The sequence below is a fragment of the Aquarana catesbeiana genome, linkage group LG04, assembly GCF_042186555.1.
Source record: "Aquarana catesbeiana isolate 2022-GZ linkage group LG04, ASM4218655v1, whole genome shotgun sequence".
Lineage (NCBI taxonomy): Eukaryota > Metazoa > Chordata > Amphibia > Anura > Ranidae > Aquarana > Aquarana catesbeiana.
In genome coordinates this window covers 203,323,889-203,468,067 of record NC_133327.1, presented here as the reverse complement: position 1 = coordinate 203,468,067, position 144,179 = coordinate 203,323,889, and the positions used below count along the sequence as shown (strand labels likewise).

At 42.3% G+C, this 144,179-nt stretch overlaps 1 protein-coding gene across 2 annotated transcripts; it reads right to left on the bottom strand.

Annotated features, from left to right (window-relative positions):
* Window positions 1-57,377: 57,377 nt before the first annotated feature.
* Window positions 57,378-141,516, bottom strand: LOC141139730 (uncharacterized). Of its 2 annotated transcripts, none has more exons than XM_073626132.1 (5): window positions 141,351-141,516; window positions 96,154-96,518; window positions 77,656-77,745; window positions 62,280-62,351; window positions 57,378-59,603 (listed from the first exon to the last, which is right to left on the bottom strand). In XM_073626132.1, the coding sequence occupies exons 2-5, from the start codon at window positions 96,509-96,511 to the stop codon at window positions 58,696-58,698; spliced, it is 1,428 nt and encodes a 475-aa protein (XP_073482233.1). In that variant the 5' UTR covers window positions 96,512-96,518; window positions 141,351-141,516; the 3' UTR covers window positions 57,378-58,695. The 2 variants fall into 2 exon arrangements, with proteins under 2 accessions (XP_073482233.1, XP_073482232.1); XM_073626131.1 differs by lacking the exon at window positions 141,351-141,516 and adding an exon at window positions 141,026-141,135.
* Window positions 141,517-144,179: the final 2,663 nt, after the last annotated feature.

Genomic DNA, 144,179 nt, shown 5'->3' with positions numbered 1-144,179 from the left:
ATTCACAGCAGAAATGCGGGTGTCTATCAAAGTGAAAGAACTTCTGGGTATTGTTTGACTTCAAATTCCGCAAGCTGCTCAGAAAGAAGATAAATTACAGGTAATCTCTACCCTAGATACAAGTGAAGGAATATTTCATTTCAAAAGCAAATAAACGACAGTTACAAAACTCTGTGTTTTCAGAGACTTTTGCTGTTTTTTTAGGCACGTTTCATAGCATGGAATGAACATGAACTACTGCAGTCAAGCTACAGTTCCCTGATATTGCTCCATCCTTATCAATGACTGCTAGGGTGAACCATTACAGTCAAGCTGCGATCCTCTGATATTGGTCTATCCCCAGCACTGACTACCAACAAGAACTTCTACAATCAAGCTACAGCTCTCTGATGTTGCTCCATCCTTAGCAATAACTGCCAACATGAGATATTATAGTCAGGCTGCAGTCCTCTGATGTTAGTCTATACCCAGCATTAACTGCCAACATGAACTATTACAGTCAAACTATAGGGATGAGCGAATCTGTTCAAAGCTTGCAAGCTTTGCAGCAAATTACATTGAAGTCTTGTGGGGAGTATCTTGTAATTTATTTCAGGAAATTTGTAAGGCTAATAAGAAAACTGTTGTCAAACAAAAGGCATAGAAAGTTGGGCACTGTCATGTGGTAAGTGTACCAGCACCAGTATAAAAAAATAAAACAGTATTTTTCCCTATACAGAATTGTCAGCTCACTCTAAGGATCCGTTCACACTAGTGCAATTTCAGATGCGACTTGAGTTACACAGAATCACATGATAATCGAAATTACATTGTGTTCAATGATGCCCATTCACATCAATGTGACTCTGCACATTGCGATTTTGGAAAAGGTTCCTGTATTAATTTGGTGCAATTCCAGCGTAATTTTGGCCCCATAGAATATGAAGACTTTATTAACGTTGCATCCAAGTTGCACTACATAATCGCATTGAAAATCTGATCAAAGTCGGATCGCAGCAGTGTGAACCTAGCCCAACAGCTAAAACACATGCGGATAATGAGAATGCTATGATGAGCCCATTTTTTTTTTTCATAGAAAGGGGACTGGTTTATTCTTTTACCTAGACCCCTTTCACACAGGGGCGGTGCGGTCGCTATCGCTAAAGCGGCGCTAGTTTTAGGGAGCTTTTCGGCCGCTAGCGGGGCGCTTTTATCCCCGCTAGTGGCCAAACAGAGGGTTAATAGCACCCGTTCATTTCAATGGACAGGGGCGGTGGAGGAGCGGTGAATACACTGCTCCTCCACCGCCCCAAGGATGCTGCTTGCAGGACTTTTTTCCTGTCCTGCAAGCAGCACTCGGGCTTTCACACTGGGGTGGCTTGAGAGGCGCTTTTCAGGCGCTTTACAGCCGTTATTTTTAGCGCTGAAATTCCTGAAAAGTGCCCCAGTGTGAAAGGGGTCTAAGACTATTGACTCTTGTGAGCAGGGAATTGGCTGTGCACTGTATCATAGATACCTGTAGTTACTTATTTCTGGTAATGGACCTGCAATATATTTTGGCCAATTTCAAGCATTAAGAGCCCTTTCACACTCAGGCTACGTTAGCAGTAGCTCATTTTAGCAGCGCTTTACCGGCACTGTGTGGACGGGAGCGGGGCGCTGTTAACCCCAAAGAAGGGGTTAGCAAGGGGTTACAAGTGCTGGAAAAGCGCCACTGCCGAAGCACTTTGCAGGCGCTTCGGCAGCGCTGCCCACTGATTTCAATGGCAGGGGCAGTTTAGTAGCGGTGTTTACACCGCTCCCACACCACCCCAATGATGCTGCTTGCAAGACTTTTCCATCCTGTAAGCGCACCGCCCCAGCACTCGGGCTTTCACACTGGGAAGACAGGGGAGGCAGTTTACAGGCGCATTACAGGTGCCTGTAAAGCACCTTCAGTGTGAAAGGGATCTTAATGAATCCTGGTGGTTTTGCCTGCTAACCCATGGTAACAGCAAGTCCAAACATCACCCTTATCAAGCCGCAGTCTTCTGATGTTGGTATGTCTCCAGCATGGTCAAGCGTGGTTAAGCTTCATACAGTGAACTTTCAGTTGTCCAAGGTTGGTCTATATCCACCATTAACTATCAGCATAAACTATTGCAATAAAGCTTCAGTCCTCTAATTTTGGTGCAAGTATATGTCTGGATAAACTATTAAACACATATTGAGTATATTTCAGCAATACATGGATATTTCTCCATGTTTTGACTTTTTGAAATATTAAAGAATTATTCTTGTTAATCCTGATAGAAATACAGTCAGCTCCCCTTGTCCTCTTTTGCATAGCATAGGGATGAAGTGTCCTGTATCTCACAGAGCAGGGCTGAAAAAACTCCTTGGCATTTCAGTGCAGCATATGAAGGATTGTTATCCCACTAAAGGAAGTTAGGAGTCAACTTAAAGTGATTGTAAGGGTTTTTTTTTTTTTTAAATAACAAACATATCATACCTCCACTGTGAAGCTCGTTTTGCACAGAGTGGCCCTGAACCTCGTCTTCTGGGGTCCCCTGGCGGCTCTCTCATTCCCACATCAGATAACCCCCTAGGAGAAGCGTTCTCCCGGGGGGGTTACCTTGCGGGCGCTCTCCTGAGTCCAGCATTCGGTATCCATAGAGGCTGAATGCAGCACTCGTCCCTGCCCCCTGGCGCCCGCATCACTGGATTTGATTGACAGCAGCGGGTGTCAATGGCTGTGCTGCTATCAATCTATCCAATCAAGAGCCGAGAACCCAGGCAGAGAGACAGCGCATCCTCGTGGTTCAAGTTTTAGGGCTCAGGTAAGTAAAACGGGGGGCTGGGGGGCCGGTCACTGCCAGATGTTTTTTCACCTTAATGCATAGGATGCATTAAGGTGAAAAAACACGTAGATTTATAACCCCTTTAAATTCTGGGTGGATCAATAGGTATTTTTTTGTATTTACAGCATTTTAAGACACAAAACATGGATAAATGTGCATGTACTGTATTTCAGCCATGTACTTTTTCGTTTCCCAGACATATACTTTAACTGCTAATATCAATTATTACAGCCAAGCTGCAGGCACTTGAGGTTACTGGGGCCTAGGAGGAGAGACTGAGGAGTGAATGTAGAAGCCAGGCAGACAATCCACAGAATTGGTGTAGGGAACTGAGAGCTGAAGGGGCTGTGCAAGAGATGCCAAAAAGACTGGAGTGGGATGTTTGAAGAAGTAAACAGTGCTGGTGTTGGGTATATGAGGAGCCTATAGAGATGGAGAATGGTGGCCAGGAGAGGTATATACAGCTGCTGTAAGGAAGTAAGAAGTGTAGGTAGGGCATGTGCAGACATAGAGTGGGGTGCAAGAGAGGGCAAGCATGTGTAGAAAAGTCATTCAGAGAAGAGGCATTGGGTCAGCCAGGACCAAGCAGTCCTAAGGTAGGATACCTTTTGGATGATAATTGCATGAAAATGCACAGTCACACCAATCAATAATGTACGTTTGTGAATTCTACAGACACCCCAGATGCCAACCTTATCTCTAAGGAATAATAGCTACAATCAAGGAAAAAACATCCCAGAGGATCTAACCTTCCTCTGAAGTCTATAGCCCTAGGGAAGCCTACAGTGATCAAGAGGTGCTCACAGATGAGGTATAAACTGTCAAGGAGATAAGTGAAGAAAGCAATTTAGAATTGCAGGTGTTCAAAGCCAGTACTATCTTTCTAGATATGAGTATTAAAAACTGTTGAAAGGATAACCTAGTTATACTGTACAGTATATGACAATAGAGAAGTCTAGAATGCAACTGTCTAAATATTGTAATGACTGTGCTACATAAAAATGAAATACTATATAGTGCAGTGAATAGCTCACCATGGCATTGACTGCCTCTGATTATCTCACATATCCTACAATAAAATACCTGTCACAATTTAGAGAAATTCTCCATTAAATCAGTGTACTTCTCTTTACAACCTTCTCTGTCTCTTATATGAGATTACTGATAGTTATATGTCATGCAGCAATTGCTTTAAATATAAATACATCACCTACACTCATTGCTTCATCATTCTTATTATTGTTAAAACCTGATTTCTTATTATTAACTTGGTGGTGATTATGATAATAATTATTGAGTGTATGTGTGTATATCTAGGATTGGCACTATTTCTTCTCCTCTACTTGGTGTACTTTTTGCGCTCCTGAAGCAATTTCTTATTTTCCAGTAAAACTCAACAAAAATAACAGCCCTGGGCAACCAACATGATATCAGTGTCTGTGCGGAAATACTAAATGGCCATTGTTTTCCATCAAAATTGCAGTGATCGGAACATCACATTTTACACAAACTGTAATAGTCTATTCTCTAATTTAAACAGTTTAGTGTATTTCACAACATACAAACGGGACACAAATGAATCAGTTGTATTGTGAAGCTCCAACGAAGGCAGCTATGCATTGCTGATTGTCTTGCTGTCCTTTCTACAGCATTATACTGCCACCTTCAGTATGGTTATCTACATGCTATAAAAAGCTCCTAGTTCTAATTTAGAAACACAGCTTTGAAATTCCATGATAGTAACTGGCATATGTTTAAAATATTCCTACAGTTGAGATTTGTGCCTGCTGTCTGTTATAAATAACGCAGACATTTGCTATGTAGTCTTGTCTGTAATTATGATTAGTGACCCTTTAGCTGGTGGAATCTATAATATCTACTTTCTTTGAAAAATATGTCACTAGACTGATAAATAAATATCAACATTTAATTAGGAATGTGAAATTGGCAGATGTGCAGAGAGTGTAAAATTTATCACGAGAAGAGCGTGCACGATACCCAAAATTATGCACAGGATAATTGAGTAGAATTAGAAGACTTGCATAGTGCCAGCGAATTGTAGAAATAGGTTAGTTATCCTCAGGGATTCTCTCTGAAGAATTCGAGCCTTGAAAGGCTTAGTAACATTCCATTGTTTTGTTCCCATAGGAACAATGAGATGCCTACAGAGATTATACACACTGTCCTTGCTTTTAGAGTGCAGATTACATATGAAGGGTAATTGTTGGAAGGTGAACTTCTTGGCAGTTTTTTTTATATTGAAATTAATCAACACATAATTCAAACAAATAGAATAAGCAATTATTATTATGTTTGAGTTTAATACTGAGAAGATCTTGAAAACGAAACTAGGCCATCCTTTAACTGACACAAAGACCTATTTAATAAGGCAACAGAAAGAGCAGTGTTGAAAATTGATAACAATTTAAAGAGAAATGTTAAAAATGTCAGATAATGCCTTTTGGCAGGTTAGAACAACCTGAACAATCAAAGTTGATTGCTGATTGGTTGCTATGGTTTACTTGAACCTTACCTAACTTATTGCATATACCTAAAGTGTATAAATTCTAGTTGGAAAGTTTTTTCTTGTACAGAAAAAAAAATTGTTATGCCCATTTTTGTTATCTGTCAAGCTTTCTGGTGCATAACTACAGTATGTATGACATGGCAAAATCATTGTCATCTCTGGTTAATATCACTATCACTGGCAGTGATATGAAATAATTAGAATCCCTTTAATATGATTGTAATCTTGGAGAGAGACTAAAAATAGACATCCAGTAAAAGAACATTTAGTTAATAGAGGTCTACCATAAGCATCATTAAGGTAAACATGTCACAAGAAAAACATAAGGGCAGCAGTTGCTTGCCTCCACCGGAAATGCAAGCTGTTTGGCTGTTATGCTAACTGTCAGGCTTCAAAGATTTCTAAACCAGTGGCCAGGAACAATTATGCAAAATAGGAAAAACAAAGTAAAATTTTTATCTACATACATCGTGTTTTGGTCAAGGGTTAGGCTCAGAGACCAGTAGCTATAGCAGTAGAGAGGTTCCCACAGACCAGAAGAATAAGTATGTTGTACATGAGCAGGTCACCTTGGCGGATGACGCAGGCTCACCTGAGGCTTGAGTTCTAAGCACTAACTGGTCCTTTCTAGAGCTCCTGATGTTGGAGATGGATTTCGCTTCATGCTAGTGGCAGGATTGGGCCACCAGAAGGTGAACAAGCTGGGGTCCTGTGGTAGATGGAGCAGGTAGGGATCAAAACATAGTCAAAAAACAAGTCAAAGGTTGGTAACAAATGGTTGCAGGTTGGGGTCAAATAGAAACTTAGTCAAGGAGCACACCAAATGTACATAACAAATGGTTGTGAAGATACGGACAGCAGCAAGAGCAAAGGGAAAAGATATTAGATGGAGGAGCACAATCATTTTGCAAACAGGAAGTGCAGAGCCATGGCTTAAATCAGGAAGTTCATGGAAGGAGCAAAGGGTTAAATGTTCACCAGAAACAAGACACAAAGCAATGTTTTCAAGGAATCTGGCAGGGAGCTGTTCAGTATTTATAGTGGCACAGTGAGAGAAATCTCATCCAGACACCATGGAGGTTCCAGGTTTAGATCCAAATCCTGACAATCCAGTTAATGGCTGACGGTGTTATGCCGCGTAAACATGATCATAATTCTTGTTGGAAAAAGCTATGATGGTTTTTCCGCCGGAATTACGCTCAAGCTTGTCTTGCCTACACACGGTCACACCAAAGTCCAACCGTCCAGAACGCGGTGACGTACAACACTACGACGGCACTAGAAAAGGGAAGTTCAATAGCCAGCGCGCCACCCTTTGGGCTCCTTCTACTAATCTCGTGTTTATCTCGTGTTAGTAGAAGTTTGGTGAGAGACAATTTGCGCTTTTCAGACTCCTGCTTTTTCAGATCGTTTTACTGCTGTTCAGTTTGTGCTTGTGGTTTTGTATCTGGTTTTCAGTGCGTGAAGTCAGTTCATATCTGTTTTTCAGTGCGTTCTTGTCCGCTCGTTACTGATTCTCAGCTCGCTCTTCACAGGCCTTGCTGTTCTTCAGTGCGTTCTGTTTAGTTCGTTCTGACCAGCCGACCGTTTTGAAGCCATGTTGCGGGTACGTGCTCATCGTAGAGTTCGTGCTGTGCGGGAGCTTGGTGTAATAATCCTAATTATGTTGCCTCAGTTGGGCCTGAGGCCGGACTTTCAGAAACTCCAATGACGGCCCAGGAAGCTGGCCATCCTGGCTTGCCCCCCAAAGCGCCCCTGAAGTGTGAGAAAAATATGTAGAATATTTTACGGGTAGGGGGCGATTGCTATGCCAGCACATTTTGAATACATTTTCTCTTTTATCAGATCAAATCTTGATTTTCATTTACTGGGTTTATTTTTGCTGTCTCCTAGGTTCTCCTAGTGCACTTGTAGTGCCAAGTGGTTTTTCCATTATTAAATAACACCCATTGTCACTGTAAACACCAACTTAATGCAAAAAATGGTATTGATCATTGAAAGAAGAAGCCACACATTGTTGAGTATAAAACCTTTTACTCCGTGCACATGTGCATTTTTATAAAACATTTGGCGGTAAAAAAAACACTTTTATTTTTTTCAAAGTTTTACCTTGAAATTTCTGAAAAAATACAGAAACAGGCATGTTTACAAACATAACATACACAACTCTGGAACTTACAAAGTTCAACATTGCAAAAAAAAGGCAATATCAGACATTTTTATAGTGTGAAAAAGGTCTTGATCTTGCCTTCATCAGATGGGGTGAAGTCACCCCTGTAAAAGCCAAATTTAGAAGATGCACACAAATTGTGAGTCAAAATGGGGATTTCTTTTCTGATCCCATACCTAATGTCAACATGTGCTATCTCCTATCATGGGGGATCAATGGACGTGTTTTGGGGGTGCAACCACTTCCTCTCACCTACTAGAGTTGGGAGGAAGGGATTGTACCCACAAAACGCTTACATTGAAATCCCCTGATGCCGGATAGCACATATTGACACACTGTGTGCATCTTCCAAATGTCGTCGTACGTACGATCTGTGAGCGGAGGAAGGTGTAGCAGAAGCGCCAATCGTTATAACGAAGGTACAATTTTAAGTTGGTGCATCAGTGGCCTATACTGCTTATAGATTGAGGCCTATATTGGGTCAAGATTAGGAGAGTTTAGCCTGACATTAGGGTTTTTCTTGTGTTGTGTCTTGCAGAGAAAATGGATCTATTCAATGACGAGGACTTATTGCCCATATTCATTGATATGTACAGGGAGCTGCCCTGTCTGTGGCAGGTAAACCACCCCTATTATAACAATCAAACAAAGAGGAAGGCAGCGCTGGATCAGTTGGTGGAATTTGTGAAGCTGGTGATCCCCACGGCAGACATCCCCTATTTGAAGGCCCTAATTGGTGGCATGAGGAGCACTTATAATAGGGAGCTCAAGAAGGTCCAGGATTCCCTGAGATCAGGTGCTGCAGCAGATGACATTTATGTACCCAGTCTGTGGTACTATGACAGACTGCATTTTCTGGCAGACCAGAATGAACCTAGGCCAGCACTCTCCAGTCTTCCTTCCACACTTCCTCCCCCCCCAGCTGAGGCTTCTGACATCCAACCTGGGCCTTCCAGGCAGCAACATGTGGAGGAGCCCAGCTTGAGCCAGGTATAGCATTCTTCAAAATATTTCTGGTTGTCAAATTAATGATGTTAAATATATGCTAATTTTGATCACTAATTTCTGATTTCACAAAGTGGTTTACATATCAATAGACAGTAGTGGCCACAAATGATTGGGACAAGAATGAAAAATGCTGGGGTCAGAATGATAGTCTTTTCTATTTATTAACATTACATTTGCAACAGTCATGAGTTGAAAATTGTGTGTGATTGATGAACCAAAAACTAAAACGATGTCCCTTTTTAATATACAGGAAAGCCTCAGCCAGGCCATGGAAAGTGGCAGCCAGGAGGTGGCCGGGCCCAGTAGCCTGCCAGAATCACAGGTACCTCCCCTCCACCTTCCACCAAAAAGTGGCAGGAAGAGGAGTAACGTGAAGGAGGCAGCAACTGGCCTATTTCTGAAGGCTACTGCGGCCCTCAGAACCCCCCACAGTGTTCAAGAGGACTTTGCGTACTTTACAGCCTGCAAAATGCTGGAAATGGAGGAGGGTCAACGCCTCTTATGTGAGGAAGTGATGTTACAAGCGCTAAATAAGGGTTTGAGAGGCCAACTCAAAAGTCAAAGCCACATTTTTGAGTTGAACCATGGTCCTCCTCCTCCTCCTCCAGGTCCTCCTCCTGCTCCTCCACCTCCTGCCACACCTCCAACACCACAGCCACAGCCAGGAAGGAAACGTCTAAAGAAGACCAGAGAGTGATGGCCTAGGTTCAGCCTGGTCTGGCAAAAGATGCAGGCTGACCACAGCCTGGGGCCAGATATGTCATCTGCTGCTGTTCCTGATCTCTTGTAGTCCTGGACCGGATTGTGCTCACTATTATAAGGACTTCTCAGGCCACCAATTTTGACTGTAAAATTATTGATGTTTGCCCTGGGGTACAAAGGCTTTGCAAATCTCACCAGTTTCTCCAGCGTTGCCTTCCTCTTTATTTTGTTATGACCCAGAATAAATGGATATTTTGTTTTCAGAAATACTTGCCTATGTGTTTTACTTCAAAAAGGACAGTTTTTTTTGAGTAGGCAGGTACATTTAAAAAATACAATGTCAAATTAACAAGGGACACCAACCAACCTCATTGAGATTTACAAGATAATAATGGTGTTGTGGAAACCTAACATACCAAAAAAAAAATGGAGATCACTATAAAATAATTAAAAAAAAACAACAGGAGATCTTGATTCCAAAAAAAATAAAAAATGACTATAAAAATTAATTATAAACATTATTAGGGAGATAAAAACCAAAAAGATTATTCAGGAGATCACGAGAAATAATAAAGAAATAAGTTTGTGAGAATTCTGTGTGAATATGAGCAGCAAAACAACTTCATTCTTCTAGAATTATAAAGAAAGAGAAAATGCGCTGCATTGAAAGATTTAAAAATTTGCAGTGTGACGAATGTGCCACCTCCATTATGAACAGTCGTTTTACCAGACTGAGCGGCTCCATCTTGTACTTGATTCTGAGCATGCGTGTTTTTTTGCGCGTTGGAATTGCATACACACGAACGGAATTTCCATCGAGAAAATTGAGAACATGTTCTCAATCTTTTGCTGGCGGAAATTCGGCCAGCAAAAGTCCGATGGAGCATACACACGGTCGCATTTTCCAACCAAAAGCTCTCATCGGTCTTTTGCTGGCCGAATTTTAGATCATGTGTATGCGGCATTAGAGATAGTCAGCTAGACTGCAGAAAAGGAAACGATAACCTGTGCGTATCAAGGAACTGTTAAGTTAAAGGAGTTGTAAAACCCCTTTTTTGTTTTTTTTTTAAATAACAAACACGTCATACTTACCTCCACAGTGCAGTTCGTTTTGCACAGAGTGGCCCTGATCTGCCTCTTCTGGGGTCCCCTGGCGGCACTGGTAACTCCTCCGCGCATCGAGTGCCCACGTTGGAGAAGTCTCTCCTAGGGTGGAAACCCATGCGGGCATGCTCCCGAGTCCTGCTTCTCTGTCCATTCACACAGAATGCAGGACTCGGCCCCGCCCCCCAGCGCCCCTGTCATTGGATTTGATTGACAGCAGCGGGACCCAATGGCTGCACTGCTATCAATCTATCCAATCAGGACACAAAACACCAGCTAGAGCTGGTGTGCTCGTTCCTGGCCGGAGAAAGATCTGTGTCAGGTAAGTAAAATGGGGGCTCGGGGGGGGGGCTGCAGCACCACAGAAGGTTTTTCACCATTTTCACCTGAAAAATTTAGGTCAGCCTGTGCTTTGCCCACACAGTTTCACCATAAAGTTGAACTCTGATTGTTGAAAAAAAATATCTTTTAGTGCTGTCCCACTGCACTGCATGATACTTATTATTCCTAGAGAGAAAGAGACTGTATTACTTCAACCAGGGGCGTTGCTAGGGGGTGGCTATTGGGGCTATAGCCCCCAATCTGGGGCCCATAGCCCCGAGTCTCTTGCCGCAAGGTCCCTGCCTAACTAGCAGGTTGCAGCTGCTGCGGCAGGCAGGCTGGCTGCATGAGAGAGGCGGAGGAGAGAAGAGAAGCGAGCGGGTGGATGAGCAGAGATGGCATCTCTCTCCGCCCGCTCCACATCAGTGCTCTTCACAGCCAGGCCTCTTCAATTTGGGAGCGAGGTGTGGTGAGCAGCAGAGAGATGACATCATCTTTCACTGCCCGCCACATTTGGTGGCACTGGCTGGCATGGCAAGTGACAATCCACATCAGTTGGCAAGTGACAACCCACATCTGGTGGTCGGTGACGTGGCAAGTGACAATCTGCAAATGTTGCCAGGAGATGTGGAAATCTGCAAATGTTGCCAGGAGACATGGCAAGTGACAATCTGCAAAAGGGTGGCAAGTGACAATCTGCAAATGGTGGCAGCAGACGTGGCAAGTGACAATCTGCAAATGGTGGCAGGTGACATGGCAAGTGACAATCTGCAAATTGTGGCAGGTGACGTGGCAAGTGACAATCCACATCTGCTGCCAGGTGAAAGTGGCAAGTGACAATTCACATCTGGTGGCAGGCGACATGGCAAGTGACAATCCACATCTAGTGGCAGGTGATTGTGACAAGTAACACGCTGCATCTGGTGACAGGCGACGGTGGCAAGTGACACGCTGCATCTGGTGGCAGGAGATGTGGCAAGAGACACGCCCAGGGCTCCCACTGATTCTGCAGTATGGTGAGTTGAACCACTTGACACCATATCAAATATTATGCCATGATGATTGAAGCGCCAACACCAGCCATCGCCCGTAACAAATTGCTTACCACTGGTATCCCCCCGCGGGCATGCAAAAAGGTTGGTGACCGCTGCTATGGGCTCCAGCCCCAGATCTTTTGCAGGCCTAGCAACGCCCCTGACTTCAACTGGGTTCAGTGCTGACGTCTTCTCCTTGGCACTTAGGGCTGTGGATGGCCCCTTGGCATACCATACCATGCAATGTGGTGCTATTTACTCTGCATTATACATGGAGGAGGCAAGCATGCAACTGTGGCTGAGAGCATCTTAGAGAAGTGGCAGCGCTGGGCCAGACACATGCAAGCAGGAAGCCTGCTGTAGCCAGAAAGTATTACTCCTTATTCCTGTACCCCTAGATTTAGCAAGCAACGAACCCTGTTGTGTTATCAAAAGAAGCCCTGTGTAAGTTCCAAAGTAAATTCAAATAGTTGGTGTTTACACAGGGCTTAAGACTCCCTCCTTGTCTCCATGTGACAGAGCTGGTGCCTGGGGACTTATTACCCAACCCTTCACCATGCAAGGAATGGAAGTGATTCACATTCTCCTTTACATGTATTTATCTCCTTTCCCAGAAGCCAAACACAGGGATGGGTAGCAAAGAGAAGGTGGTTAAAGTGATATTAAAGGCTTGCCTTTTTTTTTTAAATAGCAATCATGTCATACTTACCTGTGCAGTGGTTTTGTCTTCTTAGGTCCCCTGCCGGTGCTCCTGGCTCCTCTCTAATGCCAAGTGCCCCCAGAGAAAGCAGCTTGCTCTAGGGGCACCGGAGCAGGCTCACTCTGGAGCCACTGCTCTCTGTGTCCATTCACACACAGAGAGCCGCAGCTCGGCCCCGCCCCCTCTCTCTACTCATTAGATCACTGTGATTGACAGCCAATGAGGAGGGAGAGTCCCCAGAGAGCCAAGGTTCTTGTGCACATCGCTGGATCGAGATGGGACTCAGGTAAGTATGGGGGGGGGGGGGGGCTGGGGGAGCTGCTGCACATGGAAGGTTTGTTATCTTAATGCATAGAATGCATTAAGGTAAAAAATATCTTCTGCCTTTAGAATCACTTTAAATGTGAAGGCACATACACATGACACATAGTTGAACCCTGTAACTACTTCCTTTTAGTCAGTGACACACCAGTATAAATATCTATCACACTCAAAAAGCTTGGTCCCCCTGCTGCCTCTCACTCTCTAAGATGCCATTGTTAAAATATATTTTACCGTGGGAGGGGAGACTGATAAAATACGTCTACAAACCTGCAGCAGACCTATGAGATCATGCGCCCAATATCCTTTTATCAACTACACCTTAAGAGACTGTGCCTAGGCACAGACAAGAAACTGGAGATGAAAGATTTTTTAATGTACAGTAAATTCTGACATTCGTGCAGACTGGTAAGATACTGAAAGTCCAGCTTTAACCAATTCAAAGACAAATGTCCTTTGGCATTCTTAATAAACAATAGAAAATGTCTGATGGATATATACAAATAAACATCTGCTACCACTGGGAAAATCTGATCATCGGCCCCACTGTACATACACTTGATTCCACTCGTACCTCAGCCTTACCAGGTCCCATCATTTTAAAACAGCACAAACAAGAGGCATCCTTGGCAGTGTCTTACAAATTGGTGGGTGTTTTTTTCAATCAAATAAGCATGCATCACAATACATTGACATACTTCAAGGTCTTATACGTAAGCACTTACACATGAAGTAATGCATGTTAATGCTTTTTGTATTAACATACCACAAAGGTGTGAACATAAGGGTGCAAAAGGGTCAAGGTTTGCATGTGAGGCTGTCTGTATAACACGCTCCTTTAATTGGACAAATCATGTACTGATTTGCAAGACACTGCTGAGGACTCCTCGTGTCAATGTGCATTTATAAAATGCCTATTTATATGTAGAAAAATCCAGTATTTATTATGATGCATTTAGCTATCAATATATGTAAATAAGGAAAGCATTTTAGAGGTAACATTACCCCAATATATTTAACTGAATGCATATACTGAAGTGATGCAGTTTTTGCTTTAGTTACTGGTATTGCAAAGGAATGGGTTAAATCCACATGATATAATGTTACGCTATATCACTTAGAAATTCAAGGGAAACCCTGGTAAAAAGGGAATGCACAATAGCCGTTGCCATGGCAACATGCTCGCTAGGCCAAGATTCTCTAAAAGTCATTAAATAAGCAGTACTATTTAGTGCTGGAAAGAAAGTGCAACTGCACAAAAATATACCATAATTATATGGGAACTTGAAAAAATATAACATAGTTGGGTGGCCGAGTCAAAGGGCATGTGGGTGTCAGCGATTAAAAATATATCTGAAAATCACTGATTCTTGTAAAACGAGAAACATTTTAAAGATATTTCCCACACAAAGATGCATGTTTAGTACCATCCAAAGCATAATAATATATATGAATATAATAAATTAGATGGGAGACGCTAGTTGGGCTGCTTTTAGAGATATGTGCAATAAACATTATTGCTGCTAAACGTGCAATAGCTAGGGCCTGGAAAAAGCTGGCTGTTTCGTCTGCAGAGATACAAGGCATCATAACGACTTTCATGATTAATGAGAAAATGACTAGTATCCTCAACTACTCCCATGCTAAATGTTTTAAGGTGCGGGCCCTGTGGTGGTCTTACACTCTTCCAACTTTGCACCCGACCAGCCTGGAGCTCTCTAGTAGACCTTTTCCACCTCCTGGCCCGGGGGAACCTCCCCCCACCTATTCTTCCCTTCTCTTCCTCCTTCTTCTTCTGTGACTCCTCTCACTTCCTCCCTCTTTATCTGACCCCCCCCCCCATTTTTCCCCCTCTTTTGTTGTTATTGTATGTATGGTTTTTGTTTTATTTATCCTAATTTTTGTGGATTGCTCCACACCCCAGCCCCTGAGCCCTATGGCTCAGGCATCCTGTGTTGACCCCCGGCTCTGGTCGGAGGGTTACTGTTATTAAACAGTTTACGCCAGGGGTCTCAAACTGGCGGCCCTCCACCTGTTGCGAAACTACAAGTCCCATCATGCCTCTGCCTGTGGGAGTCATGCTTGTAACTCTCAGCCTTGCAATGCCTCATGGGACTTGTAGTGTCACAACAGCTGGAGGGTCACCAGTTTGAAACCCCTGGTTTACACCTTAAAGCGCATTTAATATGTGTATTTATATGTTGTATTATGTTATGCCTACTGTTCATATCCCCTGCACGGGATTATTACAGCTGTACTCTTTCTTATACCCCAATAAAAAAAATATAGTACCAGAAAAGAGCAACTGACCTGCAGTATTTATACCTCTAACAGGAGGAGACATGATCATGTCTTTCTATTTTAGAAAGGATTTAAAGTGGATTTAATTTGCTTTTGTTTTTTTTTCATGACCAAACGTATTTTTCTCTCGTTATCAAACATTTAGCAGGCACTGTCTACAACACCACCTCTTTTTTTTAGATAATTAAGTTGCAGTCTATGAAAATGGGCGGTTTCACATTGGGGCGGTGAGTGTGTTGGCGGTAAAACGCCGCTTTACCATCGTTTTAGCGGTGCTATTCGGCCGCTAGTGGGGCGGGTTTACCCCCCGCTAGCGGCCGAAAAAGGGTTAAAACCGCCCGCAAAGCACCGCTGCAGCAGGCGCAATGCTGGCGGTAAAGCTGCGCTTGCCCCATTGATTTCAATGGGCAGGAGCGGTGTAGGAGCGGTGTATACACCACTCCTTCACCGCTCCAAAGATGCTGCTAGCAGGACTTTTTTCAGCATCCTGCTAGCGCACCGCTCCATTGTGAAAGCCCTTGGGCCTTCACATTGGAGAGACAGCAGCAGCTGTTTCAGGTTGGTTTGCAGGCACTATTTTTAGCGCAATAGCGCCTGCAAAATGACCCAGTGTGAAAGGGGTCTAAGTGGAGAGGGCCATGTAGCACTTTGTAAACCGCTTCCCACCCGACTCCTGTAGATATACGTCGGCAGAATGGCACGGCTGCGCAAAGTAACGTACCCGTACATTACTTTGAATTTGCCGCCGTGTGCGTGCGCACCTGCCGCGAGCTCCGTGAGTCGGGTCTCGGGTCCCGCGGACTCGATCGCCGCGGGGATACCCGCGATCACCTCACGGAGAGGACTAACGGAGAGATGCTGATGTAAACAAGCATCTCCCGTTCTGCCTAGTGACAGTGTCAATGATCTCTGCTCCCTTTCGTCGGGAGCAGAGATCAGTGACGTGTCACACACAGCCCATCCCCCCTACAGTTAGAAAACACTCCCTAGTACTGACTTAACCCCTCCCCGCCCCCTAGTGGTTAACCCCTTCACTGCCAGTGTCATTTACACAGGAATCAGTGCATTTTTATAGCACTGATTGCTGTATAAATGACAATGGTCCCAAAAATGTGTCAAAAATGTCCGACATATCTGCCATAATGTCGCAGTCACAAAAAAAATCGCTGATCACCGCCATTACTAGCAAAAAAAAAATTATTAATAAAAATGCCATAAAACTATCCCCTATTTTGTAAACGCTATAACTTTTCCGCAAACCAATCAATAAACGTTCATTGCGATTTTTTTTACCAAAAATATGTAGAAGAATACGTATCGGCCTAAACTGAGGAAAAAAAATGTTTTTTTAAATATTTTTTGGGGGTATTTATTATAGCAAAAAGTAAAAAATAATGCGTTTTTTTTTCAAAATTGTCTCTATTTTTTTGTTTATAGCACAAAAAATAAAAACCACAGAGGGGATCAAATACCACCAGAAGAAAGCTCTATTTGTGTGAAAAAAAGGACGTCAATTTTGTTTGGGAGCCACGTCGCACGACCGCGCAATTGTCAGTTAAAGCGACGCAGTGCCAAATCTCAAAAAACGCACTGGTCAGGAAGGAGGTAAATTCTTCCGGGGCTGAAGTGGTTAAAGTGTATCTCAAGCCAAAACTTTTTTTTTCAGTGTTCAGTAAAGTGATGATTAGGACCCCTAACAAGTTTTTATGGTTGCCTGCGTCCCTGCCATGGAGATTTTCTCTTTTAATGGTCCTGATGACCATTGTCACAAGGACTGAAAGGGACAGGGACATCATCTCATTAATCATGAAAGTCGTTATGATGCCTTGTATCTCTGCAGACGAAACAGCCCGCTTTTTCCAGGCCCTAGCTATTGCACCTTTAGCAGCAATAATGTTTATTGCACATATCTCTAAAAGCAGCCTGAATAGCGTCTCCCATCTAATTTATTATATTCATATATATTACTATGCTTTGGATGGAACTAAATATGCATCTTTGTGTGGGAAATATTTTTAAAATGTTTCTCGTATTACAAGAATTGGAACCAGAAAAGCAATAGAGAGAAAATCTTTCAATGGGAATACCAAAAAACTGACAGGTGTTTTAACTGTCCTCTACTCTCCAAGACTAAGCAAAAAAGTTTTAGCTTTATTAGCAGGGGCTACTAGTCTTCCATATGACAAATATACTACTTATACATAGTGCAGTGAAAAAGAGATATGTTAGCCCTCTGATATACAGCAGCAACATTAACTACTTCTGGACCACCCACTGCACATTTACTGTGGGAGGGCAGCCTGTACATTGTCTCTTCTTCCGGGTCTGGGGCGCGTGCGTGCTGCCGGCGACTTGCTCCCGCTGTGATTGGACACAGCGGGAGCCAATCAGCGTTTATAGTGGACACTGGGTCCACTGGGACCACTGGGACCCGCCGATCGTTGACAGGAGAGGCAGAACGGCTGTCTGCCTATGTAAACAAGTCAGACTGCCGTTCTGTCAGAGAAAAAGATGGAGATCTTGTGTTTCTGCTAAGCAGAAAAACGAATCTCTGTGTTCCTCCAGTTAAGCCATCCCCCACACAGTAATCACTTGCTAGGAGCACAATTAACCCTTTGATCGCCCCTGATGTTAACCCTTCCCCTGCCAGTGTCTTTAGTACAGTGAGAGTGCATTTTGTTAGCACTGATCACTGTATTAGTGTCACTGGTCCCCAAAAAGTGTCACTTATGGGGCGTACACATGGTCGGACTTTTCGTCTACAAAAGTCCAACGGACGCCGACGGACTAAAGCTGGCTGGTAATCCGATCGTGTGTGGGCTTCTCCGGACTTTCAGCGGACTTTTTCAGCCTCAAATCCGACGGACTTTAGATTTGAAACATGCTTCAAATCTTTACGTCGTAACTACGACGGACCCCGAAATCCGCTCGTCTGTGTGCTAGTCCGACGGACAAAAACCCACGCTAGGGCAGCTATTGGCTACTGGCTATGAACTTCCTTATTTTAGTCCGGTGTACGTCATCACGTACGAATCCGTCGGACTTTTGTGTGGTCGTGTGTAGGCAAGTCCGTTCGTTAGAAAGTCTGCGCAAGTCCGCCGAAAGTCCGCCGGAAGTCTGTCGGACAGGCTGTCGGACTTTTGTAGACGAAAAGTCCGACCGTGTGTACGCCCCATTAGTGTCTGATTTGTTCACTGCAATGTCGCAGTTCCGCTAAAAATCAATAATCGCCACCATTACTAGTAAAGATAAAAATAAAAATGCCATAAAAATATCTATCCCATTGTTTGTAGAAGTAATATGTATGCAAGACAAGTTTGAGCCAACATCCTTCGGGAAAAAAATCCACGGTTTTGTTGTCAGAATGTCCGATCGTCTGTACGCGGCATAAAAGCAACGCAGTGCCATACCGCAAAAAATGGCCTGGTCATGAAGGGGGTGAAATCTTCTGGGACTAAGGTGGTTAAAATACAATAAAAACATACAAAAGAAAAAAAAATCTAATGAGAATGGCCAGTAACTCTTCTGGAAAATGTTAGCAATTCTCTGAAAAAATAACAATTTAGCTAACAGTATCTGCAAGTTACCTCAGATACTGGATTTTGGGTCAGGCTACTTTCATCTCACATTTATGAGATCCCTAATTCCTATTTTCTAATTGTATAATTAGTATTGCAGAAGTATGTGCTCCACCTCTTCACACATGCCTGAATTTTAACCTTACCTTTTTTTCTGTATAAACATATCAATGTCAGTGCTGGTAATATAACACTATTATAAGAGTATAGAGGCACTATGCTCAGCCCAAGTTCACTGATTTCTGCAGACATTGCAGGCACAGTGCCAGCCATTTGGGTAGGAAATAATAGGATCTTAGTACAAAGAAGGATTACAGGTACAGTGCAACGTTGCACAAAAAAATAAATCTGAGTCGTGTGGACTAAGTATTCTTACATTACTTGCACGTTGTAGTTCTTCAATTGACTGTATAAAGTGAAGGAATATCACATTTTTCTGAGCATTAGAATTTGGTAAAGAGAAAGAGTTTAAACGGAAAGTGTATGACAGGAATGATGAATTAGGACAAGCATATTGATAATAATTCCACGTGGAATTCGAAACTATTTCTAGTAATTCAGACACGCTTCCCATGTAAGTATTACTACTCAACATGTCAGCATTAAAGCAAAATCAATCATGATACATATCTCCCAGAAACAATCATTCTGAAGTAACAATTATGCTGACACTTGTAGCAGATGGTGCACTATTTGTATCATACATCATTCTCATAAGAAAACAAACAGCATGAATGCAAGATAAGGTTGGGGAGAAAGTAAAACAACTTAGAAAAAAATCACTGTTTGATGTCGTAAATATTGTTAGGTTTTCAGGGCCAGGACATGGGGTGGGCAGGAGGGACGGCTGCCCTGGGCACTGTGGTATCATGTGAGGTAGGGGGCGCCACAAGGAGATTGGAGGGGAGGGGATTTGTGTTGGAAGCATGAATTTGGGGGGCTGCAGGGGTTAAATATTGTTCTAAGAGGGGAAATTTGAAAGGGAGTGCTTTAGGGGGGATTGGTGTTGGGAGGGGGATTGCTAGAAGATTTGTGCTAGGTGGGGGGATTTGGTGGGAATTTGTGCTGAAAGGGGGGGATTTGAAGTGAGGGGAAGAAGAGGTGTACTAGGAGGGGAAATTTTAGGGGTAGAGAATTTGTGTTAGGAGAGGTGAATTTTTTTCTGTGAGGGTTTGGGGGATGGGGGGGCAAAGATTTGTGCTGAGATGGGGGATTTCAGCAGGGGGGGTGTATTTGTACTGGGAGGAGGGGGGATTGTATTCTTAAGGGTAAGCATGCAGATTAGTGCTCAGTGTTTTTGTGGGGAGATTTTTACTGACACATATAGCTCATACATTTGGGGGGGGGGGGGGGCGCGTCAGTAGGTTAGGATGAGGATCCGACTTTGATCTGACTTCAATAAAATTGAATAAAAATGGACCAAAGTCAGACTAAAGTAGTGCAGGAACCTTTTTCAAAGTCGGACAGACTTGTGTCTGATCAGTTAAGAAGGCTCTCATAGGGAATCATTGTTTTATACACCTCATGCGACATGTGCACCCAAAGTCGAACCGTATGTCGCACCAGTGTGAACCGGGCCTTACTGGCAAGATCACCAGGTGAAAAATAAAGAAAAAAAGCTGCAAAAAGTAAACTAATGCAGCCACCATATCTAAGAACTGATATGCTGTAATTTAATACATTTTTGTATATGGGTTTAATACTGCTTTAAAAATCCAAAATGCTTCATGCCACAGTAAAAAAATTGTGTAAAATTGTGTAAATGGCAAGGTTAGATAGTATTAACTAGAGACAAATAGCACAGAGTGGGGCTTTACTACAATATTAAAGATACCAAGGAGAGCTAGGGGTGAGTGGGGAGTGGCAGTGAGAATGCCAGAACATGCCATTTCTTTTCTTTATTGGGTGCCATGAATCCTTTCAACATGGATATGGGAAACTTGTGGTAAAAATTGGTGGGTGTAACCTTGTGAGCTGCCAAACTCCTAACCTGAAACTAAAAATAAAAATAAATTAATAAAAAATAAAAATAATAAAAATATACAGCTACCAACACTGCCCACACTTCTCAAATGTGACAATACAAACTGATATACCAAATGTGTGGCGTTAAAGTAAATAAAATTAAAAAGATTAATATTGACCTAATAACTTATGCATATATCCTAAAATGGAGGCAATACGGACTTTCATGGTACCACCATAGACATTAGAACAATTTAAAAATAATGTTTTATTACAAAAAATATATAAAAACATATACAATATTTATGTCTCAAAAAAGGGACACACTGCTAGCTATCTCAAAAAACTGGACTAATGCTATCGGTATAACAATGTTATCAGATACCACCATGCAAATGGTGCAATCTTAAGCATATACATATAGTTCTTATCAACAAGTTTCGTGGATCAACCACTACTTCAGGAGTATTTTGAAGAATAGCTTACCTGCAAGAATAGTAAACATGATATAATGCAAAACAAAAAACATAACATTAGAAAAAACTTAGAGTCAATAGAGCAAATTGGCCTGCCTAATGAGTCCAATCTCAACAGCATACAAAAGGGCACCAAAGGTTAGATCCCCCCGGTGGGTGTGGGAACAGCACACAAGGGGATAAAAGGTACCTGTCTGCATAATAAAATAGATTCAAATAGTTATCAAATACTAAAAGGCGGACACATCAAAAAATGAGCGTCAAGCCCATGATACATACCACCATGTCAAAACGGTTCGCAAATATATCAAAATGGGCGGTGGGCATGATTATTTGGAGAAGCAAAGTATGTTCAGCATCTTCAAGGGTATCTAACCACCATGATGCGTGGGTCTACAGGGATGAAAACACAAAGGGATGTATCACATAAATCAATACATTTCCCAGTCATTTACAAACAAACTCACAGGGGCTCATAGAGATAATAAAAACATTATTTTTTAATTGTGCAATGTCTATAGTGGTATCATGAAAGTCCATATTGTCTCCAATTTTTTTCATTACATACTTTCAACATGGATGGCGGTTCTTCAGTCAACAAAACAAAGGATGTGTATGTGTCTCACCTGGAATATGCTGATGCAGTGGGAAGAAGATTAAATGTTTAACAATGGGATGTGAAGGCTATTGCAAAATCTGTCACTCTGTTAATTGCTAGGGTTGTATTAGGCTGATCTGACTGGCGAGGCAAGTTTCTCCTTCTTCCCTGAAAGCTCCATGTGCATCCCTCCCAAAAATCCAAACTTAGTTGAAAAAGATGGTCATCCCCACTAGAAAAGCACTGATCTTCAGTTGAGGGTATAATAGTAGCTGTGTTTGCCTGTCAGAACCTCCTAAAAAAATGTAAGGTCCAATCATAGGATTTTGAGGTGGTCAAGCTCCAAGTCTTAAGTCTCATCTAAACACAATGCTGCATGGGGCAGTAGGTCTCTACTTTATTTTCTTAAAAAAAAAATAGCAATGAGAATTGACATATTGAAAACTCTTAGATGTGGTAATGTATACATGAGTGTGGCTAATGATTTTCTGAATGTAGGGAAGTTTGTCATTGAGGAACACCTTTACTCAATCAATGTTGGATAGTGTAAAGGATAACCGGAGAGAGCAGTATATAGCACAGGAAATCATCCAGGCTTGCATGGATGTGGTAGACTTAGACCGGGTCGGCAACTCTTTGATCATGATCTACCTGTCCATCGCAAGTGTTTAATGGGTAGATCCCTTGTGACTAAAATGTAAGTGTAGGATAGTTTTGCCTTAACAAGATGTGGTGTGATCTGTAGAAGTAGTGTAATTGTAGATGTAGTTTAATTCTGGGTTATTAAAAATATAGTATTCAGTGTCAGTCATGCACATATGTTCTTTCATTAGCATTTGAAAAGGACAGAGATAGTTTTTTCTAGGATCGAAGTGACACCTAGATGCCAATAAAAGTTCCCATTAGAGTAAACATAGATTGCCTTCCTGAGGCTCAAAGAAAACTGCTAGTCATCTTGGCCACACGGATCTGCAGGGGGCATTCCCAAGGCTCCGGACAGTCTGTAAACTTTGATTAATACCAACAGATCTAAGCTAAAATATTAGCATCAGAGAGATGAAAATAATTCCTTTTGATCGTACGCCTGATGGGTTACGTGTACATGTAACTCTATATGTTTAGTAGGTGTGGAATCCTAGAGAACCACACAAAACTGTTATATGGCGCCTGATTGCAGCAGGCAGGCAGTGATTGGTACTGTTGCGATCGGACTAATGCGCTGGTATCGGAAATCCTATCCATGACCCAGCAATCAGCGCCGTTCTGGGCCAATTTGACTCTGGTCATTTCAGAACACAAAACATTTGTGGGCTGAGACAGGAACACCCCCCAGGGTTGATTGGCCAAGGGCTAAAGTCCAGCCCACATCCATATTTCAATAAATTGAGATATGGACATTGTTCTTCCACGAAGCCAGTTTGAAACTGGGGAGTTCCCACATGTTCCAGTATGCTTCTACTAACGGATAGACTTGGGTAAAGTTTATTTCTGTTTTCATCCCTTTTTATTTTCATAGCAAATTGCCAATTGTGTGTCTTTCTGCATTTTTTGTATCTTTTTTGGTAAATCCTTTTTCTTTGCATATCTTATGTGCACTGCCCACTTTCGGGATATTAAATGATAAAATTAATACGTGACTTCTGTGTACTAAGCTAGGACTCTCTGGAGAGGTTGTTGCATTTTAGTGCCTAAGTACTCGGTCTAAGATATGCACCAATCGGTATGCAATTGCACTGCGTGTTGGCAGATTGCATGCAGATTGTGAGCTAAAAGATCTTCCAGACAGAGATCTGTGTGTGTGTGGTGGCTCAGCAGACCAGTCTGTGGACAAACTGTTGGGTGGTGGCAGGCTATCGTTTATTGTGTGTCTGGTGTGTGGGTGTGTGGACAGTGGGAAGAGTGATTAACACCGGGGTTCAAGCTTGCAGGATAGCTGGAGGAACCCTAGAAGTGTATAGTAATTGCTAGACTGCTCCCCAACCCTTATGCCCCGTACACACGATCGGATTTTCAGATGGAAAATGTCCGATCGGAGCGTGTTGTCGGAAATTCCGACCGTGTGTGGGCGCCATCGGACATTTTCCATCGGATTTTCCGACACACAAAGTTGGAGAGCAGGAGATAAAATTTTCCGACAACAAAATCCGATCGCGTCAATTCCGACCGTGTGTGGCCTGTTCCGACGCACAAAGTGCCACGCATGCTCAGAAGAAATTCCGAGACGGGACAGCTCGTTCTGGTAAACTTAGCGTTCAGAATGGATACAGCACTTTCGTCACGCTGCAATGTTCAAAATGGTTTAATACAGCGCACTCTCTTCTTCTTTATAATGTGACAAGAATTAAGTAGTTTTGATGCTCATATTCACACACACTTCTCACAAACTTCTTTCGTTACTATTTATCGGGATTCCCTCAATATATTTTGATTTCTCACATCTGACAACATATTTTTGTATATTTTTTTTTTTTTTTTTTGCCTTTAATGTAGAATCTTTTTTTGTGTTTCTCTTTTTTTTTTTTTTTTGGTGATTTTGATTTGTACTCCCGAAAATGTTTGTGTGTTTTTTGTGACAAGTTCCCTCAACACCATTGATATGTTGTTCTATTTAATCTGTAGGAGATTGTTTGGTGTTGTTGTCCCTTGTTAATTTCACATTTTATGTTAGAAATGTACCTGAATCGTCACCAACAAACTGTCCTTTTTGGATGAAAACACACACAGGAGAGTAGAATTTACCTAAAAAAATGTTATTAAGGGGTCACAACTATAAAAAAACAGAGGGAGGCAACGCTGGAGAAACTGCAGAAGTGGGCGAAGCCTTGGACCCCCAGGGCAGAGATCAATTATTTAAAAGCAAAATTGGTGGCCTGAGGAGTCCTTATCTAAGGGAAGGCAGTCTGGTCCAGAAGTCCCAGAGATCCGGAAAGCAGCAAATGACATCTGTGTCCCCAGGCTGTGGTCATACGAGAGACTGCATCTTCTGTCAGATCAGACTGAACCCAGGGTCATCACTCTCTGGTCTTCTTTCCACGCCTCCTTCCACGTGGTGGCTCTGGTGGTGGAGTTGTGGCAGCAGGAGGAGGAGGAGGATCGTCAATCTCAATGACATCCGTCTTGGGTGTCAGTTCCCCACTCTCCCCTTTACGTAGGACTTTATAAATCAGGTCCTCAGAGAGCTTGCGTTGGCCCTCCTGCATGCCCTGCAATTTGGTGGCAGCCATGCAGGCAAAGGCCTCTTCAGGACTGGGGAAGGCTCTGAGGGACGCAGAAGCCTCCTGGATCAGCCTGCATGCTGAATCCTGCACAGGACTGGGAGTGGCCTTCCTGGCCCTTTTGTATGGCAGGTGGAGGGGAGGAACCTGAGACTCAGTCAGGCTGCGACTTGTCCCAGGCTTCTCTTAGCTGACACTTAGCCCCGCCTCCTCCTGGCTGACACAAATCCCCGCCTCCTCCTGGCTGACACTAATCCCCGCCTCCTCCTGGCTGCCACATTCCACAACCTCCTCCTGGCTGAGGTCTTCCTGTGTATGAAAAAGGGACATAGTTTTAGTATTTTTTCCATCAATCACACACAATTTTCACCTCCTGACTGCTGCAAATTGAATGTTAACAAATATAACAGACTATCCTTCTGAGCCCAGCAGTTTTCATTCTTGTCCCAATTTTGGGTGCCCACTACTGTCTATTGATATGTAAAACACTTTCAATTAATGATCAATAATAACATCTAGTAAACATCATTTATTTATTGCCCAGAAATCTGTAGAAGAATGCTATACCTGGCTCCAGCTGGGCTCCTCCACTTCTTCCTGGCTGGAAGGCCCAGGTTGGACATCAGAAGCCTCAGCTGGGGTGGAAGGAAGCGTGGAAGGAAGAGTAGAGAGGAATTCCCTGACTTCAGTGTGGTCTGACAGAAATCGCAGTCTCTCATAGTACCACAGCCTGGGGACATAAATGTCATCTGCTGCAGCTCCGGACCTCTGGGAATCTGTGACCTTCTTGCGCTCCCTAAGATAAGTGCTCCTCAGGCCACCAATTTTAGCTTTTAAATAAGGGATGGTTGCTGTGGGGACCACCGGCTTCACCAACTCCAGCAGTTTCTCCAGCGCTGCCTGCCTCTTTTGTTTATGGTTATAGTGGGGGTGTCTCACTTGCAACACACACAGGGCAGCTCCCTGTACTTGTCAATAAACAGGGGCAGGAAATTGTGGTCGTTGAACCCATCCATTTTCTCTGCAAGACACAACACAAGACAAACCCTAATGTCAGGCCAAACTCCCCTAATCTTGTTACAATATAGGCTTCCATTTCGAAGCAGTATAGGCCCAAGTTTAGATCCTACCTTCGTTAGCACGATCGGCGTCTCCGATGCTCCTTCCTCCGCTCACAGATCGTACGTAAGACGCGCGCGTTACGATTTATACACACTGCGCATGCGTATAACTCCGCCCGCCCCTGACGTTGTTTCTAGTCTATTCCCCGCCCCTTTTTGTTCAGCGCAGTGGGGGAAGAGCACATGGTGGATAGACAGCAGGATCGTGCTAATTGTAGCAACGAGGAGGAGGAGGAGGAGGAAAGGCCGGAGCCTGAAACGTCCCGATCCAGAAGGAGATTGAAGGACTCAAATATGTCCTTTGGGGAGATGTTGGAGATGGTGGACATCCTGAAGAAGGCCGACTGTGATGGAAAGTATGGGCCTTACCCTAACCCCAATGTCCGAAAGGCCAAGATCATGGCGAAAGTGGTCAGGAGTCTGCACCGGAAATTCGGGGTACAACGATCGAAAGATCAGCTCAGGAAGCGGTGGTCGGACCTGAAATTACGAGAACATGAGCAGTACAGAAAGATCTGGAGAGTGCTGCAAAAAAGTAAGTAGTTGTGCTGTGTTCCTATTCTTTTTGTGTTTATTACGTTCGTGCTGCTCCATGTGCTTTTAGGAACTGTTGTACAGTTTAAAATGTCAACTTTCATGTTCATGGGCACATTATTCGTTCGGATCACACATATTTATTTCGGACTATAAAATACCATTGTTTAGGCCATATGCATTTGGCCACCATTTTGACGCCCTATACTTGGCTTCAAAGAATTGGGTTGTGTAGATGGCTTTGTTACTAGAATGAAATGCAAACTAGATTGTGTGTAAGGAGAGGACACTCAGCAGCTGTTTTCACATCTGGACACTGGAGCACTAGTGTGGGACACAAGAACACCATTTTTATTAGGGGGGGGCACACAGGTGCTCCAGTGTATACTATAGGGGGGTTCTCCATCTGTGAAGCTTGTACTAAACATGTAAAGTATTGCAGCTTGACAAAGGACACTAAAAAAGCTACATCTTGGAACTCGGCTAAAATAGATAATTGTACCCCACTTCCAAGCAATGTGTCATCTTTATAGTTCTGACATTAAATATCTGTGTGCTAAGTATACCATTTTTGTTTTACATAGGGGAGAAAAGACTCGGAGGACACCCCTCATCCGAGGAGACCAGAGCCCCCCCCCCTCTGGAAGAAAGGGAAATCCCCCCAACACAAGATGAGCAGGAGGATTAAGACGTGGTGGAACTAGTCACCACAACAGGTGAGTGTCTGCGACCACAGGCTCCGATAAGAGATGGATGGCGGCATTTTTTTGGAAACCTAATTTATTTTGGGTTCCTCTCTTTTTAGGTGATTGTGAGGTTGTGGATGAAGATCCTTTCACATCCGAAAGTGCCCAGATCCTGATCGGGGAGATCATGGGGTGTAATTTACAATTGGAAAACATCAAGCAAAACATCAATGATGTTATTCCAAAATATAAAAACATCATTGATGTTTTGGGGCGAGTTTAAAACCCCTCCAAATCAATTTCTTCTTTTGTCTGCTACGATGTGCGAAATGTTTTTGTGATTTTTCCCAAAGCCAAGTTTGGAGGATGCACACAGTGTGTCAACATGTGCTATCTGCCATCACGGGAGATCAATGGACGCGTTTTGGGGATGCGACCCCTTCCTCAATAATAAAGTAGCGGTGAGGAAGGGCTTTCTCCCCCAAAACACATCCCTTGATCCCCCGTGATGGCAGCTAGCACATGTTGACATTGGGAAATTTGTGTGCATCTTCCAAATTTGGCTTTTCCAGGGGTGATTTTCCCCCATCTGAACGCAATATCAAACACAGTTCCTAAATACTGATGTCTGATATTGCCTTCAAGTTCTACCTAATGTGAACTTTGTAAGTTCAAGATTTGTGTCTTTCTTGTTGGTTTTACACAGGCCTGTTTTCTATAAAATGCACATTTTGATTTTGGATAATGACACCACAAAAATTGTTATACAACAAACATGTTGGTTTGTCAAAAAAACCTTTGGTAAATGCACATGTGATTGTGCAGGTATTAAAAAGATTGTTCATCAAGAATGTGTGGATTATTGTCTCAACGCTACAACACTTTTGGGGTGATGTAATTGTTGTTTTATGAGAAAATGGGGGTAATTTCCTAAGGGCAAATCCACTTTGCACTACAAGTGCTGTTTCAGTGCAGTTGCAAGTGCACTTGTAGTGAAAAGTGTCTTTGCATTTAGTAAATAACAGCCAACAGTGCTTTGTATAAGGTTACACAATCACGACATTTTCTGGACTCCACACATTTCTGTCAGGGTCAGCTACAACAAACACAAGCAGTAAATGTCCACAAAGAAGAGCCTGGGGGGAGATGCCTGTCGAGAACTTGAGGTCCTGCAGGCTTCTCCCTGTGGCCAAATACCACAGGGTAGCGACGAGCCTCTGCTCCGGAGTGATGGCTTGCCTCATGCAGGTATCCTGCCTGCTAATATAAGGGGTCAGCGAAGCCAACAAACGGTGAAATACGGGGTCCGTCATCCTGAGAAAGTTCCTGAAATCGTCAGGATTATTCTCACGGATCTCACAGAGCAAAGGCATATGACAGAACTGGTCACGCTGAAGCAACCAATTCTTGGTCCATGAACTCCTCCCCACCCTGTTCATGGACTGGACTTGTGTTAAGGTCAGGACCCCAACACCAAGCCCCCGCACAGCACGAACTGTACGAGGAGTACGCATACGAAACATGGCTAGAAAACGGTCGGCTGCTCAGAACAAAGTAACAGAACGCACTGAAGAACAGCAAGGCCTGTGAAGAGCGACCTGAAAACCAGTAACGAACGAACAAGAACACAATGACTACCTAAAGTCACGCGGAACTTGCTGCACGCACTGAAGAGCAGATACAAACCCACAAGCACAAACTGAACGGCAGAAAACGATCTGAAAGCCACGAGTCTGAAAAAGCGCGAATCGTCTCTCACCAAACTTTTACTAACACGAGATTAGCAAAAGGAGCCCAAAGGGTGCCGCGCTTGGTTCTGAACTGGCCTTTTCTAGTCTCGTCGTACGTGGTGTACGTGACCGCGTGGTTGTCGATCGGAAATTCCAACAACTTTGTGCGACCGTGTGTAGGCAAAACAAGTTTGAGCCAACATCCGCCGGAAAAAATCCTAGGATTTTATTGTCGGAATGTCCGAACAAAGTCTGACCGTGTGTACGGGGCATAAGAGTGCACCAGATTGTATGTAAGATTTGTATCTGCCTGTGCGTGGTCAGCTAGCTGGATTGGAGTGGAGTCTCCCTCTATTGGTGGCCAAAGGTAGTGCAGGCTGTGAAAGTACCACAGCCAGTCTTACATGCGCAGTATAAGTTCCCCCTTATTACCTTAGTTCCTCATATACCCCGGTCACGGAATGCACGTCGCGGTTAGTTAGTCGCCGTGGGCGTGTGAATCCGTGACACCCCTCAGTGCCGACCCCCTCATCAGAACTTCTCCCCACAGCAGTGCTGCAAACAGAAGCAGCCAGCTGAGCTGTATGGCTACATTTTCTACATCGTCTCCTGCTGTCTTCCCCTCACATCCATCCTGTTCATTTTCTTCACATATAGGTGCTCAGGGTAGATGTGAGGTGGAGATTTGAGGGAAAGCAGAGCTTTAGAACAGGCAGGTGAGCTACTACAAGGGCCACTTGTTAGGGAAGGATGAAACAGTAATTCTTATACTGCAGGAGCAGATGAAAGGGGGGCACCACAGCTGGGCACAGGAAGCGTGTCAGAATCTATACTGGGTTAGAGTGCCTTGAAAAAGTATTCATACCCCTTGACATTTTCCACATTTTGCCATGTTATAACCAAAAATGTAAATGTATCTTATTGGGAGTTTATCTGATAGACCAACACAAAGTTGCACATAATTGTAAAGTGTAAGGAAAAGGAAAATGATAAATGGTTTTTCAAAACTTTTTAGAAATAAATATGTGAAAAGTGTGACATGCATTTGTATTCAGCCCCCCTAAGTCAATACTTTGTATAACACCTTTCGCTGCAATTACAGCTGCAAATCTTTTTGGGTATGTCTCTACTAGCTTTACACATTTGGAGAATGAAATTATTGCCCATTCTTCTTTGCAAAATAACTCAAGCTGTGTCAGATTGGACGGAGAGCATCTGTGAACAGCAATGTTCGTCTTGCCACAGATTCTTAATTGGATTTAGGTCTGGACTTTGACTGGGCCATTCTAACACGTGCATATGCTTTGATCTAAACCATTCCATTGTAGTTCTGGCTGTATGTTTAGGGTTGTTGTCCTGCTGAAAGGTAAACTTCCACCCAAGACTTTTGCAGACTCTAACAGGTTTTCTTCTAAGATTTCCCTGTATTTTGCTCCTTCCATCTTCCCATCAATTCTGACCAGCTTTCCTGTCCCTGATGAATAAAAGCATCCCCACAACACAATGCTCCCACCACCATGTTTCACGATAGGGATAGTGTGTTCAGTGTGATGTGCATTGTTAGTTTTCTGCCACACATAGCCTTTTGCTTTTAGGCCAAAAAGTTAAATTTTGGTGTCATCTGACCAGAGCACCTTCTTCCACATTTACTATTTCCCCCACATGGCTTCTCACAATCTGCAAAGGGGACTTCTTATGGCTTTCTTTCAACAATGGCTTTCTTCTTGCCACGCTTCCATAAAGGCAAGATTTGTGGAGTGCTCGACTAATAGTTGTCCTGTGGACAGATTCTCCCACCTGAGCTGTGGATCTCTGCAGCTCCTCCAGAGTTACCATGGGCCTTGTGGCTGCTTCTCTGATTAATACTCTCCTTGCCCGGCCTTTCAGTTTAGCTGGACAGCCATGTCTTGGTAGGTTTGCAGCTGTGCAATAATCTTTACGTTTTCAGATGATGGATTGAACAGTGCTCCGTGAGATGTTCAAAGCTTGGGATATTTTTTTTTTATAACCTAACCCTTCTTTAAACTTTTCCACAACTTTATCTCTAACCTGTCTGGTGTATTCCTTGGCCTCCATGATGCTGTTTGTTCACTAAGGTTCTCTAACAAACCACTGAGGGCTTCACAGAACAGCTGTATTTATACTGAGATTAAATTACACACAGGTGGACTCCATTTACTAATTAGGTGATTTCTGAAGGCAATTAATTCCACTAGATTTTAGTTAGGAGTATCAGAGTAAAGGGGGCTGAATACAAATGCATGCCACACTTTTCAGATATTTATTTGTAAAAGCATTGGAAAACTATTTATCATTTTCCTTCCACTTCACAATTATGTGCTACTTTGTGTTGGTCTATCACATAAAATCCCAATAAAATACATTTACATTTTTAGTTGTAACATGACTAAATGTGGAAAATTTCAAGGGGTATGAATACTTTTTCAAGGCACTGTATATCCTGTATATTAGCTGCCACTGTATGAACTCTGTGCTATGTACTCCTGGCCTGTGAACTTTGCACTATGCACTCCTGACCAGTGAACTCTGCACTATGTACTCCTGATCTGTGAAATATGTGCTACAGTATGTATGGCTTTGCTAGGTTAGCTCCTTAAAAAAAAAGGCACTGTGCCCCGTGAGCTTTGATTTCTCCCATGTTGTTCATGTACATCCCCACATCACTCTTGCCTGCGCCTGACTCAGACCTACTTATAGACAAACAGAACAAAGAAAGTAAGTGGAAATGTTGTACAGTCGATGCGCAGTATATATTGTAAAAGATTAAGAGGGAGAGAAGAGGCAGGTTTTATTTTTAAAAAAATGACTATATTATTTCACAAACAATAACCTGGAAATTTGTGCAGTCGATTCACAGTATGTAAGCAATTTTTTAAGGCTGAAATCTAAGAGGGAGAGATAAGACAAATTTTAATCAAGAAATAAAAAAATATAGCGTATTATTTCCAATAAATAACCACCAATATTGTACAGCAAATGTACATTAGGTAAGCAGATTTATTAGGCCACAAATTAAGAGGGAGATATATAAAGTAAGTATTTAATCAAGAAATACAAAGTAGAGTCTATTATTTTATTAAAGCATCCATAAGTATTGTACAGCCTCTGCATATTACGTAAGTAGCTTTAATAGGCTGAAACTTTAGAGGGAAATACCAATCAGATTTTAAACTGAAATAATATTCAGACAACAGCTAGAAATATTGTACAGACTTGTTGCTCACCATATAAGCATTTCATGGACTGTGGACTGCAAAATTAGGAGGGAGAGACCAGTAGACTTTATCATGAAATTAAAGAGTATGTTACTTCAGAAACATGTGTGTACAGACATGCTGCACAGTATTTAGGCAGCTTTATTAGGCCACGGTTTTCGAGGGAGAGACCAGGCAGGTTTTTTTTTTTTCAAATAAAAGTTAGAGTGTATTATTTCAGAAAAAAGCTAGGAATCTTGAACAGACTGGTTTTAAAGTATGTAGGTAGCTTTAGAAATCCAAAACTTGAGACAGAGAAAGCAGGCTGTTTTATTATAAAATAAAAACTAGAGTGTGTTATTAATATATATTCCTTTAGCTCGTTATAACTTGGGGACACTTCATTTGCTGTGATGTGGTGGTCAGGCAACTATCTTAGGAGAGCTCAGAATATCATACTAGGGCAAGTTTTAGACAGGAGCCATTTGCCCTACCAGCACGTCTTTGGAGTGTGGGAGGAAACCAGAGGAAAACCACACAAGCACACAGAGAACCCGCAAAACCAATGCAGATGGTGTCCTGACTGCAAGTCAAACCAAAAACCCAAATGTTGCAAAGCAGAAGGGCTTGTCCTTAAAACGCTAAGTAACCATGAAATATTAGAGTGTATTATTTCAGGGGTGATTGTGAGAAGAACTGAAGAGACTCACAGACTCACACAATGTAAATAGATTTTTTGGGCTGCAATTAAAAAGGGAGAGACCAGGCAGGTTTTAGCACAATATAAAATTTAGAGTGTATTATATCAGAGAAAGCAGATTGAAATGTTTCACAGATTTAATCTACACCATGTATACAGCTTTAGTAGACTGCATTTTTAGAGGAGCTGTTAAGAAGGTTTTATAATTAAATAAAAATCATGGTGTATTATTTCAGAGACAAAGGCCAGAAATATTATATAGACTCTATACAAACTATGGAAGCAGCTTTAATAGGCTGTAATTTAAGGGTAAAAGGTAGGTTTTATTGTGTTATTGCAGTGGGTTATAGATGTGCCACTTCACAGGCAGGTTCAGGGCATCCCTCAGGCATGTGATTTTAATAAGTGTTACATTTATAATATTTCACTCTAAGGATTAATAAAATTGCTGTTTCTCACAAAACACAATTTTTATATTTTTCTTTGGTACATGTCCCATAGGGCAGTGCTGAGCTCCTGAACACATTTTTGACAATTCCTTGCCTATTGGCTTAGAAAAGGGACATTACCATTTTTTTAGTATTTGACTCCCACTGACTTTATTAGGGTTCAGACTCAACACCTGAACTTTACTCAAACCCTGATTATAATGAACCCTACTCATACCAAACCTAAGTGTGTTTGGCTCGTCATTAGAGACAAGAGCCAGAAATATTGTAAAGACTTAATGCACACTATGTAAGCAGCTTTCGTAGGCAACAACGGTGTATTATTTCAGAGACAACAGTCACATTGTACGTTGTGGAAGAGTATGTAACCAGCATCAGATGACCACAATGCAAAAGGAAGAGACAAGACAGTTTTTAACTTGAAATAAACACCTAAAGTGGATATAAACCCTCTCCTATACCCAGTGAACAGCCTCAGATGATACACAGGGATGAAACAAATCTACCTGCACAAGTTTTACATGTACATCTGCTGTCTTCAGCTTTCTATATTCTTTAGAAAGGGAATATTGTGTTAGAATTTTTACTTCCTGGGAGCACTGGGAGTGGAGTCTTGGCATACACTGTGTGACAGCTGATTGGAGGAAAGGCACCCCCCCCCCGCCCCGCTCTACATAGGCAGAGGAACGAAGATACTTGCAGAGCTATGCTGTGAATAGATATGCTCTCTCCTAATGTATTTATAGCACCCACCCGACACAAATTTTCAGCTGCTTTTATCTCCCGTGTTGGAGAACTTGTCAGAAGTTATCATGATGATAACAGAGGAATGAAGCAGCAGAAAGACACAGGACTTTGGGCTTTGGAGAGAGCTTAGAAAACACTACAGATATACGGTTAAGTCCATATATATTTGGACACAGGCAGAATTTTCATACTTTTGGCTCTGTATGCCACCAGAATAAAATTAAAAAGAAACAATCCAAATTAATTTGAAGTGCAGACTTTCAGATTTAATTCAAGGGGTTGAACATAATTATCAAGTACAAATTTTAGGAACTGCAACCATTTTTATTCACATTCCCGCCCTTTTTCAGGGGCTTACATGTAATTGGACAAATGAATATAATCATTAATAAAATGTTAATTTTTAATATTTTTTTGAGAATCCTTTACTGGCAATGACTGCCTGAAGTGTGGAACCCATGGACATTACCAAAGACTGGGTTTCCTCCTTCCTGATGCTTTGCCGGGACAACTGCAGCTGTCTTCAATTGTTCTTTGTTTGTGGGTCTTTCTGCCTTTAGTTATGCCTTCAGCAGGTGAAATGCATGCTCAATTGGGTTAAGATCAGGTGATTGACTCAGCCATTTCAGAATAGTCCACTTCTTTTCCTTCAAAAGCTCCTGGGTTGTTTTTACGGTGTGTTTTGGATCATTGTCCATCTGTACTGTGAATAGCTATCCAATCAACTTTGCTGCATTTGGCTGAATCTGGGCTGACAGTATATCTCTAAACACTGCAGAATTCATCTGGCTGCTTCTGTCTTTTGTCATATCATCAATAAACACCAATGATCCAGTGCCACTGGAAGCCATGCATGACCATGTCATCACATTGCCTCCACCATGTTTTACAGATGACGTTGTGTGCTTTGGATCATGAGCTGTTCCAAGCCTTCTCCACTCTTTTTTCTTGCCGTCATTCTGGTACAGATTAATTTTAGTTTCATCCTTGCAAAGACTGCTTTTCCAGAACTGGTCTGTGTTTTTTAGATGTTTTTTGACAAAGTTTAATCTGCCTTTTCTATTATTCAGGCTTATGAATGGTTTGCACCTTGTGGTGAACCCTCTGTATTTGCTCTCGTGAAGTCTTCTCTTGTCCTTCACTTGTCTGATGTTGTGAATGGGTTTTTCTTTACCATATAGAGAATCCCACGATCATCCACCACAGTTGTCTTCCGTGGACGTCCAGGCCTTTTTATGTTGCTGTGCTCACCGGTGCGTTCTTCTTTCCTCACAATGTACCAGAATGTTGATTTGGCCACTCCTAATGTTGCTGCTATCTCTCTGATGGGTTTATTTAGTTTGTGAAGCCTTACAATGGCCTGTTTCACTTGCATGACAGATCCTTTGAAGGCATGATGTAGGTTCACAGCAATAGATTTCAAATGCAAATATTACACTTAGAATCAACTCCAGACCTTTTGCCTGCTTAATTGATGAAGAAATACCGAAGGAGTAGCCCACACCTGGCCATGAAAAAGGTTTTTATTCAATTGTTCAATTACTTTTGGTCCCTTGAAAAAGAGGTGATGGCTATTCTTAAGAGCTGTAATTTCTAAACCCTTTCTTAGATTTGGATGTACATACCCTCAAATTAAACCTGAGAGTATGCACTTTCAACCCATATCCATTATATAACTATAGCTTGAATATGTTTTGGTAAATACCTGTAAAAACTAAAATTGTGCCTGTGTCCAAATTTATACCGTATGGACCTAACTGTATGTGCCCAGTTCAAATATCATGAATCGGGTTTACATCCACTTTAAGTGTATTATATTATTATCAAAGAGACAATAGCCACCACTTTTTTGGAATGTTGGAGCACTAGAACAGGACACACAGTGGATGATCTGATTACCAGTGATGGCGAGGAGGGCCACCCACAATTCAAGCCTGAATCCTTATACCTTCACTAGCCTGTCCGTTTTCAATTAATCCAATCCGATCTGATCCAATCCCCCAGACGGATGGAAAATAGGGTTTCCATCCATCTGGATTTCATGTACAGGATCGGATATCGGCAGATGTCAGTGGACATGTCACCGCTGACATCCACCGCTCCATAAAAGTGAATGGAGCGTCCAATCAGGTCTGCCTTAAAAACTGACAGGAGTGCCCGTGTGAAAGGGGCAACTCTGAAGATGGCATTTAGGTGGTTTCCTTCCTGTTTGATAACTTTGAAGAGATATATAAAGTGATTACGGGATTATTTCCTTGTGAGAAGTGGCGGCTGGTGGTATATTTTTTGGAGGCTGCAAACAATCCACCTGACGCCACCCCCCCACCCGGTCAGTCAAGTGGGTTTACAGGCACATTCCCCCTGGTTGGTCACCAGCCCCGCACTTACATTAACTAGGTCATGGGCAGAGCTTCCTCCGGGCGGTGCGCGGTGTCTCCTCCTCCTGGTGCTTCACGATGGCTTCCCCCCTGCATCTCCTCATTCCTCCTTCTCGGTGGCCAATAGGATTGCTTCTCCTCTCGGCCAATCGGGTGACAGGTCCTCAGGACCCACTTTCTGATTGGCTGGTAAGAGAATCAGGAAGACAACAGTGAATATTAATTAATCTAACAACTGGGTGGGCTTGGGGCGCAATGCTCTGCGCCCCGAGCCCACCCTTTTTTGAAGCCTATTAGAGCCTCTGGCTCTAATCACGTGCTTCTACAGAAAAAAAAACCCCATTGGAATCCATGCGTCCGGCGCCCCGCATGTAGATTAGGGGCCAGATGCATGGATTAGGGGGTTGGTGCCCCTGTGCCCTGCATTACGGCCCACCACTGCTTGTGAGACATTCTTTGAGCTAATGAATCTTACCTGTTGTTCTAGAATAGGGTTAAATCTTAAGAGCTCCGGTGTTGGTGTAATGAAAATGGCTTTTGTAGTCTTTTGTAGTCTTCTGGATAAAAAGTGAAGCTGGAACGTATACTATTTTGCTCATGGTTTTTGCAACCTGCTGATTTGTCTTAGGTCTTTCTCTATAGGAACAGCTTTATGCCAGTTAATCCTGTTTTATTTAGCAAAATGTATAAGGCTCTTTACCACGTGATCAGCCATGTCCGATCACGGCTGATCACGATGTCAATAGGAAGAGGCGTTGATCGGCTTTTCCTCACTCGCGTCTGTCAGACGCGTGTAGAGGAGAGCCGATCTGCGGCTCTCCTGACAGGGGGTGTCTGCGCTGATTGTTTATCAGCGCAGCCCCCCCTCAGATCACCACACTGGACCACCAGGGATAACCACTAGGACCACCAGGGAAGGGGCAACATGTGGATGGCCAGGTATGTACCCCATGGCCATCCATATGTGCCCAATGTGCCCAATCTGTGCCAATCAGTGCCCACAAAATGGGCACTAATTGTCACCATTATGTTTCAGTTCTGCACAGCAATGCCACCAATCAGTTTTATCTGTGCCACCAATCAGTGTCATCAGTGCCACCTGCCAGTGCCCATTGGTGCCACCTGTCAGTGCCCATTTGTGCCCATTAGTGCCCATTAGTGCCCACCTATCAGTGCCCATCAGTGCCACCAATCAGTGCCACCCATAAGTACCCATCAGTGCCACCCATAAGTTCCAATCAATGCTACCTACGAGTGCCCATCAGTGCCGCCTATGAGTGCCCATCGGTGCCACCTATGAGTGCCCATCAGTGCTGCATACCAGTGCCACCTATCAATGCCACCTATCAGTGCCCATCAGTGCCACCTATCGGTGCCCATCATCAGTGCCACCTCATCAGTGCCACCTCATTGGTGCCACCTCATCGGTGCCTATCAGTGCCGCCGTATCAGTGCCCGTCAGTGCAGCCATATCAGTGCCCGTCATTGAAGAAGAAAACGTACTTATTTACAAAAAATTTTAACAGAGAAGAAAAACGTGTTTTTTTTCAAAATTTTCGGTCTTTTTTTATTTGTTGCGCAAAAAATAAAAACCGCAGAGGTGATCAAATACCACCAAAATAAAGCTTTGAACAAAATGATAAAAAATTTGTTTGGGTACAGTGTTGTATGACCGCGCAATTGTCATTCAAATTGCAAAAGCGCTGAAAGATGAAAATTGGCCTGGGCGGGAAGGTGTCTAAGTGCCTGGTATTGAAGTGGTTAAACATACCATACATAGGTTAAAGATCTTTCAGTCTGTGTTTTGACATATTTTGGGGTTATTTTTGGCATGATTGAGTCCTAAGGGCTCCTTCACACGTACGTGTCCATGTACGAAGCCCGCTCTGCTCAGCGGGGGATCGCTCCGTCGATCCCCGCTGAGCAGGCAGATGACAGGTCTGTCGCTGCACAGTGTGCAGCGACGGACCTGTCAGAGCGCCGATCTACCCTATGGGGGATCGGATGACGATGGATCGTGGAGTCTGTCGTCACCCGATCCGATCCGCAGATGGATGGAAAAGTAGGTTTTTCCTCCGTCACACTTTTTCAGATCGGAGCGGGTCGGATGTCAGCGGACATGTCACCGCTGACATCCCACGCTCCATAGAGGTCTATGGAGCGTCCGTTCAGGTCCGCCTAAAAAACTGACAGGTGGACCTGAACGGATAGTCCGTGTGAAAGATGCCTAATACTTTGACTATGATATTACTTTGTCTATGTCACATGACCACCATCAAATGGAACATTAGTTGGGAAGGTCCCCATCCCCAGTGTTCCTTCTGGGGTAAGTGGCACCAATGGCCAAGAGCGGTACCTGTGTGGTTAGATCATCATTGTATGTCCAATAATCCACAAATATGGATTTCGCCCAGCCCTATCTGCTGGCCCAATGTGATATCATTTAGGGGTACTTTAGCAGGTGAATTTGAGCATTTCCACCACTGGAAGTGCTTTGGTTATTACTTAGCACTGGCATTTGTTCTGACATCAGTTTGGCTGTACTTCTCCTTTAAAGTTTGAGATTGTATTTTTTTTTTGGATATTCATCATTCACGTATGACTCATATTGCCCTGAAAATAAAATAGATATTTCTCCAATGTTCAAAGTAAAAATAATAATCAATTTTCCCAACATGTACCTAAAAATTAATAGTTTGTTTAGTCGGGTCTAGGAAAAAATTAGCCACATGCTACTCCATAAATCAGTGGGATGATGACTTTTGGGTCAGCTTACCAAGAGACATGAGTACTGCGAAGAAAAGTCTTTAGTGGGTGTTTGCTAGTATAGCAGTGACTTTCTTTTTACACTCCACTGGCTGTCAGATAAGAATGTGTATAATGGAGTTTAGCTCAGAAATAAAAGTCACTGAAATAAATGCCCATGATGAGTCTGGCTATCTAGCTGAAGCATTTCATAGATAAGACATCCGGAAACAACAATGACACATTCAATCTGTAGTCTGAAGGAAGAAATAAAAGTGACTTACAATTTGTACTGAATGATATATTCCATTTCTTGAAGTGGAATGAAAACTAAACATTACTATTTCTAAATTGTTGCAGAATATGCTAGCTGCACTGCATTGATTAGGATACCAGGGACCCCAAAAGAAGAACCGTTATTGTGAGAGAAAGGTGCAATGAGACAAAATTCTCATCTGTCAAGGCTGGAATATTGAAGTTGCCATTGCCGTCCTGTTTTTGGAGATTTGTGCTCTACAGCTAACCTTCAATGGGCATATGCATCCTAGGAGTTTTTAACACCTGGTCAGAACATGCTTGTATGAAATCATTCACTCACTGTTTATTAAAGGAAGGATAATATAACAGCCTAACACCTTCAAAAACAAGTCATCAGTTTTAGTCCATGTACTTTTTTCTGATTAATGCTCCTCAGCTGTCTTGTGATACTATCATTCATAAGGGAACAGCACGAGGCTGGGTAATACCTATGTTCGTGTTGTTTCTGAATGTTCATATGTTGTTCAAATGTTCATAATGCCAACCTTTATGTTCTACCAATGATATTATAGAGTCTAAAGAGGCCTGTTGACTTTGGATGTGCATGTAGTATCCAGTCATTAAACAGCAATTCTGCAAACATGCAAGTTCATCACATGCCTATGGCTAGAGGAGGAGATTAGTAGGTAGGGCCAGGACAAGGGGTGGGGAGGTGGGGTGACTGCCCTGGCCACTGTGGTATCATGTGAGGTGGGAGGGCACCATGAGGAGATTAGGGGAAGGGAATTTGTTTTGGGGGGGATTTGAGGGTGTGTGCTAGGAGTGTTGATTTGGGGGGATTTGTGTTGGCAGGGGGATGGGTAAAGAGGATTTGCGCTAGGAAGTGGGATTTGGGGGGTTTGTGCTAAAAAAGATATGATTGGTAGAGGGGGGATATGTGCTAAGATTGGATTATTTTTTTTTGGGGGGGGGGGGGTTGTGCTAGTAGGGAAGATTAGGGGGTATTTGTGCTAGGAGGGAAAATTTGGGGGGGGGTTGTGCTAGGAGGGGGAATTTGGAGTTGGGGGAGAGGATTTGTGTTAGAAGGGGGGAAGTTTTCTTTTGGGGGGAGGATTTGTGCTGAACTGGGGGCACATGGGGAAAAAGGGTTTGAGCTAGGGGGGATGGGGGGACAAAGATATGTGCCAGGAAGGGGGATTTCATCAGGGGGTCAATTTGTACTGGGGTAAGCTAACATTTTTTGGGGGGGCAGGATTATTGTGGACACATAATCATACCCCTTAGGGGACGCAATTTGGCATGTTCAGCCTGAGCTCTAGATGACCTTGTCCCGGCACTGTCTGTAGGTTGCAACTTTTCTTGGTAGGAACTAATAGCTATCAGCCAGTAAAAATCATCTGCCCATATACAGTATTTCCCAAATTACAGTATAATTTTAAATTATAACTGGACTGAATAAAGAAAAAAAAAAAAAGAAAGACAATCTTCAAAACTAACTGACTTTCATTTTCTAAGTAGTCATACATAGACTGAGGTTGGTATCTGACTAAATACTACTAAAAACTTTTTTCAGAAAAACTAAAAATCACCTGTCTATTAAGAACACCTCCATGTAGTAAAGGACTGAAAAGAAAAGCACACACCGCTCCAGGCAAATCTTCAGGTGCAAATGGATGACAGGTGCAGACATGTTTCGCAAGTGAACAAGCAAGCTATCGCTTGTGAAACATGTTAACTGCTTGTCCTGTGTTTGTCTGATACACTTGTGACAATAAAGGTACATCAAGCAAGTTTTTTGGAAATTCAGAGTGAGACCATTTTTTCATTTTATTAGTAAAGGATTGACCTTCCTATCCAGTAGGTCCACTATTTCTCATGACAGTTGATATTCAATCACATATTACACCTGCAGCAACCCCAACACATCCATATTTCGTCACATAGAGGACCAAAACACATTGTACATTTCAATGTTTTGTGCAAAACTAAACAATGACAAGTAAATGTATTCTAATTATTATGACACAGTCATTTTAACCAAGAATTATGCAACTCCTAACCCAACTTAAAAACCACTTCCCACCCGCCCACTGTCATATGACGTCCTGGGCTTTGAGTGGGTATATCTGAATGATGCCTGTAGTTACAGACATCATTCAGATATTGCTGGTTTCAGCCGGTGAATCTCTACACCATAGGAATGATCATAGCAGCCGTTCTGCCGCTTGATCGTTCCTATGGGAGGCGAGAGGGGACGTCCCCCCCTCCCGCCGCCCTCCGGTGCTTGTTCTGACTCACCGTTACGATCGGTGAGGCGGAGAGCGGATCCGCCGGCGCCGGATGTAGATCATAGAGATTTCCGGTGGACCAGATGGTCGCCGGAGTCTCTATGATCATCGGAGGCCGGGCGCAATGTTATGACGTCACGCCCGGCCTCTCTATTCAAAAAAAGGTGCCGCTTCGGCTGGGAAGCGGTGATTGTTTTATTTTTTTTTTTAATTTCAGGCTTCCCAGCCTAGTGGTGAGATATGGGGTCTTATTGACCCCATATCTCACTATTAAGAGGAACTGTCATGTCATATTCCTACTTAAAAACCACTTCCCACCCGCCCACCGTCATATGATGTCCTGGGCTTTGAGTGGGTATATCTGAATGATGCCTGTAGTTACAGACATCATTCAGATATTGCTGGTTTCAGCCGGTGAATCTCTACACCATAGGAATGATCATAGCAGCCGTTCCGCCGCTTGATCATTCCTATGGGAGGCGAGAGGGGACTCCCCCCCTCCCGCCGCCCTCCGGGGCTTGTTCTGACTCACCGTTACGATTGGTGAGGCGGAGAGCAGATCCGCCGGCGCCGGATGTAGATCATAGAGATTTCCGGCGGACCAGATGGTCGCCGGAGTCTCTATGATCATCGGAGGCCGGGCACAATGTTATGACGTCATGCCTGGCCTCTCTATTCAAAAAAAGGTGCCGCTTCGCCTGGGAAGCAGTGATTGTTTTATTTTTTTTTTTATTTCAGGCTTTCCAGCCTAGTGGTGAGATATGGGGTCTTATTGACCCCATATCTCACTATTAAGAGGACCTGTCATGTCATATTCCTATTACAAGGGATGTTTACAATCCTTGTAATAGGAATAAAAGTGATCAAATTTTTTTTTTTCAAAAAAGTGTCAAAATAAAAAAAAAATAAAATATAATTAACAATAAAAAAAAATTTAAAGCGCCGCTGTCCTCGTGTGCTCGCACGCAGGAGCGAACGCATACGTATGTCCCGCCCACATATGAAAACAGTGTTCAAACCATACATCTGAGGTATTGCCGCGAACATTGGAGCGAGAGCAATCATTTTGTCCCTAGATCTCCTCTGTAACTCAAAACATGTAACCAGTAAAAAAATTTCAAGCGTCGCCTATGGGGATTTTTAAGTACCGAACATTGGCGCCATTCCACAAGCGTGTGCAATTTTGAAGCGTGACATGTTAGGTATCTATTTACTCGGCGTAACTTCATCTTTCACAATATGCAAAAACATTGGGCTAACTTTACTGTTTTGGGTTTTTTTTTAACACAAAACAGTTTTTTTCCCAAGAAAAACGCGTTCGAAAAATTCCTGCGCAAATACTGTGTGAGATAAAAAGTTGCAACAATGGCCATTGTATTCTCTAGGGTCTTTGCTAAAAAAACATATATAATGTTTGGGGGTTCTGTGTAATTTTCTAGCAAAAAAATGTGGATTTTTACATGTAGCAGAGAAATGTCAGAATTGGCCTGGTAGGGAAGTGGTTAACTAAAAGTAAACAAAATTAGGAGCCTCTGCACATACAGTATCTCACAAAAGTGAGTACACCCCTCACATTTTTGTAAATATTTTAGTATATCTTTTCATGTGACAACACTGAAGAAATGACACTTTGCTACAATGTAAAGTAGTGAGTGTACAGCTTGTATAACAGTGTAAATTTGCTTTCCCCTCAAAATAACTCAACACACAGCCATTAATGTCTAAACCACTGGCAACAAAAGTGAGTACACCCCTCAAAAGGTCAAAATTGTGCACGACTGGCCATTTTCCCTCCCCGGTGTCATGTAACTTACACCGTTGTTGTTGTTACAAGGTCTCAGGTGTGAATGGGGAGCAGGTGTGTTAAATTTGGTGTTATGGCTCTCACTCTCTCATACTGGTCAGTGGAAGTTCAACATGGTACCTCATGGCAAAGAACTCTGAGGAGCTAAAAAAAAAATATTATTGCTCTACAAAAAGATGGCATAGGCTATAAGAAGTTTGCCAAGACTCTGAAACTGAGCTGCAGCACAGTGGCCAAGACCATACAGAGGTTTAACAGGACAGGTTCCACTCAGAACTGGCCTCGCCATGGTTGACCAAAGAAGTTGAGTGCACATGCTCAGCGTCATATCCAGAGGTTGTCTTTAGGAAATAGACGTATGAGTCCTGTCAGCATTGCTGCAGAGGTTGTAGGGGTGGGGGGTCAGCCTGTCAGTGCTCAGACCATACGCCACACACTGCATCAAATTGGTCTGCATGGCTGTCGTCCCAGAAGGAAGCCTCTTCTAAAGATGATGCACAAGAAAGACCGCAAACAGACAAGCTGAAGACAAGCAAACTAAGGACATGGATTACTGGATCCATGTCCTGTGGTCTGCTGAGACCAAGATAAACGTATTTGGTTCAGATGGTGTCAAGCATGTGTGGTTGCAACCACGTGAGGAGTACAAAGACAAGTGTGTCTTGCCTTCAGTCAAGCATGGTGGTGGGAGTGTCATGGTCTGGGTCTGCATGAGTGCTGCCGGAACTGGGGAGCTACAGTTCATTGAGGGAACCATGAATGGCAACATGTACTGTGACTTACTGAAGCAGAACATGATCCCCTCCCTTTGGAGACTGGGCCACAGGGCAGTATTCTAACATGATAATGACCCCAAACACACCTCCAAGAGGATCACTGCCTTGCTAAAGAAGCTGAGGGTAAAGTTGATGGACTGGCCAAGCATGTCTCTAGACCTAATCCCTATTGAGGATCTGTGGGACATCCTCAAACGGAAGGTGGAGGAGCGCAAGGTCTCTAACATCCACCAGCTCCGTGATGTCATCATGGAGGAGTGGAAGAGTACTCCAGTGGCAACCTGTGAAGCTCATTTTCACTTAGGGGTGTACTCACTTTTGTTGTCAGCAGTTTAGACATTAATGGCTGTGTGTTGAGTTATTTTGAGGGGATAGCAAATTTACACTGTTATACAACCTGTACACTCACTACTTTACATTGTAGCAAAGTGTAATTTCTTCAGTGTTGTCACATAAAAAGATATAACAAAATATTTACAAAAATGTGAGAGGTGTATTCACTTTGGGGAGATACTGTACCTACTAGGCTTCTGCACATTACCTCAGCATGGCAAAAAGATACTGTATATGGTGAATCCCAAAGTTGATATTAAAATAATGTAATAGCTTTTTCTGAGCTATATATTATTTGCTATGTCCTAATCAACATTCCCTGCAATTGAGCTAGTAGTGCAAGTGGCCCTCCTGCATTAGCTACCTTTGTAACACTTCTTTTTTGCAATGCAATTATAACTAATATATAACCGATTTCTATAAAGATCCATTCTTTTTTGTATTTATCTTTTAAAAATGTTTTTGATATGTTAATGAACTGTTTTCTTCATAATTCAGCAATAAACATGTATAATACCTGCTAACACCATTGGACTTGTGTTCTCTGTAGATTGCCAAATCTCAGCATTGCAACCAAATAATTATTAATGAATGTTGTATTACATTATCTTTGGTTCTACAGAGGTCCTTCCTTGGATGTAGCCTCAGAACTGACCCTTGTCAATGAGGAATATTGTAGCAATGAATCATTGCCATATAAACAACGCTTTTAGATTAGACAATGAATCATTTCAGGTGTATCCTCCAGCATCACATTTTAGTTCTCCCCCATGAGATTTCAACACAGCATCTTTTATCAGGTGTACTTGAAAAATTGTCATATCCATTCCTCACCGGTTATTGTGTCTTTTGTATATTAGCTAAGCAACTGTAACCTTCTTCGCTGACACTGTAACGCCTACGAATGAGAAAATACTAACTGGCTAACACTTTATGGAGCTAAATATTACTATAGCCAACATTACAACATCCATATATCCAATGTGTAGCACAACTACTAAATGAAATACTGTGTAGCTACCAAAGGTTGACATCCTTCAGGTCATTATGTAGATGTTGTACAATTAAATTTATGAAGTAATATTTTGTTTTATCATTTACTATTTTGTGAGGTTAACAACTAGGTAAACTGCATCTTTTTACTAAAGCTCAGAAAATGCCCAGTTTTCACCTGCACATTTGTATAGCTTATTTAAACAAAGAACTGTCCAAGTCAGACTTGAACCGCTATACTTTAATAATAGAGCTATATGATAGGTATTGAAAGCTTAACTCTATACTGTTGAAATAAAATAATAAAAATTGCCAGACGACCAAGAATTCAACCCTCATTTTGTCAAGGGGATGATCAAACACTGAGTAATACATATCTTAATTCATGGCCCCCAGTCTTGCTCTCTGCTGGTTCCAGTTGTGACAACCAATCCTCTTTCTGCTGTTCTCTGACCAGTCTTGCTGCTGCCCATTTCACTGACATTATGACATACAGTGCAGGACTAGGGATGAAGTTTGGGTTTTTAGTCACCATGATTTTGAAGTGAATAAGCCAGTTCCCTCACTATAAAAGAACAAAAGTTATATTGACAATGTGCTTTAGCTGTGATAAGGAAGCATAGGAAGTGCTGCTAATAAACTGCTTAGGGAAATGTTAGTGCAGCAAGGTTCTTTGCTAAGAATAGAGAGTATATTAAAACACATTGGCTGCAGCTGCTCTCTATAGCTACTGCCCAGTGGTGCTGAACCGGTTAACAGCTGCTTCCAGCGACAGGAGGGGGCTGCTGAGCAGGAAGAATTCAAAAATAGTAAGGCAGCACTGCACCGTGGAAACTGTAGTCCAGAGGAGAGCCTCTACTGTGGTAATTAAGATCTTGTGAACTACACTCCCCAGAAAGAGATTGTGGGAAAGAGGAGAAAGAGCTGCATTTAACCGGGCTATACAGGACATAACTTACTCTTGCAGCAAGAGAGACCAGGGAGTGCACATGGATGTCCAGTGTGCAACACTAGTTGTGGGTAGGGCCAAGGATTTGTTACCAAATGTGGAACAATGACACATAGAAACCCAAAGAAATCAGTACTATTATTATTTGGTTAAAGGGTTCTAAAGGCAGAAAGTGTTGTATCTTAATGCATTTTATGCATTAGGTAAAAAACTTTTTGCATGCAGCTCCTGCCCTCAGCCCCCCCCCCCCTTACACATACGTGCACCCAATCTCAATCATCTCAATCCAGCAATGTGCACAAGAGCAGACTCTCTGGGCTCTGTCCCTCCTCATTGGCTCAGACACAGCAACAGGAGCCACTGGCTGTCAATCACAACCAGTGGGGAGGAAGCAGGGGTGCTGTGTGTCTTATAGGCACATGGAGCAGGACTCGGGAGTGAGCATGCACAAGTGCCCCTATAGCAAGCAGCTATGGGGGCACTAAACAGGGGGGAGGAGCCAAGAGCGCTGGTGGGGGACCCAGAAAGAGGAGAATCCAGGCTGCTTTGTGCAAAACCTTTGCACAGAGCAGGTAAGTATAACATTTTATGTAAACGTATTATAACGTATTATTTTTAAAAATTAAAATTTAAACCCTTACAAAAAAATAAATAAGTACACTTTTTTTGCAGGTGCAAAAATGCAGAGAATTGCACTCATGATCAGCAGATCATAGGTGCAATGCGTCTCCTGAAGACTCTCGGTATAGCTGTCTGCTTGTACCTCTAATACAGGCAGACATTTAATGGAGAGCAGGAAAAATCAATGAACTATGAGCACGCTCATCAGGACCCTCACAGTTCATTGAGAACAAACAAGCTGTCTGCTGCAATAGCAAAAGGTACTGGTAGTTCATTGATTCACAGAATTCTGTGAATCAATGATGTGGCTGTGTGGGTGGAGCCCCACATGGCCACTGTTTTTGATTTGTGATAGCGGATGCAGGGATCCCCCACTCGCTGTCAAAATGAAGGGGAGGATCAGTGGTGCGGTGTTGAAGTTCCTAAATGCAGGTGTAATGTAACATGTTTAGAAAGGTGAACTTATCCTTTAAATTGCAGGTAGGCAAACAACATGTACAGTACAGGGTCAAAGTTCTTGAATTAACAGTTCCATGAAATATGCTGTATATAACACCAACAGTACAATATCCGAAAAACACAGTTAGAGAAGTTTCAGTAATGTTAGTGTTATATTGGCAAGACACCGGCAGATAAAAAAATGATCACTTTAGCAGGCTTATATGACTGGAGCAGCATCTGAGTAGAGGGGTGTCTGTAGGCAGGTGGCAGAGTATTGCAAATAGCAGACTGATGTTGGTTGAAAAATCACAGCTCAGGAGTTCTGATATTACCAACGCTGGCAGCATTGCCCTACTCTGTCCCTTCTTGTCAGGGACCTCGCCCTAGGCTTAATGAGCTCTTCCTATCTAGCGAGGATCCTGCCCCTACACTTTCCACTTCGCAACTGTGCATCATCTGCTGCAAGGCACTGTTATTTATTAGCATTGCCCTCACTGAAGATGGCCACTAGGGTCAACCAGTGTTGCAGTGTCCAATCAGACCACTGCTCTCCTAACACCTTCAGAGGTGGTAGAGGAACAATATTCCCCTCATCCTCCATTCCCTCTATGCAGTGGTCAGCAACACAGTGCCACCTGCAGAGGGGAGGGTAAACTGCACCTGCCTACATACTTACTGCACATCGGCACTGATACGGCACTTACTGCACTGACAGTCGGAGTTACTTGGAGGGAGGACTAATTGAACCCAGTTTTCCTGGTGCACCACTGGGAAAACTGGGCCCCAATGTTAGCTGGCTGAAGAAATTGGACTAAGGACTGCCTCCCTCATAGCTGCTACGATAGATTGGCCTCCCAATCAGTTGTTGAAGAGTGAGGATAAAGAAAATGAGACAGACTTAGCAAAGCCTACCAAACAGACTAGAGTACCCAGAAGGCCACAAGAGTCAATTCAATACCAATGGTCAGATCAGTATGAAGAGGTTTTCCATCAACTGGAAAGAAGCCTAACAAATGTCCCTGTCCTGGGCTATGCTGAGCTATGCTGAAAGACTATGACTATGACAACCCGCTCACATATTAACTCACTACAGCCAATTTAGATGCCACTGGGCATACATGGTTGGCCGCCCTATCAGAGTTTTGCTTCAGCTTGGAGTATTGCCCAGGTGCCGGAAACAGAGACGCTAATGATTATTTCACCCAAAATGCCCAGGCATTCTAAACACCAGCAGGCATTTACAGTGGCCAAAGGTTTGGTAGAAAAGTTCTTTGTTTATTATGGCCTACCTCAGCACATTCATTCTGACCAAGGAAGTGATTTTTCTTAAGCAGACTCATCAAGAAACTGCTGGACTTATTGGGCATCCAAAAGTCCAGAACAACCCCAACCGGGAAGAGTAAGCTAGATGACCTGGTATGGAAGGGGGCACCCAACGTCGTTTTTTTTTTTTCTTATTTTCTTCTTTGTCGGAAATTCATGTTTTTACATTCAGCTGTCAGCTAGATGACCTGGTATGGATGGGGCTCCCAACCGCATAGATGTGAACTTGGGCTCTTGGACAATCTTTTTTTTTTTTAAATAACAAACATGTTATACTTACCTGCTCTGTGTAATGATTTTGCACAGAGCAGCCCCAATACTTCTCTTCTTGGGTCACCCACTGCCGCTCTTAGCCCCTCCCCTCTGCCCCCATAGCAAGCCTCTCCAGAGAGCGCAGCTCAGTCCCGCCCGCCACTCCCTCCTCACTGGCTGTGATTAGCAGCAGCAGAAGCCAATGTCTCGGGAGAGACTCCGGAGAGACTTGGGAGAGAGGCTGCTCTTGTGCACATTGTTGGATCCAGATCGAGCTCAGGTAAGTATTAGGGGGGCTGAGAGTAATGCTGCACACTAAAGGCTTTTTACCATCATGCATAGAATGCATGAAGGTTAAAAAACCTTCAGCCCTTACAACTACTTTAATGTTGTATAAACTGTGGAGATTGGGTGCATGTAAGCTGTTACCTTTTACTGCCTGTTACTATATATTTTGGATGATGACAATTTTATGTACAATGAATAATATACTTTAACTCACAGATGAACATGAGTGCAGGTAGAAAGCTGGAGTATTACAATTATTACAATCACATACCTCCCAACTTTTTGAGATGGGAATGAGGGACATCTATTAGCAAAAGTATGTAGGCATAGGACACACCCCTGCCACACCCCCTTAAAGGAGAATTCTACAAAAAAAAAAGATTAGTCAAACCCACAAGCACTTTTTCTTACTGCTACTATTCCTTTATACTGGCTTTTGAAATTTTCATTTACATCTATTTAAAAACTAAATGAATATGTAGCACTGTGGAGCTGCTGATTTTTAGCGGGCTGTTACCGACACTTTTTCCCCCTGTAATTTCACCAGTACCGGGTCTAGGGTCCCATTGAGCTTACTGTCAGACAATGTAGGCAACAGTCACTTGAATATTTTTCCAATGCTTTAATGGTAGATAACTGGAAGAAGTAGCAGTAAAGAGGTAGAAGAAGAGTTGCAGGGAAGTTCAAATACCTTTTTCTTGGGGTAGCATCAAGGAATTTAAATCTTTAGGATGGATGTATCCTCTGCTTAGGATTAAATCTTTGCCTGCCCGGATAGGTTTCTCTCACGAACCTAGCAGCCGGTACGCAGCACGAACAAAAAGAAAAGTCTCTGCCACAGACTTGGGTGTAAGAAAACTGTATGATCCTCTGCCAAAGGATGTAGTAGTTTTTTGTTGAACAGCAAACACAGTACCAGAACCTTTAAGCCGACCCGGCAGTACTTGTGCAGTAGTGTAGTTTAGGATATGTCCTCCAACCAAGTCACCAGGCCCTTCTTAAGACCAGCCTTGCATGGTCTCGTCCAAGATGGGTCCTCCCCTGGATCTTGCCGATTGTCCGGCTTCTTCCCGCAGGACAGACAGCACAGTACCATCCCAGCTATAGCAGGCCCCAGACAGGATTCTGGGCCCACCTGCACGGCTGCCGCAATGCAACCCTCCAAGCCGGAGGGCTACGAGGTAGAACTCACTGACACATACCTCTAGGCCAGGAGGGCCACGAGGCAAGAAGACTCCCCGAAGACTGTCCCATACATACCCTCTCCCAGAATGCAACTCGGAGGACCACCTCCGCCGAGTTGTCTCCGGGACAGAAGAGCACTCATACACTTAAGCCTGCTGCTTTTTCAACACCGGCCCATGATAACAACGACACCCACAGGCACAACGTGGAACTGCACGCAACACAGCCAAGCTGAAACAGAGGCCAATCTAACACTAAATTGAATCTGAACTATGTACAGAACAGATGACCCACTAAATTTACCTATAAGCGGTAGATTGCAAAAATCTACCAGCGCTACAAATAGTTTAGCACTGAGAAACACGTCTTGAATGATAAAAAGTGTATTTTATAAACAGCTATATAGATCACTCCAAAATGAGGGACATATGAGGAGGAATGAGGGACAGAGGGACTTTGTGCCAAATCAGGGACAGCCCCTCGAAATCAGGGACAGTTGGGAGCTATGTAATCAAACTGTGGCAAGTTGTGCATTATGCTACAATCTAAATTACAGGCTTGGGAAATTAAAAAAAAAAAAAAAGATATTATTTGCTACTGCTTGCTACTAGTTGCGACTTTGTGCAACACTGAGTTTGAGATCATTTTATTTACAGTTTTAATGTTGCATCTCCAGTCTGGGACACAATACAAATCAGTGTACATTCAGCTGCCTGATGGGTCTTAGAAACAGAAATACACATATTTGATGGTAAAAACATTCGCTTTTTTAAAGTTCAGATCACATGCTACAGAAGTTACACTATATACATGCTATACATTAGGTCGATTTAGGAGTTGATTTACTAAAGGGGAAAAGGCCGTTTACTTTACAAAGAAATTTTCACTTTGCAGGGAAATTTCACTTAGCTTAGTGAATGACCATGATCATGTTTGTTTAACCTGGACAGGGGCAGACTTACAAAGGAAAACTATTTTTTTATAATTGTCAATAAAGAAAATAATAAAACAAGTGATTGTGGGTATATAAATGTTGATGTGGAATCATCCAAGCCAGGAAAGTTGTGTAAATATGAAAGGAGTTGCACTTGTCTAGAGTTTTTTGTGATCCCATCTATTAGGCCACGCTGTCTGTGCTTTGGAAGGCTCACAAGACAGGTTGTGTAACAAATCTCTACCTCATCACAGTTTACCACTGTAGGTGTCGAAATGGTGGAACAAATGTTGCAGGCATTTTCGATGATGAATCACTAGCAGATTAAAAAAAACAGCTCTCCAGAGCCTCTCTTCATGCTATAATCACATAGCAAAAGGAAGTGGTGGAGAAGGCAAAGGTGAAGTTGAAAGAGGAGGAACAAAGAGGAGGAGTTGGAGAAAGAAAAGGGAAGGGGCAGTCCTAAAGATGACTGCTGGATTACTGAGCTGTTGTGCCAATGGCCAATTTGTATGAGGTTGAGGGCTTTACCCGTTACTTTTAAGAGCAAATCTTCCCATATATTTTAAGTCTGTTATTTTCACCAGTTAATTCAGGCTTACTAGGCTTATGTTTTGTTAACCACTTCCAGACAGCCGCACGCCGATATACGTCCTAACTTTGATGGGGGATCTCGTTGTTATGGCAGCAGCTAGCTGCCATAACCCCGGTATCCTCGTGTTCGGCCGGCGGTCCGGTTTCTGATAAGAGTGGTCTTTGTGGCAGATTCGCCGCAAGATCACTTTTATCGGCGGCCCCCCTTCCGCCATGTTCTGGTGCCCTCTGCCGCTTACGAGTTTCGGCGGCAGAGGCAATCGGATCTTCACCCTGGCTGGGCATGGAGACAAATGAGGGGAAGATGGCCCCCACCCATCTCCATAACGATGCAGGGCAGAAGCGACGTCAAAACGTCACTTCCGCCCACAGCTCTTATAGGGCCATTTTTTTAATTTTTTTTTTTTTTTTTATGACACTTTTTTTTTTATTGCATTTAAGTGTAAAGTTGAGATCTGAGGTCTTTTTGACCCCAGATCTCATATTTAAGAGGTCCTGTCATGCTTTTTTTCTATTATAAGGGATGTTTACAGGTAAAATAAATAAGAATTTTTTTTTTTTTTTAAATGTGCCCCGTCCCGCCGAGCTCGCGCGCAGAAGCGAACGCATACGTGACTAGCGCCCGCATATGAAAACGTTGTTCAAACCACACATGTGAGGTATCGCCACGATCGGTAGAGCGAGAGCAATAATTCTAGCCCTAGATCTAGACCTCCTCTGTAACTTACAACATGCAACTTGTAGAATTTTTTAAACTATGCCTATGGAGATTTTTAAGGGTAAAAGTTTGTCGCCATTCCATGAGAGGGTGCAATTTTGAAGCGTGACATGTTGGGTATCAATTTACTCAGCGTAACATTATCTTTCACAATATAAAAAAATTGGGCTAACTTTACTGTTTTCTTATTTTTTAATTAAAAAAAGTGTATTTTTTCCCAAAAATAGTGCGCTTGTAAGACAGCTGCACAAATACGGTGTGACAAAGTATTGCAATGACCCCCATTTTATTCTCTAGGGTGTTAGAAAAAAAAATGTATAATGTTTGTGGGTTCTAAGTAATTTTCTAGTAAAAAAAAAAACAGTTTTTAACTTGTAAACAACACATCTCAAAAAGGGGCTTGGTCCTTAAGTGGTTAAAGTCCCCCAGGCCAGTGCCAGCAACCTTTGGCCTTTTTCTGCACTTTTTTCACAATTGTTTGCCCATTAGCCTTGAAATGGGCAGAATCTAGTAACAAGATTGACCCCAGATTCCAATGGGGTTTACTGCTAAGTTCAGGCTTGACATACTTCAGACAGGATTTGACATGGCTGTCCAGATGACATGGCCGGTGATCCTGCATAGCATGTGATGATGATGATAGGACTGCTCAGGCTACATTGCGGTGCTGAAGAGAAGAGGAACAGCCCACTGGCTGTCGCAGTACTATGGGGTAAGGTAAATATAATATATTACACTGTGTTGGATCATCCCTTAGCCAAAAAAGCACAATATTCTTCATCAGGTAGTTTGTATTTTTATCACTGTCCAGAGTTCCGCTTTAAAGAAGTCTTACTTGGTGAGTTGACCACTTGGCTACAAATGATTAAACCACTGTGAACTCTCATTTTTCTGATATGTACTTGCACTGTTAAAAATATAATTTTTTCCTCTTCTGATACTGAGTTCTCATACTTACCATAAAAATTCCACAGCTAATATATCCCCCTTACTACTATTCTTAGTGTGGTCAGATGCAAAACTCCATAAAGTGAATTTAAACTATACATGGTTTCATTCCAGCTTTTTTTTTTTCTGTTCTTACATTGTTGATGTTATGAACAAAAAAGTATTTTATATTTGTTACTTATATACTAATTGACCCACGTAATTACTCCCGATCATATCAGAGCATCAAGGATAATGAAAGGAATTTATATGTATAGTCTTTTGCACCTTTAAGGTCTATGCCACAATTGTTGTTAATATTTTTTAGTATATAAAAATATGTTCTTTGACCTCTGGTTCGTTTTTGAACACCAGTCACATTTAGTGCGGTCTTTTAACTATGTTATATAATTAATTCCAGCACCGGATATGTCTACTGGTATTCCCTGTAGCATGTCTCCACCTATTAAGCCTCAATTCCTCCCCTGTACCCTCCCCTGGGTGGCTTATGAGCTAATCCAATATGCTGGGGCATAGGTTTGATCTGCGCATGCTCCAAAGCGCATGACCGCCCCCAGCTGACATCCCTTCCGTTCTATACTTTACAGTGTGGTTCCGGAAGTCAGATGGCCATCTTGCCTCCTCACTTCCCCCATCCTTCTACTGCTGGTCGGCGCTTCTACCCCTGGAGGCACTGGAATAGAGCAAGGAATCGATAATATGAATACTGCACTTAGAAGCACCTTCTTGTCTCCTTTTACTCTTTAGGGTATGACTGCCATAAGACAGTGATAAGGAGTATCAGTCTATTTTTGCTTATCATCAGACGTTACACTCTGAATGCTGGCAAAACCAATGTCTGATTCCATACGTGCAATCATTTTTGCTTCACAAACATGGAACTTATAACAGTAGAATAGAAATTCTATTATGTTTTATTCTTTACCCATGTAGGGTAACCTTTAGGCTGTGTTACTAAAACAGGTGAGTTATGTACCTCAGGATTGAGACTCACTCACGTTAGTGTTTATATGCTGCACATTCACAGAAATTGAGTGTCACAACCATAGCAGAACATGAGCCAGATGACCATTGAATAAAATCAGGATATATATAGAATGTTTACAGTCTTTCACAAATGTGCCTCCTTGTTAACTGAATGAAAGCTGATATGTTGCTGTACTTGGAAACCATTTGGATAAATACTGTTCTTAAAAGCTGTTGCAGATTAACTTGCATTTAAATTAAAGCGGAACTTTACCTATAACAACTTGATAAAAAAAATAATGTTCTTTAGCAAGGAATATACATTCCACATTAATAATTCTGCTACCAAAATTAGTGTGTGCTGTAAATTGCCTCCAGCATTGCTCCTGTTTCTTCATGCTGGAAGCTGCTATTTTGGTGAAGCCCAAGGGCCCCGAACAGCTGTAAATCTTAAAGCAGAGCTAAACCCATCGAGTTACCAGTTTCAAAAAACAATTTGATTTGATTGTGTCCTCAACCAAACTGTCAAACCATCAAATGGCTGGTGTCCTAACTGATCTCATGTGCAGCACCATGGCCGTTACATTTCAAACATAAGCAGCTTCCCTGGCTGTAATGGATAGGAGGGCTTAATTTTGCTTTAATTCCGTGTACACATGAGCGGAATTTCCGTCGGAAAAATCTTGGATGGTTTTTCTGACGGAATTCTGCTCAAGCTTGGCTTGCATACACATGGTCACACAAAAGTTCGCTGAACTTTCGACCGTCAAGAACGCGGTGACAAAAAAAAAAAAACACTACGACGAGCCCAGAAAATTAAGTTCAATGCTTCCAAGCATGCATTGAATTGTTTCCGAGCATGTGTAGGAATTTTGCGCGTCAGAATTGGTACCGACGATCAGAATTTCCAATCGAAAAATTGAGAACATGCTCTCAATCTTTTGCTGGCTGAAATTCCGCCAGCAAAAGTCCGATGGAGCATACACACGGTAGAATTTTCGGACCAAAAGCTCTCATCGGACTTTTGCTGGCGGAATTTCCGCTCGTGTGTATGGGGCATTAGGCTGTCAGCAGATCAGCCTCTACAAACGTAGCAGTGCCTAAAAATGACTAAACATAAAGAGCAACTGAGCATGTGCAGAACAGGGTGAGGCAGTATATTACTGGATTTTAAAAAGTATAGACACTTATTTTAACGTTTTACATAGCTATACCTGCTAAAGTGCCAGCCTAAAGTGATCTAGCAGGACTTAATTTTCTGACTAAAGTTCCACTTTAAGCCAACGAGTTGGAGTAATGTGCTCAAAACAGGTTCCATTCATCTGAGAGTTGACACATGTAGCGAATTTACATTGAAAGAAAAATTTATAATGTGCTAGAGGTAAAAATTTTAAGCTAGAAAGGTGACCTTCTAAGATCTATAAAGAACAACTACTTACATGTCTGGGCCTTGTGCACACAGGATGTTTTAAATGATACTTTTATAAGCATTTTGAATTTTTTTCTGCCTGTAAATGCCCATCAGCCTAGGTTCACACTGAATGCGGGTTTGAAATCGTGCGAGTTCAGCTGAACTCGCACAATTTCAAATCGACATTTCAGTCTAACTTTGGGGGCGATTTGACAGACAACATGCACAGATGTCTATTGAAATTGCCCCTGAAGTCACCAAAAGTAGTGCAGGAACTACTTTTGGGAATCGATGCGACACCACAAAGTCGGCGTCACACCGATTCGGATGGTGCCTTTGCCAGTAATAGGCTCCGATTTGTCATGCGATTTGACATGTCAAATTGCATGTCAAATCAGCCCGGTGTGAATGAGGGCTTAATGTCAGCTAATGTGTCCATGCACACATAGGTGTTTACAGGTGTTTAGAGGCGGGGGTGATTAGAGGCAGAAAAAAACAAGCGCATTCAGGAGAGGAGCATTCCAGTATCAAAAAACGCTTGACCCACCTAAACGCATGTCAACGCAGCTAAACGTGCTTAAGTGCTAGGTGCATCATTCGCTTGGGCAATCATTCATTCCAATAACTAGAATAAATTAATATTCTGGCCAATGGAATGAATGCTTGACTAAACATGCCTAAATGGGGCTTTAAGCACATTTTTAATGCTGCTTTTTTTCCCCTGGAGCATAGACATCAAGGGGAGAAAAAAAATTATCCTATGTGCTTGGGGCCATTATACTACTCAAATGTTTTAATTAGGTACTATAGTGTAACACATATAGGAGGATTATACTTCTGTGTCAGACTCAGTACGATTGATATACTAAAGGCAAATATGCTGTTACTTTGCAAGGGAACTTTCTCCAGAACTTAGTGAATGTGGTAAATTTTTACTGGGCAAAGAATAATCGATCACATACGAGGATTTTTTTTTGTAAGTGTTTTTGCTTGCACATGATTGGATGATGGACATCAGCAGACCTTACCTTCATCCCCTAAGCTCTAAGGACATTTCACTTGCAATCTGCAACTTCCATTGCAAAATGAACAACCCAAACTTTTCTGATAAAGCCTAAACCCTTCAGTGCGCTGCGTGGCAGAGATAGTTACATTGCACTGGTGTTTAATGGCTCTACATTTTAGTCTTTATCTATACTATTGACCCAATGTGCATGGATAAAGAACTGCTCACTTGGGCATAATGAAAGAATTCACGCATAGAAGTATGCATCTTTCATGAGAGGAATAGGGGGCTGTCATTTCTTGCCTCCTTCTAAAAATGATAATGGCGTAGCTTTACCCGTCTTCAATACCTCAATTCCTTATCCATGTACCAGTTCCAGGTCATTTGTTTCAAAAGTATTGAAAGGTTATCATTAGCGTGTACCAGGAATCATGCTTTCTTAGAAGGAATGCTCAACAATGGCAGTCTTCATAATGACAGGCCTACTTTAATGGGGAATAAACTCCTTGTTTTTTTGTTTTTTGTTTTCCAATGGAAGTGGTATCCTGTACTTTACAATACTTTGGTAAAGAGCTATTTGTTTTCGTTGGTCTACTTCACCATAACTTGACTAGTTATAATGCCTTGATTCTCCACAAGCCTTACTCAGTATAAACCCTGATGTTCATGTCTTACTCAGATGAGGGGTGAGATAAAGAAGAACAGCTGCAAACAAGCTGAATAAAAAGCTCCAGGTTTTGGGTTGTACTGGTGCTTCAGTTCAGAATTGTTCAATTTGAAATTGACCACGTGAACATGATTGCTTTACATGACTTGTCCACTATTCATTATTAAGAATTACATTTCTTGCCTTACTTTAAGTAATGACATGCATATGGATTCTATTTTAAGGAAGAATGATTAAATGATTTTATTTGAGGTTTCTCAGTTCATTTTGGCTGACATCATTATATCCTTACTTAGTAATAATACAGTTCGATGCCACTGTGCATTCCACCTTCATTCTTTTTAGGTGTTTAGGCAGAGATTTTAGGATTCCTCTTCTACCTAAAGCTTGAAATATGCATGTATTAAATATAGGATTTGTTAAACAGATGTGTCTTTTTCTATACTCGCAAATAGCATGCATGCTTCATTCTTTATTATAATGCAATAGTCGAAATCCCTAACTCTCTAAAATTCTCTAAAAATATAGAATATAGTTAAACCTTCATTTTTTTCTCATGGGATTGAAAGATTACTGAAACTGTATTCACATCCATAAATTTGTTCTATCAACTGTTGACATAGTTGATTGGAAATACAACAGCACATACAATTATATATTATAAATTTGGATGTTTACAATGATCTTTTCAGCACATGTAGACATTTAACAAGTTGAACATTCAGTTATTAAAAATATGTACCATATTCTGATCCAATGTTACTAAAATGTGAGTACCAAATCATTTTAATACTTTTTAAGCTTGAGTTAGCTGATTCTCTACATTGTCATCTGGGTATAAAAGGAAACCTGTAAATATGCTGTCATCATCATTGCTAACATAAAGGCCATTCCAGTCCCTAGCAACCTCTAACCACACCTGATCCCCAACATTCAGTCTCAAAACTAACATGGCTGAGGCCTGGTCAATCTCTTGTCCATAGAGTGTTTCGCGACTTTTGAATACCTTTTTATTCTGGGCAACAATACTAATCCGCGCCGGACGGCCTCTGACTGTCACATGAAATGCAAATACATAGGTTCCTGAAATAGTGCAGTTAAACTTTCCTGTTGTAGGATTATATTCTTCTTGCTCATTGTACATTATTCTGTCAAATTTTACAGGTGCATTGGGAGCAGGGAAAGGCTTTGATAGGCCCACAGTAAAGGCAGATTTTATGGGTTTGGGATTATCACCTTTGGAGCCTTTTAATCCTCTAGAACCTTTTTTTCCAGGAGCTCCACGAACGCCTTTCATGCCAAAATTGCCTTTTAGACCCACAGGACCTATTAAGCCTGGAGCCCCTATCTCACCTTTGTCCCCTTTTGGTCCAGGTTCTCCTTTCTCTCCCCGCTCTCCTTCTAAACCTGGCATACCATTTAATCCAGCATCCCCTTTAATACCTTTATCCCCTTTTAATCCTTTCTCCCCAATTCCTCCTATTTCTCCCTTTTCTCCCATGTCTCCAATATTTCCTTTCTCTCCTAAATCTCCTTTCTCGCCCTTGTCCCCTGTCTCACCATCCATGCCTATTAGACCTTGCTCCCCCTTTTCCCCCCTGTCCCCCTTTGTGCCATTTTCACATATATCTCCTTTATTTCCTTTTTGTCCTTTCATGCCAGCAAGTCCAACATTTCCTTTTTCTCCTTTTGAACCCATTTCACCTGAAAGAACAAAGACACATATTGAGCATCAGATGTTATGCAATAAAGTGTTAAATTTAATTTAGTATAGTCAAAATTATTCTTTTATTCAGTTCAAGATTATTTTGTCATTATTCATATTCAAAATGTCCTTACCTATAGACATCTAAAAGCACATTGCTTAAAGAGGAACTCTAGTCATTTTTGTGTTTATTAAAAGTCAGCAGCTACAAAAAGTGTATCTGCTGACTTTTAATAAACACACACTCACATGTCCCAGGATCCAGCAATGTGGTCAAGCAAACCGTCACTGTACTAATGACACTGGCTGGGAAGGGGTTAACATCAGGGGCGATTTACTAGGGAAAGAGATGAATCCTAGTCCATGCTTTGCATGAACACAGGATCAATGCCTTCCCTCCTGTCAAAACGACAATCTGCCTTGTTTACATGAGCAGACCACCGTTCTGTCTCTCTGCTGGATGATTGGTGGGTGCCGGCGGACACTGAGTTCGCAGTACCTGTCGTTGGGCTCCCGTTGTGTGTGTTCACAGTGGGAGCGAGCCGCCGGTGGCGTGCATGCACGTCCCCTACCCGGAAGAGCTGGATCACACATATATATATATATATATATATATATATATATATATATATATACGTGATCTGGTGCAGAAGTGCCACCCTGTAGCAGTAAAACTGCTATAGGGTGGACCTTAAGCAGTTAAGTAAACAAGTCAAAGTTAGAAGCTGATTGGCTACCATGCACAACTACAACACATTTTGCACTCTCCAATTGTAGTAAATCAACCCCCATGTATTGAAGCAATGATACCATTGCAGATAGCATTTTCAAAAGGCAGATTAGCAATGGCAGCCTCCATTTTGCACATGATATTCCTGCAATTTGGTATAACCATACATTATATTAGATACCACTCTTTTTGTAAATTTGTCAGTATTATTATTACAACACATGACAAGCATATTATACCAGATAACCAGAATTGGTTGCTATGGAACTCTGTGTACAGCCTTAAATATTCTTCCCTAATATTGCATGTACATTCAATATTCTAATCTTAGATACATTTAAGCTGCACTTGCCTTTTGTTTCAATGTAAATGCAATATAAAGCATATTTTGGACTATTTTAGGTATAGTCAGGCATTTAGAATATAGTTTATCCCTGGCCTGCATGCAAGATAGTGCTTTTTTAGTTTGGGTTAATTCGGGTACTTAAAATTAAATGCACCCATGTGTAAAGAACCTCTTTAAAATATTTGTAGTCCAGCTCATAAACACACTTTCCGATCTAGCCATTTTAAAAGTTTATATGCATTCATAAATCATTCATGCTAATACAAAATACATTTCACATTAAAGATTTAGCACTAGTCTAGATGTATGTATTAAAAAAAATAAATCTAAAAACTAGGCTCAGACCATAGGAAAAATGGCCTTGGTTAGCATCAAAAGTTATACTGGGTGACACAGAACAATGTAATCTCTAACAATGATGAATAGTGATGTTGTAAATAAATGATTCATTAGAAACATGCTTGTACTTTTTCAATTATTCAGCTGTGTGCCAGTAACTTGTACTAGCCAGTCAGAAGTTATCTGTCATCAGTATGCTTCCCTAAAGCTGGCCACACCCCCCGCATTTGACTTTTATTTGTTTTAGGTATTTCAGTCACATCTAGGGAAATTTAAACACCCAATTTTGTCTTTAAAAAGCCTAAAATTGATCCTCGAGCTAGCCCTATTGATCAGGGCAAGATCAGGCATTACTGAAAATTTTGTCATTTGGCCAGTTTCAAGTTGATCACAAAAAATGTGATCAAGGAAGAATGAAGAATATGAAAAATCTTGAATGATTTTTCATCCAATGTCAATTAGCATAACACAATTATAGCTTAACATATTGCAGGAGTGTGGTAGTTCTATTCCCCTTCAATTGAAATCCTTGGCTCAATCAATTAAAAATTGATCTCCAGTATAATCTACTAAACCCAGATATACGCCAGCCTAAATCCTGAAAGACCATCGATTGGTCGTTATGGGTAACTGACTTCACACAACATCACTTTATTTCTTGCTATAACTTATCAGAGTAAGACATAACGTTTTATATAAGTTGTGAGAGTTATTCTTTCCAATGACATTATTTGGCAAATAATATCATTAATTCTCCATAACGTTCCCAAATGAGCATGTTATGCTTACCAGTGAAGCGTGCACATTATTAAGTTCCTCCAGTGATGAGTGGACATATTTTGTAAGGCTACAATAATTAAAATGTATTTAAACAGTACAAAATTTAGCAGCAGACTCTAGCAGCATCTGTGTTTCTATAATTGCTATACAGTTATCGAGAACACATACTGCATTCTTTGCCAGAGGGAACAAGTGTAACAATCTGTTAAAGGCCTTCCCCTGGCATCAGACGGGTTAAATCAATTATTTAAACAGTGTTTCCTAATCAGAAGCACATGTTTACTCTCTGGTCACACAGAGGACTTCCAATGTATGCCTGTCTGCTACCTGCAGTATGTATGAACCCAACTTATCTCTGGGGGGATTGGTTCTCCTTCAGCAGAATCAATTTGAACACAAGTCACCGGAGCAGGGTTTCATTACAAAAGAGGCAGAATGAGAAACAGACAAACATAATTGTACATCATTCATTATCATTACCGGCTTCTCCTGGCTTTCCTGGGAATCCGGGAATCCCATTTGCTCCTTGGTCACCGTGCTCACCTTTCTCACCTACATATAAACATCTGCATTAACATTATCCACAATAAAGACCTCAAGTCCCTAAAGGACTGCAGGCTGGTGAAAATGTAATTATAGCACCTTTAAAAAATCTAGTTACATTAAAGAAATCATTACCAAAGCAAGAAAACAAGAAAAGATCAAAGTGACATTAGCAGAATGTAATTCTTCTTCAGTGTTGCCCCCTGATCCCACAGCAAAAGGAAAGGTTCATAAGTCTCACTGATCCCTATAGAATAACATTGGAGATATACAGTATATGGTAACATATGTCTTATGGGAAATGGTGGTGCACAGAGCACGCATTCAGCACAATGCATTGCAGTTGTTTTTGGATTTATTTAAAAATATTTTTTCCATAGAGACTAAAGTATTGCATATATGCAGTTATGTTGTCCATACTAATAAGGCTGAATTGTATCATTACGTTTGATGACGTTCCTTTCTAAGTTCTGCTCTCTATCAAGCAGGCATAAATAACTATCTGTATGAATGTATTATTTTTATATAAAGAATCCTTTTTTTTCTTTAGTATAGAAAGCTGAATAGGTAAGTGATAAACATTTTGTAGAGAATCTTTTTTCTCTTCATTAGTTTTTACATGTTTTTTAGAACTAGTTCAGGAGAGGGAAATCAAATTTATAGAATCCTTAAAGCAGAGAACCAGCCTATTTTATAACTACAGCCCCCAGAATTGCTGATTCCAATGATTCGCAAAGTTTTTTTGTGTTCTTTTTTCAAGCAAATTACCTTTTAAGGGGCATAAATATGCCCATTTGAGCTGTACCTCGCCGTGGCGAGGTACGTCATTTCTTGCCACCCGTTGGCTGCTGGTATATTAGTGTCATCAATCCCAGGAGTCAATGGGCACCCTCTATTGACACACTGAGTGTGCTGTTCATTGTTCACAATGAGTAGGCGCGAGATCAAAAGGTGCATGCTGGGTACCCAGCAGCACCATTTCCTGGGAGAAACTCCAAGAGGGCTTCAGATGCCCACACTAAGGATGGAAGCTTACTGGATCCCAAGGGGATGGTGAGTACAAAAAAACCCCAGCAAGACAGCAAACTATTTCATTTGCAACATATGCTGCTTTAGATCACATAAGCTGTGATGACTATCACAGGGGTTATTTACAGTAAATATTTTTTTTTTTTTTAAAAGGCCAGTGCACCGCTTTAAACAGTATATATATATATATATATATATAATTTGCAGCTAATGAAGTTCTTCTTTAAGGTGGTTCTAAAGGCTACACATGTTTTACTTTATTGCATTCCCTTTTATTTCAGGACTAATTGGCTTTTGTTTAATGGTAAATGTTTATGGCTAGTTGCAGATTATTTATTATCAAAAAAATTACTGGCCCTACAGAAAAAAAAACATAATTTTCAAACTTTAGTTGTATATTTTTTCCATTACCATGACCAGCCACCTACAAAACAACCCAAACTAAATTCTTCTACTCCTGACATGCAAAGGGTTACTTACCACTTATGTGTGTATTATTTGTTTTTTGTACCTGTAGTAACGTAGTTTTGTATTTGTAGGTAACATAAACAATAGTGTACATTTTGCTTTTTGTTGTACTACCTAAAACACACAGACACTGACATTAACCACTTGCCGACCAGCTCACGCTGATATACGTCGGCAAAGTGGCACGGATGCGCAAAATCCCATATGAGTACGTCGGCCCTTTAAGAGCCGCCAGAGGGCGCACAGCCACACGCAATCGCATGCACGAGTGCCAGCATGGGGACTTGTGTGTGTAAACACACAAATCTCTGTGCTGTCAGAGGAGAGGAGACATGTCATTTGTTCCTAGTAAATAGAAACAATGATATGTCTCCTCTCTTACTCAGTCCTATCCCCATATAGTTAGAACACACTGAGGGAACACACATTTAACCCCTTGATCGCTCCCTAGTGTTAACCCCTTCCCTACCAGTGACATTTACACAGTAATCAGTGCATTTTAATAGCATAGATGTCAGTGGTCCCAAAAAATTTGTCAAAAGCGTCCGATCTCTCCGCCGTAATGTCACAATCCCAATAAGAATCACAGATCGCTGCCATTACTAGTAAAAAATAATAATAATAATAAAAATGCCATAAATATTTCCCATAGTTTGTAGATGCTATAACTTGAAGAATATGTAGAAGAATATATATTGGCTTAAACTGATGAAAAAAATTTTTTTTCTTTTTTTTTGTTTCTTAAAAACATTTTTGGGGATATTTATTATAGCAAAAAGTAAAAAATATTGTTTTTTTTTCAAAATTGTCGCAGTTTTTTGTTTATAGTGCAAAAAATAAAAATCAAAGAGGCGATCAAATACCATCAAAAGAAAGCTCTATTTGTGGGAAAAAAAGGACACAAATTTCGTTTGGGTACAGCATCACATGACCGCGCAATTACCAGTTAAAGCGATGCAGTGCCAAATTAAAAAGTGCTTTGGACAGGAAGGGGGTAAAATCTTCTGGGGCTGAAGTGGTTAAATCTAAAACTTTTTTATCCTACGTTAAACACACTGACACTAACACTGGCACTGACATTAATACTGACAGTGGACAGCTATTTAACCACTTGCTTACTGGGCACTTAAACCCCCGTCCTGCCCAGACCAATTTTCAGCTTTCAGCGCTTTTACTTTTTGAATGACGTGGTCATACAACACTGTACCCAAATGAAATTTTTATCCTTTTTTTCCCACAAACAGAGCTTTCTTTTGGTGGTATTTGATCACCTCTGGGTTTTTTTATTTTTTGTTAAAAAAAAGAAAAAGTACCAGAAATTTTGAAAAAAAATACAAAACAGTTTTATATTTTATTATAAAATTTTGCAGACAGGTAATTTTTCTCCTTCATTGATGTAGGCTGATGAGGCTGCACTGATGGGCACTGATAGGGTGCACTGATGGGCACTGATAGGCAGCACTGGTGGGCACTGATAGGTGGCACTGATCGGAACTGAGAGGTGGCACTGATGGGTGGCACTCATGGGCACTGATGGGCGGCACTGAATGACGGCACTGAAGGGCATTGATAGGTGGCACTGAAGGGCACTAATAGGTGGCATTGATAGGTTGCACTGATAGGTAGCACTGATGGGCACTGATAGGTGGCAGTGATGGGCACTGACGGGTGGCAGTGGTAGGCAACACTGCTAGGCAGCACTGCTAGGTGGCACTGATGAGGCATTGATTGGCAACACTGGTGGGCATTGATAGGTGGCACTGATATACAAGGTATTCATAATGGCCAGTTCTGGTATTAAACGCACCCTCATTGATCCTCACGAGAGTGTATGCATCTCTTAAATCAAGCTTCGTGAAAAACGTTGCTCCCTTGAGGCGGTCAAATACCTCCATAATCAATGGAATGGATAAGCATTCTTAATAGTGAAGCAATTGAGACCCCTATAATCAATATAAGGTCTCAGTTCACCACTCTTCTTTTTCACAAAGATGAAACCAGCACCAGCAGGAGACGAGGATTTATGGATAAATCCTCAAGAAAGTGTGTCGGCAACATACTCCTCCATGGCTTTGTTGTCTGAAACAGACAAAGGGTAAACTCGGCCATGAGGGGATATGGCACCAGGTTGAAGGTCAATTGCGCAATCATATGACCAGTGTGGAGGCAAACTACCGGCTTGACCTTTGTCAAAGACATCACTAAAATCGCAGTACTCCTCCGGCAGGAAGGAGAGTGAAGAGGTGCACAGGACCTTAGCCACTTTCTGAAAACATGTCTTGCTGCATTGTGGCAACCAGGAAAGAACCTCAGCAGGAAGCCAGTCAAAAGAGGGGTTGTGCCTCTGTAACCAAGGATAACCAATAACCACCGGGAAATGAGGTGAGGAAAATACTTGGAATTGGATTATCTCATGGTGAAGATCCCCTACGGCCATGGTCAATGGAGCAGTCTCATGAGTCACATGGGCAGGCTGTAGAGGACTCCCATCAATAGCCTCAATGGCAAGTGGAGTGGCACGAAGTTGCAGCGAAATTGAATGTTTAGACACAAACCATCAATGAACAGGCCTGCAGCCCCAGAGTCGATTAGAGCCTGTATCTCGAAGGACGACTCAGACCAAAAAAGGGTCACTGGAACCAGGGACTTATCCTTCTGGATAACTGGGGACAAAACAATGCCACCTAAGGTCTGTCCCCTACAGGACCTCAGGTGCAAGCGTTCACCCAGACGGGTAGAACAAGACTTCAGGAAGTGACCTGCCTGACCACAATAAAGGCACAATCTCTCCCTCCTCCTAAAGGCCCTTTCATCTGCAGAGAGATGTGTGAAGCACAATTGCATGGGTTCTACCTCACTAGCAGACTCGGTAACAGGAGGTATGGGAGGTGAGGAAGGCACGGATGGGGCTGCAAAGCTCGGAGCAAAACGTACAGGAGGCTTCTGCAAGCGGGAGGTCTCTCTCGGAGTCTGGAGTCAATGAGAACGCATACGTGATCAACCTCTCAAGCTCAGTGGGTATGTCTCAGGCTGCTCTCTCATCTTTGATGGTATCCGAGAGACTATGAGAAAAAGCAGCCACAAGGGCCTCATTGTTCCAAGCAATCTCTGCTGGCAGAGTACATAATTCAATGGCTTAATCGGCAAGAGTTCTCATACTCTGTTTGATGGACATAAGGCTCTTGGCAGCAGAAGTGGAGCGTGCGGGAACATCAAATACCCTTTTAAAGGAAGTCACAAACTCAGGGTAACTCAGGACGACAGGGTTTGCGACTCCCATAGAGGGTTTGCCCAGGCCAAGGCTCTCTCAGAAAGGAAAGAAATTACGAAGCCTACTTTGCTTCTATCTGTGGGAAACACCTGGGGCAGCATCTCAAAGTATATCCCAACTTGGTTGAGAAACCCTCTGCATTGAACTGGATTGCCCCCAAATCGCTGGGGAAGCGGAGCGGAACCAGACATACCTCTAAAAGAGGTAATATTCGATGCGGGTACCTGCACAGAAACTGCAGCATCAGCAACACAGATTGCTCTGGAACAGCCTCAGTGGGAAGATCCAGGTGAGCAGTGCGACTCAGGAGCGTCTAACGCTATGGCAAACTGATCCATGCGGTGATCCTGCTCATCCAATCTGGGAAAAATATTACCAACAAGTGGATTGCCTGCCTCTTCTGAATTCATGGCCTTCTTTTACTGTCAGGAACCATGAATCAGACTGAGACAGAAGTGCAGTAAAAATCACACTTTTTAATAAAATGGTAAAATGGTATAAACAGAGTAAACGTAGTCAAAACATAGCCAGAGTTCGGTAACCAGGACGGGTAGTCAGAACAAGCCAGAGAAACAGGAGTCCAGACATCAGCGAAGTCAGGTCAAACAGGATCAGGAACCAGAAGGGAAGTCAACCAAGCAAAAGTTTTTCACAGGAAAACACAGCAGAGAGAGTCCGGATATGTTGGCCAAGGCGAAAGCACAGAAGATCGGATCCATGCAGTTTAAATATCTAGCAGAGCTAGCTGACAAGCAGGAAATGAAGACCAGGTGAGTCACTGTGGAATGAAGAGTGCTGGCAATTTATCGACAACTGAGCACAGAGCTCTGAGAAGGAGGGGTTGAGCCCAGCCCTGACACAACCTCTGGATATGACGCTAAGCACGAGCACTCAACCTCTTTTGGACGACCATGGCGAGGCCTGTTCTGAGTGGAACCTGTCCTGTTAAACCGCTGTATGGTCTTGACTAGGAATGAGCTGAACACCCCCCGATTCGGTTCGCATCAGAATTTGCGAACAGGCAAAAAATTTGTACGAACACGCGAACAACGTTAAAGTCTATGGGACACGAACATTAAAAATCAAAAGTGCTACTTTTAAAGGCTTATATGCAAGTTATTGCCAACAAAAGTGTTTGGGGACCCGGATCCTGCCCCAGGGAACATGTATCAATGCAAAAAAAAGTTTTAAAAACTGACGTTTTTTCGGGAGCAGTGATTTTAATAATGCTTAAAGTGAAACGATAAAAATGAAATATTTCTTTAAATATCGTGCCTGGAGGGTGTCCTTAATATGCCTGTAAAGTAGCGCATTTTTCCTGTGTTTATAACAATACCACAGCAAAATTACATTTCTAAAGGAAAAAAAGTCATTTAAAACTACTCGCGGCTTGTAATGTATTGTTGGATCAAGGCAATATAGATGAAAATTGTGTGTGGGTTCCCCTAAAATCCATACCAGGCCCTTCAGGTCTAGTATGGGTATTAAGGGGAACCCTGTGCCAATTTTTTTTTTTAAATGGCATAAGGGTCCCCCCAAAATCCATACCAGACCCACAACCTGATAAAAAAAAATGGATTTTGGGGGGGATTTTTTTTTTTAATTTTGGCTCAGGGTTCCCCTTAAATTCCATACTAGACCTGAAGGGCCTGGTATGGATTTTGGGGGGACCCCCATGCAATTTTTTTTAATTGGGGTGCGGGGTTCCCCTTAATATCATTACCAGACCTAAAGGGCCTGGTGATGGACTGGGGGAACCCATGCCGTTTTTTTTAAATAATTTTTATCTATATTGCCAGGACCTGACAATACATTACAGCCTCGAGTAGTTTTAAATTACTTGTTTTCCTTTGGAAATTTAATTTTGCTGTGGTACTGTTATAAACACAGGAAAAATGCGCTACTTTACAGGCATACTAAGGACACTCCCCCAGACACAATATTTAAAGGAATATTTAATTTTTATTGGTTAATTTTAAGCATTATTAAAATCACTAGTCCCGAAAAAATGGCCGTTTTTAAAACTTTTTTTTTTTTTGCATTGATTTTTTTTTTAAGCCTTTAAAATGAGCACTTTCGGTTTTTCATATTAGTGTCCCATAGACTTTAACAGTGTTCCACGGCTTTCAAATTATTTGCTACAAATGCATAATAAAAAGGCCTATAGAATAGTGGAGCACATACCACCTGAGTCAATTATTCAGTTAAAAACACATGCAGTCTACTCAAGTGGACATGTGAAAATTAAGCAATATTATTTTTTTTTTATTTTATGCACAAAGAGTAATGAAACAAAAAAATCCTGACTGTGGCTTTTGTAATTCACGCACAAAGGGGTTAAGCCCTGATCTAACTTTTTTTATCTTTATTGATTTTCTTAACACCCTTTTTTTAAACTCTTCTAGAGAGCCTTCAAGATACATTGTTGGGCATTAACAAGGAGAGGCACAGGTATGAAGTCTGCACTAATTTTCTAAACTCCAGAAACTTCAGAATCTTCTTATAATTACCAAAGGAGGTGTAAATCCCCTTGTTAATTAGGAGCCATCTTCTCCATCTTGACATGGCATAGTAAACAAGAGAGTTGCTTCAGTACTTTCTGTCCGCCCGCCCCCTTCCGATCAACTGAGAGCAAGAGATAGAGGAGGAAGGCTGTTAACTGGTATAAAGAGGGACTTCTCAAATTGTAAAGCACTGTGATTGGCCATCACGGTGATCATATGACCCTTTGTTCGGGTGCTCGGTCTGAATACTGGAAGCTTGCATTTAAGCAGGATCCTAGCACAAACACAGGTACGCATATATATGGCAGCACGGCAAAAGGCCCAGTCAATGCTGCACATTTACATGTGCATCACAGTTCCAACCTGGGTGAAAAAAAAATTAAAGTCAGTAGCTACAAATACTGTAGCCGCTTTATTTTTATATAAAGACACTTGTCCAGGTATCCCGCAAAATCGGCTCCGGGTGCAGGCGCCGGCATCCTTACTAAGGAAAACTGGAAATTAAGCCTTGTGGCTTCACAGCCTGTTTCCTACTGCACGGCGCACTTTCTGAATGGTCCCGCTGTCTTCTGGGACTTGTGTGTCTACCAGAAGGCAGTGGGGGGGGGCTGAATGTTTTGTAGATCGCCACACAACGATGTGGCGATCTTACACGAAACTGGCAGCCGGTACCTGGTTTTGACAGGTATCCACTCCCCACCCCCACCCCCCGAAAGGTGCCAAGTGTGGCAGCGGAGGGGGGGAGGGTGCAAACTAGTGGAGCTTCCACTTTTGGGTGGAACTCCACTTTAAGAGGTTAGGATAGTCCTTTTACATATTTACATTTTTGCTCTTCCTCTTTGTGTTATTGTAATACAGTAGTTAGAGAGATTGCTAGATAAGTCTCTAGAGGGAGCTCTGTATTTGAATTTAATAATTCATCCTCCCTCTTTAACAACTGCTGAGCTATAAGCCACATAGAAAGAGCAGTCAGCAGAAAAATGAGTCTGTATTGTTAGAAGGGGCTGTAATGTAAAAAGCACTGGGCAGCATTGAAAAGCAGGAAGCAGAGAATGGGTACATAATAAGTGCATATGGCTGCCACAATGTACATCTATGATAATAATAATAATACATGATACACAGAAAGAAGGTTTTTCCTAATTGGTTTAGTTCTGAGTGCTTCTGTCATAATAGGGACGGACAGACACTTTTCTGATTAAGTGTTATTACTTTTTGTTTTTTGGAGTTTTACTATTTATGTATTAATATTTTAAAATCCATTGCTACTTCATAGCATATACTATTACATTACAAATCTTCATTGGTTTTCTGCATTCCTGCTGGCTGTGCAGATGTGAAGTTGAAAAATGTTAGTTAATGAACTAGAGTCAATTTACTTAGTCACTGGCTATATTTTATTGCGTTCTTTTTTGTTGTTTCTGAATTTGGCAAAGGTTTCTGAGATATTTGAACAGGGAGTAAGAGGTAGGAGACTGAATATTACAAGCAATTCTTCAGACTCTGTATGAAACATCTCTAGCTGTTTTTACTGGAAAATAGCAGCTTGTGCGAGGATGTTGCCATCGTAGAAATGTTTGCTTTGAAAAAAGTACATTGACTATAAATTAAAACTTAATTCTGGGCAAGCAGCTAAATACACAATTGAACCACATATGTAAACTGCCTTACTTGACAAAGGGATTTGTAATTCTGTACAGACAGTCATGTAATTCAATCAGACACCCCTATAGTATAACCAGTGTGTGGTACATCTATTTTTTTCTTTTAATACTGTATCCACTGCTAAGGTGTTTTAATGATTAATTTTGTACTAGGTGATCATTACCAAATATTATTTATATGAAGAGACTTATGCCCAAGCGAGTATTGCCTCTAATAAGATGTCATTCTATGCTGGTAGCTCCATTCTTCATAGAGCTCAGTGACAGCTGTGACTGCATCTACTACAAGCAGTGTGTATATAGCATCATTCTAGCACTGGGGAAAAAATGAGGTGAACATGGTTCATAAGAAGTACCCAAAGTACAAGTGGTGTTGAAGTGTAAGACCTGTGTTAGTCTTTACATCAATCCCTGTGCCTTTGCAATACCCCTAACATATTTGGCTCCTTAATTTTTCCCAGGTTAAACTTAAGTCCCACCTCCTAACATTAAGCAGAAAAGGGTGTCCCAGGGATTTTATGTGCAAGGGATGTTTTCAGATACAGGAGTAAGAAGCGTATATAAAAAAGTACAACATTTATTGGTAGGCAAGAATAAAGTTTAAAGCAATGTTTATACAGCAATGTTTAAAACCAAAGGATGATGGTCATATTACAACAATATACGGCTGAATTATGAATTATGAAGCTGGTCTCATGGTAGGAGGCCGATCATTCATTCATGGATTCAGAAATCCCAACATGTTTTGGAAATAGTTATATTCCTTCTTCAGGGGATGATTTAATGCAAGCTGTATTGTCTAGTAACACAGCAAAAGTAGAAATTATCAGATCAAAAGTCAAATACATATAGGTATATTGCAAATATTGTACTGTTAGCAAAAAAGTATTGCAGGCAACAATCTGATAAACAGCATAGGGGACAAAAGGGACAGACAATTAGGAATCTAAAGATACTTACAAAATGGCCATCATTAGCACAATATGGTACACATCAGAATCTGCTTGGGTCAAGGTCTGCGTCTCAAGGGGCAACCATTACCTGGGTCAGTCGCATGGAGGGCTGCTCCGTGGTGAATGGAGTAAACAAAGGCAATGTTCTCTAGCCAGATATTGGTAAGTTGTTCACCAAAGAAAAGGTAAGGAAAAGTAGGAAGGCCTCTCTGCCAAAGGGGGGGCGCTGTCTGGCAACTGAGTCCACGAGGATCATCGTAGAGCCAATGTGGAACCCTTAAGCACAGGAAAGTATACCGTATGAGTGTAATGTTTGAGCCAGAAAATCTAGTTTCTGTAGATGGAGGATCTATATTGTGCAAAGACTAATGCATATAGAGTAAGTGAACTGAAGTAATGTGAGGTAAACAGCATGCTAGAGAGCTTGGTGGTACCAACCAAAGGGATAAGCTAAATATCCTGATAGGCCATCTATGTGGGGCTTTGAATGGGGTGTGCTAATGAGCACACTAACAATGTCTAATCAAAGAGAAAATGTAAGAGAGTAAGTTAAATCAACTTCCAGAGAGTAGTAAAGACTGTATCCCCCTAGACAATGAGGAGATCCTGGCTGTGTAGCAGCTGCTAATGATGCTAACTGGGTATATAAGAGTTAGTAGGTTGGGAGGTGCACGCCTCCTGAGGAGAAAGTGGCCCAATCATGGAAAGGAAAGGCGTCAGCTGACCAAGGGGCTTATCTCAGCATTAGATAAGATGCCCTGATCAGCTGTGATGCCTAGTCAGCTGGGGATCCATCAGCTGGACGATCCCCCAACTCCGGCGGCGGCTGGGGGCACCGCGTCATCCGGCGCGGTGATGTCAGATGACGGAGGGCCACCGTCACGGGAAGTGGGCGGAAGTTCCCAGTTCACGCATGAGCGGACCCACATGAATGCAGATCCGAGATGCGGAAATTGGTTCAGAGGCAGGAAGTAGGCCCTGAGGCGTGACAGCGTGCCGGGGGAACCAGTTGTCAAGCGCACCAACACCGGAATTAAAGGCAGAGAGGTTGGAACAATCTGAACATAGATGTCTGTGATGTGAGGATGGACAAGTGGATCTGAGGTGTTTAAACCAGTACAAAAAGTATTAATCTTACAATAAAGGAGCTTATGCAAAGTACAGGCAAATAGCAACTGGCATACATAGCGTACATAAACATCATAGGGTACATAATGATGGGTTCACAGTCATGGTCAGATGGTCGGGAATGCTACAATCAAATGGGTCAAAGGCACATAGCATTTTGAAGGGTCTGGACGAAAAATACAGATACATAACCATATACAGTGCGAATCATAGATTATGAATAGCAGAGGGAGAAAGATGGAAACGAGAAGAGAGGGCCCAATTACGTATTGCAGACAATCTAGAGTTGTATGAACCTACTTACTGGGCCTCTGTTCCCATTTCCTCATCTCTGATCTGCATTCATGTGGGTCAGCACATGCGTGAACTGCTGTCTCCATCTCGCCTGGGAAACTTCCCGTGTCGGCGGCCCTCTGACGTCACTGCGCCAGGTGACGTGGTGACGCCGGACGCTGCTGGAGCCGGGGGATCATCCAGCTGACTAGGCATGACAGCTGATCTGAGGCATCTCGTCTAATACTGAGACAAGCCCTTTGGTCATTAGAAAGCAAACACATACAGCGCTGGTAAAAAATGTGCTAAACCATACATGACCTATATAAAGTGCTCTGTGCAATACTGGTATACTTAAATCCATAAATAACATGGGTGGTGTATATTAGTGTACAGTAGGTACAATGCACAACCAGACTACTAATTCCCATTAACCTCATACATAAAGTGCAAATTGCAATAGATCCGCAATCGGTATTACCCAATTGCTAGTGAAATAATAAAATTATGTGCTGGCAAAATATAGTGCTAATAAATAGTTCCAAATAGATACCGGCTGGGCTACTAAACCAGGTTCTCCTTATCAGTCTCACTAGAAGCAAGCAGCGTCTCCTCAGCCTGCGCTGTCAGTCAATCATCATAGATGTTGTAGAATGATGCCTCTAGTGCAGGAGCCAATATAGATATTCATGCAGACAAATCAGATATTTGTGGATGTTGACCCCAAAAGAGAAAGAGAGGCAATATGGTGAAATATTGTAAAGCTGGGAAATCACTTGTGCATCACAGCGCTACTCACAGGATCCCCGGTTGCAATCAGGCATATCAGAATACTTCCGCGATCGCCGCTTACAGCGTGCGTTCCACGGAAACAGGAAATGAGTCACTGGTTGGACGTGAGCAGGATGTCCAGGGCGTCATCAAAGCCATTTGGTCAGCTGACGCTTTTCCTTTCCATGATTGGGCTACTTTCCCCTCGGGAGGCGTGCACCTCCCAACCTACTAACTCTTATATACCCAGTTAGCATTATTAGCAGCTGCTACACAGCCAGGATCTCCTCATTGTCTAGGGCAGTGGTTCTCAACTCCAGTCCTCGGGACCCACCAACAGGCCAGATTTTAAGTATTACCTTGGGGAGTTGCAGACTAGAATACTGCAATCACTGAGCAGCAAGTGATATCACCTGTGATGTATTTCAGCTATCTTGCAAACCTGGCCTGTTGGGGGGCCCTGAGGACTGGAGTTGAGAACCACTGGTCTAGGGGGATACGGTCTTTACTGCTCTCTGGAAGTAAGTTGATTTAATTTACTCTCTTACATTTTCTCTTTGATTAGACATTGTTAGTGTGCTCATTAGCACACCCCATTCAAAGCCCCACATAGATGGCCTATCATGATATTTAGCTTATCCCTTTGGTTGGTACCACCAAGCTCTCTAGCATGCTGTTTACCTCACATTACTTCAGTTCACTTACTGTATATGCATTAGTCTTTGCACAATCTAGATCCTCAATCTGCAGAAACTATTTTTTTTGGCTCAAACACTACACTCGTACAATATACTTTCCTGTGCTTAAGGGTTCCACTTTGGCTGTACGATGATCCTTGTGGACCCGTTGCCAGACAGTCCCCCCCTTTCGGCAGAGAGGCCTTCCTGCTTTTCCTTACCTTTCCTTTGGTGAACAACTTGCCAATATCTGGCTAGAGAACATTGCCTTTGTTTTCTCCATTTACCATGGAGCGCCGCTCCAGCGACTGACCCATGTGATGGTTGCCCCTTGAGACGCAGACCTTGACCCAAGCGGATTCTGACGTGTACCATATTGTGCTAATGATGGTCATTTTGTAAGTATCTTTAGATTCCTAATTGTCTGTCCCTTTTGTCCCCTATGCTGTTTATCAGATTGTTGCCTGCAATACTTTTTTGCTAACAATACAATATTTGCAATATACCTATATGTATTTGACTTTAGATCTGATAATTTCTACTTTTGCTGTTGTGTTACTAGACCATACAGCTTTCATTAAATCAGTCCCTGAAGAAGAAATATAATTATTTCCAAATTTTCAAAACATGTTGGGATTTCTGAATCCATGTATAATTGATCTGCCTCCTACCATGAGACCAGCTTCATGATTCAGAATTCAGCTGTATATTGTTGTAATATGACCATCATCCTTTGGTTTTAAACATTGCTGTATGTAAACTTTATTCTTGCCTACCAATAAATTTTGTACGTTTTTAATAAACGCTTCTTACTCCTGTATCTGAAAACATCCCTTGCCCATAAAATCCCTGGGGCAACCTTTTCTGCTTTTTCTCTACATTTGGAATGTGCCTCGGGTTTCAGATGTATAGCCCTCAGTTAGTTTCCAATCACAATTCACCTCCTAACATTAGGCCCCACTTGCTGCCATTCAATGGCCAAATGAAACACTTTCTATTGCCAAATGAGACTAATGCCCCGTACACGATAGGATTTTCTGACGGAAAATGTTTGATAGGAGCTTGTTGTCAGAAATTCCGATCGTGTGTAGGCTCCATCGGATATTTTCCATCGGAATTCTCGTCACACAAAATTTGAGAGATGGTTCTCAAATTTTCCGACAACGAAATCCGTTGTCGGAAATTCCGATCGTGTGTACACAATTCCGAAGCACAGAGTTTCATGCATGCTCGGAATCAAGCAGAAGAGCAGCACTGGCTATTGATCTTCATTTTTCTCGGCTCGTCATACATGTTCTACGTCACCGCGTTCTTGACATTCGGAATTTCCAACCAACTTTGTGTGACCGTGTGTATGCAAGACAAGTTTGAGCCAACATCCGTCGAAAAAAAACATGGATTTTGTTGTCGGAAAATCCTATCGCGTGTACAGGGCATAACAATTACAGTTGAGACAAAAAATAGTGCCATGAAAGGATAGGACTTACATCAGTGGTGCTTGGCATGTGGAGTCCTCTAGTTTGGCCCATGACCTCTAACCAGGGAAGCTCACGCCTAGGGTCAGCAACCCAATGATCGCAATCTGGGCACCATCCCAAAGCATCATAGAGCAGTGAACCAGCAGCGGAGGGAGCAGGCAGCCATGGAGGGAGCAGGAGCCCCATAAGCCGATACTACCTCTGTAGCATCGGCTCCTGTCCCAGGTGGAGTAATACCTCTGCACTCTGCCTCTAATCCTTTCTAGCAACATGGAGAGCGATGCCAGCAGCAGCTACAAGAGGACATATACACTGTGCATAATTGCTATTAGCACCTATAAAAGGGATAACAACTATTAGGCTGCTTTCACACTACAGCTGCACCTGGGGGTTAGCTGCACTGAGCCATATAATTCTACTATATCCTGTAGGTTTGGTGCACTGAGCCATATAATTCTACTATGTCCTGTGGGTTTGGTGCACTGAATCTGAAAGCACACCAAAAACTCCTGAATGCAGATATAATAAAAATCTATGCACCCACGGTGCAGGTAAACCGCAGTGCATCAGTGTAAAAGCAGCTTTATAGGGGGCTCAGGACAGTAAGGACTCATTCATTTGTGGTTTGCAGGCGCTAAAACCCCATTGTTCATTGTGGCCCATGACTGGTTACCAGATCACTTAAGTGACCTTCGATCTTTGAAAGGTTGAGCACCCCTGACTTATATTAATGAAGAAAGGTTCCTCTGTATGATTAGGGTTCAGGATCCACGGGGCTCCACAGGAACACAGGAGTATATTTGATAACTAACAAAAGTGTCTGCTGTTGACCCCACAATTTTGTTCCTAGTCTGCTTCATTTCAACTGAGACTTCAGCTATTGCATCATATTCCCTGACCTTAAAACTGTAACAAGCCCAGTAGTGCAATTGGAGCTACTGTACTGTAAGTTTATGTCCCTCAAATGAATGTCACAGAAACATATCTGCACATGGTGGCATTGCATCATGTTGTAAGACGCTTTTGTTAGTTATGTTTTATGTTTTGTTTCCCTTAAGCATCACATATAAAATCAATATTCAATCATTTATACAGACCCTTATCTCCTTTATAGCCTTTTGGACCAGGGGGACCGATAGCTCCATGTGGCCCTGGTAGTCCTATGTCTCCCGTTTCTCCTTTAGGACCTGCAAAATGAAGTTTGTTAACTATATCTGATAGGCTTTTTTCATCAAAGAAAGTGTAATTTATTTTCTTGACACCATCAATTCAATGAAGTACCATCCTGGATCAAAATTAACATAGAGCTTTACACTGATAGAAAATGTTCAGGCAGCTTGCAAGAATCATTAATGTTATTTGATCCAGAGGACTGAAATCAATACATAGTCAAAATCACCTTTCATGAAATAAATGGTAGTCACCTTGAAGAACATAGCTTTCAGAATACTTTGGCCTCACTGTAATTTGTCTTTTTCTTTGAGAAAGTAACAGGGAGAAAGAGAAAAGATATAGATGTAGTAAATGAGATCCTATTCATTTTAGACCAAAATGATATCCCATATCCCCTGTGAATAGCAAGCTTAGATGGGTATTCATGTTCACATACTCATTATAAACAGGGGTAAAGCATGTTTAGGCAAGTTGCTAAACTATAGTAGAAAAGTGTGGACCATTAAAGGAAACTTGCTGAGAGAAGCATATAGGCTGCCATTGCTAAAATCTGAACATACAAATTGTCTGGATGTCTTGTTGATCCAATGACTTTTATGCTTTCTGAGTCATTTACCAAGACGTTTTGACTGTCTGCATATGTTTCTGGGCTAACTAGCACTATGGGTTTGATTTACTAAAGGCAAATAGAGCAATTGAATTTACCCCAAGACATAATAAAGACCAATCACTGCTGCTCTCTCTCTTGTACCCCCCTCTCTTGTGCCCCCCATCATTTCTGCAGGCAAACTTTAGTTGGTAACCCTGCTGGGTCCCCCCCCCCCCCCCACAACTCTGCTCTTTGCAAGAGCTATGTGCAGCACAATGAGGATTTCACTTCTAAATGTACAAGATAATATCTGGGTTTGCAAGGACATTTGGTGCATCCAAAGTGGATTTATATAATTTGTGGTTGTTAGGAAGTTCCCCATGGTTCCCATGGCAGCTGGTGCTCCATCATCGGCCGGGGGGGCAGAAGACAGACCTGACCATGGACCCACCCGTCGCTCCAGCACCAGCTCACTCACCCTGTGCTGATAGGTGGAGACAGCGGCTTCTCCTCCATGTTCCAGCTCTGTCAGTCGGGTTGCCCATGCGTCTCCTTGGCGGTACATCTCCTCCTTCCTCCTCCTTCCTCCTCATAGGCCAATAGGATGGCTTCTCCTTTTGGCCAATTGGGAAACGGGTCTCACAACGCACTTCCTTATTGGTCGGGAGGAGAATCAGTGGGATAATAGTGAATATTCATTCGCTATTGTCACACAACCGGGTGGGCTCAGAGCGCAGTGCTCTGCGCCCCATGCCCACCCTTTTTTGAAGCCTGTTAGAGCCTCTGGCTCTAATCACGTGCTTAAAAAAAAAACGGAATCCATGCATCCGGCACCCTGCATGTAGATTAGGGGGCGGAACGCATCGATGGGGGGGGCAGCGCCGTGTGCTACTAATGGATGGGCCGCCACTGTTAGGTTCCTTGTTCATATTTTCTGACTCTCACTATGCCGTAACGACTGGTGTTTCAGCTGAATTTAACATGTAGAGGTCAATTACTCATTTAATCAGAAAAACTACAGTTTCAAAGTAAAGGTCATCTGTGCTATATTGTTAGATGGCCTATCATGATCCTTTTATATACTGTATGTATTAAAGCATTATTAAACCCAAAGGCAAACATTTATTACATTGCAGCTTACCAACTCTTAGATGTGGTGGCTGTATTTGTTTTCTTTTTTAAGCTTTCTTTCTTCTATTTTCATCTGATAATACAGCCAGTAAGTCTGCTGTTTTTCAAAAGCACAAGCTCTCCAGCAGAATGTATTAGTTTACATGAATGAGACAAACCACTTAAAGAGGAACTGCAATCTGCTCACATGAGTTGTAATAAAAACATCTTTGCCATTCTGAAGCTTCCCTCCAACCACTTTGCATATCATTTTATATATACTGTGATTATGTACTTGTCAAATAGGCTGCAGAAATCTCCCTCCACTAAATCTGGCTGCAGCCATTTTAACTGTGGGCAGCCGAAGCTGCTGCCTGTTCAGTTCCTGGATTTACACAATCCTCCAGCTCTGCAGCTTTCATTGGCCCTCTTATGACTCGTCCCCCCTCCCTTCCTGGCAAACTCTCCCAAGAGTGAGGAGAGCTGTGCATGTCATAAGCCTAGGCTTTTTATCAGACAAGAAACAGGAAGTGGGCTGTATATGGCATTTACTGGCAGAAAAAAAATGTTTTACTATCCAAAGTTAAAACAACAAGGGCAGACGATTTAATAGATGGAAAGTTGAAAAAATGACTTTAGGTCCGCTTTAACACTGGCAGGGGTGATTCAAATGATCAGCTTGTATTTATTCATGCAAAACCTTTATCCCCAAAGGAAAAAATAAAACTGTTTGCTGTAACTAAATATAAAGTGTGAGCTGGAGTTTGGTTTCAAGGTGTTAGTGGTTCTAAATCTGCTAGGCTGCGCCCCCCCTCCCCCCCGCTGCTGTCTGCTGTGCCTCCTGTCCTCATTCCTCCAGAGTTGTGTCTCCCTAATACTCTCCCACAGTACACAGAACATGGAAATGCAATTATTTTAGTAAATATAAACTGCTAAATACCTTTTCTCATTATCATTATATAGCAAACTTGTGACTTCTATAAGTTCCTGGTAAAGCTTGTAGGAGGAGTTTTCATACTGCACTGTCCTATCAGGACCCCTGACCCTATGTCTGGACAGTGCTGATTGGCCCTGTGCTGATCACATGCACTCTCCCAAGGAAAAAAAAAACTATTTATACATACCAAACTGAGCATGTGCAGCCTAGCTGCAAAGGCTCTGTCTTATCCGGACCGGTTCTGGAGCCAGTGGAAGAAGAGGAGGATCTGTGCATATGTGATCACACAGCCTTTTTATTACAACGCAGAGAATTAACCCCTTAGGTTCCACAGTGAGTATAACAAGCATGCTTTACTGCATATACTGTATAGACCGATTTTACTATTGTGTGTTTAGTAATACCGCTCGAAACTATTTTTGTAAACATATTACATTTTTAAAAAATGCAGCTATATAACAACAGTTCAAAGAGTTGTAAATGTTAAAAAGTTCATTTTAAAATAATTAAAATTGGCCATTATTGTAAATCATTGAAAGTTTAATTTATGCATATAATAGATTACTTCATATCACACTAACAAGTTCTTGCTGATTTTCTAAGCTCTAATTACCAGTATTTTCTCCAACGCCATACAGCTGCTGTTAGCAGACCAATAAAAGTATAAAAAAAAGAGCATCAGCAGTTGTTCGCTGGTCAGAAGATGTGAGCTGAACAAATAACCTTGTATATAATGTAAGAAGACCTTTTAAACCTGGTATATTATATCACAAACAAAACTTTGCAGCCAGAGATGTAATGAGCTATAAAACTGTTGACAAAACAAATTAGTGGCTGGTAATTTCCTATGAACTAAAAGAAAAGACTCATTTCTTTTATTAGACCATCATATGGTTTACTGTGTACAAGATTTCAAATCCTGCGAGCCCTGAGAACAGTGTGTTTCAAAAGCTCGTTCTCTGCAAGTGATTTGTAGAGCCAATAAAAATCGAAGTCCTTTTTTTTCCCCCCACACAAGTTTCAATACGGCTGCAATAACAGAGAACAAAGCACAAGCTGAATTATCAGTCAATGAGCAATACAATAAGTCATCATAGACCACTTTGAGTTAAAGAAATAATTTTATGGTAAAAGCATTAGAATTGCAATAACATATTGGGCTGTAACAACAGCTTTCTTTGTCCTCTAGAAGTTCATTATAGAACGCCCTCAATAGAAGGTTACTTTGCCATTGAGTTAAAAAAAATGTAACTTTACTTTAAATGCTAAAATTTGAAATACAGGTAACTTTTTTCATCTGTTCTATGTTATCTGACGTTTTCCTGATTTTTTTTTAGTTACTTCAGCATATCAAAGTAAAAGTTTCAGTTTCCTCTTGTTTCCTGTGTGTGGCCACTTCTCAATCATAAGCCATAATGAGCAAATACGACATTGTATAAAATGTACAAAGTTAGAACAGGCTAGCAAAGTGCCCTTGCTTTGTGTTAGTAATTGGGCTAACATAGTGCTGGAGCTGAGGGACTCCTCTAGCTGCCAGGGGAAAACTTCTCCAGTGAGAGTGGTGGGGGGGAGCGAAGGGAAAGGAAAGACAGATTCTGGTGGTAGGGGACTCAATTCTTAGAAGGACAGAGAGGGCAATCTGTGACAAAGACCTGAAGTGCTGAACTGTATGCTGTCTACCGGGCGCTCGGGTTTGGCACATCACGAATCTGATGGACAGATTACTGGGAGGGGCTGTGGAAGACCCGGCTGTCATGCAGATGGAGTGTTCTAAAGAACGATTTTAGGGACTTAGGAGCTAAATTGAGGAAAAGGACCTCCAAGGTAGTATTCTCAGAAATACTACCAGTACCACGAGCCACATCAGAAAGGCAGAGAGAGATTAGGGAAGTAAACAATTGGCTCAGGAATTGGTATAGTAAGGAGGGGTTTGGGTTCCTGGAGAACTAGGCCGACTTCTCAGTCGGTCACCAGATCTATAGAAAGGACAGACTGCACCTAAATGAGGAGGATGCAGCTGGGAGTGAAGATGGCTGAAACGTTAGAGGGGCTTTTAAACTAGGCAACGGGGGGAGGGTCCAAAGATAGAAATAGTCAGCACGGAGCATATTCCAGAGGGTAGTATTGGGGGCATTAGTGGTAGGTTTACTAAAGGACATAAACCCGAGGTATAGTAACAAGTTCTATTTGCAATTTCGGAACCCCCTTTAAGAGGGCAGTATGGGACCGGTCTAAACTGCGTGGCCTGTTCATCAATGCCAGGAGCCTGGCGGACAAGATGGGTGAACTAGAGATACTGTTGCACGAGGAGGATTTTGATTTTATGGGAATTTGAGAGACTTGGTTCAACAGCTCTCATGATTGGCTGGCAACCATTTACGAGTATTCCCTTTATCGCAGGGATAGAGAGGGTAAAAAAGGGGGAGGGGTATGCCTGTATATCAAGAATAATGTACAAGTGAATGTAAGAGATGACATCACTAAGGGAACTAGGGAGGAGGTGGAGTCCTTATGGGTAGAGCTCCAAAGGGATGAAACTAAGGGGAAAATAATACTGGGAGTATGCTATAGGCTCCCTAACCTGAGGGAGGAGGGGAAGATGGACTGCCTATCACAATTTGGATTAGCAGCAAGGATGGGAAGTGTCATCATAATGGGGGATTTTAATTATCCAGACATAGACTGGGGGGAAGGAACCGTGCATTCGTTTAAGGCTCGCCAGTTCCTAGATGTCTTGCAGGACAATTTTATGTTTTAGATGGTAGACGCACCAACTAGAAACAAAGCGTTACTAGACCTACTGATTACCAACAACACAGACCTGATCAAGGATGTGGAAATAAGGAGCAGTTTAGGAAACAGCGATCACAGGTCAATTAGCTTCAGTATAAATCACACAAATAGGAAACACAAGGGGAATATAAAGACATTGAATATCAAAAGAGCAAACTTTCCCAAACTATGAATCTTGCTAGAAGATATAAATTGGTATAAAATCTTAGGAAAAAAGAACATGGAGGAGAGATGGGTTTGCTTTAAGACCATAATAAATAAGGGCATTAGCCAGTGCATCCCATTGGGAAATAAATTTAAAAGAGCAAACAAAAGTCCTGGATGGCTTAACTCCAATGTAAAAATGCATATAAAAGCAAAGGAGAAGGCCTTCAAAAAAATGCAAGGCTGAGGGATCATCATCAGCATTCAGACTTTTTCAAAGAATGCAACAAGAAATGTAAGGGTGCAATTAGGGCGGCTAAGATAGAACATGAAAGACACATAGCGGAGGAGAGCAAAAAAAATCCCAAGAAATTCTTTAAGTATATAAACAGTAAAAAAGGGAGGACAGACCATATTGGCCCCATAAAGAATGAGGAAGGACATCTGGTTACAAAGGATGGGGAGATGGCGAAGGTATTGAATTTATTCTTCTCCTCAGTCTTCACGAGGGAATCGGGGGCTTCAGTAACCAAAACTGTAGTGTTTATCCTCATGACACATCACAGGAAGCACCCTTATGGCTAACACAGGACAGAATTAGAAATAGACTTAGAAAACTCAACATTAATAAGTCACTGGGACCAGATGGCTTGCACCCGAGGGTCCTGGGGGAACTCAGTCAAGTAATTGCCAGACCATTGTTCCTAATTTTTGCTGACAGTCTACTGACTGGAATGGTACCAGCTGATTGGAGAAAAGCCAATGTAGCTCCAATATTTAAAAAAGGGCCAAAATACTTCCCTGGGAATTACAGACCAGTTAGCCTAACATCAATAGTATGCAAGCTCTTGGAGGGGATGATTGAAGGGACTTATACAAGACAAGATTTTAGTAATGAAAACGGTATCATTAGCAGTAATCAGCATGGATTCATGAAGAATTGTTCTTGCCAAACCAATCTATTAACATTCTATGAGGAGGTGAGCTGCCATCTAGATAAAGGAAGGCCCGTATATATGGTGTATCTGGATTTTGCAAAAGCATTTGACACAGCTACCCATAAACATTTACTGTAAAAGTAAGGTCCGTTGGTATGGACCATAGGGTGAGTACATGGATTGAAAACTGGCTACAAGGGCGAGTTTAGAGTGGTGATAAATGGGGAGTACTCAGAATGGCCCCCATGGTTCTGTGCTGGGAACAAATCTATTTAATTTGTTCATAAATGACCTGGAGGATGGGGTAAACAGTTCAATCTCTGTATTTGCGGATGATACTAAGCTAAGCAGGGCAATAACTTCTCCGCGTGATGTGGAAACCTTGCAAGAAGATCTGGACAAATGAATGGTGTGGGCAACTACATTGCAAATGAGGTTTAATGTGTAAAAATGTAAAATAATGCATTTGGGTGGTAAAAATATGAATGCAATCCACTCACTGGGGGGGAGAACCTCTGAGGTAGGGATGAGTCAAACACCCCCCTGTTCGGTTCGCACCAGAGCATGCGAACAGGCAAAAAATTTGTTCGAACACACGAACACCGTTAAAGTCTATGGGACACGAAGATGAATAATCAAAAGTGCTAATTTTAAAGGCTTATATGCAAGTTATTGTCATAAAAAGTGTTTGGGGACCTGGGTCCTGCCCCAGGGGACATGGATCAATGCAAAAAAAAGTTTTAAAAACAGCTGTTCTTTCGGGAGCAGTGATTTTAATAATGCTTAAAGTGAAACAATAAAAGTGTAATATTCCTTTAAATTTCGTACCTGGGGGGTGTCTATAGTATGCCTGTAAACAGGCGCATGTTTCCCGTGTTTAGAACAGTCTGACAGCAAAATGACATTTCAAAGGAAAAAAGTCATTTAACCAGTTGCCGACCGCCGCACGACGATGTACGTCGACAGAGCGGCACGGGCAGGCAAAAGGGCTTACATGTACGTCCTTGCCTGCCCGCGGGTGGGGGGTCCGATTGGACCCCCTCCGGTGCCTGCGGTGGTCGGCAAATCTCCCCCGGCGATCGGTGGTGAGGGGGAGGCCATCCATTCATGGCCCCCCCCTCGCGATCGCTCCCAGCCAATGGGATCATTTCCCTGCCTCTGTATTGTACACAGAGGCAGAGGAAATGATGTCATCTCTCCTCGGCTCGGTATTTTCCGTTCCGGGCCGAGGAGAGAAGACTGTAATGTGAGTGCACCAACACACACACACACACAGTAGAACATGCCAGGCACACAAAACACCCCGATCGCCCCCCGATCCCCCCCCAATCACCCCCCCCCCTGTCACAAACTGACACCAAGCAGGTTTTTTTTTTTTTTTTTTTTCTGATTACTGTATTGGTGTCAGTTTGTGACAGTTACAGTGTTAGGGCAGTGAGTGTTAGGCCCCCTTTAGGTCTAGGATACCCCCCTAACCCCCCCTAATAAAGTTTTAACCCCTTGATCACCCCCCGTCACCAGTGTCGCTAAGCGATCATTTTTCTGATCGCTGTATTAGTGTCGCTGGTGACGCTAGTTAGGGACGTAAATATTTAGGTTCGCCATCAGCGTTTTATAGCGACAGGGACCCCCATATACTATCTAATAAATGTTTTAACCCCTTGATTGCCCCCTAGTTAACACTTTCACCACTGATCACCGTATAACCGTTACGGGTGATGCTGGTTAGTTCGTTTATTTTTTATAGTGTCAGGGCACCCGCCGTTTATTACCGAATAAAGGTTTAGCCCCCTGATCGCCCGTCGGTGATATGAGTCGCCCTAGGCAGCGTCAGATTAGCGCCAGTACCGCTAACACCCACGCACGCAGCATACGCCTCCCTTAGTGGTACAGTATCTGATCGGATCAATATCTGATCCGTTCAGATCTATACTAGCGTCCCCAGCAGTTTAGGGTTCCCAAAAACGCAGTGTTAGCGGGATCAGCCCAGATACCTGCTAGCACCTGCGTTTTGCCCCTCCGCCCGGCCCAGCCCAGCCCACCCAAGTGCAGTATCGATCGATCACTGTCACTTACAAAACACTAAACGCATAACTGCAGCGTTCGCAGAGTCAGGCCTGATCCCTGCGATCGCTAACAGTTTTTTTTGGTAGCGTTTTGGTGAACTGGCAAGCACCAGCGGCCTAGTACACCCCGGTCGTAGTCAAACCAGCACTGCAGTAACACTTGGTGATGTGGCGAGTCCCATAAGTGCAGTTCAAGCTGGTGAGGTGGCAAGCACAAATAGTGTCCCGCTGCCACCAAAAAGACAAACACAGGCCCGTCGTGCCCATAATGCCCTTCCTGCTGCATTCGCCAATCCTAATTGGGAACCCACCACTTCTGCAGCGCCCGTACTTCCCCCATTCACATCCCCAACCAAATGCAGTCGGCTGCATGAGAGGCATTTTTATGTCCTCCCGAGTACCCCTACCCAACGAACCCCCCCAAAAAAGATGTTGTGTCTGCAGCAAGCGCGGATATAGGCGTGACACCCGCTATTATTGTCCCTCCTGTCAATCCTGGTCTTTGCATTGGTGAATGTTTTGAACGCTACCATTCACTAGTTGAGTATCAGCGTAGGGTACAGCATTGCACAGACTAGGCACACTTTCACAGGGTCTCCCAAGATGCCATCGCATTTTGAGAGACCCGAACCTGGAACCGGTTACAGTTATAAAAGTTACAGTTACAAAAAAAGTGTAAAAAAAAAAAAAAACACAAACAAAAATATAAAATAAAAAATAATAGTTGTCGTTTTATTGTTCTCTCTCTATTCTCTCTCTCTCTATTCTGTCTATTGTTCTGCTCTTTTTTACTGTATTCTATTCTGCAATGTTTTATTGTTATTATGTTTTATCATGTTTGCTTTTCAGGTATGCAATTTTTTATACTTTACCGTTTACTGTGCTTTATTGTTAACCATTTTTTTGTCTTCAGGTACACCATTCACGACTTTGAGTGGTTATACCAGAATGATGCTTGCAGGTTTAGGTATCATCTTGGTATCATTCTTTTCAGCCAGCGGTCGGCTTTCATGTAAAAGCAATCCTAGCGGCTAATTAGCCTCTAGACTGCTTTTACAAGCAGTGGGAGAGAATGCCCCCACCCCCCCCACCGTCTTCCGTGTTTTTCTCTGGCTCTCCTGTCTCAACAGGGAACCTGAGAATGCAGCCGGTGATTCAGCCAGCTGACCATAGAGCTGATCAGAGACCAGAGTGGCTCCAAACATCTCTATGGCCTAAGAAACCGGAAGCTACGAGCATTTTATGACTTAGATTTCGCCGGATGTAAATAGCGCCATTGGGAAATTGGGGAAGCATTTTATCACACCGATCTTGGTGTGGTCAGATGCTTTGAGGGCAGAGGAGAAATCTAGGGTCTAATAGACCCCATTTTTTTCAAAAAAGAGTACCTGTCACTACCTATTGCTATCATAGGGGATATTTACATTCCCTGAGATAACAATAAAAATGATTAAAAAAAAAAAAAATGAAAGGAACAGTTTTAAAATAAGATAAAAAAGCAAAAAAATAATAAAGGAAAAAAAAAAAAAAAAAAGCACCCCTGTCCCCCCTGCTCTCGCGCTAAGGCGAATGCAAGCATCGGTCTGGCGTCAAATGTAAACAGCAATTGCACCATGCATGTGAGGTATCACCACGACGGTCAGATCGAGGGCAGTAATTTTAGCAGTAGACCTCCTCTGTAAATCTAAAGTGGTAACCTGTAAAGGCTTTTAAAGGCTTTTAAAAATGTATTTATTTTGTTGCCACTGCACGTTTGTGCGCAATTGTAAAGCATGTCATGTTTGGTATCCATGTACTCGGCCTAAGATCATCTTTTTTATTTCATCAAACATTTGGGCAATATAGTGTGTTTTAGTGCATTAAAATGTAAAAAAGTGTGTTTTTTCCCTAAAAAATGCGTTTGAAAAATCGCTGCGCAAATACTGTGTGAAAAAAAAAAATTAAACACCCACCATTTAAATCTGTAGGGCATTTGCTTTAAAAAAATATATAATGTGTGGGGGTTCAAAGTAATTTTCTTGCAAAAAAAAATAATTTTTTCATGTAATCAAAAAGTGTCAGAAAGGGCTTTGTCTTCAAGTGGTTAGAAGAGTGGGTGATGTGTGACATAAGCTTCTAAATGTTGTGCATAAAATGCCAGGACAGTTCAAACCCCCCCCAAATGACCCCATTTTGGAAAGTAGACACCCCAAGCTATTTGCTGAGAGGCATGTCAAGTCCATGGAATATTTTATATTGTGACACAAGTTGCGGAAAAGAGACAAATTTTTTTTTTTTTTTTTGCACAAAGTTGTCACTAAATGATATATTGCTCAAACATGCCATGGGAATATGTGAAATTACACCCCAAAATACATTCTGTTGCTTCTCCTGAGTACGGGGATACCACATGTGTGAGACTTTTTGGGAGCCTAGCCGCGTATGGGACCCCGAAAACCAAGCACCGCCTTCAGGCTTTCTAAGGGCGTAAATTTTTGATTTCACTCTTCACTGCCTATCACAGTCTCGGAGGCCATGGAATGCCCAGGTGGCACAAAACCCCCCCAAATGACCCCATTTTGGAAAGTAGACACCCAAAGCTATTTGCTGAGCGGTATAGTGAGTATTTTGCAGACCTCACTTTTTGTCACAAAGTTTTGAAAATTAAAAAAAGAAAAAAAAAAATTTTTTTTTTGTCTTTCTTCATTTTCAAAAACAAATGAGAGCTGCAAAATACTCACCATGCCTCTCAGCAAATAGCTTGGGGTGTCTACTTTCCAAAATGGGGTCATTTGGGGGGGGTTTGTGCCACCTGGGCATTCCATGACCTCCGAAACTGTGATAGGCAGTGAAGAGTGAAATCAAAAATGTACACCCTTAGAAATCCTGAAGGCGGTGATTGGTTTTTCGGGGTCCCGTACGCGGCTAGGCTCCTAAAAAGTCCCACACATGTGGTATCCCCATACTCAAGAGAAGCAGCAGAATGTATTTTGGGGTGCAATTCCACATATGCCCATGACCTGTGTGAGCAATATATCATTTAGTGACAACTTTGTGCAAAAAATAAATAAATAAATAAATAAATAAATTGTCACTTTCCCGCAACTTGTGTCAAAATATAAAATATTCCATGGACTCAACATGCCTCTCAGCAAATAGCTTGGGGTGTCTACTTTCCAAAATGGGGTCATTTGGGGGGGGGTTGTGCCATCTGGGCATTTTATGGCCTTCAAAACTGTGATAGGTAGTGAGGAGTAAAATCAAAAATGTACGCCCTTAGAAATCCTGAAGGCAGTGATTGGTTTTCGGGGCCCCGTATGCGGCTAGGCTCCCAAAAAGTCCCACACATGTGGTATCCCCATACTCAGGAGAAGCAGCTGAATGTATTTTGGGGTGCAATTCCACATATGCCCATGGCCTGTGTGAGCAATATATCATTTAGTGACAACTTTTTGTAATTTTTTTTTTTTTTTTTTGTCATTATTCAATCACTTGGGACAAAAAAAATGAATATTCAATGGGCTCAACATGCCTCTCAGCAATTTCCTTGGGGTGTCTACTTTCCAAAATGGGGTCATTTGTGGGGGTTTTGTACTGCCCTGCCATTTTAGCACCTCAAGAAACGACATAGGCAGTCATAAATTAAAGGCTGTGTAAATTCCAGAAAATGTACCCTAGTTTGTGGGCGCTATAACTTTTGCGCAAACCAATAAATATACACTTATTGACATTTTTTTTACCAAAGACATGTGGCCAAATACATTTTGGCCTAAATGTATGACTAAAATTGAGTTTATTGGATTTTTTTTAGAACAAAAAGTAGAAAATATCATTTTTTTTCAAAATTTTCGGTCTTTTTCCGTGTATAGCGCAAAAAATAAAAACGGCAGAGGTGATCAAATACCATCAAAAGAAAGCTCTATTTGTGGGAAGAAAAAGACGCAAATTTCGTTTGGGTACAGCATTGCATGACCCCGCAATTAGCAGTTAAAGCGACGCAGTGCCAAATTGGAAAAAGTGCTCTGGTCAGGAAGGGGGTAAATCCTTCCGGGGCTGAAGTGGTTAAAACTACTTGCGGCTCTTAATGAATTGCTGGGGAATTCCCATGCCGTTTTTATCAATGAACTTTTATGTGTATTGTCGGACCGGCAATTCATTAATAGCCGGGAGTAGTTTAAAATGACTTGTTTTTCTTTGAAATGTCATTTTGCTGTCAGACTGTTCTAAACACGGGAAACATGCACCCCTTTACAGGCATACTACAGACACTCCCCAGGTACAAAATTTTAAGAAATATTACACTTTTATTGTTTCACTTTAAGCATTATTAAAATCACTGCTCCTGAAAAAACGGTAGTTTTTAAAACTTTTTTTTGCATTGATCCATGTCCCCTGGGGCAGGACCCAGGTCCCCAAACACTTTTTATGACAATACCATGCATATAAGCCTTTAAAATTAGCACTTTTGACTTCTCCCATAGACTTTGAAAGCGTTTTCCGTGGCCTTCGAATTTGCCCCGAACACCCCAAATTGTTCGCTGTTCGGCGAACTGGCGAACAGCCGATGTTCGAGTCGAACATGAGTTCGACTCGAACTCAAAGCTCATCCCTATACTGGGGGAATCAAGGATGGAAAAGGACCTTGGGATCCTAGTAGATGATAGGCTCAGCCATGACATGCAATGCCAAGCTGCTGCTAACAAAGCAAACAGAATACTGGCATGCATTAAAAAGGGAATAAACTCAAGAGATAAAGCGATAATTCTCCCACTCTACCAGACTCTGGTCCGGCCTCACCTGGAGTATGCTGTCCAGTTCTGGGCTCCAGTCCTCAGGAGGGATGTACTGGAAATGGACCGAATACAGAGGAGGGCAACAAAGCTAATAAAGGGACTGAAGGATATTAGTTATGAAGAAAAGTTACGAGCACTGAACTTATTCTCTCTGGAAAAGAGATGCTTGAGAGGGAATATGATTTTAATTTACAAATACCGTACTGGTGACACCACAATAGGGATAAAACTTTTCTGTGAAGGGAGTTTAATAAGACACTCATTAAGATTAGAAGAAAAGAGGTTTAACCTTAGACTGCGTAGTGGGTTCTTTATTGTAAGAGCGGCAAGGATGTGGAATTTACTTCCACAGGCGATGGTTTCAGCAGGGAGCATCGATAGTTTCAAAAAACTATTAGATAAGCACCTGAACGACTGCAACATACAGGGATATACAATGTAATACTGACATATGATCACACGCATAGGTTGGACTTGATGGACTTGTGTCTTTTTTCAATCTCACCTACTATGTAACTATGTATACATTGGGGGAATTCATCAAAGCTGCAGCGCCATATTTCTGGCATTAATCCTTCATGGTAATGTGTTGCGCCAAATTTATGAACCATCTGCAACACTTTTGCCTCTGACAGCAACACATGTTCCAAATTCAGTTCCAAAAAGCCCCACTTTTACATTGTGGTGCAATGCCTGCTCCAAATTCAAATTAAAATACGGACAGTTTGTATCTTATGAAAGTAGAGCTAATTAATACCAACTCTCTGGTGCAACCAGTTTTTGCCAAAGTGTCACACTCACATTCTAAAAGTGGTGTCACACTCACATTCTAAAAGCCTCCACAAGATTCAAGTACACGTTCTAGACAGGTACATGAATTTGGTGCATGCTGTGTCACTTTTAGAATGCACACAAGAGAATGTCTGCACCAGCCTTTATGAATTCCAGGGATTTTGAGGTAAAGTGGTTGTAAACCTCTGCCATGAAATATTAACAAAGCATATCCCTCTATAGTGTGTTCTTGTGTTAATCCAGAACACTATACAATGGCGGAACTACCAGGGTTGCAAGGGTCGCACTTGCAGCTGGGCCCTTGTGTTTCGCCACAGTGACAGCTGGGCCCAGGACAGCAGGAAGCATACATGCCAGCCTACTGTCTCTGTGATGCTCACTATACAATGGAGTGGGGAGAAAGCGTCTGACTGGCAGCGCTGTAGTACTAGCCCAGCATCTCCCTCTGCCCCTCCGGCTAGCAGTTCACACTATACAGTGGAGAGGGGGTAGGTCCCAGGCAGGTACCAGCTTCAGTGTACAAGTAGAGCAACTCACTTATTTGTACTGAAGCTGGTCCCCACCCGGGTCAAAGGCCCCTTCTTTCTCCACTGTGAAGCATGAACTGCTGACCTGAGTGGCAGAGGGAGATGCCAGGCACTACAGCGCTGCCGATCGATATGTGCAGCAGTAGTGAGTGTCCATGGGGTGACTGAAGGTCCTCTTTAAAGAGGTTGCAGAGAAGTGCTGGGGGGACGAGAAGTAAACAGGATACTGAAATTACACAGTTGTGTGTGTTGGGGGGTACACAGATGTGCTGGGGGGTTTGGGGGTGCAGAGATGTGCAAGTGGGTACAGAGATGTGTTAGGGGTGTAAAGATGTGTGGTGGAGTATACATAAGCATACTGGTGCTTATGAAGGCTTTGATGGGGTGTACAAAGGTGTGCTGGAATGATACAGAGGAAGATAGGAGGTGTAGAGGTATGTGGGGGGGTACAGAGGTGTGGGGGGTGCAGAGATGTGCAGCAGAGTGCATAGATGTGCTGGGTGTGAAGGTGTGCTGGGGGGGGGGTGCAGAGGCATGCTGTGGGTTACAAAAACACATTGAGGGATACAAAGATGTGCTAGAGAATATAGATGATGCTGGGAGGTGCAGGGGTGTGCAAGGATGTGCAGAGGTGTGCTGGGGGGCTACAAAGGATGCTGGGAGGTGCAAAGGTGTGTGAAGAGGGTCAAGAAATGTACAAGGGGGTACGGAGGTTTGCCATGGGCTATCTGTGAGGTATAGAGATGTGGTGGGGGGTATCAAGGGGTGCTGAGGAGTATGGCGGCATTCCAGGGGTGTAGAGATATACAAAAGGGTATGGCATTAGGTGCCTCTTGTAGAACCATGCCCATTTTAAATGCTCCACCCCTAATTAAGATGCTTCTCTGCCTACAGTAGCCTGCTAAACACTTAGCAAAAAAAGGTGGCAACTATGCAGGAAGGGGGCTTGCTGCAGAACACATGAAAGGTTACTGCTGCAGGACCATAGTAAAGGGCCCTGGGATGAGTGTGAAGGGCCCTGGGACCAGTGGGAAGGGACCCGGGACCAGTGGCAAGGGCTCTGGGACTGATGGAAAGGGCCCCAGGCTTGGATCAGGAGGGCCCTTCATGGTTTCTTGTACAGGGACCCTGAAGGTTCTAGTTGCACTAAGTATAATTTCTACCTCTACTATTAGTCACCTTTGACAAGTTTTCTTGACACCAAGAGGTAAAAAGATGACAGAGGAGGGAGCCCCAGCACACAGCCTGTGATTAGCAGCCCCAGCTCTTTTACTGTGTGCTGTACTGTTGTTGTTTCCCTTTCCTCCAATCAGCTCTCACTGAGCTCTCTGTCCCTTGCTTTCTGAAATATCTGACAAGCTGTATAAATTCTGCACTTTGAATGGCTGTAGGGAAGACAGGGCTGCAGATATAGAGGTACAACTTATGCAGGAAGATTAGTTTCATCTGTGTATCACTTGAGGCGAGCCACTTCACTGGGCATATGTAAGGGTTTATAACCTCTTTAAGTTTAGAGAGAGATAGGGAAATAGAGAGATATAAAGAGAAAGTTATGGAGAGACAGATATATACTGTATATAGAGGTAATAGGGAGAAAGAGATATTGAGATAGATATACTGCATATAGAGAGAGATATACAGTCAGGTCCATAAATATTGGGACATCGACACAATTCTAATCTTTTTGGCTCTATACACCACCACAATGAACTGCAGACTTTCAGCTTTAATTTGAGGGTATTTACTTCCAAATCAGGTGAACAGTGTAGGAATGACAACAGTTTGTATACAGTATGTGCCTCCCACTTTTTAAGGGACCAAAAGTAATGGGACAGATTAACAATAATTCATCAAACTTTCACTTTTTAATATTTGGTTGCAAATCCTTTGCAGTCAATTACAGCCTGAAGTCTGGAATGCATAGACATCACCAGACTCTGGGTTTCATCCCTGGTGATGCTCTGCCAGGCCTCTACTGCAACTGTCTTCAGTTCCTGCTTGTTCTTGGGGCATTTTCCCTTCAGTTTTGTCTTCAGCAAGTGAAATGCATGCTCATTCGGATTCAGGTCAGGTGATTGACTTGGCCATTGCATAACATTCCACTTCTTTCCCTTAAAAAACTCTTTGGTTGCTTTCACAGTATGCTTTGGTCATTGTCCATCTGCACTGTGAAGCGCCGTCCAATGAGTTCTGAAGCATTTTGCTGAATATGAGCAGATAATATTGCCCGAAACAATTCAGAATTCATCCTGCTGCTTTTGTCAGCAGTCACATCATCAATAAATACAAGAGAACAAGTTCCATTGGCAGCCATACATGCCCACGCCATGACAATACCACCACCATGCTTCGCTGATGAGGTGGTATACTTTGGATCATAAGCAGTTCCTTTCCTTCTCCATACTCTTCTCTTCCCATCACTCTGGTACAAGTTGATCTTGGTCTCATCTGTCCATAGGATGTTGTTCCACAACTGTGAAGGCTATTTTAGATGTTGTTTGGCAAACTCTAATCTGGCCTTCCTGTTTTTGAGGCTCACCAATGGTTTACATCTTGTGGTGAACCCTCTGTATTCACTCTGGTGAAGTCTTCTCTTGATTGTTGACTTTGACACACATACACCTACCTCCTCTTCACCAGGGAAAGAATTCTTCGGTCATCCACCACAGTTGTTTTCCGTGGTCTTCCAGGTATTTTGGTGTTGCTGAGCTCACCAGTGCGTTCTTTCTTTTTAAGGATGTTCCAAACAGTTGATTTGGCCACACCTAATGTTTTTGCTATCTCTCTGATGGGTTTGTTTTGTTTTCTCAGCCTAATGATGGCTTGCTTCACTGATAGTGACAGCTCTTTGGATCTCATATTGAGAGTTGACAGCAACAGATTCCAAATGCAAATAGCACACTTAAATTGAACTCTGGACCTTTTATCTGCTCCTTGTAAATGGGATAATGAGGGAATAACACACACCTGGTCATGGAACAGCTGAGCAGCCAATTGTCCCATTACTTTTGGTCCCTTATAAAGTGGGAGGCACATATACAAACTGTTGTAATTCCTGCACCGTTCACCTGATTTGGATGTAAATACCCTCAAATTAAAGCTGAAAGTCTGCAGTTAAAGCACATCTTCATTTCATTTCAAATCCTTTGTGGTGGTGTATAGAGGCAAAAAGATTAGAATTGTGTTGATGTCCCAATATTTATGGACCTGACTGTAAATTATAGCTTTGGTGTTATCTTAGAAACAATTTAGGCCACATGCACAAAAAAAAAAATTTAAAAAAATTTAAAGACATGACATTTGACTAGTTTGCTTACTACTCCCTGTGATTGATTTACTAAAGGCAATAATCCTGTTATGTTATTGAAGTTACACTTTGCAAAGGAACATTCCCCGGAGCTTAGTGAATGATTTGAAGCTGTGCTGACTTCCATCATCAACCATCTGCCACAGGGCAGTCTTTAATATTGATTGGACCCTGGGCAAACATTTTCTTGGGCCCTCTCGAATCCACTTATCAACTATTTGCGGGCAGTGTGGGCTCAAGGGGAAGCTGCCTTGGGCCCCACAACAATGAGTAGCAAAAAAGCAAATTTTTTTATTTTGCTTGCACACTATTGTGTATTCTATACAAATCACAGCACTTACTAAGCTCAGGGATGAATTCCCTTGCAAAGTGTAACTTTCCTTACAAAGCAAACAGCCTATATACCCGAAAAACTCTAAGGAAAAAAACATTTTAAGGTGGGGTTACCTGGAAGTCCCATTGGTCCAGGATCTCCCTTTGGTCCAGCGACAGGTGTACAGCAGTCACAACAGTTAAAAAAAAAATCAGCTGTTTCAAGAGTAAAATTGTCAAAAGGGTAAAGAGTGGTGGCAGTCCTGAAATCAGGGTTTAAAGTGGCCAGTTCAGTGGTGGTGTCACTGGTTTCAAGCATGTCAGTGAAAAAAGTCTCCTCTGTTGGTGGTGCAAGAGAAGTCTCGAAAACATTTACAATCTCCATGTTGTACACTTTTTTAGGGTACTTTGTCGGTGGTGTTGTCTTCGCTTCCAAGTAAACTGTAACAACCATAGTTATAAAAGTCGCTGTAGGCCAAGAAAAAGTTCCCATTTTTTATCTGTCAAAAAGAGAAAAGGATGCATTATTCATGTCAAGCTTCTATATTTCAGTCAGCTTCGTTTTTAACAATCTGGTATTATGGAAACTAGATTTAAAACGTGCATACACTATGCAAGGTCTTTGTGCCAATCCCATCTGTGATCTCCTGCCTGACACTTCCAGCTAGGCTGCTTATTGTACTTTTGGATTTATGGTGTTGAGAAGCTATGCCGATGTAGACAAATGTGCCCATTTAGAATTACAGTAATGCTGAAAATGTACCCAATCCTGCCATTAAACCGCTGACTGAAGGACTGCTTCTAAATCTAAGCTCAAGAAATAAAACTGCATAGCAGGAAAGAAAGAGCGCCACAGTTTATGAACACATTCACAGAGCAATAATATTTTAAAAGTTTGTGCTGAGTTAGTACACTGTTTACATACCATAATATTGGGATATTGCTTTGAATTGAATTACACGACAGATGAAAAACGAAAAAATGGGAATATATGTATTTATGTTTCATCCACTACAGATACAGTGTTGTACTGCAACTTATTGCTATTGTCACGACTTTAAACCATGGTTTTGTTTGCGTTGTTCCACAACATTTATCCCCTTTTTTAAACATTTGATATCGTAAGCAGGATAGTGCAATAAGTAATAAAATGACTTTGTTAAAAAAAAAAATTAATAATAAAAAAATAATAATAATAAAGTCTAGAAGAGGCAACATTTACAATCTTGTTGAGAAGGATCATTTTGCATTTAAATTGATTCAGAAACAAAGCCTACCCGTTCAATGTGCTTCATTTTCCTTGTCAAAAGAAGTTTATTGAGTATACAATGTTATAAAGATACATAAAGATACATAAAGTAAGTTTACAAGGATCTATAAAGTAAGCTCATTGTTTTACAGTAGGGTTTATATAGGTAAATATCATGAAATTTCAAATATTAAACATTGGGTTCACGTAAACCTAAATTAAAGATATATATCATTTCCTTAGTTACTTTTGTAGGTATTTAAATGATTTATACCTACTATACATATTGTTTACAAGTAGAGTGTATATAGGTCAAATAAATTCTGATAATGAGCTTTAATCGTAAGGTGGAGAAAAGGAAAGAGAAAGAAGAAAAAGGGTTGAAAGGTAGAGGTATGGTCCACAAGGTTGTCCCGCTCGTCAGTTTATTATTCTTTTTAGTTCTCTTTGAAGCCTTAGAATGGGTGTCTCTGTAAGTCATTTAATCTGTTACCATGGCAACAGGACAGAGTCATTGAAATTTGACAGGAACTGTTGTTTTATCCAAGGATGCCAAAGTTTTTCAAATTTTGGAATTTGATTTTGATCGATGGCTACCATCTTAGCATGGGACATTGTATTATTCATTCTGTGAATTGTTTCTGCTAGTACCAATGTAGGAGATTTCCATGCCTTGGCCACTGTTTGTTTTGCAGCCGTTATTAGTTGGATCATAAGTTTGAATTGAGAGAGTGTTAACCATTCCGGTTTTAGATTAAGTAAAGTTAAATATGGATCTGGTTGTATTATTTTTTTAAATATTTTAGATGCAATCACGAAGACTTCCTTCCAGAAGGTTTGGATTACTGGGCACGTCCACCATATGTGTAAATATGTGCCTATTTCTGGGCATCCTCGAAAACAAAGAGTTGAGGTATTAGGTGAATATTTTGCCACTCTAGCGGGTACAAGGTACCAGCGAGTTAGGACTTTATAATTTGTCTCCAGTGCTAAGATGTTGGGTGAAGATGACTTAGATGTGAGCCATATATTAGACCAGTCCGTGTCTTCTAAAGCAATGTGCTTCATTTTAGGCTCTCATTTATAATGTGCAGATAACTATATCACTGTAGTGGCCAGCATCTAAAAAGCTCTGAATCTAAGTATACAAAGATACGGGCTAATGAATACCTCCCAACATTTTGAGATGGGAATGAGGGACACCTACTTGCAAACGTATGTAGGCATAGGACACGCCCCCCTGACACACCCCCTTAAAGGAGAATTAACCCCCCAAAAATGTTAATTAAATCCACAAGAGACTTTTTTTGCCACTCCTATTCCTTTATATTGGCTCTTAACATTTACAAATGCAGCTATTTTGAATTTAGATGAAAGGTTTATCACTGGGAAACACTTTCTGAAAGATAAAAAGTGAATTTTATATACAACTATATAGATCAGACCAAAATGAGGGACAAATGAGGAGAAAATAGGGACAGAGGGACATTGCTCTAAATCAGGGACAGTTGGGAGCTATGCTAATGTGTTCTATGGTTCTGGTGCCAACTCCTCTGTTTGCCCACTGCCAACTTGCCTAAACATTTTGAGGCTTTATAGGAAAAGTAGACAAGAAAGAACCACATGACAGGAGGCTGTAATCTCACAGAAAAGCAGTGTGACCAGTGGCGGCTTGTGCTCTATTTTTTGGTGAAGCAGCAAACAAACCACCCGACCACCCCCCCGTTCGGTCGGTCAATTAATCAAACCCCCCAGCTCGGCAAACAAACCCCCCCCCTCCTGACGCTTGCCCGTCCGCCCACCAGCTCCGCACTTACCCCATCCAGGTTGCAGGCAGCTTCGGAGGCTTCTCCCTGCGTCTCCTCCTTGGTGGCTTCCCCCCTGCTTCCCAGCCGGCCAATATGATTGCATCTCCTCTTGGCCAATTGGGTCTTATGACCCGCTTCCTGATTGTCCGGGAGGAGACACAGCTGGGTGGGCTCAGGGCGCAGTGCTCTGCGCCCCAAGCCCACCCTTTTTTAAGCCAATTCATGTGCTTAACAAAAAAAAAACCTATTGAAATCCTTGCGTCCAGCACTCTGCTTGTAGATTAGGGGCCAGGAACATGGATTAGGGGGGGCGGCGCCCCTGCATCCCTAATGGAGCGGCCGCCACTGAGTGAGACCATAGCTCCCAACTGTCCCTGATTTCAAGGGACTGTCCCTGATTTGGAGCAAAGTCCCTCTGCCCTCCTCATTTGCCCCTCATTTTGGTCTGATCTATATAGTTGTATATAAAATGCACTTTTTATCTTTCAAGTGCTAAACCTTTCATCCAATTTCTAATTTGCTGCATTTGTAAATGTCAAAAGCCAATATAAGGGAATAGTAGTGCTAAAAAAGCAATGGTGGGTTTAAATAATTCTTTATTTTTTTTGTATAATTCTCCTTTAAGGGGCGTGGCAGGGGGGGTGTCCTATGCCTACATACTTTTGCTAATAGGTGTCCCTCATTCCCATCTCAAAAAGTTGGAAGGTATGGTGTGACATAACTCCTGAAAGGTAATTAAGTGGACTTCCTGATGTTAGAAAATAGCCAGTGTATGCAGAACATTAGTGTTACTAAACCCAGGACCCTGCATTCACTATATCTGGTCTCCCACAGTACAGAGAACATGGAAATGCAATTATTTTAATAAATATATATTGCTAAATACCTTTTGTCGTCAGCAGTATATAGGAGTCTTATGACTTCTATCAGTGTACAGCAAAGCACTGGTAAAGCTTGTAGTAGACATGTGCACACTGAAATATTTAATTTCGGAATTTCGTTTTCGTCCGAAAAATAAATTTATTTAGTTACTCCCGAAATTCATTTTTATTTATTTCGTTTTTTGGTTAAAAATTGCATTCATCCGAAAATCCAAATTAAGGTCGAATCTGTCATTGAAGGCTTATGGTGTCTGTCGAATGTTCAAAGAAGATTCGACGGAGCAGCTAAACTGTATGACGCCGTATAGTTTACCTGCTCCGTCGAATCTTCTTAGAACTTTCAACAGACACCATAAGCCAAACTATGTGTGTACTTAGTTCTAGCTATTTTACTGCTCCTCCTCTTTGGTTACAATCAGCCAATAACATTCATCATCATCATTATTTTTATTTATCTTTTCTCCCCTACGTCGAATCTTTTCTCTCTATGTCGAATCTTTTCTCTCTATGTAGAATAATCTTGGACTAATAGAGCTAAGGTTAGGCACATTCGACCACAGGTTTGATGGACACAGATTGTTATTGTCATCATCATGTCGAATCTCCTATCTATATCGAACTGTTGTAGCAACGAAAACAAAAATAAAGCATTTGTTTATGTCGGATCTTTAGTTTTTCGGATTCTGCACTTTCGTTATCGTTTGTTAAAACGATAACGAAAATACCTGAAATTCTGACGAAAATGCATTCGGACAAAAACGAATGCACATGTCTAGCTTGTAGGAGAAGTTTCATTCTCCTCTGACTGTTCTATGAGACTCCTTACCTTCTGTTTGGACAGTGCTGATTGGCCCTGTGCTGATCGCATTGCACCCTCCCAAGAGAAAAAATAAACTCTCTAGCAATGCACACCAAACTGAGCATATGCAGAGTGACTCCAGAGGCTCTGTCTTAGGCTCTGTTTCTGTTTATTGCAACCCCTAAGTCGCGCGATTTACAGTGTGACTTTGCAATGCGATTTTAGATGCAATGTCATGCGACCAGTGAAAACCATGTGAGAACAAGTCGCACTGAAGTCGGAACAAAGTAGTGCAAAAACCTTTTTTTGAGTCGATGCGACTTGAGTCGCACCAATTAGAACGGGGACCATTGAAATACATAGGTTTTGCCTTGTCAACAACAACTCGCAGTAGTGGAAACAGAGCCTGAGGCCCCTTTCACACTATTGCGACTTCAAAGTCGCGCAATCTTGTTGCAACTTTACCACAATTTCGCAGCCGTGATTTTGCTGCGATTTCAGGGAATGCCTGTGTAAACTTGAGGTCCATGGACCTCAGCTCCCATCAAAGTTGGACCAAAGTAGTACAGGGAATACTTTGAAGTCGGTGTGACTTGAAGTCACACAGATATGAATGGTACTCATTGGAAATCATGGGGTATGACTTGTCACGCGACTTTGCAGTCCCAAGTCGCAGGGCAAGTCACACAAGTGTGAAAGGGGCCTTATCAGGAGATGGATTAAGGACTGTGAAATAAGGGGAGGACCAGAGAAGACAGGATCAAACAGCCTTTTTACACAATGCAGAGGATTAACCCCTTAGTTTCCACAGTGAGTTTAACAAGCATGCTTTATTGCACATACACACTGATTTTACTGTTGTGGGCATAGGCATGCGCAGCCTATTGCATTAGGGTGTGCACCTCAAAACTCAAACACACATGCGCCCCGATACTATATTGTCAAAAGTATTGGGAGTTCCGCCATTACACGCACATGAACTTTGATGGCATCCCAGTCTTAGTCCGTAGGTTTCAATATTGAGTTGGCCCACCCTTTGCAGCTAGAACAGCTTCAACTCTTCTGGGAAGGATGTCCACAAGGTTTAGGAGTGTGTCTATGGGAATGTTTGATCATTCTTCCAGAAGCGCATTTGTGAAGTCAGGCACTGATGTTGGATGAGAAGGCCTAGCTCACAGTCTCTGCACAAATTCATCCCAAAGGTGTTCTATCGGGTTGAGGTTAGGACTCTGTGCAGGCCAGCCAAGTTCCTCCACCCCAAAGTCGACCACCCAGGTATTTATGGACCTTGCTTTGTGCACTTGTCCAAATCATTTGGTGGAGGGAGGATTATGGTGTGACGTTGTTTTCCAGGGGTTGGGCTTGGCCCCTTAGTTCCAATCAGCATATCAAGACATTTTGGACAATTTCATGCTCCCAACTTTGTGGGAACAGTTTGGGGATGGCCCCTTCCTGTTCCAAAATGACTGTGCATCAGTGCATAAAGCATGGTCCATAAAGACCTGGACTTAGCAAGGGTGGTGGAAAATGAACTTCAAGTGCAAAAATTCACATTATAATAGTAACTAAAACATATAAAATTAAGTATAACAATCTAAAAAATAAAAATTCCAAAATGCCATAATGGTGGGAACCTCCCAACTAAAAAGTTGTTGCACTTGATGTTAATCTGTATGGCAAATATCCATAGGAGGGGTTTCCACCATCCCTGCTAAGTTTAATTTGTTATGTCTTATTCTCAGTTTGATGTGTACTATATGTGACGTTACGTACCACGGAGACCATTATTTTGGTAATATTGAAGTTTATTGAGATTTCCATACATTGGAGGGTTCCACCATTTTTGTTAAGTTATTGATTAATAAGTTAGTGCTGCACTTTTTTTTTTGTAGTGTGGGAACACATAACAGTGCTTAGCGGCAGGCCTTTTACTGACACTTTTTTATTTTACCTCCAGTAGTTTATTGTAAATAGTAGTGTGGTGATTTACTACTATATTAAAGATCAGCATGTGGCATTAATAAACATCAACAGATTTCAGTTGTGCCCCACAGGCCAGGCCCTCCCCATGGAAAAAGTGCCTGGCTACTCAGTTCATCTCCCCATCCCTGCACTCAGTGCACTGATGGGCAATGATTGGCAGCACTGATGGGCACTGATTGGAAGCACTGATAGGCAGCACTGATGGCCACTGATAGGTGGCATTGGTTGGCACTGATAGGTGGCACTGACAGGTGGCACTGATTGGCACTGACAAGTGGCACTGACACTGATTGGCACTGACAGGTGGCACTGATTGAAAGCACTGACAGGCGGAACTGGCACTGATTGGCACTGAGAGGTGGCACTGATTGGAATCACTGATTAGCATGACTGGCACTCATTGGCACTGATGGGTGGCACTGATTGAAAGCACTGACTGACACTGACAGGCAGCACTGGTACTGACAGGTGGCACTGACAGGCAGCACTGAAAGGTAGCACTGACTGACACTGACAGGTGGCACTGGTTGGAAGCACTGACTGACACTGACAGGTGGCACTGATTGGCACTGACAGGTGTCACTGATTGGAAGCACTGACAGGTGGCACTGGCACTGATTGTCACTGAAAGGTGGCACTGATTGGCAATGACTGGCACTCATTGGCACTGACAGGTGGCATTGATTGGAAGCACTGACTGGCACTGACAGGTGGCACTGACAGGTAGCACTGACTGGCACTGACAGGTGGCACTGATTGGAAGCACTGACAGGCGGCACTGGCACTGACGGGCGGCACTGGCCCCGATTGTCACTGAGAGGTGGCACTGATTGGAAGCACTGATTGGCAGTGACTGGCACTCATTGGCACTGACAGGTGGCACTGGTTGGAAGCACTGACTGACACTGACAGGTGGCACTGATTGGCACTGACAGGTGGCACTGGTTGTAAGCACTGACAGAGGAGAGGGGTAGTATCACATTGAGCAGATATTGGGGCCAGTAAGAGCCGCTCAGAGTGTGACACTGTCATTGTAACTGCATGCAGGGAGAGAGAGGAGCTGTCAGAATTCAGCGGTGATGTCGGGGGTGGGTGGGACCGAGTAGCTATCGAACACCAGCCATTACTGGGCTGCTTAAGAAAGGGGGCGGGGCCACATATACGTAGCAGCCCACCCAGACCCTATCCCATTGGCTGGTGTTTGATAGCTGCTCGGTCCCGCCCACCCCCAACATCACCGCTGAATTCTGATGGCTCCTCTCTCTCCCAGTATGCAGTTACATTACAATACATGACAGTGTCACACACTGAGCGGATCTTACAAGCCCCAATATCTGCTCAATGTGATACTGTCTCACAAGCAGCATGGGGTACACATTGCTTGGATGCAGCCTTTCACAGCAGCCCAGGCAGATCTCAGGAGACAGCCAGCATGGGGCTACACAAACACTGAATGGGTGATTAGGGTCTGCTCAGGCACACTTGGCAGACCCTGTGCGCACATGCCTATGGTTGTGAGTTTAATGAAGAACTGAACTCTGGAAGCTGTGCCCAAAAAAAAATTATGCGTGGGCAAATTACAAAAGTCCAGCTTTGCCTGCGGTCTCCCCTCTGCACTAGGGATGAGCCGAACACCCCCTGGTTCCGTTCGCATCCAGAACATGCGAACAGGCAAAAAATTTGTTCGAACACGCGAACACTGTTAAAGTCTATGGGACGCGAACATGAATAATCAAAAGTGCTCATTTTAAAGGCTTATATGCAAGTTATTGTCATAAAAAGTATTTGGGGACCTGGGTCCTGCCCCAGGGGACATGTATCAATGCAAAAAGAAGTTTTAAAAACAAATGTTTTTTCGGGAGCAGTGATTTAAATAATGCTTAAAGTGAAACAATAAGTGAAATGCTTCGGTTCTTCTGACACTTCTTATATAACAGAGGGCGGGCCACCCGGTGACCCCGCCCTCCTCTGACGCACGGGGAGCTCCCTATGGCTTTCCCCATGTTGTCAGAGGGGGGCGGGGCCACCTGGTTACGTAAACGGGTGACCCCGCCCCCTCTGACAACATGGGGAAAGCCATAGGGAAGTCCCCGTGAAGTCCCCATGCCTCAGAGGAGGGCGGGGTCACCGGGTGGCCCGCCCTCTGTTATATAAGAAGTGTCAGAAGAACCGAAGCGTCACACGGCGGGAGACTCCCACTGAGGTGGATCGTGCGGACAGAGCGGAGAAGAAGCCGGAGGAAGATGCGGGACGAGAAGAGCGGAGGAAGACGAAGATGGAGAAGAAGAAGATGGAGAAGAAGAAGTTGGAGGAAGAAGAAGAACACTGAAGGAAGACCAGAAGAAAGAAGACGGAAGAAGAAGCGGAAAGAAGAAGAAATTAATAAAGGACTTGTCAAAAACCGTCTCTTGTGGTTTTTAACCTTTTTGACACTTTTTTTGTGAAATGGTAGGGGTACATTTGTAGGGACTTGGTACAGTGACAGTGTATATTTTTAGCACTGATCATTGTATTGGTGTCACTGGTGATGTCAATGTCAGTTAGTCAGGTCCCACCCAGTGTCAGTTAGTGTCAAATTGCTCTATTACAGTCCCACTGTAAGTCACTGATCACCACCATTACTAGTATAAAAATAAAAAATAAATTCCAGTATATACAGTGCCTTGAAAAAGTATTCATACCCGTTGAAACTTTCCACATTTTGTCTTGTTACAACCAAAAACGTAAATGTATTTTATTGGGATTTTATGTGATAGACCAACACAAAGTGGTACATAATTGTGAAGTGGAAGGAAAATCATAAATGGTTTTCAAATTTTTTATAATAAATATCTGAAAAGTGTGGTGTGCATTTGTATTCAGCGCCCTTTACTCTGATACCCCTAACTAAAATCTAGTGGAACCAATTGCCTAACCAACAAACCTAACTAGTAAATAGAGTCCACCTGTGTGTAATTTAATCTCAGTATACAGTATCTCACAAAAGTGAATACACCTCTCACATTTTTGTAAATATTTTGTTATATCTTTTCATGTGACAACACTGAAGAAATAACACTTTTCTACAATGTAAAGTAGTGAGTGTACAGCTTGTATAACAGTGTAAATTTGCTGTCCCCTCATAATAACTCAACACACAGCCATTAATGTCTAAACCGCTGACAACAAAAGTGAGTACACCCCTAAGTGAAAATGTCCAAATTGGCCCAAAGTGTCAATATTTTGTGTGGCCACCATTATTTTCCAGTACTGTCTTAACCTTGTGCATGGAGTTCACCAGAGCTTCACAGGTTGCCACTGGAGTCCTCTTGCACTCTTCCACTCCTCCATGATGACATCACAAAGCTGGTGGATGTTAGAGACCTTGCGCACCTCCACCTTCCATTTGAGGATGCCCCACAGATGCTCAATAGGGTTTAGGTCTAGAGACATGCTTGGCCATCCCATCATTTTTACCCTCAGCTTCTTTAGCAAGGCAGTGGTCGTCTTGGAGGTGTGTTTGGGGTTGTTATCATGTTAGAGTACTGCCCTGCAGCCCAGTCTCCGAAGGGAGGGGATCATGCTCTGCTTCAGTAAGTTACAGTACATATTGGCATTCATGGTTCCCTCAATGAACTGTAGCTCCCCAGTGCCGGCAACATTCATGCAGCCCCAGGCCATGACACTCCCACCACCATGCTTGACTGAAGGCAAGACAAACTTGTCTTTGTACTCCTCACCTGGTTGCTGCCACACATGCTTGACACCATCTGAACCACAGCAAACCACAGGACATGGTTCCAGTAATCCTTGACCGTAGTCTGCTTGTCTTCAGCAAACTGTTTGCGGGCTTTCTTGTGCATCATCTTTAGAAGAGGCTTCCTTCTGGGACGACAGTCATGCAGACCAATTTGATGCAGTGTGTGGCGTATGGTCTGAGCACTGACAGGCTGACCCCCCACCCCTTCAACCTCTGCAGCAATGCTGACAGGACTCATACGTCTATTTCCCAAAGACAACCTCTGGATATGACGCTGAGCCATGCACTCAACTTTTTTGGTCAACCATGGCGAGGCCTGTTCTGAGTGGAACCTGTCCTGTTAAACCACTGTATGGTCTTGGCCACTGTGCTGCAGCTCAGTTTCAGAGTCTTGGCAAACTTCTTATAGCCTATGCCATCTTTATGTAGAGCAATAATATTGTTTTTCAGATCCTCAGAAAGTTCTTTGCCATGATGTGCTATGTTGAACTTCCAGTGACCAGTATGAGAGAGTGGGAGCGATAACACCAAATTTAACACACCTGCTCCCCATTCACACCTGAGACCTTGTAACAACAACGAGTTACATGACATCGGGGAGGGAAAATGGCCAATTGGGCACAATTTGGACCTTTTGACTTGTTGACTTGTGTACGCACTTTTGTTACCAGCGGTTTAGACATTAATGGCTGTGTGTTGAGTTATTTTGAGGGGAAAGCAAATTTACACTGTTATACAAGCTGTACACTCACTACTTTACATTGTAGCAAAGTGTAATTTCTTCAGTGTTGTCACATGAAAAGATATAATAAAATATTTACAAAAATGCGAGGGGTGTACTCACTTTTGTGATATACTGTAAATACAGCTGTTTTGTGAAGCCCTCAGAAGTTTGTTAGAGAACCTTAGAAAACATACAGCATCATGAAAGCCAAGGAACACTCCAGACAGGTCAGGAATAAAGTTGTGGAGACGTTTAAAGCAGGGTCAGGTTATAAAAAAAAATCCCAAGCTTTGAACATCTCACAGAGCACTGTTCAATCCATCATCTGAAAATGGAAAGATTATGGCACAACTGCAAACCTACCAAGACATGGCCGTCCACCTAAACTGATAGGCTGGGCAAGGAGAGCATTAATCAGAGAAGCAGCCAAGAGGCCCATGGTAACTCTGAAGGAGCTGCAGAGATTCACAGCTCAGGTGGAAGTATCTGTCCAAAGGACAACTATTAGTCGTGCACTCCACAAATCTGGCCTTTATGGAAGACTGGCAAGAAGAAATCCATTGTTGAAAGAAAGCCATAAGAGGTCTCATTTGTAGTTTGCAAGAAGCCATGTGGGAGACACAGCAAACATGTGGAAGAAAGTGTTTTGGTCAGATTTGTACTTTTTGGCCTAAAAGCAAAACGCTATGTGTGGTGGAAAAGTAACACTGCAGATCACCCTGAACACACCATCACCAGCATGAAACATAGTGGTGGCAGCATCATGTTGTGGGGATGCTTTTCTTCAGCAGAGACAGGGAAGCTAGTCAGAGCTGATAGAAAGATGGATGGAATCAAATATAGGGCAATCTTAGAAGAAAACATTTTAGAGCCTGCAAAAGAATTGAGACTGGGGCAGATGTTCACCTTCCAGCAGGACAACAACCCTAAACATACAGCCAGAGCTACAAATGGTTTAGATCAAAGCATATTCATGTGTTAGAATGACCCAGTCAAAGTTCAGACCTAAATCCAATTGAGAGTCTGTGGCAAGACTTGAAAATTGCTGTTCACAGACGCTCTACATCCAATATGACAGAGCTTGAGCTATTTTGCAAAGAATAATGGGCATACATTTCACTCTCTAGATGTGCGAAGCTGGTAGAGACATTCACAAAAAGATCTGCAGTTGTAATTGCAGTGAAAGGTGGTTCTACAAAGTATTGACTCAGGAGGGCTGAATACAAATTCACACCACACTTTTCACATATCTATTTGTAAAAAATTTTGAAAACCATTTATCATTTTTCTTCTACCTTACAATTATGTGCCACTTTGTGTTGATCTATCACATAAAGTCCCAATAAAATACATTTACATTTTTGGTTGTAACTTGACAAAATGTAGAAAATTTCAAGGGATATGAATACTTTTTCATGGCACTGTATACCATAATTTGTAGACACTATAACTTTCAAACAAACCAATTAATATACAATTATTGATATTTTCTTTTAATAAAATACATGTAGCAGAATACTTTTGACCTAAAATTATGAAGAAATTCGATTTTTTCAATTTTTTATTTGATATGTTTTATAACAGAAAGTAAAAAATATTGTTTTGATTTTATCAAACTTTTTTGATTTTTTTTTTTAATTTATATAAAAAAAAAAAACCCAGTGGTGATCAAATTCCATGAAAAGACAGCTCTATTTGTGTGAAAAAAATATATACATGTAAAGTGTAGCATGATTGCGCAATTACCAGTTAAAGTAGCGCAGTGCTAAATAGCAAAAAATAGCCTGGTCATGAAGGAGGTAAAACCTTCTTGAGCTTAAGTGGTTAGTGACATCACCAAATCCCCTGAGACTAGCAATCAGTGCCTTAGATTTCACACTGCAGATATACAGTTATGAGGCCACAAGCACATGAGCACATGCTGCTTCTACAAACTCAGCTGACACTCTGATCTATTTTTGAAGAGGAATTCACCACAAAAGGTAAATTGTGCACAGTGCCTAAATAACATTTTCAAATGTTTTATATAACATAGCAGATCTTTAGTTTTTTTAGTTCTGGTCCACTTTAACATGGCGCTGATTCTGATTGGTGTCTACTGCCCACTGTTCCATTGTTGTTTAAAAAGAACACTGTAAGCCCAATTGAAGTTTCTTAAAAAAATATTGTAAACACATTAAAGTTCTTCAACTCTGTCAATGAACAAAGTCTAATGCCGCGTACACACGGTCGGACTTTTCGTCTACAAAAGTCCGACAGCCTGTCCGACAGACTTCCGGCGGACTTTCGGCGGACTTGCAGCAGACTTTCTAACGAACGGACTTGCCTACACACGACCACACAAAAGTCCGACGGATTCGTACGTGATGACGTACACCGGACTAAAATAAGGAAGTTCATAGCCAGTAGCCAATAGCTGCCCTAGCATGGGTTTTTGTCCGTCGGACTAGCACACAGACGAGCAGATTTCGGGGTCCGTCGTAGTTACGACGTAAAGATTTGAAGCATGTTTCAAATCTAAAGTCCGTCGGATTTGAGGCTGAAAAAGTCTGCTGAAAGTCCGGAGAAGCCCACACACGATCGGATTACCAGCCAGCTTTAGTCCGTCGGCGTCCGTTGGACTTTTGTAGACGAAAAGTCCGACCGTGTGTACGTGGCATTACTGTTGCTTTGTTTTTCAATAAAGTAGCTTAAGTTCCCTGAAAGCCCACCTCCAGAAAATGTTTCCCTTTTCAGTGTGGCTTTACATACACTGTAGGGGGTAATTGCTCATTTAGTCTAGGGAGAGTAAAAATGCTTTTACTTACCTGATCCTCCACTTCCCCAGCAGACAGCGCTCTCCCACTCTATGGTGGTGGAATTTTCCTTTGGCATCATTACGTCCAGTGCAGAGCTATGGACTCTGACTCTTGGTGACATCAAGACCTTATACCGCTGGAGTGTATGGGAAAAAAAATACTGTGGGGACCAGTCTAGCAGCATGGAGGAACCAAGAACCTAAACAAGCAATGAACCCCTTCAGTGTGGGTGCAGCCCCCACCACTATGGATAATTTCAAGTTTCCCAGCGTTGGGCTTTAAATCAGCCTGTCCTCTGGCAGTATGCTGTAAAAATGGACTGATGTTCTCTGTGCAGCAGTACAACAGGCACCCCCACTTCCCACTAAGTTACAGCTATGTGTACAGAGTGGGAAAGGATTAGAAGTTTCAGTTTTTTGGCTGTACCCCACAGATAGTTGTCACTGGAATAACAGGTGGAGAAAAAGGTGCCAGTTGGGGGTGTACTGGATCCAATGACAGCTGTAAAATTTTCGAAGGAGGAATTTCAATAAACAAAATGTGTAAAATTGTATAAGAGTTAAATGTCATGGCAGTTGGAGGGAGCTAACACAGGGCTGAGGACTCTTCCTGCTTTTATTTGACTAATCCTAGGGAACCAATCAAGAAATTCCAACCAAATGGACAGCAGTAGACAGTCTCAGTGATAACAATAACTATTACAATAACAAGCAGTACCATGATATGTAATCTGTGTTAAGAGCCCTTTTAGTTTAATGTTCTTAACATTTACATTACCAAGTGCTTTGCTTGGCCCTTTTGTATCGTGTTTAAAGCTAGAATTCTTTGTAATCATGTTACGCCATTATTTGAGCTTGATCTATAATATATTAAAATCTACCCAATGAAATTATTCTGCAAGACGAGAGACAAATGATCAGTTTTTGTAATATGCACACTGAGCATTCCTGAGGATCATGTGCCATGTATTTATAGTTTTCACCGTCCATCCACCGCTTCTCTTTTTATTTTCATAATAATTCAATCTCCAACTATTCCTCTGTGCTCATGTGAAATTAGTACTTGTATCATCTGCCTTACTCACAGGTTTTTATGCAAAAAGTCTGACGCAATGGAATTTTTATTTGGTGTGCTTGGGTCATGCATCATACATGATTCATTTTGTTTTATTTAGAATGTTTAATATATAGCAAATAACATAAGATGCATAAAGCAAATATGGCAAATAGGAAACAGATAGAAAGATGCTCAGTGTGTGGATATGCAGAGACGAATGCGATGACCCTTCCGAGAGCAGTTTTGAGAAGCAGTATTCATTCCAAAGGGAGAAGAAATAATCATTCTATTTCTCATATCAAAATTGAAATACATTAGTTTCATATCAGAAGCATGGCTGAGACGCCACATGTTTCAGTATCAGTGCATTATGTTCTAGTGATTCCTGCCTTCAGCAAATGCCTCTTCTCATTTTATGGAGTAGTGTCAATCATTTTTTCTTTCTTTAATAGATTGCTTTCACTTTGATTTTTTGGAGTGGCTGGTATTGAGAAAGTCATCAGAATACACCGATGTACAGTTTTATTCCTCTCTTTATTAAAAAAGTAATGAACAATTAATAGGTTTTAGAGGTGATTAAGCCTAAAACTATAATGGAGAAGTCATTGTAAGAATGAGTGCAGAGTAGTACCATTTTAACCATAATAGCAACCAATTCCGATTAATGTACACTGGAAGAGTCTACATTCAGAGGTATACATAGTGATAACGTAATAACAAACTACTATTAAGAACAAACTCAGAGTTTTTACAGCTCTACGAATATTCAAACAATCTGCTTACATTTCTAGAGGATTGTTTTTTTCCAACAATCAGGCTGTTACATAACTGTATCTCAATAATTCAAATTGTGCAACATTTGACTATGTATGAGGAAACTGTTAGATAAGACTCAGAGTTTGGAAAAAGTTAGAACTTTTGTCAGGTTTTGGTGTTTTTTGTAACTCACACCTGAAAGATTTTCCTTTGCATATTGACGCAGGGATTTAACAGGAAATGAGCGGACCGTCACTGAGACATGTGGAAGGCTTCTTTCATTTACTCATTACATGACTTGGACTGGGCATGGAGGGAATGTTTGCTGTCTGCCCTATTTGGATATTATGAAAATTTGGGGTATCCCAATTTTTTTTTTTTTACTTGCATCTATTTAGATATCTATTTGTACTTAGTATATACCTAAATGGAGGTCTAACAATTCTCCTGCAGGAACCACTGAGTGGTTTTGTCCATCAGCAGTGCATCAGCCTGTGAGAAAACCATCATGGGTAACTGATTGCTCCAGACCAGTGTTTCTCAACTTCAGTTCTCAAGGCGCCCCAACAGGTCATGTTTTCAGATGAAATGGCTATGGTAATTACTAAGGCAGTGAAACTGATCAAATCACCTGTGCAAAATAATGGAGAGCCTGAAAACATGACCTGTTGGGGCGCCTTGAGGACTGGAGTTGAGAAACACTGCTCTAGACAACGTTCTAAATATTGAAATAGTCAAAACTAATAATACCCTTTATGGGGAATATATTAAGTATGGCCATTAAAGTGGTAAATTAGGTTCCACATCTGTAGGTGCACAACAATCTTTAAGAAAATAGGGGATCCGATTTTTGAGGTACCAAAGGACAACACAATTATACAGTATAAAACACGTTTTTCTATTGTATCAGAAATATGTTTAAATCACATAAGATCATAAGTCACATAAAAGAGGCTGACTAAATTAATACACCGCCACCTACATACCACTGACCAGCTACATCTACATAATTTGTGTTAGAATGTAGTTGTTTCCACATCATGGGTATCAAATGGAATACACAAGATGGCAGTGTTTATTACCTTACCTAATCCTAGTTCTAACACAAGTGCCCAGAACAGCCTGGAAGATGTAGTCTCAAAGGAGGACCTGAAACACAGTGAAGCTGGGGTCATGACTACAAGGCTCACAAGCAGCAGAAAAGGGGAGGGACAGTATATAATCAAAAGGTTGGGAAGGAGGCAGGGAGTTGGAAAGAGACACAACAACTGGGAAGGTGTTTGTAGCCTTTCTGTGCTTAACCAGGCTAGGCTGGACTGCGTGTGACGGGACTGTATCAGAGCCAAGAGGCAGACTGCTAAGCTAAGCACTGAGCCATGGAGGTATTCTATGGTGGAGAACTCATCATCCAGAACTGCTGTTCAAGCTGCATTTATCCAGATTGCCGCCACTGCATCACTGCTTTAAGGAGGCCCCCCACCTAACGGAAAACTCGCTATCACTTGTGTACTGCCTCAGTGGGAACTGGTGAGAGGTCCCTAACCTGCATGACATCCATAACCAACAGTTGATCATTGTATGCAACTCAGGCCCGTGGATGGGCCATTATCCTTCATTGAAATCTTTCCCCATTTGAAGTTGATCCCACTTGCTGTCCCGGCAGCAGCTGTGCTAATGTCAAAGAAATGTTCAGATCCTGTTGCATTCCTGGGGGCAGAACTGGGTTGCTGGCCCCCCTTGTCTGAAAGCCCATAGGTGAACTAGCCTATTGTACCTATTGTTAGCCCTCCACAGTCATTTGGGGCAACATTTCTTAGTCAGAGATCTACTGTTTATGCTCTTGGTACTGCATTACATGCTGAATCTATCCTTAAAGGTACCTGGGTTAATTGCTGTGTATTTGTATTGCACTTTTTCTTGTACATCGACACTGAACTACTGATCTGCTGTGTTACCTTTATACTTTGATCTGCTAATACAATCTGCTTATTTCATAACAGTCTGTGTGACTCCCGGGAGTTCTCAGCCAAGGTATTCTGCTGGTGTCAACAGGACTCTCTCCCTCTTTCTCTCACTGCACAGAGATGTCCAATTGGCAATTGCCACCATACAGCATAACAAGAGCTGGATTCATCCAGATTATCCATCCAAATATGACCCTGATACTCATATACCCTTATCAGGTGTAGCAGCACAGCAATATTGCATCCTGGATTTTGGAGTGCTAAGTATTATTTGATTATCATAGGAAATCTCCAGCTTTGACATTTTCAAGCTTTGACAGTTGTCATCAGAACAGATATACCATCACTTTTCTTCCAGTGATAACCTAAACTGTTCAATTTCCCTTCACTTTCTATCCTGGTTACAGCACAGAGAGTGAGTAAGGATACTGTATCCCTAATTGGACAGAGACTTCAATATAAACATAGCAAAGTATTCAACTTGTCTATCCTCTTTCAAACTAGAACCATTTTTTTTCTGGAGTTCTGCTTCAGCTAGGATAAGCACAAAACAAGCAACCAGAAGGAATCAAAATCGTCACTCTGGAACAGAATTTTACGAGGGTGTGGAAAAACTAAATACACCTAATCACCCATACACATAAAGGGGTCTTCAATTTCAAAAAAAAGAGAATGCTTCACAGCATGAGCATAAGCCAAGTGGTTTTATTCAGCTGGAACATTACTATGCAGCTAGAAATTAAAGGGCACCTCCCACCAGGGTGTTCTGTGAGCTTCCGTTTAATGAGCATCTTAGAAACATCTCCACCCAGTGCCATCTACTGATGAATTTTGCTCAGAGAAGATCAATAAAGAATGTTCTGGCTAACGTTTATTAACCAAAAGTGCAAAAATGTGGCTTTGGGTGGCCTTGTCTCTGCTGAACAAATTAAACTGATATGTATGACATCCCAGAAAGTGGTCCCATTTTTATCTGTTCCTATACACAACATAGGAAGCTGGGGCAGTCCCAAGTGACATTTACTGACCAATTTTGGCTCTGAGAAGGTCTAAGGTGCTGAATTTTTTTCTGATGTAACACCAAGCAGCTGTTTCGGGGCAAAGTGGAGACAGCTTTGACTTTGATTTTGAACTTATTGAGAATAAAAGGCCTCAGAAACTCAATGATATTTTTTTTTCAATTGGATCTTTGTATCTTATTACTTTTGACATGTACATAAAAACTAAGAAGATAAGTTCATAAATTTAAATCTAAGTTAAGTACCTAAATATACCATATTTATTGGCATATAACACACACAGGCGTATAACACGCACCCTCATTTTAGGAGGTAAGTTTCAGGAAAAAAAGGTATTTCTTAAATAAACAACTTTGTATTAAAATAAGGGTCAGTGGGGGCGTGGTTTGACCTCGCTGGAAGATGGCCGCATAAAGTAAGAGCTCCCGCTGCTACGGACTGCAACCTTTAGCCCACGGAGGTAAAACCGCCCTAAACTACTCAGACATCATGGGAACAGCCTCCCGCAGCTCGTCGGCATCCTGATCCCGCTCCCCCGCGAACAAACAGGAGGTTTGAGCCAACAGATCCCGGAGATGTTCCGGACACAGAGAAGTAACATGGTGTCTTCCCACCACAGACACACAAAGGCTCCATCCCTGCCATTGCCGGTAACTGCACCCGCTCCATCCATGCTGGAAATGATGGGAAAGCGAGATAACAGCACCGCTCCCCAGCAGCACCTCAGCATACAGGACCTGAAAGTAATCACGCCCGACATTAAGGATACTCTGTCGGCCGCCATCTCAGAGTTGCAGCTTGATATACACACGCTGGCCGACTGGGTCCATGAGGTGGAACAGATTGCAGGGCAACACGGAAAGTGGACATGCACACCCTACAGGGAACTCTAACGTCACATGGAAGACCCGGGTAATAGGTAAAGGCGACACAATCTGAGGATCCGAGTTGGAGGACACAGAAAAGCTCACTCCCATGGTCACTGGCCTGTTTAACGACCTTCTTACCAGACCAGCTCAAACGGTAATTAACATGGAACAGATCCACAGGGCACTCAGACCTAGAGGAAGAGATACGGATTCCCAGGGACATCATCTGCTGCATTGTGGATTATAAGATAAAGTAAGAAATCCTAAGGAAGGCGAGAAACAGAATACAGCTTACCTATGACAGAGCAGATATCCACATCTTTCAGGATCTCTAGCATCATGCTGCAGCACCACCAAGAGCTAAAGCCCTTTTTAGAGGTCCTCAACAATAAGGGAATCCAATACAGGTGGAAATTCCCCTTCTGCCTCTTAGCCAGAGTACAGGGCCACACGGCACTCCTAAAGATCCCAGAAGATCTGCAACACTTTTGTGAGACCCTGGGAATCCCGACGGTTGAAGTCTCAAATTGGTATGCGGAATTTTGCCGCATGACCACCAGAAAGATCACCCACCAGGAAGAACCCAAGGAAACGCAGGACGCGCGATTCCGCAGGCGAAGCTCACCCTCAGGCTCCAGACCCCCCCCCTGGTCTCACGAAGCACCGGGCAGGGGTCTAGCTCCACCGAATCACCTAGGCCGATGAGGGCCCGACGAGACTACTAACAACACCGCAAAAATACCCCCTGAGATTCTTCTATATGAGACGAGCGGCTCAGTTACAAGCTTCTCATCTTCTCAGGCAAGTTATTCACTCACTTCAAGCTGAATCAAACTGACTCTTGTTTATTGTTTTTTTTTTTTTTTTGCTCTTCCTTTTCCTTGTTGATCCTGCACAACTCCCTCTGCACAATTCGCTCTTACCACCATTACCAAGCTGTGTGTTGATTACCCTGTGGGGGACTAGACTGCCACATCACACCCTCACCCTCCACGCTTTGACTCTATGAAGTGCCTTTACGATCTCACAGACTGCCAAGTGGTGCGCGAGGACACACGCAACAGCTCTCCAAGCCAGTGTCCCAGAACCGGACCTTACACACTAAGCTGCTTGCCCTAATGGACTTCCCAACAGCGATGTGCTTTCTGAGGAAGAACCACCACCTTAATGCCCCGTACACACGGACGGATTTTCCGATGGACAATGTCCGATCGGAGCGTGTTGTCGGTGTGTGGGCGCCATCGGACATTTTCCATCGGATTTTCTGACACACAAAGTTGGACAGCAGGAGATAAAATTTTCCGACAACAAAATCCGATCGCGTCAATTCCGACCGTGTGTGGCCTGTTCCGACGCACAAAGTGCCACGCATGCTCAGAAGAAATTCCGACACGGGACAGCTCGTTCTGGTAAACTTAGCGTTCGCAATGGATACAGCACTTTCGTCATGCTGCAATGTTCAAAATGGTTTAATACAGCGCACTCTCTTCTTCTTTATAATGTGACAAGAATTAAGTAGTTTTGCTGCTCATATTCACACACACTTCTCACAAACTTCTTTCGTTACTATTTATCGGGATTCCCTCAATATATTTTGATTTCTCACATCTGACAACATATTTTTTTTTGTTTTTTTTTTTACTTTAATGTAGATTTTTTTGTGTTTCTCTTTTTTAATTTTTTTTTTTTGGTGATTTTGATTTGTACTCCCGAAACTGTTTGTGTGTTTTTTGTGACAAGTTCCCACAACACCATTGATATGTTGTTCTATTTAATCTGTAGGAGATTGTTTGGTGTTGTTGTCCCTTGTTAATTTCACATTTTATGTTTTTAGAAATGTACCTGAATCGTCACCAACAAACTGTCCTTTTTGGATGAAAACACACACAGGAGACTAGAATTTACCTAAAAAAATTTTATTAAGGGGTCACAACTATAAAAAAACAAAGAGGGAGGCAACGCTGGAGAAACTGCAGAAGTGGGCGAAGCCTTGGACCCCCAGGGCAGAGATCAATTATTTAAAAGCAAAATTGGTGGCCTGAGGAGTCCATATCTAAGGGAGGGCAGTCTGGTCCAGAAGTCCCAGAGATCCGGAAAGCAGCAGATGACATCTGTGTCCCCAGGCTGTGGTCATACGAGAGACTGCAGCTTTTGTCAGACCAGACGGAACCCAGGGCAATCACTCTTTGGTCTTCCTTCCACGCTTCCTTACAGGCTTTGGCTGTGGTGGTGGAGTTGTGGCAGCAGGAGGAGGAGGAGGAGGATCGTCGATCTCAATGACATCCGTCTTGGGTGTCAGTTCCCCACTCTCCCCCTTACGAAGGACTTTATAAATCAGATCCTCAGAGATCTTGCGTTGGCCCTCCTGCATGCCCTGCAATTTGGTGGCAGCCATGCAGGCAAAGGCCTCTTCAGGACTGGGGAAGGCTCTGAGGGACACCGAAGCCTCCTGGATCAGCCTGTATGCTGAATCCTGCACAGGACTGGGAGTCATCTTCCTGGCTCGTTTATGTGGCAGGTGGAGGGGAGGAACCTGAGACTCAGTCAGGCTGCGACTTGTCCCAGGCTTCTCTTGGCTGACACTTAGCCCCGCCTCCTCCTGGCTGCCACTAATCCCCGCCTCCTCCTGGCTGACACTAATCCCCGCCTCCTCCTGGCTGCCACATTCCACAGTCTCCTCCTGGCTGAGGTCTTCCTGTGTATGAAAAAGGGACATAGTTTTAGTATTTTTTACATCAATCACACACAATTTTCACCTCCTGACTGCTGCAAATTGAATGTTAACAAATATAACAGACTATCCTTCTGAGCCCAGCATTTTGCATTCTTGTCCCAATTTTGGGTACCCACTACTGTCTATTGATATGTAAAACACTTTTTTTAATCAGCAATTAGTGATCAATACTAACATCTAGTAAACATCATTTATTTATTGCCCAGAAATCTGTAGAAGAATGCTATACCTGACTCCAGCTGGGCTCCTCCACTTCTTCCTGGCTGGAAGGCCCAGGTTGGACATCGGAAGCCTCAGCTGGGATGGAAGGAAGCGTGGAAGGAAGAGTGGAGAGGGATTCCCTGACTTCAGTGTGGTCTGACAGAAATCGCAGTCTCTCATAGTACCACAGCCTGGGGACATAAATGTCATCTGCTGCAGCTCCGGACCTCTGGGAATCAGTGACCTTCTTGCGCTCCCTAAGATAAGTGCTCCTCAGGCCACCAATTTTAGCTTTTAAATAGGGGATGGTTGCCGTGGGGACCACCGGCTTCACCAACTCCAGCAGTTTCTCCAGCGCTGCCTGCCTCTTCTGTTTGTGATTATAGTGGGGGTGTCTCACTTGCCACAGACAGGGCAGCTCCCTGTACTTGTCAATGAACAGGGGCAGGAAATTGTGGTCGTTGAACCCATCCATTTTCTCTGCAAGACACAACACAAGACAAACCCTAATGTCAGGCCAAACTCCCCTAATCTTGTTACAATATAGGCTTCCATTTCGAAGCAGTATAGGCCCAAGTTTAGATCCTACCTTCGTTAGCCCGATCGGCGTCTCCGATGCTCCTTCCTCCGCTCACAGATCGTACGTAAGACGCGCGCGTTACGATTTATACACACTGCACATGCGTATAACTCCGCCCGCCCCTGACGTTCTTTCTAGTCTATTCCCTGCCCCTTTTCGTTCGGCGCAGTGGGGGAAGAGCACATGGCGGATAGACAGCAGGATCGTGCTAATTACAGCAACGAGGAGGAGGAGGAGGAAAGGCCGGAGCCTGAAACGTCCCGATCCAGAAGGAGATTAAAGGACTCAAATATGTCCTTTGGGGAGATGTTGGAGATGGTGGACATCCTGAAGAAGGCCGACTATGATGGAAAGTATGGGCCGTACCCCAACCACAATGTCCGAAAGGCCAAGATCATGGCGAAAGTGGTCAGGAGTCTGCACCGGAAATTCGGGGTACGACGATCGAAAGATCAGCTCAGGAAGCGGTGGTCGGACCTCAAATTACGAGAACATGAGCAGTACAGAAAGATCCGGAGAGTGCTGCAAAAAAGTAAGTATTTGTGCTGTGTTCCTATTTTTTTTGTGTTTATTACGTTCATGCTGCTCCATGTGCTTTTAGGAACTGTTGTACAGTTTAAAATGGCAACTTTCATGTTCATGGGCACATTATTCGTTCAGATCACACATTTTTAATTCGGACGATAAAATACCATTGTTTAGGCCATATGCATTTGGCCACCATTTTGACGCCCTATACTTGTCTTCAAAGAATTGGGTTGTGTAGATGGGTTTGTTACTAGAATGAAATGCAAACTAGATTCTGTGTAAGGAGAGGACACTCAGCAGCTGTTTTCACATCTGGACACTGGAGCACTAGTGTGGGACCCCAGAACACCATTTTTATTAGGGGGGGCCACACAGGTGCTCCAGTGTATACTATAGGGGGGGCTACATCTGTGAAGCTTGTACTAAACAGGTAAAGTATTGCAGTTTGACAAAGGACACTAAAAAAGCTACATCTTGGAACTCTGCTAAAATAGATCATTGTACCCCACTTCCAAGCAATGTTTCATCTTTCTAGTTCTGCCATCAAATATCTGTGTGCTAATTATACCATTTTTGTTTTACATAGGGGAGAAAAGACTCGGAGGACACCCCTCATCCGAGGAGACCAGAGCCCCCCCCCCCCCCCCTCTGGAAGAAGGGGAAATACCCCCAACACAAGATGAGCAGGAGGAAGAAGACGTGGTGGAACTAGTCACCACAACAGGTGTGTGTCTGCAACCACAGGCTCAGATAAGAGATGGATGGCGGCATTTTTTTGAAACCTAATTTATTTTGGGTTTCCTCTCTTTTTAGGTGATCGTGAGGTTGTGGATGAAGATCCTTTCACATCCGAAAGTGCCCAGATCCTGATCGGGGAGATCATGGGGTGTAATTTACAATTGGAAAACATCAAGCAAAACATCAATGATGTTATTCCAAAATATAAAAACATCATTGATGTTTTGGGGCGAGTTTAAAACCCCTCCAAATCACTTTCTTCTTTTGTGTGCTACAATGTGCGAAATGTTTTTGTGATTTTTCCCAAAGCCAAATTTGGAGGATGCACACAGTGTGCCAACATGTGCTATCTGCCATCACGGGAGATCAATGGACGCGTTTTGGGGGTGCAACACCTCAATTATAAAGTAGCGGTGAGGAAGGGCTTTCTCCCCCAAAACACATCCCTTGATCCCCCGTGATGACAGATAGCACATGTTGACATTGTGAAATTGGTGTGCATCTTCCAAATTTGGCTTTTCCAGGGGTGATTTCCCCCTATCTGAACGCAATATCAAACACGGTTCCTAAATACTCATGTCTGATATTGCCTTCCAGTTCTACCAAATGTGAACTTTGTAAGATCAAGATTTGTGTCTTTCTTGTGGGTTTTACACAGGCCTGTTTTCTATAAAATGCACATTTTGATTTTGGATAATGACACCACAAAAATTGTTATACAACAAACATGTCGGTTTGTCAGAAAAACCTTTGGTAAATGCACATGTGATTGTGCAGGTATTAAAAAGATTGTTCATCAAGAATGTGTGGATTATTGTCTCAACACTACAACACTTTTGGGGTGATGTAATTGTTGTTTTAAGAGAAAATGGGGGTAATTTCCTAAGGGCAAATCCTCTTTGCACTACAAGTGCAGTTTCAGTGCAGTTGCAAGTGCACTTGTAGTGAAAAGTGTCTTTGCATTTAGTAAATAACAGCCAACAGTGCTTTGTATAAGGTTACACAATCACAACATTTTCTGCACTCCACACATTTCTGTCAGGGTCAGCTCAAACAAACACAAGCAGTAAATGTCCACAAAGAAGAGCCTGGGGGGAGAAGCCTGTCGAGAACTTGAGGTCCTGTAGGCTTCTCCCTGTGGCCAAATACCGCAAGGTAGCGACCAACCTCTGCTCCGGAGTGATGGCTTGCCTCATACAGGTATCCTGCCTGCTGATATAGGGGGTCAGCGAAGCCAACAAACGGTGAAACACGGGGTCCGTCATCCTGAGAAAGTTCCTGAAATCATCAGGATTATTCTCACGGATCTCACTGAGCAAAGGCATATGAGAGAACTGGTCACGCTGAAGCAACCAATTCTTGGTCCATGAACTCCTCCCCACCCTGTTCATGGACTGGACTTGTGTCAAGGGCAGGACCCCAACACCAAGCCCCCGCACAGCACGAACTCTACGAGGAGTACGCATACGAAACATGGCTAGAAAACGGTCGGCTGCTCAGAACGAAGTAACAGAATGCACTGAAGAACAGCAAGGCCTGTGAAGAGAGACCTGAAAAACAGCAACGAGCAGGCAAGATCACACAGAAAACTCCGATACGAACTGACTGCACGCACTGAAGAGCAGATACAAACCCACAAGCACAAACTGAACAGCAGAAAACGATCTGAAAGCCACGAGTCTGAAAAAGCGCGAATCGTCTCTCACCAAACTTTTACTAACACGAGATTAGCAAAAGGAGCCCAAAGGGTGCCGCGCTTGGTTCTGAACCGGCCTTTTCTAGTCTCGTCGTATGTGGTGTACGTGACCGCGTGGTTGTCGATCGGAAATTCCGACAACTTTGTGCGACCGTGTGTAGGCAAAACAAGTTTGAGCCAACATCCGTCGGAAAAAATCCTAGGATTTTGTTGTCGGAATGTCCGAACAAAGTCCGACCGTGTGTACGCCCTATAACACGGACGGGTACCTTGAAATGTGCCTACGACTAGATGGTATCATTAATAACTGTACTAGCTATGACATTGGCAACAGCCTTAGTTGGGCTGGGTAAGGATAGACCGAATTGAGTTGCACGCTGGGATTCTCCCCCATGTTTGCATGCTGGATCCCCCCTTCCAAGATTCAGATGAATTAAAAGTTACATGGGGCTTGCTTACACGCAACCCACCATTTCTGACATGATAAATACACATTGGTTCCCAATGGAGACCCCAGCATGCACTCTTATTAATAAGAACATTACAGTACATTTTGTTATACACACCCATACTAAAAAGGGGACATCCCACAATATGCGGAATTACCACCGGACGATCTGCTTATTCATACCCCATTCGGGGGCTTTTTTTTTTGTTGAAATTTGTGCCCATAGACTCATTATAAAATGTTATTGTGTTGGGCCCGGGGGGGGGGAGGAATGGGAGGACGGAGAGGAGTACATGCCATTTCTACACAACCTACCAGGAGAACCTACAACGCCAATAGATTGGTAAAACATCACCTGCTCTCTGATCAAATAAATACCCTCTCTATGATCCACTCATAAGGGGCTCAGGGGATCGCTAAGGCTTGCTCCACCCCTAGCCTAATAACAGACTCTACAGAACATGATGGGCTCTTCTCCCTCTCCCCCCCCCCCTCTGCGGGCATGCTAGATCTAGATTAATATTATAATAATATAATAATTATAATTATTATAGTTAGAGATCAGCATTAATTCTACTCACTCAGATACACCTATCTCCCTATAATCATTTTGGTATACTCGTTCCTCCATGGCGGACTAACATTTATTGAGATGTCTTCCTTATGTCAAAACTACTAATGCATTAATAGATCTATCCCCCTAGCATACAACTAGGATTTCACCGCACTACCCAGCATAACCCCTCCCTCCACTTAAGACATAACCGCTTTCCCCCTCTCCACACCTGCAGTCTTCAGTGGGTATATACGCATACATAACAGAGACCACTATTGTAATATAATTGAAGGATGGCAGGTGGTACCATCAAGATGGGCGTACCATGCCTTTCAAAGTCCCAGAACCTACTCAACACACAGTATTCTACCCTGTTAAGAGATGTAATGTTACGTCATCTTTCACTATTTTTTTTAAAGAGAAAGGGGGAAGAAAAAAGAATAATCATAATGTTAAACTGTTTTACTGGTTTTATAACTCTAAACATGGCTACTTTAGTTAAGAACACTGATTGAGGTGGCCAAATCCTGCTATGCTCTGAAAGGTGGATTGTGCTTATTCCACCCTGAAGATTACAGCTAACCGAACAAGGCAAGTCTTCACCTTATACCATTACCCTACTATAATTACCTCATGACAGGCAATTTGAAATTACCTCCGCTGCCTCCATCCACTTCCTCTCAACCCACCCACATTTCCAACTAGACCTCAACGGTCCACCTAGTGGTGTATTTAGGTTTTGTGCTGCCCTGACTAAACCCTGACTAATTTAAATATGACCCACCCCTTCCTGTCAAAGTCACACCCCTTCCTGTTTAAGACACACCCTATCATCTGTAAACCACACCCCTTCCTCTTTAGGCTCCACCTTTTCCTCTCTGTACATTAGCACACACAATCATGCACCATTTACTCCATACTTACATCAATTAATCCAGTTGTAGTTGGCTCCTGTCTAAATTGTTGCCCCTACCATGTGTATGTATGAGTTAGGGACCTTAGATTGTAAGCTCTTTGAGGGCAAAGAGCCACTAGCCAGGCCTTAAGAGTTACTTGCCACCACTTGGCCCACCCAACCCCTACCCTGCCCCGCCCCTAAACACACCTTACACCTAAACATATCTCATGAAACTACACTGTTAAATGTTTTGTGTAGAATTAAGTTCCAAATATAAATATTAACAACAACTTTAACAATATCAACATAAAGCATATCAGTACCCATCAGTACAGCCTCATCAGTGCCGCCTCATCAGTGCACATCAGTACAGCCTCATTAGGACAGCCTCATCAGGGGCCACCAATGCAGCCTATCACTGACCATCAGTGCAGCATATCAGTGCTGCCTTATCAGTGCAGCCCTATTAGTGCAGCTTAAGAATGCCACCTCATCTGTGCCAAACAGTGCAGCCTCGTCAGTGGCCATCAGTGCAGCCTTATCAGTGGCCATCAGTGCAGCATATGAGTGCAGCCCTATCAGTACAGCTTAAGATTGCCACCTCATCTGTGCCTAACAGTGCAGCCTTATCAGTGCCCATCAGTGCAGTCTCATCAGGGGCCATCAGTGCAGCCTATCAGGGGCCATCAGTGTGGCCTTGTCAGGGGCCACCAGTGCGGCCTATTAGTGGCCACCAGTGCGTCCTCATCAGGGGTCACCAGTGTAGCCAATCAGTGCTGCCTTATCAGTGCAGCGTAAAAGTGTCACCTCATCTGTGCCCAGCAGTGCAGCCTTATCAGTGCCCATCAGTACAGCCTATCAGTGCCCATCAGTACAGTCCCATCAGTGCAGCCTGATCAGTGCTGCCTTCATCAGTGTCCATCAGTGCCGCCTACCAGTGCCCAACAGTGCCGCCTATCAGTTATCATCAGTGCCGCCTATCAGTGCTCATCAGTGCCACCTATCAGTGCTCATCAGTGCCACCTATAAGTGCTCATCAGTGCAGCCTACCACTGCTCATCAGTGCCGCTTACCACTGCTCATCAGTGTCGCTTACCAGTGCTCATCAGTGCCGCCTACCAGTGCCCATCAGTGCCACCTATCAGTGCCCATCAGTGCCACCTATCAGTGCCCATCAATGCAGCCTACCAGTGCCCATCAGTGCAGCCTACCAGTGCCCATCAGTGCCGCATATCAGTACTCATCAGTGTCGCATATCAGTACAGCCTACCCGTGCTCATCAGTGCAGCTTAGGAGTACCGCCTCATCAGTGGCAATTAGTGCAGCCTCGTCAGTTTCAAAATATCACAGCTTACTTGTGTATATTAATTATGTTTTGATTATAGCATGGAGCACTTTGCAGTGCATGAATTTTCACTGAATGTGGATTGTTTAATGGGCTTGCATTGATTTCAGCACGGAGCACTTTGCATATGCTGGAATCTATGCAAACTTATTAGACAGTCCACATTCAGTGAAAGTTCATGCACTGCAAAGTGATCCATGCATGCTGGAATCTATGCAAACTTATTAAACAGTCCACATTCAGTGAAAGTTCATGTACGCAGTACATGAACTTTCACTGAATGTGGACTGTTTAATGAGTTTGAGCATACATGGATCACTTTGTTGCAATATGCTATGAAAATTAGCATTTAATCCATGTTGAGCACTGCCTCTTTATATGGATGATGAGTCATCATTGATGACATACAAAAATAAATGTAATTACCTTAGCTGCTGTCCTGGCCACCACTTGCGGGGGTTCCCGTCATCATCCTCTCTCTTTTCATCCTTCAGTCACAGAGACCCCACCCCCCGGCCGGGGGGAAGATGCATAGGGATGTCGCGCCGAGGAGAGCAGGCGGAGCTGTAGGCTTCTGCCACTGGAATGATATGCGCCCGGGCTGGCCCATCACTGGCCGTTTAATGGGGGGCGTCAGTCGCTCCCTCCCCCTGGCCAAGTATGCACCATCCATCCATACTGCTAATGATTTTAGCAAGTGCCACGCTACAGGCCGCCGCGCTGGGGGCTATATTTGTGCTGGCGGCCGCGGGAGGCTGCCGTGGGAATCGGGATGACGGATCAGGGGTTTTTTTCATGTGGGGGGGCGGCTTGGTGCCGCCCCCCCGCAAAATGCCGCCCTAGGCCTTGTCGGCCTAGGTCAAGATACAGCACTGGGTCTACCTCTACCTATCTAGCCCAATACCCCGTAGCAGCGGGCTGACAAGAAAATCAAAAAACTCTTCCTTACCTGGTTTTCACCAACCCCCACACAGTGACACAGCATAGAGTGGGTCGCCGTTAGGCGGACACACTCTAGCTGCTTACTGTACCCGGTTGACACACTTCACCCCCATCCTCCCCCTTGTTTTCTTTATATCTACTTACTCTCCCTCTTCCACACAAGGTAGGCAGGCTCACCCCTACCCTCGGCTTACAGAATAGGGAGGACCTATCCCCCCAACTGATCACCTTACATTTTCACCCCCCCAGCTACTTAAGAAATCCTACAGACTCATACCCCCTTCATCTTGGTGGATTCCCCTACCCTTTTCATGGCTCCCCACGACAAGACCCAATCACCTCTACAGATCAAACTATACTCGTTGAACGTACGCGGACTCAATACCCCTGAGAAGAGATCCCAATTACTCCTAACCCTACAGAAGACTAGAGCACATATAGTCTTCCTCCACGAGACCTATTTTAGATCCAACAAAATCCCCAAACTCGGCAGCAATCTCTTCCCCATACCTTATCATGCTTCTAACAAAGACTCCAAATCTAAAGGCGTCTCAATCTTAATATCCAAACACTGTACCCATCCAAGTACACAAAATGAGATGACGGAGGCAGATTCCTGCTTCTGAAAGGGTCACTACACAAGAGGCCTATTACTTTGGCTAATCTGTACGCCCCTAACAAACAACAAGTGCCCCTTTTCCGCAGAACCCTTCAACATCTCACAGCTTTCCAATCTGGAATCCTGATTGTAGGGGGTGATTTCAACGTGGCACTATCTCCCTCCCATGACACTTCTGCAGGTAGTTCTTCCCTAACCTACAGAGCCCTACGAGCTATCAAAACCCACCTTAGTGACCTGAAACTACACGACATGTGGCGCACACTACATCCCAACGAAAAGGACTACAAATTCTTCTCACCACCCCACAACAAATATGCCAGAATCGATTACTTCTTTATATTACAGAATGACTTGACACTTCTCGCCGAAGCAACCATAGACCCCATGCTCCTCTCGGACCACAATCCTATCTCTATGACCTTGACACTCACACGCTCTACACCGACGATATAACGCCTTGACAACTCCCTACTGACAGACCTTGAAATAACGATGCCCCATCAAAACTGCCCCATCATATTGCCACCATCAAAACTGCCCCATCAGAATTGCCCCATCAGAATTGCCCCATCAAAACTGCCCCATCAAAACTGCCCAATCATATTGCCCCCATCAGAATTGCCCCATCAAAACTGCCCCATCATATTGCCACCATCAGAATTGCCCCATCAAAACTGCCCCATCATATTGCCACCATCAAAACTGCCCCATCATATTGCCACCATCAAAACTGCCCCCATTATATTGCCATCAAAACTGCCCCATCAGAATTGCCTATCAAAATTGTCCCCATCAAAACTGCCCCATCATATTGGGGGCATTAGTGGTAGGTTAACCAAAGCACAAAAACACAAGGTGAGTATAGTAGCAAGTCCTAGTTGCAATCTCGAAACACCCAATACGAGGACAGTATGCGACCGGTCTAAACTATGTGGCATGTTCACCAATGCCAGGAGCATGGCGGACAAGATGGGTGAACTAGAGATACTGTTGTACAATTAGGATTTGGATTTTGTGGGAATTTCAGAGACCTGGTTCAACAGCTCTCATGATTGACTGGCAAACATTCAAGGGTATACCCTATACCGCAAGGATAGAGAGGGTAAAAAAGGGGGAGGGGTATGCCTATATATCAAGAATAATGTACAAGCGAATGTGAGAGATGACATCAGTGAGGGAGCTAGAGAGGAGGTGGAATCCTTATGGGTAGAACTCCAAAGGGATGAAGCTAAGGGGAAAATAATACTGGGAGTATGCTATAGGCCCCCTAACCTGAAGTGGGGACGGATCTCCTATCACAAATTAGATTAGCAGCAAGGATGGGAAGTGTTATCATAATGGGGGATTTTAATTATCCAGACATAGACTGGGCGGAGGGAACTGCGCATTCATTTAAGGCTCGCCAGTTCCTTAATGTCTTGCAGGACAATTTTATGGGTCAGATGGTAGGCGCACTAACTAGAAATAAAACATTACTGGATCTACTGATTACCAACAATACAGACCTGATCACGGATGTGGAAATACGGGGCAATTTAGGTAACAGCGATCACAGGTCAATTAGTTTCAGTATAAATCACACAAATAGGAAACATAAAGGGAACACAATGAATTTCAAAAGAGCCAACTTCCCTAAACTACAAACCTTGCTAAAAGGCATAAATTGGGATAAAATATTAGGAACAAAGAATACGGAGGAGAGATGGGTTTGCTTTAAGAGCATATTAAATAAGGGCTTTAGCCAATGTATCCCATTGGGTAATAAATTTAAAAGAGCAAACAAAAATCCTGGATGGCTTAACTCCAATGTAAAAATGCATATAAAAGCAAAGGAGAAGGCCTTCAAAAAATACAAGGTTGAGTGATCATCCTCAGCATTCAGACTTTATAAAGAATGCAACAAGAAATGTAAGGGTGCAATTAGGATGGCTAAGATAGAACATGAAAGACACATAGCGGAGGAGAGCAAAAAAAATCCCAAGAAATTCTTTAAGTATGTAAACAGTAAAAAAGGGAGGACAGACCATATTGGCCCCATAAAGAATGAGGAAGGACATCTGGTTACAAACGATGGGGAGATGGCGAAGGTATTGAATTTATTCTTCTCCTCAGGGCTTCAGTAACCAAAACTGCAGTGTTTATCCTCATGACACAACACAGGAAGCACCTCCATGGTTAACAGAGGACAGAATTAAAATTAGACTTGAGAAACTTAACATTAATAAATCACCGGGACCAGATGGCTTGCATCCGAGGGTACTTAGGGAACTCAGTCAAGTGATTGCCAGACCGTTGTTCCTATTTTTTACAGACGGGAAGGTTGGGACTTTGAGTGAGGTGGGCAAATGAGGCCAATGGGTCAGTCGCCATCAAAAACAAGCCATTTTATTGATACATAGTAAAATAATGACATAATAATGACCCCAATATGGGTTAACTGTCACATCATATACAAATACACCCTGTTTGATACATTGTAAACATTCATAACAAGCCCCTAAAATTAGGTGCAGAGCGAATGGTATAAAAGGTAAAATGTCCATAAAAATGCATAACATCACAAAGTAAATAAATAAATGAAACTTCAGGATTGGTAGACCCAGTAAGAGGGAAAATAATTATTGGATGCATGTCGTAAGTCCGACGCGTTTCGTGTATCAAAAACACTCTTCAGGGGCAATAAAGCACCAATATCTAAAAAACAAAAGGACAAAAAGGGTGGACTGTTCTAGATGAAGTGCAAGATGCATGGTACAAAAGAAAACAAAATAAATATGCATATGGGGGGGGCAGAGATGCCACTACCCATTTGGGGTAGTGGCATCTCTGCCCCCCCCCATATGCATATTTATTTTGTTTTCTTTTGTACCATGCATCTTGCACTTCATCTAGAACAGTCCCCCCTTTTTGTCCTTTTGTTTTTTAGATATTGGTGCTTTATTGCCCCTGAAGAGTGTTTTTGATACACGAAACGCGTCGGACTTACGACATGCATCCAATAATTATTTTCCCTCTTACTGGGTCTACCAATCCCGAAGTTTCATTTATTTATTTACTTTGTGATGTTATGCATTTTTATGGACATTTTACCTTTTATACCATTCGCTCTGCACCTAATTTTAGGGGCTTGTTATGAATGTTTACAATGTATCAAACAGGGTGTATTTGTATATGATGTGACAGTTAACCCATATTGGGGTCATTATTATGTCATTATTTTACTATGTATCAATAAAATGGCTTGTTTTTGATGGCGACTGACCCATTGGCCTCATTTGCCCACCTCACTCAAAGTCCCAACCTTCCCGTTTTCTGTTTGCATAGGGATGGAGACTCACGTCTCATATAAAGTCCCAACTTCGCCTCTTAAAACAATTTTTTACAGACAGTCTATTGACTGGAATGGTACCAGCTGATTGGAGAAAAGCCAATGTAGCACCAATATTTAAAAAGGGCCCAAAATACATCCCAGGGAATTACAGACCAGTTAGCCTAACATCAATAGTATGTAGACTCTTGGAGGGGATGATAAAGGACTATATACAAGATTTTAGTAATAAGAACGATATCATTAGCAGTAATCAGCATGGATTCATGAAGAATCATTCTTGCCAAACCAATCTATTAACCTTCTATGAGGAGGTGAGTTGCCATCTAGATAAAGGAAGGCCCGTAGACGTGGTGTATCTGGATTTTGCAAAAGCATTTGACACAGTTCCCCATAAACGTTTACTGTACAAAATAAGGTCCATTGGCATGGACCATAGGATGAGTACATGGATTGAAAACTGGCTACAAGGGCGAGTTCAGAGGGTGGTGATAAATGGGGAGTACTCAGAATGGTCAGGGGTGGTTAGTGGGGTTCCCCAGGGTTCTGTGCTGGGACCAATCCTATTTAATTTGTTTATAAATGACCTGGAGGATGGGATAAACAGTTCAATCTCTATATTTGCAGACAATACTAAGCTAAGCAGGGCAATAACTTCTCCGCAGGATGTGGAAACCTTGCAAAAAGACCTGAACAAATTAATGGGGTGGGCGACCACATGGCAAATGAGGTTCAATGTAGAAAAATGTAAAATAATGCATTTGGGTGGCAAAAATATGAATGCAATCTATACACTGGGGGGAGAACCTCTGGGGGAATCTAGGATGGAAAAGGACCTGGGGGTCCTAGTAGATGATAGGCTCAGCAATGGCATGCAATGCCAAGCTGCTGCTAATAAAGCAAACAGAATATTGGCATGCATTAAAAGGGGGAGCAACGCAAGAGATAAAACGATAATTCTCCCACTCTACAAGGCTCTGGTCCGGCCGCACCTGGAGTATGCTGTCCAGTTCTGGGCACCAGTCCTCAGGAAGGATGTCCTAGAAATGGAGCGAGTACAAAGAAGGGCAACAAAGCTAATAAAGGGTCTGGAGGATCTTAGTTATGAGGAAAGGTTGCAAGCACTGAACTTATTCTCTCTGGAGAAGAGACGCTTGAGAGGGGATATGATTTAAATTTACAAATACTGTACTGGTGACCCCACAATAGGGATAAAACTTTTTCGCAGAAGAGAGTTTAATAAGACTCGTGGCCACTCATTACAATTAGAAGAAAAGAGGTTTAACCTTAAACTATGTAGAGGGTTCTTTACTGTAAGAGCGGCAAGGATGTGGAATTCCCTTCCACAGGCGGTGGTCTCAGCGGGGAGCATTGATAGCTTCAAGAAACTATTAGATAATCACCTGAATGACCGCAACATACAGGGATATACAATGTAATACTGACACATAATCACACACATAGGTTGGACTTGATGGACTTGTGTCTTTTTTGAACCTCACCTACTATGTAACTATATTGCCACCATCAAAACTGCCCCCATTATATTGCCATCAAAACTGCCCCATCAGAATTGCCCCATCAAAATTGCCACCATCAGAATTGCCCCATCAAAACTGCCCCATCATATTGCCACAATCAAAACTGCCCCATCAGAATTGCCCCATCAAAACTGCCAAATCATATTGCCCCCATCAAAACTGCCCCCATCAAAACTGCCCCATCAGAATTGCCCCATCAAAACTGCCCCATCAGAATTGCCCTATCAAAACTGCCCCATCATATTGCCACCATCAAAACTGCCCCATCAGAATTGTCCCATCAAAACTGCCCCTTCATATTGCCACCATCAAAACTGCCCCATCAGAATTGCCCCATCATATTCCTCTATTATAAATCAGTACATGGTGTGTCTGACCCCTCCCCCGGGCTCTGTAATCAGAGCTGAGATGCTCCAGCCACCTCCCCCCCGTGTATAACAGAAGCTTTGGTAACCATGGCAACAAAAGCAACACAGTACACCGTTTAATGGCTAAAATTTCCTGAAATGACCACTAAACAAAAAGCTTTTTCACAAAAACTGTAAAAAATATCAATCTGAAAAGATATAGCCAGATAGCTGAATATTTTGTGAACATTTTTTAAAGTTTGTTTGGCGTCTGTAGGTGAAAGTATGAAGGAGCTGAAACTTTTGGGAGCGGAAGAAGATTTTAAGGATCGGAAGCATGCTCCTATTGACTTCGGTGTTAAAAAAAAGTGTTAAAAAGCTTAATATTTTAAAAAGTATAAATAGTAGAAAAAAAGTTGAAAAAGTCCCATCATCAGCTGAAAGAGACGAACATTTTAATAGTTGAATGGTTTTAATAGCTAAAAGTATGCAGAAGTTACGCAGAGCCAAAAACGTACAGAATAAAATTAAATGAATAAAAATAAATTAAATCGAATAACAATAGTGGGACTGCTAAAGCAGTCCCACTAATAAAACTAAAAAAGCAGCTGCTAGAAGTGGGATACACACAGAAGTAAATGGGACAGTAGGTAGCAGCGCTAAGCCTAATTATAAATGACAGTAACACCAGTGTTTACAGTGAACAATATCGATACATAAATGTGGAAATTATAAAGGATAGGAGTCCATCTATATATGATAGGCAGTGCTCAAAATAGTTAGCCAAAAAGTGGATGAATATCAGTTGGTTGGATAAATCCTCCACCGCAACCCCAGTGATGACACCACACAAAATGCTCGCTTACCGAAAGGCAAGCTCTATAAGCCTGCGACCTGTACCCGGCCAGGGCCTTTATCCAAAAGGAAACCAAGAAACCCCACGAGGTGGTCAACATACAGCACAGAACCCGCCAAACTCACCAATCACGGATCAAATAGGTAGGCAGATTGTGGTATCATTCATATGTTCCCCAGAATGAAAAAGGATCACCATAGCATAATACTGTAATATTAATAAGAATGTATTTAAGGCAGGTTGGCACCAGAACGTGATTCAGGAAAGGCGCTTTCTGTGCATGTTTCCCAAATTTTTAAAGCAATATAGCCCCACACCCATCACTACAGAGGAAGCGTCAGAAATTGACCACCCCATTTCCATGGATGAAACCACTGTAGCACTAAAACAACTGAACACTGGCAAGAGCCCAGGCCCTGATGGCCTGACGGTGAGCTACTACAAATCTTTTACGGTTACATTACTCCCCCACTTTCTCAAAGCGTTTAACTCACTAACCTCCTCACCTCAAGCCCATAAAGATATCCTATCCGCCCACATAATGCTTATACCAAAACCCGGTAAAGACCCCACTATGGTATCAAATTATAGGCCCATATCACTCCTCAACGTGGACGTGAAGTCCTGGCGAACTGCTTACTTCCCTTACTCCCCAAACTGGTCTCCTTAGACCAGGTCGGTTTCATTCCCGGTAGGGAAGCCAGGGATAACACCATAAAAACTATCAATATCCATCACTGGCTATCTAAATCCTCACACCCGGGCTTCTTGTTGTCCCTTGATGTGGAGAAGGCGTTCAACAGAGTGGCCTGGGACTACATGACAGCAGCACTAAAAGCACTGGGATTACGAGAACATTTGCTTGAACTAATACTCGCGCTCTACTCCTCGCCAACAGCAAAAATCAGAGTCAATGGCCAGCTGTCGGACGCTTTCTCCGTGTCAAATGGCACACTCCAGGGTTGCCCACTATCCCCCCTTCTCTTTGTACTCACCATGGAACCCCTACTATGCAGACTTAGAGATAACCCAGACATCAAAGGAATTGACATTAGAGACAAACACTGCAAAATAGCAGCATACGCTGATGATATTTTACTATTCCTTACTGCCCCCTTAACCACTATACCCAACCTACTCCAAGACTTTGCGCTCTTCAAAACAATCTCTAATTTCCAAATCAATTTCTCAAAATCTATGGCTTTAAACGTCTCCCTACCGTCAAGGATAGTGACACAATGTCAAACTAACTTCCCCATCAGTTGGGAACCCCACGCTATCACATACCTTTGAATCCAGATCATAACACGCTTATCAGAGTTATATTCCAGAAATTTCCTACCCATCCTTACAACTATTCAGCAAGACCTCCACAAATGGAACGCGGGCCCCTTCTCCTGGTTCGGAAGGGCTGCCATAATAAAAATGAATGTCCTACCCAGAATTCTTTTCCTTTTCCAAACTCTGCCAATTAGGATCCCCCTACATTCTTTACTACATATAAACGAATATGTAGAAATGTAATTTGGTCATCCAAAACCCCCAGACTAAACTGGGACAGACTAGTACTCCCTAAACTGAAAGGAGTGGTTGGGCTACCAGATGTCCTCAAATACCACTGGTCAAGTCACCTAACACATATAATAGACTGCCATGTACACTCAAACACAAAAGACTGGATAAACATTGAAGATTCGTTCACCCCAATACCAATCTATTACCTACCAGGGCTTGAATGGACATCGATCCCCAAAGACAACATTAGTCACCCATTATTAGGCCCTACCCTACTTATCTTCCAAAGGGTATGCAAATAACTTAACCTAGCTTCCACACCTGGGCCCCTGACCCCCATTAATCAAAACCCCGATTTTCCTCCTGGGCTCTCAGAAGGCATCCCGACTTATTATAACCAAAGAACTTCACTTAGGGCTGAACACCTTTTTCAGCAAAACAAGATCATCACATACTCAGCCCTCTCTTCCCCATTCCCTGACTGAACCATCCCCTTCTTTAAATATCTGCAAATCAGACACTTCCTTAATAGCTCCAAACCCCTTGATAAATGGCACAGAGACTACACTCCTTTTGATGCACTTTGCACCAGTACTGAACCTCGGAGACACCTGGTCTCAGCCATATATTCATTCCTGTTTGCAGGCCACAACCCTAAGGCAAACTCAATTAGCCAGCAGTGGGAAAGCAATCTCAAGATAGATCTACCTAAGGAAGACTGGGAATGAATATATGAGCATATTCATAATTGATCAGTCAACGTCACCGCCCAAGAAAATGGTTACAAAATCTATTCTAACTAGTACAGGACCCCTGACAGGTTACACAAATATTACCCCAGTGTATCCCCACTGTGTTGGAGATGTGAGCTTGTTCCAGGCACCTTGATCCACATATGGTGGGAGTACCCACTCATACAACCTTTTTGGCAAGAAGTACACCGACTAACCACCCACATCACGACCCGCACTCCAGACTATAATTCAGCTCAATATCTCCTCCATCACACCTCCATACCACATTATGCCTGCAAAAAATCTCTCACACTACACTTCATCAAACAATGCATACCGGTGCACTGGAGGAAGACTTCCCCCACCCCAAAATTTCCGATTGGCTCCACCGCATAGAAAAAATAGCAGAAATGGAAGCCCTTATCCACCAAACAAAAGAGACCCCAACAAAATATCAAACAATCTAGGCTTGTTGGCTACACTTCAAGTAATCCGCCGAATTCCACAATCTCCTGACTAACCCATGACCACCTCTGCCCCCCTCCCCCTTTTTTTTTTCTTTTTTCTTCTTCTGCTCCTCAACCCATTCCCAAACGAAATCACCCTCAGGTGATCATAACTCTCACTGTGTCTTTTGATGGTTTACCATAACAACTGGGGTCACCTGGGAACCTTCCCTAACTATCCACCCCAAAGGTGGAACTAGTTACAAACTTATCACATGAAACATGAAACAGACCCAGACAAATACCTGTGTAAACCAGAACTAATGTGCTTACAAAGCCCTCAGCTCTCTACCCCACCCACCCACAGTTAGTTCCCAACGGGGGTGTCTGGGTGTTTGGGTAGTATGTTTGGTTTACTTGCATATCACACTTAAATCCATCAAAATATTTCTCCCACATCCCCCACATTATTAAATACTTGATGTACCTAATATAGGTATTTGTTTAAAATTGTTAACTGGATTTCTTATTCTGAAATATCTATGTTGGATTATTTTAATACCTCTTATATAACAACGTGTTCACTTCACAAAATTACTGAATTATTTTATCTTTATATTTATGTATACCTGAAAACTTTAATAAAAATCTTTGAAAGAAAAAAAAAATAAGGGTCAGTGCCCATCAATGCAGCCTGTTTAGTGTCCATCTGTAGCATTGTGAGTAAATGAGCACTCTAATACAGCACCAACCCTTAATAACGCATTGAAAGCTATAGACCCCAAAAAGCACACAGTTTTAGTATAAAACCCATTTTCTCCAGAAATAAATCATGGCTATGGTAGTAAATTATACATTTATAAAATTATTATCTGCTCATTAAATGATTTCAGTACCTTCACATATTATGTGACTCATAACTGACATTGTATACATAGGGCTAGCCTTGAACTTCAGTTTTCAATCAGATACACGATGTTCCCCAATTTACATGAACAAATGAAGGTAGTGTACATGATCAATATTACTGTGGTGAACATGCTGTGATAAGGCTGTGCTAGTATTCTTCTCCAGAGATGAGAAAGTCTCAGAAGTCAGCCTGTATTTGAGAACAGTTCAGGAGAGTTTCATTCCCTAGGAGTTAGAGAACCAGATGGAGCACGGAATAAAATCTGTCCCATTGACTTTTCTTTTCTGAAGTGACTTGTATTTTCCTCCAAATCCCTGAATGTCTGTGAACAATCCCTGTCATTGCAAATGATGTGCTATTCAGACAATTACCAGAGTTATGGAGTTTGCAACTTAACAGATCTATCAATTGAAAAGTTGGCAGAATATAGTCACAGCAGGACTGCTGGCTTAAGACTTACCAAAACGATAGACATACACCAATAGCATATGAAATACAGGCTCTTGATTCAAATCTAAGATGTATAGTGACAGTATCTAGGTCACATACAGTATATTAGATACATGTAAGTATATATATATATATATACCACTTTAAATTACTTAAATCAGTTTAATAGCAACATCAGGAAACATTCAACAAAATATACAAGCTAGATAAATGTATACATTTTTGTTAGGCACTACTTCTTAAAATATGCCCCTTTAACATTTTTCCCAGTTCAGCCTTGTCATCTAATAAACAGCAACATCCACCACAATTTTCTATTTCTCGATATGGCCTTTTGTTGGGCTTTTTAATGGAAAAATATGGGGAAAATACTTTCTATTGACCTCCTACACACATCACCTAAGCACATATCTAGAAAGTTGTCCAGGTGAAAATATTACAGAAAATCCATTTGTGTCATCTTTATCAAAAATAAAAAAAATATATAAACATATTTAAGTACTGCCTGGAGCAGGAAGAAAACTTTGAATGGACAGGGAGGCTATTGAAGATGGAAAAAGAGATTGAACATAATAGACATGTAACCCTAGAGAATTGACATCACTGGGTCAGACAGAGAAGCAGGCACTGAAATAGAAAAGGATATGAAGAAAAATATTTTGTTACAGGTGTGGCAGCATGACAGCAAAATACCATAGGTTTTCAACCTTGGGGTACTACCAACCTTGGAGTGAACAGGGAGTTAGACAATGAAAAACGCCTTTTTTGGTCGTTTTTAAAGATGTTTTAAGTTACATTTGAGGACCTTTGGTACAAGATACAAGATATACTCTATGCAGATATGGTTGAAAATGTTTTACGTTACATGACTTTGACTGGACATGGAGGGGATGTTTGCTGTCTGAACATTTTGGATATTATGAAAATTAGTTCAGGCTATCATAAAGGTTTATTTTAATCTGTTTCTATTTAGCTATCTATACACAGTTAACTCTTTGTACTTAGTATATACCTAAACAATAATAAACAATAACAAAAACTCTAATGCCCCGTACACACGGTCGGACTTTGTTCGGACATTCCGACAACAAAATCCTAGGATTTTTTCGGACGGATGTTGGCTCAAACTTGTCTTGTATACACATGGTCACGCAAAGTTGTCGGAAAATCCGATCGTTTTAAACGCGGTGACGTAAAACATGTACGTCGGGACTATAAACGGGGCAGTGGCCAATAGCTTCCATCTCTTTATTTATTCTGAGCATGCGTGGCACTTTGTTTGTCAGATTTGTGTACACACGATCGGAATTTCCGACAACGGATTTTGTTGTCGGAAAATTTTATCTCCTGCTCTCCAACTTTGTGTGTCGGAAAATCCGATGGAAAATGTCCGATGGAGCCCACACACGGTCGGAATTTCCAACAACACGCTCCGATCGGACATTTTCCATCGGAAAATCCGACCGTGTGTACAGGGCATAACAATTCTCCCACAGGAGCTTTTTGAAGATTTTGTCCACCAGCAGTGCAACAGCCTGTGAGAAAAGCATCACGGGTGTTTGATTGCTCCAGACAAGGTGTTAAATAATAAAATAGTCAAAACAAATTATATCTCCAATGGGGAATATATAGAGTAGGACCAGTAAAGTGGTATTAGAGGGGCCACATCTGTGGGTGTACAACAGTCTTGAGAAAATAGGGGATTGGATTTTTGAGGTACCAACTGGTCCCACACACTCACATACCCCTATGAGGTGTGGCAGCACAGCAACAGAGCAATAGGGCATCCTGGACTTTGGACTGGTGAGTTAATCTTATTTGATAATGAGAGGTAATATAAGGCAGAATAGGAGAACCTACCACAGATCTACAGAAATTAAAATATGGTACAAATTGCTTACATATCCACATAATTCAAATCATCCTATTCTGATCCAGCCATAGGCTATATAATGACTCATATTTAGTTGTAAATATTCAATTCTAAACATGCCTATTACATTTTTTTTTAATGTTTAACAAAGGTTACGTTTTAACAAAATGAATTTAATATAATTATAACAAATATAACATTAACCAAGAGAAAAAATAGTTAACCTACCTGGAAATGTTTTAATTAAGTAGAATTCAGGTGTTTGTGCTTTGTTTGTAATGTATTTTTAAAGTTCTTTACTGACCTTGTGTTTCTTTTACCATTTACTTAACGTGTTGATTTTATATATATGTTTATATATATATATATATATATATATATATATATATATATATATATATATATATATATATATATATATCTGGCTGGAGCCATAAGTCTGACTATAGCTTTTACCATGTATTAAAAAATGAGTGGAGTTAAATCTGAAATGAGCATGCAATTTCTTACAGAAATAAACTGTTGTTAATGCATGTTATTTGCTATAATCAATTCAACAATATGGCACAAAGCATAAATGTTGTGAATAGTAAAGGAATTTAATTTGTAAAAAAATAAGGGATGTGATCAATCCTGACCAGGTCACTGGAACCTGGGGATCCAAATCTTATTGGTGACTTATAAGCCAGTCCTGGAGTAACACAAACAATTGAGTATTGTACATGATACTTTTCTTTTATGTGCACCAACATCTAAATTTTCAGGAAAATCATTCCAGGTGTACCCCCTTCTTCAAGGGCCAAGCAGTACTAGTAATCACGTCAAGTATGTAGTAAAACAGATTTAAAATGAGATACATAGCTAAAATAGTTTAAATCATATTCTATCCATTCCCAGGTAAAAATGGAAAAGGTAATACGTTATATTTGTAATTAAAACGGTTCTCCTTGCACTCATTTCTGTTAGTTAAAACATCTGATTCAAAACTAGTGACTTTTTCTTCTTCTTTTTTTTTTTACTAACAACACAATAACTCTGTGCTTATTTAGTGATAATTATATAGTATGGTGTTAACAGACAATAACTCATGCTGATTTGTGATAAAATGGCCTGGCAGGGCTTGCAGAGATTATCAACCATGTGTACAAATCTCTGTTAGAACACTTTAGCAAAACTGCAATTAAGATAAGAATCATAGCAGTTGGGATTTAGTGACTGTAGAGAGAATCGGCAAAAAGCTTGAGCTTTATCACATATGTACAGTACGTGTGACCTTATTTATTTTAAGACTTGTGTAGATGGGTTTCAAATTCAGAAGCGAGTCATACGGTGCTTCTGAAATGTTTTGATGTGCATTTGTTGCTTTGATTTGCCATTCTTTTGCTCAAGTAGTTGCTTCAAGCTGCTATTGAGTTGCATCCAGTTGCTTCTGAGTTGCATCAAGCTTCAATGAACTGCTTTTGTATTCACACTGATTTCTAAGTGGATAAAAAGCATCTCTGATGCAAACAAAGACTTATGTACATGCGACCTAGAGTTGATAATATTTGTGTAGGCCACCTACAGCCTTTAAGGTGTTTCTGCAATATGGGAAGTACTTTATAGATACACATGAGCTGTTTACAACTTCATTGCCAAAATTCAGGCCTCCCATGGGAAGTGCCACTTGTCTGGATGGTTTGGTTGTCCTCTCCTGTGAATCTTTGCTGCCAATACAATCACTTTTATATGTCTTTAGTGAATATGTTTGCTATATTTATTTGAAATTCATGCAACTTCTGTTTTTTTTAACTTGCCATCAAATTCCAAATCCTAATATTTTTTTAAATGGCGAAGGTTTGTGTACATACTGCAGACATAATACAGATAAAATAAAGAAGAACATAACATATAAGGTTATAAAAGGATAGACACAGCAAGATATTCATTAATTCTGATACTAAAATAAATTATTTAAACAGAGACCAGTAACTGAAGTGCAAAGTATGTATAACACTGAACACAAAAGTACAAGGCAAACAGAATATGCTTCAGCATTCTATAATATTCTAAACACTATGGCTCATTGTCTTACTTTTTGTAATGAATGTCAATGTCACCAGGGTGACTGTCAGCCCAAGCACTTGCAGGGCTTGTGATGTATTCACATCCTCCCAGTCCTGCGGTCAAGGTCTGAATGTTCTTATTGAACAGAGTGCATAGACTTGCCAGTCACGAATTGTGTTTTGTGAAATAAAGATATTTCAGTTGCAGGAACAGCATTGCCAATTATACTTTGCAATTGTGATTTCTTAGCTGTTCCTAAATGTTAATCAGTCCACCACATATACTCTGAGTCCTTTCAACTCACATTGGGTAAGAAGGGCAAATATAAAACAAGCATCATTGTTATTTCTTACCTGATGCCTTCTCTTTTTACCATGCATACAGTTCTTGAAAGGCACATTGGAACATCCATAATGGACTTTACTACGAAGTAATCTATTTAACTGCTTCCGTCATACTTGTTCAGCCAATAGAATAGGGAGGGAGCAGCAGTCATGCTGCGGTGTTTGAGCAAGCCTTTTAAATGTGATACTCATGAAGTTGTAATCTGAGCAAACTCTTATGTAGTGACTCCTGTTCTGTTCTGTTTTACGCTATGCTGTCTTCTTTTAGAGCTAGCAATAGTCTGCTGCACAAAACAAATCGCTGTACAGAGTCTTCTACTCAAACAGTTGGTACAAGTTGATATGCATACTATCATTGCCAACATCATAACTGTTCATTTCACTATTGTAATGCAAATTTGTCATATGTAAGGCAAGATCACAGTGCTGCAAAGGAGACTGAAACAAGTCACTTTTACTTGTTATATTTATACTGCCAGCCTTGAATATTCAGCAGTGGAAAAAGGAATTGCACGTATATTATGTATATCAAATATCTATTTAGCTATAAAAAGCATTTTGAACTATTTTTTTTTCAATTGTTACAAAAACATATGTATAAAGAAACATTTAAATGTCTTGAGTACATTTATTGGACACTTTAAGCTTATTAGTCTTATTAGCCTCCATTCCTAGGCCCATACTTTCCCTGGTAGGCAGGCCTCATTATTAGTCTCAGCAATCCACGGGCCTTTCTATAGGTGAGCAACTGATGCTGAAGGCTTTCTCTTTTACTCGATTGGAGGAGGAGAGGGGAGAGGGGCTCTGGTTCCTGGAGGACTGGGCCGACTTCTCAGTCGATAACCTGTACTATAGAAGGGACGGACTGCACCTAAATGAGGAGGGTGCAGATCTGCTGGGAATAAAGATGGCCAAAAAGTTAGAGGGGTTTTTAAACTAGGCGATGGGGGGGAGGGTCCAGAGGTAGAGATAGTCAGCGCGGAAGATATTCCAGAGGGTAGTATTGGGAGCATTAGTGGTAGGTTGACCAAAGCACAAAAACACAAGGTAAGTATAGTAGCATGTCCTAGTTGCAATCTCGAAACACCCAATACGAGGACAATATGCGACCGGTCTAAACTGTGTGGCATGTTCACCAATGCCAGGAGCATGGCGGACAAGATGGGTAAACTAGAGATACTGTTGTACGAGGAGGATTTGGATTTTGTGGGAATTTCAGAGACTTGGTTCAACAGCTCTCATGATTGGCTGGCAAGCATTCAAGGGTATACCCTTTACCACAAGGATAGAGAGGGTAAAAAAGGGGGAGGGGTATGCCTATATATCAAGAATAATGTACAAGTGAATGTAAGAGATGACATCACTGAGGGAGCTAGGGAGGAGGTGGAATCCTTATGGGTAGAGCTCCAAAGGGATGAAGCTAAGGGGAAAATAATACTGGGAGTATGCTATAGGCCCCCTAACCTGAGGGAGGAAGTGGTGACAGACCTCCTATCACAATTTGGATTAGCAGCAAGGATGGGAAGTGTTATCATAATGGGAGATTTTAATTATCCAGACATAGACTGGGCGGAGGGAACCGCGCATTCATTTAAGGCTCGCCAGTTCCTTAATGTCTTGCAGGACAATTTTATGGGTCAGATGGTAGACGCACTAACTAGAAATAAAAAATGACTGGATCTACTGATTACCAACAATACAGACCTGATCACGGATGTGGAAATACGGGGAAATTTAGGTAACAGCGATCACATGTCAATTAGTTTCAGTATAAATCACACAAATAGGAAACCTAAAGGGAATACAAAGACACTGAATTTCAAAAGAGCCAACTTCCCTAAACTACAAATCTTGCTAAAAGGCATAAATTGGGATAAAATATTAGGAACAAAGAACACGGAGGAGAGATGGGTTTGCTTTAAGAGCATAGTAAATAAGGGCATTAGCCAATGCATCCCATTGGGTAATAAATTTAAAAGAGCGAACAAAAGTCCTGGATGGCTTAACTCCAATGTAAAAATGCATATTAAAGCAAAGGAGAAGGCCTTCAAAAAATACAAGGTTGAGGGATCATCCTCAGCATTCAGACTTTATAAAAAATGCAACAAGAAATGTAAGGGTGCAATTAGGACGGCTAAGATAGAACATGAAATAGCGGAGGAGAGCAAAAAAAATCCCAAGAAATTCTTTAAGTATGTAAACAGTAAAAAAGGGAGCACAGACCATATTGGCCCCATAAAGAATGAGGAAGGACATCTGGTTACAAAGGATGGGGAGATGACGAAGGTATTGAATTTATTCTTCTCCTCAGTCTTCACGAGTGAATCGGGGGGCTTCAGTAACCAAAACTGTAGTGTTTATCCTCCTGACACAACACAGGAAGCACCTCCATGGTTAACAGAGGACAGAATTAAAATTAGACTTGAGAAACTTAACATTAATAAATCACCAGATGGCTTGCATCCGAGGGTACTTAGGGAACTCAGTCAAGTGATTGCCAGACCGTTGTTCCTAATTTTTACAGACAGTCTACTGACTGGAATGGTACCAGCTGATTGGAAAAAAGCCAATGTGGTGCCAATATTTAAAAAGGGCCCAAAATACATTTTTGGGAATTACAGACCAGTTAGCCTAACATCAATAGTATGTAAACTCTTGGAGGGGATGATAAGGGACTATATACAAGTTTTTAGTAATGAGAACGGTATCATTAGCAGTAATCAGCATGGATTCATGAAGAATCATTCTTGCCAAACCAATCTACTAACCTTCTATGAGGAGGTGAGTTGCCATCTAGGTAAAGGAAGGCCCTTAGACGTGGTGTATCTGGATTTTGCA

Excerpts from the sequence above, each read along its gene's own strand:
- LOC141139730 (XM_073626132.1), bottom strand. The coding sequence starts at position 96,511 with ATGGGAACTTTTTCTTGGCCTACAGCGACTTTTATAACTATGGTTGTT. Across the intron at positions 62,352-77,655 it reads AGGCTATAAAGGAGATAAGG|GTGAGAAAGGTGAGCACGGT; the intron begins GTCTGTATAAAT and ends GTTTATATGTAG. Across the intron at positions 59,604-62,279 it reads AGGAAAGCCAGGAGAAGCCG|GTGAAATGGGTTCAAAAGGA; the intron begins GTAATGATAATG and ends TTGTTCTTTCAG.